We start from the raw sequence: 128,638 nt of genomic DNA on the forward strand, positions 1-128,638 counted from the left end.
CTTACTACTCTTTATCATTAATCTTTAAGCTTAGAGAATTGTAAAATATCTGGTTCCTAATTGAATAAATAGTGGGATAAGCAGAGCTACATTTCCTTAGAGAACAGATGTCTAGCACATTAAAAGTCATGCGGTCATCTTTTACATTCTTTCTTTCTCCCTTTTTTTTTTTTTTTTTGAGAGAGAAACAGAGCACATATGGCAGGGTGGGGGTGTTTAGGGGCAGAAGGAGAGGGAGAGAGAGAATCTTAGGCAGGGCTCAATCTCACAACCCTGAAATCATGACCTAAGCCGAAATCAAGAGTCGGACCCTTATCTGACTGAGCCACCCAGCTGCCCCCTTTACTTTGTTTCTAAGCTTTGGATAATATTTCTGATTACACAAATGTATTATTAGATCATTTCTTTTGCATTGAGTCATCCAAATTGCCAAGTTAGAGATTGGTCTATATCAATAGGAATAATAGTTTCTAGTAACAGGGGGAAAAAAAGCAGAGAAGAGAAATGTTACCATCCTTCTGTGTTATCCTTTATAGGTTTCAAAGGGCTTCTACACATATCATCTCATTTGACCTTGTCATAAGCCTATGAGTAAAGTGGTTTAATCTCATTTTTTTAGGATTGAGTAACCTGAGCCTCAGGGAACTTAAGTCACTTGCTCAAGGTCACAGTGAATGTGGAGTGTTAGCAAACTGGGACCTCTTGGAAATACCTTGGCTATTAAAATCTCTGTATAGAAGAAAGGGCAGAAGAAAGTTTTTTCTAAAATAGCTGGGATTAGGGGTGCCTGGGTGGCTCAGTCCGTTAAGCGTCTGCCTTCGGCTCAGGTCATGATCCCAGGGTTCTGGGATCGAGTCCCCTGTCGGGCTCCCTGCTCAGAGAGGAGTCTGCTTCTCCTTCTCCCTCTGCCCCTCCTCCCTGCTCATGCTCTCATGCTCTCTCTCTCTCTCTCTCTCTCAAATTAATAAATAAAATCTTTTTAAAAAATAGCTGGGAGTATACATCTCTAAAAGGGGCAAAATATGACAGTCTGTGTCAGAAATTGCAACAGCCTATTCGGAACTTGATGAATATTATATCTCCTTAGTGAGAAGTACTTTTTGACCGCTGTGTTCTGTCACTCACCAGCCTGCTAAGGACTCCAGAAAGCAAATTGTAGCCCCTGGCTGGTCTCCAGGCTCTGGTGACGGGACCACCCATGCTGTGTCATGACCTGCCTCTGCCCAGGACTGTGACCCTTTAGCAGTCTGAACAGCAGCACACTGGGCTGGACGCCCCGCAGCCTAGCAACGGTGTCCTTGTCCATTGTCAAGGGACGTCAGAGGGAAAATGGCTCTTCCTTTACAAGGCTGCCAGGCCCTCCTCTTTCTCACTCTCTCTCTCTCTCTCTCTCCTCTCTGCCTTTCTCTCTTTTATTTTGTACTCCTGTCCCCATGTCATCTCTGTGGTCTGTCACGAGTCGTTTCTTCCTGTCTTTGGCACACAGGGAAGAGCTGGGATTTTGAAAACTGATGAAGCATTGCAGCCAGGGAGGGAAGGGACAGCTCAGCACGCTGGGCGGGCCAAGTCTTCTTCCCTAAGGGCCTAAGGCTCCCCTGCCCCCTTCCCAGAAAGGAGATACGTGTACATGTATGTGTGCACACCAAGGCACATTTACAGGTCACTGAGTGCTTGAGCCAGAAAATCCTTGTCTCCTTTTACTGTCCCTATCACATTGCTGCCTACCTTCTGGGCTTTCACCTGACCCTTTTTCTGTCCCCACTTCCCATTCTATCCTGAGCAGAGGCGGCGGAGCATAAAGGCTAAGAGCATAGGTCTGGGGCCAGACCACCTGGGTTCAACCCCGTCTCCGGTACTTACGGGTGTGTGACTTCCAGCAAATTAATCGTGCCTCAGTTTCCTCATTTGTAACATGGGAGTGACAACAGCATCCACCTTAAAGGCCTGTTGTGAGGATTAAATAAATGAGTTACACCGAGTGAAGAATTTAGGACCACGCCCAGCACTGTGGTAAGCTTGAATCATGCATTTGGCTCAACCATCACACATACTGCACGATTTGGAAGTACAGAGACACAAACCAGATGGGACCACACAGAAGTAAACAACATCATTCCTACTAACTCATTGATTACATACCTACTGTGCGCCGGGCATCATCCTGGTCATGTGAGAGCCGGCGTCCTGCAGGGAGGTGCTCTTAACCCCTCTTTAGAGATGAGGGGACTGGGACTAGACAAGTTTGATCACCTGCCCGAGGTCACATGCCATCCAGTCCCCAAGGCGAAATTCTTCCTGTCATTGGACACTGAAATAAAGTTCTCAGACAGCAATCTGAGCGGCCGTGCAGGGCTGCCTCTGCAAGGGGGAGCGGCTGAATCCTGCACATAGCTTTTATTTCGTTTGTTTTTTTTATCAGAAAAGCAAGGACAGATGCCTCCAAGCGTGGGAAAGCAGTACAAAGGGATGGCAAACATCTTAAAGCAGGCTTGCATTCTCCCCTACGTGTAGGCACATAGTGAGTCGATCATGGGATAAGGGAGGAGCGGGATGTTTGGGCTAGCGATCACCAGATGCAGAAAGGGGAGACTGAGGGTTACATTCTTTTGTAGCTCCTAACTTATGCCCTGCCCCTGGGGATCGTGGGATCCTGCTCCTCCTGGGCCATTGTGTTGTGGCCCCCCCATTGGGCAGTCTATACCATACTTGTGGTTTGGGAAGGGGTTCCTCAACCCAAAAACGCTTTGAATGAGCCGAATTAAAATGTTTGTCTAGTTGTAAGTGATTAATAGTAAACAGTGCCTTCATTATTCTCATTCTGGGGGCCTCACTTCCCATTGTGCCCTGCTGCTCTGTCCGTGTAGTGGACCAGAAGTGGAGGTTCCCTCTGATTTTCATACTTCCTGTGAATTCTGTTATTGTCCCACAATAAAACAAATATAGATTGTCTTAAGCAAGCTAATCCCATCAGCTTCTGGCAAGACAGGGGAGGAGGAAGGAGGGGCTACCTCCCCAACCCAGAAGTAGGGAGGGCTAAGAATAGAGGAAGAATGTGTCTATCAAGGCCAAATTCAGCAAACCTCAATTCTGCTGGGAGCCATAAAGGTGGGGCCCACGTGGGGTGTCTGCCCTTCTGACAGAGCCGAGCTGAATGGACGGCCAGTGTGAGCCGTGGGGTGACTGTGATGGATGCTTCCAGGGTCATCTCAGTGCAGGTGGCACTGGGGAGCTGCTAAGGCTTGGCAGTGCACAGGAGGAGGAGGGACACCCCATGGCCACCCCTTACCGCTCAGGTCAGGTGATTCAGCTGGCCCTGGGATGGGCGCTGGAGCCCGTGGCTCTTATTTCTTCCCTCCACAGGGGCTTTTCAGAGACCTGGTAGGACAGCGAGCAAAGCGAGCCACTGAAGAAGGCCTCACAGAGAGTGTGACAGGGCTCGTCTGCAGGGTGCCCGCCCTGCCCTCCATCCTCCTGCCCTTCGTGGCTTCCAGAAGGCTGAGGGAGGGCCAGCACCCCCACTGCTAGCACTCTGGGCCAACCCACCACCATCCCTTCCCTGGATGATTGCTCTAAACGCCAACAGGTGTCCCTCCCTGTCTGCTCTCCTGGCCTCGGTTGGAGGGATCCTGTCAGAACAGATACCAGGTCCTGTCCTCTGCTCAGAGCAACGGCCAACCCCTCACTCAGAATCAAAGCTTAGTCCTTGAAACAACCGGAAGTCCATCAACAGAGGAATGGTCCAGTCAAAAAATTGTGGTACGTCTATCCAAGGGCCTACCGCTCAGTTATAAAAAGACCTAAAGTTCTGACCCATGCTAAAAAGTTCATGAAGCCTGAAGTTTTATGCTAAGGGACAAAGGCTAGACACAAAAGACCACATGTCGTATGATTCCATTTCTGTGAAATGTGCAGAATAGGAAAACCCATAGAAATAGAAAGTAGATTAGTGCTTGGCAGGGGCTGCAAGGAGGGAAGAACGCGGCGTGACTGCTCGCTGGGGCTTGGGGAATGGGGTTTCCATTTGGCAGGATGAAAATGTTCTGGAACTAGACAGAGGTGGTGGTTGCACGACAGTATGAATGCACTTCATGTTGCTGAATTCTACACTTTAAAATGGTTAACTTTATGTTAAATGAATTTCATCTCAATAAAAAATATTTTTAGGGGCACCTGGGTGGCTCAGTCGGTGAAGCGTCTGCCTTCGGCTCAGGTCATGATCCCAGGGTCCTGGGATGGAGCCCCACATCAGGCTCCTTGCTCAGCGGGGATCCTGCTTCTTCCTCTGCCTGCCGCTCCCCCTGCTTGTGCTCTCTCTCTCTCACTATCTCTTTCTCTCTGTCAAATAAATAAAATCTTTGAAAAAGAAAAGAAAACAAGTCGTTTCCATGCGTCATCCCTCCACAGCTCTTTCCTCCTGCTGTCTTCTTGCTCTTCCACTCCAGCCACCCTCAATTCCTTCCAGGCCCTCTAACATACCAGGAATACTTCTGCCTCTGGACCTTTGCACCTGCTGTTTGAGGCTTGGATAGCTCTTCCCCAGATATGGTTTGCTCCCTCACCAAGTCTTGGTCAGTGAGCAGTTCCTGACCATTCTACTTAAAATTACAAACATCTCTTCACTCAGCATTTCAGATGCCTCTTAGTCTGTTTTATATTTTTGCATATCACATTATTTTTTTATCATGTTGATTTTCTCTCTCCCTGTACCAGAATGCAAGCTCCCTGCAGGTAAGATTTTTTTAAATCGTTGTGTACCCAGGGCCTAACCCATGCCCAACATTCAGTAAATACTTGTGTGTGGATCAGTACACTCCTCCAGCGACCCGCCTGCCCACCCCTCCCTCTCCACCCCCTCTCCCGGTCCTGCAGCCCCTCCCCTCAGGGCCCCTGCCCGGCTCTTCTTTCTGCCTGAGGAACCCACCCTGCACCTTCATGGGCTTCTTCCTCTTTGACTATCACTAAGCCCTTCTCACTCTTCCCTCAAAGAAAATCTGTTTTCTTCCCTTCCACATCCATCACCCAGTCCTGAGTCCTCCCCTGCCAGCGACCCAGCCTCGTTTCTTGGTCCCATTACCCCAGAGCGATCTTGGATAAGTACAAATCAGATCACATCTCTCCATTAGTTTCCGTTGCCCTTGGAATAAAATGCAAACTCCTTGCCACGCCCTTTGGGGTCCTCGGTGACCCCTGCCCGCCTCAAGGGAGCCGCGCTAGCTCTTCTCTCTCCCCCTGATTTTTACTGTCGCTCAGGTGCGCGCTCAGCAGTCAGACCGCATGTGGCTCTCCTTGACCTTCCTCAGAAGGCTCCCTACACCCAGCAGGCATCCAGCATGGTGTCCCGCTTCATTTTGTTCCTAACACCAAATCTTCTCTCAGGTCTGTGTCCCCTCCCGTGCGGAGAGGAGAGCACGGAGTGGGTATCCTGGTGCAGACCAGCTGTCCGCAGCCCCCACTGCTCTTCAAGATCACCAGGGAACTTTTTAATGAAGGACTCATGTCCACATCCCATGCCCTTCAAACTCCTTTTAATGAATCTGGAGCAAGAAGGAGGCATCAATATATTTTTTAAGCTCCTCAAATCATTGTGTCACTGTGGTTCATTCAAAAGCACCTATTCCTGCTATTTCATAGACATTGGATAATGTTTGTTGAATGAATGCGTGAGTGTTTTTCATTCTTTTTAAAACTTTTGAAAATTTTTTGATTATTTTCATTTTTTTGAAGGTGCACTGTTTATTTTGTTATTAAGTTTTTAATTTTAATTCTGGTATAGTTAACATATAGTATTATTTGAGTTTCAGGTATACGATATAGTGATTTAGCAATTCTGTACATTACTCAGTGCTCATCATGCTAAGCATCCTCTTAATCGCCATCACTTATTTCACCCATTCCCCCACCCACTTCCCTCTGGTAACCATCAGTTTGTTCTCTATAGTTGAGTCTGTTTCTTGGTTGTCTCTCTCTCTCTTTTTTTCCTTTGCTCATTTGTTTTGTTTCTTAAATTCCACATATGAGTGAAATCATATGGTATTTGTCTTTCTCTGACATTTCACTTAGCATTCTACTCTCTAGCTTCATCCATGTTTTTGCAAATGGCAAGATTTCATTCTTTTTTATGGCTCAATAATATTCCATTGTGTACATATGTATACCACATCTTCATCCACTCACTAGGGCTGCTTCCATAATTTGGCTATTGTAAATAATGCAATAAATGTAGGGGTACATGTATTCCTTTGATTTAGTGTTTTTGTTTTTTTTAAGGTTTTATTTATTTGTCAGAGAGAGAGAGCACAAGCAGCAGGGAGCGGCAGGCAGAGGGAGAAGCAGATTCCCCGCTGAGCAAGGAGCCTGATGCAGGACTTGATCCAAGGACCCTGAGATCGTGACCTGAGCCAAAGGCAGATGCTTAACTGACTGAGCCACCCCAGGCATCTCTAGGGCTTTTGATTTTTTGGGGGGTAAATACCCAGTAGTGTGATTACTGGATCATAAGGTAGTTCTATTTTCAACTTTTTGAGGAACCTCTATACTATTTTCCACAGTGGCTGCACCAGTTTGCATTCCCATCAACAATGCAAGAGAGTTCCTTTTTCTCCACATCCTCGCCAACTCCTGTGATTTCTTGTGTTTATTTTAGCCATTCTGACAGGTGTGAGGTGATATCTTATTGCGGTTTGGATTTGCATTTGCCTGATGATGAGCGATGTTGAGCATCTTTTCATGTGTCTTTTGGCCATCCATATGTTTTCTTTGGAGAAATGTCTGTTCATGTCTTCTGCCCATTTTAATTGGATTATTTGGGGCTTTTTGGTGTTGAGTTGTATAAGTTCTTTATATATTTTGGATGCTAGCCCCTTATTGGGTATGTCCTTTGCAAATATCTTCTCCCATTCGGTAGGTTACCTTTTAGGATTGTTGATTATTTCCTTTGCTGCAGAGAAGCTTTTTATTTTGATGTAGTCCCAATAGTTTATTTTTGCTTTTATTTTCCTTGCCTCGGGAGACATATCTAGAAAAATGTTGCTACGGCCAGTGTCAAAGAAATGACTACCCGTGCTCTCTTCTAGGGTTTTTATGGTTTCAGATCTCACATTTAGGTCCTTAAATTTTGAGTTTATTTTTCTGTATGCTGTAGGAAAGTGGTCCAGTTTCATTCTTCTGCATGTTGCTGTCCAGTTTTTCCAACACCATTTGTTAAAGAGACTCTCTTTTCCCCCTTGGATATTCTTTTACCCTTTGCCGAAGTTTAACTAACCATATAATTGTGGGTATATTTCTGGGTTTTCTATTCTGTTCTTTTGATCTATGTGTCTATTTTTGCACCAGTACCACATAATAGATTGATTACTGCAGCTTTTTAAAATAAGTTGAAGTCTAGAATTGTGATGCCTCCAGTTTCTTTCTTTCTTTCTTTTTTTTTCAAGATTGCTTTGGCTATTTGGGGTGTTTTGTGGTTCCATACAAATTTTAGGATTGTTTGTTCTAGTTCTGTGAAAAATGCTGTTGGTATTTTGATAGGGATTGCATTAAATGTGTAGATTGCTTTAGGTAGTATAGACATTTTTACAATATTTGTTCTTCCAGTCCATGAGCATGGAATGTCTTTCCATTTCTTTGTGTCATCTTCAAATTCTTTCATCAGTGTTTTATAGTTTACAGAGTACAGGTCTTCCACCTCTTTGGTTAGGTTTGTTCCTAAGTATCTTATTATTTTTGGTTTATTCCCAGGTATCTTATTATTTTTGATGCAATTATAAATGGGAGTGTTTTCTTAATTTCTCTTTCTGATGCTTCATTATTGGTGTATAGAAATGCAACAGATTTCTGTACATTGATTTTGTAACCTGTGACTTTACTGAATTCATTTATCAGTTCTAGTAGTTTTTTGGTGGAGTCTTTAGGGCTTCCTATATATAGTATCATGTCATGTGCAAATAGTGAAAGTTTTACCTCTTCCTTACCAATTTGGATGCCTTTTATTCCTTTTTCTTGTCTGATTGCTGTGGCTAGGACTTCCAGTACCATGTTGAATAAAAGTGTTGAGAGTGGACATCTTGTCTTGTTCCTGACCTTAGGGGAAAATATCTCAGTTTTTCACCATTGAGTATGATGTTGGCTGTGGGCTTCTCGTATCAGGCCTTTATTATATCAAGGCATGTTCCATCTAGACCTACTTTGTTGAGGGTTTTTATCATGGATGTTGTACTTTGTCAGGTGCCTTTTCTGCATCTGTTGAAATGATCATATGGTTTTTATCCTTTCTCTTATTGATGAGATGTATCATGTTGATTGATTTGCAAATGTTGAACTTGCATTCCAGGAATAAATCCCACTTGATCATGGTGAATGATTTCTTTAATGTATTGTTGGATTCAGTTTGCTTGTATTTTGTTGAGGATTTTTGCATCTGTGTTCATCAAAGATATTGGCCTGTAGTTCTCTTTTTTGTGGTGTCTTTATCTAGTTTTGGTATCAGGGTAATGCTGGCCTCATAGAATGATTTTGAAAGTTTTCCTTCCTCTTCTATTTTTGGAATAGTTTAAGAAGAATAGGTATTAACTCTTCTTTAAATGTTTGCTAGAATTCACCTGTGAAGCTGTCTGGTCCTGGACTTCTTTTTGTTAGGAGTTTTTTGATGACTGATTTAACTTCATTGCTGATAATCAGTCTGTTCAAATTTTCTATTTCTTCCTGATTTAGTTTTGGGAGGTTACCTGTTTCTAGGAATTTATCCATCCCTCCTAGGTTGTCTAAGTTGTTGGCATATAATTTTTCATAATATTCTCTTACAATTTTTTTTATTTCTGTGGTGTTCGTTGTTATTTTTCCTCTTTTGTTTGTGATTTTATTTATTTGAGTCCTCTCTGTTTTGTTTTGGTTTTTTTTTAGTCTGACTACAGGTTTATCAATTTTGTTGATCTTTTCAAAGAACCAGCTCCTGGTTTCATTGATCTTTTCTATTGTTTTTTAGTTTGTTTGTTTGTTTGTTTCTATATCATTTATTTCTGCTCTAATCTTTATTACTTCCTTCCTTCTGCTGGTTTTGCGTTTTGTTTGTTCTTCTTTTTCTAGCTCCTTTAGGTGTAAGATTAGGTTGTTTACTTGATATTTTTCTTACTTCTTGAGGTAGGCTTTATTGCTATAAACTTTCCTCTTAGACTGCTTTTGCTGCATCCCAAAGATTTTGGATTGTTATGTTTTCATTTCATTTGTTTCCATGTAATTTTTTATTTCTTCGTTGACACATTCATTATTGGTAGCATGTGATTTAACCTCCATGTATTTCTCTTCTTTCCAGATTTTTCCTGTGGTTGATTTCTAGTTTCATAGCATTGTGGTCAAAGAAGATGCATGGTATGACTTTGATCTCTTTAATTTGTTGAAACTTGTTTCATGGCCGATATGTGATCTGTTCTGAAGATCTGTTCCTTGTGCATTTGAAAAGAATGTGTATTCTGCTGTTTTAGGATGGAATGTTCCGAATATGTCTGTTAACTCCATCTGGTCCAGAGTGTCATTTAAAGCCCCTGTTTCCTTATTGATTTTCTGTTCTGTTCTTTCTGTTCTGACGATCTATCCATTGATGTTATTTGGGGTGTTAAAGACCCCTGCTGTTATTGTACTACTATTGATTAGTTCCTTTATGTTTGTTATTAACTGTTTTATGTATTTGGGTGCTCCCATGTTAGGTATATAAATATTTACAATTGTTATATCTTCTTGTTAGATTGTCCCCTTTACTATTACATAGTGTTCTTCTTTGTCTTTTGTTACAGTCTTTGTTTTGAAGTCTGTTTTGTCTAATGTAAGTATGGCTACTCTGCTTTCTTTTGACATCTACTTGCATAATAAATGCTTCTCCATTCCCTCACTTTCAATCTGCCAGTGTCTTTAGGTTTGAGATGAGTCTCTTATATGCAGCATATAGATGGGTCTTGTTTTTTCATCCACTCTGTCACCCTATGTCTTTTGATTGCAGTGTTCAGTCCACTTATATTCAAAGGAATTATTGATAGATGTGTATTTCTTGCCATTTTATTAGTTGTTTTGTGATAGTTTCTATAGATTTTCTCTGATCCTTTCTTCTCTTGTTCTCTTTCATGGTTTATTGGCCTTCTTTAGTGATATATTTGGATTTCTTTCTATTTAATCTTTGCATATCTATTACTGGATTTTGATTTGTGGTTACCATTACATCTGTATATAATATCTTCTGCATATAGCAGTATATATTAAGTTGATGTTTCCTTAGGTTTGAACCCATTCTTTACTCTTCTCCCCTCCACCTTTTAGGTATATGGTGTCATATTTTACATCCTTTTATCTTGTGAATCCCTTGGCTGATTTTTACAGATATACTTATTTTTACTGCTTTTATGCTTCCAACTTTTTATACTCGCACTTATGGTCTTTCCTTACCACTCAAAGAGTCTCCTTTAACATTTCTTGTAGGGCTGGTTTAGTTGTCATGAATTCCTTTAGTTTTCATTTGTCTGGGAAATTCTTTATCTCTCCCTCTCCTTCTATTCTGAATGATAGCTTTGCTGGATAGAGTATTTTTGGCTGCAGATTTTTCCCACTCAGCACTTCGAATATATCATGCCACTGCCTTCTGGCCCATAGAGTTTCTGCTGAAAAATCCACTGATAGCCTTATGGGATTTCTCTTATCTGTAACTGTCTTCTTTTCTCTTGCTGCTTTAAAAAACTTGTTTTAATCACTACTTTTTGTTTTTTTAATTATATGTGTCTTGGTGTGAACCTCCTTTGGTTAATTTTGTTGGGAGGATATCTGTGCCTCCTGGATCTGGATATCTGTTTCCTTCCCCAGATTAGGGAATTTTTCACCTCTTATTTCTTCAAATAAATTTTCTATCCCCTTTTCTCTTTCTTTTTCTTCTTCTGGGATCCCTGTAATGCAAATGTTATTATGCTTGATGATGTTGTTGAATTCTTTAAGTCTATTGTCATTTTACATAATTCTTTTTTCTTTCATTTGCTCAGCTTGATTACTTTCTATTACTCTGTCTTCCGGGTCATTATTTCATTCCTCTGCTTCTTCTAGCCTGATATTTATTCCATCAAGTGTATTTTTAATTTCACTTATTGTGTTCTTCATCTCTGATTGGTTCTTTTTTATCGCTTTGTTAAGGCTCTCACTGATGTCTTCCACTCTTTTAAGTCCAGTGAGTATATTTATGATCGTTACTTTAAATTCTCTATCTAGCATATTACTTGTATTCATTTCAGTTAGGTCTCTTCCTGTGACTTTGTCCTGTTTTTTCATTTGGAACATATTCCTCTAATTCTCATGTCTGTTTCTCTGTGTTAGGAAAGTCAGCTACATCTCCTGCTCTTGAAGGTAATGACATTATGAAGAAGAGGTCCTGTAGGGCCCTGCAGTGCAGGGTCCCCTGTTCCCCAGGACCTGGCGCTTCAGAGAGTGTCTTCTATGGTGTGTGCATGTGCCCTGCTGTTGAGTCCTGGCTGCTTTTCCCTTCAATCCAGTTGTCTGAAGAGGCTCTCTGCCTATTGTGGGCAGTGTTTTGTCCCTGCCCAGATGGGGTGCATTTTAACAGGGTATGAACTGGTCTGCTTTCAAAATAAGACCTGGCACCATCACTGCCAGAGGGGAGGCCCCACAAAAGGCATGGGTCAGGAGACAAATTGTTGGTGGGGTTTGCAGGTCTTCTTGGGGAGGGGGCCTGCAACATCAGGCCTTAGGCAAACTTGAGTAGAAAGGGCAGATCTGCCCATCCATGGGGGGTGGGGGGGGAGATTGATATAAATGAGTTAGGTAGCAAGTGTTGGCACTGCTGGTTCCTACAGGTAGCTGTGTGTTTATGCTGAGTAGTTGGGGGGGGACTGAAATGGTGCCTGCCAGCTCTTTTGTTCCTGGAGGGTTCTTCCCATGATTCCTGCCTCTCCAGGCCACACTCCAAGGTGAGTAAATCATTCTCCCTCCCATGGGCCACAGGCATTTTTCAAACTGCTGCTTCCACGCTGTATCTCCACAGGCTGTTTGTTGTGCTGTTCCTTTAAGGGCAGGGACTCAGCTTCCTAATGCCCTCCCAGCTCTCCCACAGCCAAGCCCACTGATTTTTTAAATTCTGGGCTTTAAGCCCCCTCACAAGATTTGGCCCCTCTTACTTTCAAATCCAAATATTATGGGGACTCATTTTCCCTGTGCGGGCTCCCCGGTGTGATAGTCTGTTTCTTGCCTTTCTCCGTGACCCTTGCTCTCTTCTGACCGTGGACGGCCAAGGTCCCTTTCACGCCCAAACCACATCTTCACCTCTCCCACCTTCTTCAATGTGGTCTCTTTTCTACCTTTAGTTATAGAGTTTGTCCTGCCAGTCTTCAAGTCATTTGCTGGGCTGTTTATGCAGTGAGTGTTATCTACTTGTGTCCATGGGATGAGGCAAGCTTAGGGTCCTCCTACTCTCCCATCTTCCCAGCCTCTCTGCATGAAATTTGACTCAAAAACAATTAGAGTGTCTTCGTATGTGCAGAGCCCTGCTAAGATACCAGGGATTGCCAGGTGAGGCCATGCCTTAATGGCATCCTCAGGCTGCCTCCCACACTGGGAAATAGGCCGCCGGCTTGGGGAAGTGGTCGGGTTGGAAGCCAATGAAAGGATGTGGAGAAGAAGGACTCCTGATATGTGTCAGGGCCCGATGTGTGCCAGACACCGGACTGGGTGTTTATAGACATCATCTCACTTAATTTTATTTAATGAAATTGTAGGTGTTATTTGTCTCCCTTTCAAAGAAAGAGCTCAGAAAGCAAAGGTAGTAGGGAAAGGGCAAGAATTCTAAGCTAGTTCCTGGAACTCCAAAGTGCACCAAAGTGGTGAGCTGAATAATGACCCCCAAAGATATTCACATTCTAATCCACAGGGCCTTGAGGTGGGAGAGGATTCTGTATTATCCAGGTGGGCCCAATGTAATCACAAGAGTCCTTATAAGAGCAGGAGAGTCAGTTAGTAGTGAGAGATGGTATAGTAGAAGAAATTGTGATGATGAGAATGGGCCATGAGCCAAGGGATGCAGTTGGCTACTAGAAGCTGAAAAGCAAGGACACAGATTCTCCCCTAGAGCCTCTAGAAGAAGCCAGCCCTGCCAGCACCATGACTTTAGCCCAGTGAAACCCATTTCAGACTTCTGGCCTCTAGAAATATTCTCTAGGGATTAATTTGTGTTTTAAGTCACTAAATTTGTAGTACTTTGTTACAGCGCACAGAAAACTAATATACTGTCCTTCCAGACCAGCCGACTGATGGGGATATCAAGTGGGATTTCCCCCAGAAATAAGCTGCCAGAAAATCCTGGAGAATACTTACTGAATATAAGAGAAAAAAGGAGATTCTAGAGCCGCTAATAAGCTCTTCGTCTCTGTATTCTCTCATAAATGTTGAACTGCAAGTGGCCAGGTGAAACAAATGGGATCAGTTTGTGAGGCTATGAGTGGACCTTGCTTTTGGATAGGGCCCTGGAATACGGAGGAGGGCACAAACAGCCCATGGCCTGGTCCCAGACCACGAGGGGAGGTGGCAAGGCAGCTGTGTGGGGGCACAAGGACAGAAAATGTCCAGGGATGCAGATGCTATGGACAGCAGCTGATCAGGGTCAGGAGACACTGCTCAGGGCTGAGATGGGGAGGGGTCCCTGGAGAGAGTTGTGAGGAGGACCTCAGGACACAAATCTATTCTCGATTAGGGTAAGCCTTAACTCATGGGTGGGGAAAACCTCTTCCCCTGTCTAGGCCTACTATAAGGTGAGGGGACTGGCCAGCGAGCTCCCTAAGGCTCCAGGTCGAACATTCACTGATTCAAAAGGTTGCAGCAAAAGGGAATATAAACCTTCCAATCCCAAACCCAAGTTTATGGTTTTCATTACATATATTTTACATTCTCAATCTCTAGGAGGAAAATGCTTATTCCTTATCAGTTTCAGGTCCAATGGATAGTAATAATAATTAATGACCACTTTGACTAATAACAATAATGAGGAGGAAGTGGAAGATAAGTCCACCATGTGCCAAATACTGTGCTAGGTGCTTTACAGATGTTCTCTCATTTAATCCTCACAGTAATTAATACCATAAGGCAGGTACTCTGATTATCCCATAACACAGATGAGGACATTGAGGCCCAGAGCATTCCAATATGCAACAACCAATAAGAGCAGAGCTGAGATTTGAACATGGGAGCACATATTCTTACTAATGTAAATCCACTGACTCTTTCACAAGGGCTACACCACTTTTGGGGCAGTCAGGCATTTGGTTTCATTGCATACCAGATCTACAGTAAAGAACATGTTTTCTTAGCAACACAACACACACACAAACACACATGCGGATATAATAACCAAAATAACTATTCCACAAAATAGCATTTCATCCTCCTCTTTGGTATATTCTCCATTTTATTAAGATTTGTCTGTAAATCCATTTCCTGCCTATTATTTGGTCCTGACATGCTGGGTTTTTTTTTAAAGATTTTATTTATTTATTTGTCAGAGAGAGAAAGAGAGCACAAGCAGGGGGACCGGCAGGCAGAGGGAGAAGCAGGCTCCCTACTGAGCAGGGAGCCCGATGCGGGGCTCGATCCCAGGACCCCGGGATCATGACCTGAGCTCAAGGCAGATGCTTAACAGACTGAGCCACCCAGGCGTCCCGTGACTTGCAGTTTGAAAACACAAGACCACATGACCCGTGAAGTTCTAGGGCATAACATGGGGTGGCTGCAGAGAGGTTTAAGTCTGCTAAACCCCAGCCCGGCTTCACTTGTTTAATGCATTTCACACACTTTAGCCTGTTACTTATATTTTTAGGTCTATAGCTAAGACCTGCCAGCTTCCTAGCTCCTGCATCTGTCCTTCCCTGACTGAAGTCATGTGCTCCAGTTCTACCCCTACCTGGTTCCAGATTCAGGCTGAGCTGTCCCCTTTCTCTCCACCCCTGCCACTGCTATCTGGCCTTGATTTCATTCCCCAATTCTAGGTCTACATTAGATATATTATATAGATAATATATGTTAGAATGTAATTTTGGCTCATGTCACAGAAACAAATAACAGAAGCTTGAACAAAATGAAGTTAATTTCAAAATAATCTGGGTATAAGAACCGTAAGGTTGGTATGGCTGCTCCAATGGCCAGAAATCCAAGTTCCTCCCATTCTGTTGTTCAACCATCCCTTGGGCATTCCCAGGTCTGCACAGTACAAGATGGCAGACTGCCATCTCCAGCTGCCATCTGGGAAGAAGAAAGGGGAAAGGGGGAGGAAAAAGCATAGCCCTGCCCCTTAAAGGACACTAATACATGTTATCTGTACTCTAATCCCACTTGCCAGAACTTAGTCACATGGCAACATCTACTTATAAGAGAGACTAGGATATAATCTGTTTTCTGAGTGGTCATGTGCCTAGCTAAAGATTGAGGGTACTATTGCTACAGAAGTGTGGGTGGAGTCAAGTCATAATCTCTCCATTTGCACAATCCATTTGCATCCTTGTGTGCAGGTAGCCCAGTGGGTAATACTTCTGGCACCCCCGGACCAAGGCTCTTTAAGACTAAGGATTTTGTCTTGCTCTTAGGAGTTCTCATCAAAGGGCCCAGTGTCCCATGCTTTATGCTGGGCCCTATCTGGAGTCTGCTGACGACCCTTTTCATGTTGACACCTGCAGGGGTTTCTTGGGGCTGCCATAACAAATTACCACCAAGTAGGTAGCTTAAAGCAACAGGACTTCAACATATCTTTTGGGGGTGGGGGACACATTTCTACCCGTGACAGTCTACCCTCTAGGTCCCCAAAATTCATGCCCTTCTCATGTGCAAAGTATATTCACCCCATCCTAACATCCCCCAAAGCCTTAACACATTCCAGTATCAGCTCTAATTACAAAATATCATCTAAATATCATCAACTCAAAAAGTCCAAAATCTCATCTTCTAAATCATCTAAACTAGGTATGGATGAATCTCGGGAGCAAATTCCTCTCCATCCACAGGTCTGTGAAAATAGGTTGTTTCCTTCTAGAATACAAAGGTGGGACGGGCATAGCATCAACATTTCCATTCCCAGAGGGATAAATTGGAAGGGATAGAAGGACCCTGGGTCCCAAGCAAGCCAAAACCCAGCAGGGCAAAATCAATTAGTTCTTTAGGCCTGAGAATAATCTTCCAGGGCCTGATGCTTCACCTTCTGGACCTGCAGGAGTCCCACTGACTCCCACTTCTGGGCTCCCAGAGGCAGATGCCCCATCAGCCTCCCTGACCGCCGAGCCACCACTGGAGTTATTCTTCCCTTTTCTTGAAGGATAATACATATTTACAGCTGAGTAGTTCTCTCAGACAGTTACCTACCTATAGAATTCCAGAAGTCTAACAGCCTTCCTTCAAGTCATCCTGTCACTGTCCTCTTCAGTCAAAGCTGGAAGTCTTTTGGATTCTATATAAGTCTCAAAATTATTGTGGGTCTCCTGTGTACATCAAGGGGATCCATATCATTAAACAGAGGATTTGCCATAGATTGTTCCTGGATAATCCCATCTCTTTTTCTGGCTTCCGCTGAGATGCTTGATGGGATCCATGAGTCACATGCTTAATCTGACCAGCAGGTTGTCCAACCACACCCTTGGTACTCTCTCCAGAGCATGCCTTAGCATCTTTTGTGATATGGATACCCTGAGAATCTCTCCAGTCATCAAGTTCTGGTTCCTTTCTGCTTAATGATTCATTCTTCCATTTATCTCTTTCCTCTCACATTTTACTATAAGCAGGAAAGAGAAACCAGGCTGCACCTTCCACACTTTGCTTGGAAATCTCTTCACCTAAATACCCAACATCCACCCAACGGCAGAACACAATTCAATCAACTTCCTGCCACTTCTACCAAGGCTCATCTTTCCTCCCATGTCCAATAACATGCTCATCCTTTCCTTCTAAGGCTTTACCACGTGCACCTTTGACACTCACACACCAGGCTGTTGTACAAAGGGCTGTTCACAATGATACATATATTCTCTAGGATGATGGAAGCTTTCTCTACAGCTCTCCTCACTTTCTTCTGAGCTCTCACTAGAATCTCTAACATGCATATTTCTATCATCAGTCTCTTCAAGGCCATCTAGGCTTTTTCTACCATGCACCTCAAAATTACAACATAAATGTATTTTCTCACAGTTCTGCAGCTAGAAGTCTGAAATAAAGGTGTCAGCAGTGTTATTCCCACTGGAGGCTCTGAAGGAGAATCTCTTCCATGGTCCTTCCTAGCTTCTGGTGATTGCCATGATCCTTGGCGTCCCTCAGCTTATAGATGCATTGCTCCAATCTCTGCCTCCATCTTCAGATGGCCTTCTCCCCTCTGTGCACCTGTGTCTTTGTTTTCTTTTCTTATAAGGACACTAGTCACTGGATTAGTGCCCACTCTAATCCAGTTTAACTTCATTTTAACTTTATTACGTCTGCAAAGACCCTATTTCCAAATAAGGTCACCTTCACAGATATCAGGGATTAAGACTTGTACATATCATTTTGAGGGATACAACTAACAGAAGAGGCTGCAGCTGGGCTGGGAAATAGTGGCTCTCTAAACAGCCTGTGAGAGCCGGGCTATGGAGAGAAGGTGCTTTCCTTCTGACTCAAGTCTTCTTCATGTTTGTTTTTGGGGGTTTTTTGTTGTTGTTTTTGTGTGTGTGTGAGCAAAGCGATAGAAGTTTATTAAGTGAACATACAGAAAAAGCTCTCAGGAGTGAGAGGGGTCCCAACAGTGTTGCCCCTGACTCAAGTTTTCTAAATGCCCTTCAGTGAGGTTGCTGAGCTCAGTTTTTCTCTTAGAAATCAACAGCTGGGGTCTATATCCCAGACTTGGTCATCAAATTAGCCTCTCAACTTCATCCCAACTCAAATGATTGCTGCTATGACTAATCATGGGAATGTACGCTAGCCCCTGCCAAGTTTAGAAAAGCCCAAATGAAGAGAGAGAGGAAGCCATGGAGATATGTGGGAGAGGAGCATTTCTGGCAGAGAAACAGCAAGGATGGAGGCCCTCAAGCTGAAATAAGTCTGGCATGTTTGAGAAATAACATAGCAAAGAGCAAGCAGGGAGAGCTGCAAGAGTGAATCCAAGAGGTATGAATAAGCGCAATTTTGTTTCTCAAAATCACCAGTCAGACAAGTTGGTCTACCTCCCTTAAGGCGATGAAGGATAGTTGGAAGGCAGGCAGGTAGGGACCCCCTAAGAGGAAACCACTCTTAAAAGGATTTTACACCACCCTGGAAGGAGCCCTCCACCCTTTCCCATGTGATAGATAGGTGACAAAAATCTGATTGGATGACGGGTTCGGGGAGGGTTAATCAGATTAAAACAGGCCGCCAATAAACCCATAAAAACCCCTAGATTTAGAAACTTTGGTGGCAACCCTCTAGGGTCCCCTCCCTCCTTGGGAGCTTTGTACTATCACTTTGCTATCACTCTATAAACCTTGCTTTGCTGCCCACCACTCTGTCTGGTCTACCTCTTCATTCTTCGAAGTGGCGTGGCCAAGAAGCACAGGCACTGACAGAGAGAAAAGTCCTGTAACAAAAGGATGTATCTTTTCTACAAATGTCCCTTCTCAGAAGTGCAGCTGAAATTTCCTCTTTTCAGAAAACCTAGAGTGTCGAGGAATAAGTGTGGGCAAAATAAAGGGTTAACTTAGCAGGCTTGGGTTACTCAGATTCTGCACATTCCGAAGGAAGGACTGGCCCTTAAGAGCTCCTGGGAGACAGCTCCAGGAGCTCCTGAGTCTGTGGAATCTCCTGCTTGATTAGACTGTCATTGGGTAACTAAAATCTTGGCCATGCCGGTAGGTTCTGTTGACAATGTGATTTATGGTAAATGCCTGTTTTCATTTGCTGGAAGCCCTGGGCCACACCGTATCAGTCTGACCTCTGAATGAGTTGGGGCTGGAGTATGAGGAGCTAAGTTTAGTGTGTGGACCCTCCATGCCTATGTGCTTGACAGCCAATAAAAACCCAAGATTCAGATGAGTTCTCCTGGTTGACAATACTTTGTGTCCGTTGTCACACATCCTGGTGGGAGAATTAAGCACTATCCATACAACTCTACCAGGAGAGGACAACTAGAAGCTCACCCCTGATTTCTCCTGGACTCTACCCTATTGTACCTTTTTCCTTTGTTAGTTTTAATCTGTATCTTCTCATTATGATAAACTATAACCATGAGTATTACAGCTTTTCTGAGTTCTGTGAGTGCTTCTAATGAATCACCAAACCTGAGAGTGGTATGGGAGACCCTGACACAAAGTTGACTTTATTCCATCTATTTTTCCATCATCCAGGGGTCTGGGGGTGTGTGTATGTGTGTCAAAGGCCCAGTAGGAAGATTCTGATTGGCTTAATTTGACTCACCTGACCCCCCCCATGGCTAGGGGAATACAGGGCGCCTTGACATATAATCCCAGTAAGGCTGCACTAAGTGAGAAGTAAGAGTCCCAAAATTGCTGGTACCAAAAAAAAGGGAGTCAGGATGCCGTTCAGGACAAACAGCTAATTTGCCACCAGATGGAGATGGGAGCCCAGGCTAGCAGGAAAAGCCTGGAGTCCTGAAGAGAGTTTCCAACAGGCAATGTGATATCCAGGTTTGTGTCCAGCCAGCTGTTGGCATCAGGAAATCACACCACCAGAAATGAAGGTCTCAGCTGCGGGATAAAGACAAAACATGTCAAAGATTTAGAGAGTTTTATTGTGTGTTGAATTGTGCTCCCCCCCACCCCAAAGATGTTTTAGAGTCCTAACCTGTGCATGCGACCTTATTCAGAAATAAGGTCTTTACAGATATGATCAAGTTAAGATGAGGTCATATTAACTTAAGATGAGCCCTAAATCTAATGACCAGTGTCCTTATAAGGACAGAGGGAGGTTGGAGACACACAGACACACAGGAAGAATACCATATGAAAACAGAGGCAAAGGTTGGAGTGGTGTAGCTAGCTATAAGCCAAGGAATGCCAAGGGGGGCTGGCAACCACCAGAAAGTAGGAAGAAGCAAGGAAAGATGTCCCCCTAGTACCTTCAGAACCGTCAGCCCTGCCAACACCTTGACTTCAGACTTCTGGCCCCCAGAACTGTGGGAGAATACATTTCTGTTGTTAAATGGTAATTTGTTATGGCAGCCCTAGGAAACTAATACAGATGTTGGTACCTGTAAGTGGGATTCTGCTGTAGCAAATACCCAAAAATGTAGAAGGAGCTTTGGAATTGGGTTATGCGTAGAGGCTAGAAGAATTTTGCGACCCTTGATAGAAAAAGGCTAAGTTGCCTTGCAGAGAGACTGCTCATAGAAATATACATGTGAAAGGTAATTCTGCTGAAAGATCCTGAAAGAAGGGAGGAGAGCTGGAGAGAAGGCTTCTGTTGTCTTAGAGAATACACATGTCATCATGAGCAGAATATTGGCATGGCAGCCTGGGATATGATTGTTTTTGTTTTTTGTTTTTAAAGATTTTATTTATTTATTTATTTATTTATTTATTTATTTATTTATTTGACAGAGAGAGGCATAGCGAGAGAGGGAACACAAGCAGGGGGAGTGGGAGAGGGAGAAGCAGCCTTCCCGCCGAGCAGGAGCCTGATGTGAGGCTCGATCCCAGGACGCTGGGATCATGACCTGAGCCGAAGGCAGACAACGACTGAGCCACCCAGGCGCCCCATATATACATATATATATATAGTAATGGAATACTACTCAACCATCAAAAAAATGGAATCTTGCCATTTGCAATGACATAGATGGAACTAGAGGGTATTATGCTAAGTGAAATAAGTCCATCAGAGAAAGACAATTACCATATGATTTCACTCATATGTGGAATTTAGAAACAAAACAGAGGAGCATAGGGGAAGGGAGGGAAAAATAAAACAAGATGAAATCAGGGAGGGAGACAAACCATAAGAGACTCTTAATCATAGGAACCAAACTGAGGGTTGGGGGAGGGGTGGAGGTGGGGGGATGGGGTAACTGGGTGATGGGCATTAAGGAGAGCACGTGATATAATGAGCACTTGGTGTTATATAAGACTAATGAATCAGTGACCTCTACCTCTGAAACTAATAATACATTATATGTTAATTAATTGAATTTATTTTTTTTTATTTTTTATGTTTTTTAAGATTTTATTTATTTATTTGACAGAGAGAGAGATAGCGAGAGCAGGAACACAAGCAGGGCGAATGGGAGAGGGCGAAGCAGGCTTCTTGCCGAGCAGGGAGCTGGGTGTGAGACTCGATCCCAGGACCCTGGGATCATGACCTGAGCCAAAGGCAGACGCCTAACGACTGAGCCACCCAGGCGCCCAATTAATTGAATTTAAATAAAAATAAAAAATAAAATAAAAATCCTCTGAATGCAAAAAAAAATTGGATTCTAAGTAATGATATGCATAGCAAAGTATTTAGAAGACAGTATATGATGGCTGAAATTTATTTTTAAAAACATAACAAAATATACTGGCTTAATGAATGGATAAATGATAAATATGTGATAAAGCAAGTATATCATTCAGGGTTCAACTAGAGAAGCATAACACATAAGAGATATATACTACGAGATTTATTGCAAATAACTGGCTTACACGATAGTGGGGCCTGGCTGGGCAAGCGTGAAGTCCAGAGGGCAGGCTGCTAGGAAGAGCAGGCCAGAACTCATGAGTGTGGGCTAAAGCTTCTTCTCGCAGGGAACCCTCAGCCCTGGTTTTAAGGCCTTTCAATAAATTGAATCAGGTCCACCAAGATTATTCTAATTTATTACCAGATTATTCTAGGTTTAATCACATCTACAAAATGCCTTCATGGCAAAATCAAGACTAATGTTTGAGTATCTAGGAATTGATTCTAACCAAGTAGACTCATGAAAAAGATCATCACCAGAAAATATTTTTTATTGAACTCATCTTCTTGATTTTTTTAGCTGCGATTGAAACTTTGAACATATTTTTAAAAAATTTTTAAAGAAAAAGACCATCACAGTCCACTGCTAATCCCTCTAAAATACACACAACTTGTATATATGTTAGATATCTCTAGACGAAATATAAGTAACACGTAACCATCATTTCCTCTGGGGAGGAAGAGAGATAGGACAGAGGCTTATTATGTGCCTATTTTAGAGTGTTTGCATTTTTACCATGGGCCTGTATTACTCTCTTCAAAAATAATTGTTAAATAATAAATACAGCCAGCTATTGTCTGGGGGCACTCCGTCTCACACCTATCTTCTCTGTGCTTTCAGAAATGGAAGCCCCAAAACTACATTTCCCAGGCTCCTTTGTCAGATGCAGCCCAATTAGCTTCCACCACTAGGAAGCCAATGGGTGAGATTTGCAGATGTGAGGGAAGATGAAGCTTTTCTGCTGCCATCAACTCCTTTATCAACAGCAGTGTTAAGTGCAGGCTCATGGGCTTTATTACAGAGGTTGGCATAGCTTATCTATCAGTAACACCATCTTCCCACTTCTGCTCCGCCAGGCTTTTCAACCACTTTAACTGATCTCTTGCAATGACTAGGAAGAAACCGGGGAGGGCATTTGGGTAAATTTGGATATATCTGAGAACCTTGAACTCAAAAGTAACCCAAGCCTTCCTTGCTTGAAGACCATGTAATGACCTCATTTGAAGCAGTTGCTCTGTAAGGAGTTAGTGATCTTCTTCCAGGGACTCCTGCCACCATGTCTCCTCATTGTCTTCAGACCCTAACTAAAGTCAGATCCCAGTGTGCCCCAAGAAGACAAGTACTATGTTGTCTACACACCAAAAGAAATACAAGATGATGAAGGAATTATAAGATTTTTACTAACTTATCTGCCAAAATCTGGGGGAAATTCATGGAAATGGATTTTAAGAGCACTAGATCAAGGGGAAGAGAGTATTTTGTTTGATTAGACAGAATTTAGGGATATGGATTTGCTTACTAGGGCTTCAGGATTTGAGGAGCTGGAGTAGCTGGAAGTGGCTTTAATGGATTGTTTGATTGGCCGACCAAAACCTGAAATCCTCTCAGCCTATATTCAGTGAAGCTAACCAGTTTCTCCATGGTCTGAGCCTGTGCGTGGAGAATCACTGATATAAAGGACAGAATCCAGGCCGAGTGAGGCAGACATGGTGGAGGAAATTTCTCACATGTGATTCTCCTGAACTCCCTGTACCCTGAGAGTGTGCAGAGAATGCACCTTGGAAATTGAGAAATGCTTTGCTGTGCGAGCCTTAGCATCTTTGAAAAGCTATGGGGCTTTTTGAATGTGGGCAGGGCCTATAGAAGACTTAATTTTTGTGCCAGCTGTGAGATGCCTGTAAGTTTGGAAGGCTGTCCTATAGGATGCAGCACATACTTAGAGCCAATGATCAACATGTGGGGCTGTGTTTCTCCCATAGCCAGAACCCTGGGGCTGGATATCAGAGGTGGAAATGGAAGTGGCTCTTTTCATTCTCTCTTTCCTTTATTATGGTAAAATACACATAACATAAAATTTACCATCTTAACTATTTTTTTTTTTAAAGATTTTATTTATTTGACAGAGAGAGACACAGCGAGAGAGGGAACACAAGCAGGGGGAGTGGCAGAGGGAGAAGCAGGCTTCCCGCGGAGCAGGGAGCCTGATGTGGGGCCCGATCCCAGGACCCTGGGATCATGACCTGAGCCTAAGGCAGCCGCTTAACTGACTGAGCCACCCAGGCGCCCCCCATCTTAACTATTGTTAAGTGTATACTCCAGTGACGTTGTATATTCGCATTGTTGTACAGCCATCATCACCATCTATCTCCAGAACTCTTTTCATCTTGTAAAACTGAAACTCTGTCCCCATTAAACAATAACTCCCATCCCCCATTCCCCCCAAATCCCTGGCAACCACCCTTCTACTATCCATCTTTGTGATTTTAACTACTATATGTACCTCCTATAAGCAGAACCATACAGTATTTGTCCTTTCGTGACTGGCTTATAAACTTAGCATAATGTCCTTAAGGTTCATCCATATTGTAGCATGTGTCAGAATTTCCTCCTTTAAAAGGCTGAATAATACTTCACTGTATGGATGTACCACCTTTTGTTTATTCATTCATTCTTTTGTGGACACCTGGGTTGCTTCTATGTTTTTAGCTATTGTAAATAATGCTGCTATATACAAATGTCTCTTTCAGACCTTGCTTTTCTTTTGAGTATATGCTCAGGAGTGGAATTGCTGGATCATAGGGTAATTCTATTTTTCATTTTTTGAGGAACCATCATACTATTTTCCATAGTAGCTGTACCATTTTACATGTCCACCAACAGTGCACAAGTGTTCCAATTTCTCCACATCTTTGCAAACATTTTTTTTTTTTATGGTAGCCATCCTAATGGATGTGAGTTGACCTTTTATTCTTACACATAGATTCACGTGCAAAAATTTTCACTTCTCATTGCCATTACATTGGGCTCAACCTGGGTAGAGGTCTTAGTTTCTAATGGAGGAAAGTTTCCACAGGGGACACAGCAATTACTCCATTTAACTGGACGTTGAGATGTCTCCTTGCTATTTTTAGCTCTTCCATTGAACCAACAGGCAATTAAGGGAATTATTATGCTGGCTTGGATGATTGATCCTGATTACCAGATAAGGTTACTGATGCAAAATGTGGGCAGGGAAGGCTGTATCTGGATCCTAAGGGATTTCAGAGTGGGGTGGGGCTCTCTTTCAGAGGGGACCCAGGGCTTCCAGATCCAGTAGCAAAAGTCAAAGGAAGATTATAGCAACATACCATAAATGACAATACTGGGGCTCAGATGCTTCTGGAGGTACAAAGCCCTAATAGCTGAGATGCTGGTGGAGGGTAGAATTAACAGGAAATACACTGTGAAGGAAGGAGTTATAAACACCAATATGGCATTTGACCAGTTAGAGTAAACAGTCTAGGAAATATGGATACTTCTGTTTTTGCTTGTATTTGTGTATATTAATCACTTTCTGTTTTTCTGTTGTGCTTTTCCCCAGCTATTTTAGATAAGGGAAGTGGTGGTGATTAACCTCATAGCATTTAGGTGCAGACTAAACAGTCCAGGACTGTGGCTGAAATAGAAGAGAAATTAAGATCACACAGAATTCTACACAATGACTGGTGGGATTCTGTGTCTCCTCTTTCAGGGAAGAGGATGAGAATGTGAAGGAGACTTATATATGTTAAGCAGAAGCCCGATGCTGTTATTGTTCTTTGGAAAGTTAAATAAAGACGCCCACTAAAAGCTGCTAAGCAATTTTCTTGATGAATCTCAGTGCTCACAGTTCTCACTGAAACATCTCATACTTATCTTCTTCCCCTCATACTTCTTTCCTCTCTCTTGCCTCTCTCTCTCTCTCTGAAAAGTCCACAGTGGGATCCACTGAGTCCTTCCAATAGGGGAAAGTCCTGTTTAAATTTAGAAAATCCTGAAATGTGAAAATTTTACCAAATCCTGTTACGTCTTTCCCACCAGAATGAAATGTTAACAAAGTAATTCCAGATGTAATATTTTATATCATATTGAAATTAGTCATGCCCACCATATTCAAGCAGTAAACATGTGATGTCTTAAGAAGTTTTCTAGATGAGGTGTGCCTGGGTGGCTCACTCGGTTAAGCGTCAGCCTTTGGCTGAGGTCATGATCCCAAGGTCCTGGGATCGAGCCCCGCATCGGGCTCCCTGCTCAGTGGAGAGCCTGCTTCTCCCTCTCCCTCGGCCTGCCGCTCTGCCTATCTGTGCTCTCTCTCTCTATCTCTCTGTCAAATAAATAAATAAATAAAATCTTTAAAAAAAAACAAGTTTTCTAGATGAAACAAGAGTCAACTTCTTCCAGGAGCAGATTAAATGATCACAATTTCTTAGCAGAATTCAAACTCTTAAACTTCTCAAACTCATTGTTAAATGATAAATCCAGAAGAGTTGGACATTCTCCAGCATGCATCATGGGAAAAGAGAAAGGGGCTAATGATCCTCTTCAGATTTAATGGATAAATCTTAAAAGTATCTATTAGGAATACAGAGACATCAATTGTAAGAGTATCCCCCTCAGCAACAAACTATCAACTAAAAAAACCATGTAGGAATGATGTCCTTTTTGCAGGTTTTGTTTGTTTGTTTTTACAGAACATGGCAACAGTTTCTAAAGCTTCTTTGTTCAAATAACACTTGTAATGAAAAATTTATTCTAATCTCAAACACAAGTTGGTAACTGTTCTAAATGTTCACATCACTCTCCATTTTGCAGTAAATGTGAACACTCTTAACTTACTATGTTATCAAATCAGATTATTTTAAATTGTTTCTGATTACAATAGATTGTTTAAATAATAAATTTTAAATAGGTTATTTAAAATAGATTATTCTAAATGGTTTAAACTATTATTTTTAATAGGTTGAGATGCAGAACATTTTCTCTAACCGTTACATCTTTGGTTCTTTCTGAGATTCCCTCTGTTAATTCTTAAGACTTGCAGTTTTAAAGGCCTGGCTCTGAAATGAGGCTACTCAGCATCATACACAAAGAACAGGCTGCAAAGTGCCTTTTTGCTCTCAGAAATGGGGAAAAGATTGATAACAGATTTTACCCAATAACAGTGAAATGAAAATGAAGAGTGTATGGAATTTTTCTTCTCTCAAACGCATTAGCTTCCTATGAGAAAATATTCAAGATATTAATAATCTACACTTCTTGGAAAAGCCACTTTCCCATCTATACTTTTGTGTAATTGTCACAATGGCCTTGTGAAATAGGCATTAATTTCCATTGTCCCCACAAGAGACCTGAGGCTTGGAGGCGCAAACTCACACAGCTTCAGTCGCAAAGAGGATTGGAAGCTTGGCTTTGCCAGGCTTTGATGATGGTGGTGACATCAATAGTAACAACAACTAATATTTATTGAACACTTATTATTTACAAGCACTGTTCTGTGAGATATAGATATACATCACTGTTCTGTGATACAATGTAGTCCTCATAAAAATCCAATTAAGGAGTTACTGAGACTAATTCTATCCTACATAGATGCATCCATATCTTCAGCCCAGAAAATGTTTATACTTCAAAAAGTAAAAAGGCTTACATTTCTAAAAACCTAGCATTCTGAGATAGGCCATGGATATAGAAGCTTCCAGAAAGCCTTGAAGTACAAATGCCAATTGCTTGTCATCTTTAGATAAACCGTGCCTTGTTTTTTATTAACAAAAGACAGGAATTTCCACTTTTCATCAACAAGAATACATTATCCAATCAGGACTGGCAATTTGTATATAATTATCTTTACTATTAGCACCATCTCTTTTCACCTGCTAGCCAGTTGTTCTGAAAGCCAGACTCCTTTGTATGTTTTACAAGAAAAGAAAAAAACTTTCATTCAGTGCTCAAAACTAAGCATGAGACTTTTTCTTCAATATCTTCTTTACCATTACTGTATTACAGAAACTGGGACACAGGAAAGTTTGGTAACTTGCCTGAGGTTACCCAGCTGAGATAGGGAACCTGGCAGTCTGGTCCCTAAGCCCGCTTTGACTCTCCCTGCCACGTTCTGGCCATCACTTGACTTGTAAGTCCCTGCTTTGCTGAAAAAGTTGTTGGTTCCACAAGATTTACTACACCCTACTTGTTTTCCAAGCTCTGCCCTGGGAATACAGAGGATGAAAAACACAGTCACTGCCCACGTGAGTTTAAAGTTTTAAATGGGGGCATCAGACAATTAAACAATGATTACAGAGCCTGGGGGGGGGGGGGATGTCCAGAGGTCTGTGGGGCTCCAGATGTGGGGCACCTCACTCAGACTTAGAGGTCAGAGAAAGCTTCCCAGAGGTGGAATACTGGAGCCAAGTCTTGAAGAACAAGAAGGAATATCCAGGTGTGGAAAGAGAGGAAGGGAAGAAGTGTTCCGTTAAAACTGCTCCAGTTATCTATTGCTATATAACAAATCACTCCAAAACTTGGTGACTTAAAACAACAATAATCATTCCATTCTCTCATGGTTATGGGAGTTGATTGGTATGGTTCTGTGTCAGGATCTCAGATAGTTACAGGGAGATGGCTGGCGCTAGATTCATCTTGAGGGCTTCCTCAATGAAATGTCTGATGGTTGACCCTGGTTGTTGGCTCGACCCTGGTTGTGGCTGTTGAAACCCCCTAAGTTGCCTTCATACGGCCTGGCCTTCCTCAGCTGGATTCCAAGAGCATGCATCCCAAAGGAGCCAGAAGGAACTGATCTCACCTTGACTTGGAAGGGGCATGGCCTCATTTCTCCATAGTTATAAACCCTCCCAGATTCAAGGAGAGAGGTTCTACCTCTCGGTAGGAGGATCATCAAAGTCACCTCTCTTCCCACCACACAGATGCAATTCTAACACAAACAACCCTAGATCATAAAAAGGTGCAGTGCAGCTCAGTAAACTACAGACTTCCCCATAACAACTCCTTTTGTGCATTTTGGATTTTTTTTGGAGGGGGCTTTTTGGGGGGGTGTCCCTGTTTTGCTGGTGCTCTATGTATGTGCTCAAACTATGTGTTAGGTGCTCCAGCCCGGGGGAAGGGTGTTTCAGGCAGAAGGAGCAGTGTATGAAAAGAGAAGAAGAAGTAAGAGAGCATGGTTAAGTATACTTGAGTGAGTAGATACTGGAAGGTGAATGGGGAGACATCTTGTTGGAAGGTTGATAGGGGACAAAGGATGAATGGCCTTGAACACCAATAACAATGGTATGCATTCTTTTGTTCTTAGTATTCTAGGCACTTTTCATATATTAACTCATTTAATTATTGCAACAACCCTGTGAAGTAGGTAATATGATTACTTCACTTTACAAATGAGGAAAACTGGTTAAACACTTTCTTCAGGTTCATATGGCTAGTGGGAGGCAGAGATATGATTTAAGGCCAGGAAGTCGGGCCCCAGAACCTGTTCCTTTAACCACAATTATTATGTCACTAATCAAAGGAGTTTGTAGTTCAGCCCAAAGACGATAGGGAGTGATTTATTAGAAAATGAAATTTGATTAAAATGTAAGTAGAGCATTCCCATTAAAACCTTCTGAGCTGATTTTGGATCCTATGGGAATACTGACGCAAGAATGAAGTGGTATATCTCTCAAGAAGAAAACCACAGGCCCCAAATGGCATTGCTTAGGTTAAGGCCTCAAGTCAGTAAACCAAGACTTAATACCTAACCTAAATGCAGTTTAAATCCCCCAGGAATGTAACCTTTAACCACTCAGCATGGGAGTTTCCTGGTTGCACCAGAAAGTTTGCTGATAGAGCCCCTCCATTCCCTTGAGGAGGGTGGCCTTGCCTCAAACAGTGAATTCTCTGCTAATGACTTCCTGTTTTCTGCTCCCTCTCTACCTATAAAAACCCTTTCTATTCTGTAGTCCTTTGGTGTTCCCCTCTACCTGCTAGATGGGATGCTGCCCGATTCATGAATCAATAACAAAGCCAATTAGATCTTTAAAATTTACTCAGTTGAATTTTCGTTATTTAGGACATCCTTCAGTTTTTTGCGGTATAATATACACACAGTTGTTATATATATAATAAAGTGCACTAATCTTAAGTGCACAACTTGAAGAATTTTTACATATGTATACACCTATATAATTATTCCCAGATCAACATGTAGACGAATTCCTGTACCACAAGGTTTTCTCATGCCCTTTTCCCCATCACAATCCCCAGCCCCAGGGAGCCACTATTTTGGCCTCTGCCACCTCCATCGCCTGTTCCTAGACTTCATGAAATGGTACTCAAATTCGTGTCTTTGTTAAAGATCATTCATCACCATGTCTGTGATATTCATCCGTATTGCCCCTAGCTGCAGTTAATTCTTTTCCGTTAATTTGTTAACAATGCATTTTATGATTACATCACAATTTGTCTGTTGATGAACGTTTGGGGTCGTTTCTGCGTTTTGGTGATTACGAATAAAGCAGCTGTGCACATTCTGGTACATTTCTCTTGGCAATACACCTACCAGTGGAATCCCTGGGTGACAGGGTGGGCTACACCTTCACTTACTCAATTCTGCTGCCTTGCCCGCAGGCCATCCCTGGCCCAACGCGCCGACACAATGGGTTACTTTCTGAACGCGAGGACCCCTCAGCATCAGCACCTCGGGAAGCAGCGAGGTGGACACAGCGCTCAGCGCCCCCTCTCGGTTACTGACATCTCATTAGCCCTCTAGTCTGCAAAGCATGCTGGGAAATGTAGTCTTTTGTTGAAGACGGAGTGACCTGCTAAAAATCAGAGGACTTTTATGCCAATATCGATCGAAAGGATCAATATTTATTCCTGTTACAATGACAAAAAGGGATTTTAGAGGAAGGAAAGAGCAGGGATTCAGGGAACAGAAATTAAAGGGGCAGCTTCACAGGACGGGATGCCAGAAAATATCAGCCAATCTCTGTCCACCCTTTTTTTACTTTTCGGACTTGAAGTCGCTTCTCACAAAAGCCCTAGAGACAGAGCCTGATTGGTCCAGACGTGACACAAGCCCAATGCTTGATGAAGACCTCTTAACTGAAAGTCCTACCAATCTCTAGATTGATGGACAACTCACAAATGGGTGGACTGACCCACTCATGCGCGCACAGTAGGAAAGGGAAGGAGACAGCAATTCCTTGCGAGGGGATCCAGGAGGAAAACACTACCCAAATCAAAGACTACCCAAATCAAAACCACCCATTTGTCTCCTGCAACGCGCTTCCTAAAGCTCTCCGAGGCAATTTTAGAGTCGCTGATAACACTACCAGCTACAGAGCGGGCTGGTAGGAGGAGCTGCCTCCCATGATGGGGTCAGAATTTGCATCTCTCCTCTTTTAATTTAAGGTGAAAAGCGAGTATCTCGTCGGAATCAAAATGTGACATGTGATTCTCCAACAATTACCAGGAGGACGGTATCCATTTCACACAGAGCCAGAAACTTAGAGAAGAGAAAGTCAGAATTTAAATGAATTCCAGGCAGCAAGCATTTTCTTAATCCCTCAGTTAAGAGTCTTGCCACTATCTATATCTATCTGTCCGTGTTCAGTAATACACTAGGTGACATTTGGACCCCATAGCACTTTACAACTCAAAATAATTCTAAGTATTATCCAGATTCACTTTATAGATAAGTACCCCTATAACTTCAAACATCAGTACCTAAATTACAAGGGGGAAATTAAGTATTCATAAGCACAGATTAAAGTTAAGATGCTTTTTTAAAAAATTTAAATTCAGTTAAAGGTAAGATGCTTTAAAGTTTCATATCTTAAGCTTCCCTCAACAAAAGATTAATAGGGGTGGGAGAAGGAGGGATAAATAAGCAGAGCACAGAGGATTTTTAGGGCAGTGAAAGTACTTTGTATGATATTATAATGATAGATATATGTCATTAGAGTTTTGTCCAAACCCAGAGAATGTACAACACCAAGAGTGAACCTTATTGTAAACTGTGGACTTGGGTGGTTATGATGTGTTGATGTAGATTCATTCTTGGATAAAAAAAAAAGTATCATACTGGTGAGTCATATTGATAAAAGGGGAGCATGTGTATGTGTGGGGACGGGAGGTATGTGGTAAATCTCTGTACTTTCCTCTCAATGTTGTTATAAACCTAAACTGCTCTTTGAAAAATGGTTTTTTATAAAAGGTTATTAATGCTTAATATATACCAAAAAGGGTGAGATAGACAAATACAATTTCTGTCTTCGAGAATCTACCAGTTGAGGTAGAGGGAAGACCAAGGGTAGTCTGGATAATTAACACAACTATATGGTTAATTTGTCCCCCAACTCTCCATGTGATTGGAGCTATGAGAATATCAAAATGTTCTGTGAATGGGAAAAAATTTTCAACCTGGGGAAGGAGGCAGAGTTGGGGAAGGCTTCATGGGGGAGGTGGCAAATAAGAAAACATCATGACATCATCAGCATTTATCTAGTGCATTCATTCAATTTCTGAAAAGAACATAGTTATGTGGAAACAAAGAAGATATAGATCTTGCCCTCTGGGAATTCACAGTCAAGGTCTATGGCACAATGTAGATTTTTTTTCTCAGTTACTTAAATTTTATTCACATGGTTCAAAAACATGAACTTAATACATGAATAGGGCTCAACAAATAGAAAGTATAAAAAGTCATTCATTGACATGGTTCCGTCATCCGTCTTGCCCCAGTGTCTGTGTTCCCCTCCTTGGGTTCCCTCTGAGCTTGGCTTCATATGCATTTGTGCTTTGATTGGGCTTTTGCTCAGTTAATACTCACTCTTCTCAACTCCCTCCATTGTGGTAGAATTTACCTGCTGACGTCGGACTTGACATTCCTCTAGTTAACAGAAGGTGGGCAGAAGTGAAAGTGCACCATTTCCAGGCTGAGGTTTTAGGAGATGTGGCAAGTTACCTCCAGAACTCTTGCATTCCTGCCATCTGCCAGGACAAGAGCTTGCATGTTCAGACTGGGCCCCAGAATGAGAGACATGGGGAGCACACCTGAACCTGCGTGGCAGCCCAAAGCAGTCAGATCCCCAGATCCTCGAGCAAGAAAATGTTGTTGTAAATCAGTTAGAATTTGGGAGGTGGGGGCATACTTATTAGGTGGTATTATTGCAGCAAAAATCTAGTTTCAGGGGCACCTGAGTGGCTCAGTTGGTTAAGCGACTGCTTTTGGCTCAGGTCATGATCCTGGAGTCCTGGGATCGAGTCCCACATGGGGCTCCCTGCTTGGTGGGGAATCTGCTTCTCCCTCTGACCCTTCCCCCTCTCATGCTCTCTCTCATTCTCTCTCTCTCAAATAAATAAATAAATAAATAAAAATCTTTAAAAAAAATCTAGTTTCATTTTGCCTTTTTAACTTTATATATAAGTCACTAAGATATATAATGACTTCCCATATTGGAGCACAGATTTTCTTTGAGTTTCATGATATTCCAGTGGAGAACTGGGCCCCAATATATTTAACCAACTTCCACAAATGAGTGCTTGGCTTGGTCCACCCAAGATAGGGAAACGGAAAGGACTCTGTTTCAGAAAGGCTCCATCTCTACTTGCATCTGAATAAACCAAGGAAGCTATGTTCCCACTCCAAGGGGGGAAGCAAGAAAGTTAACCATTCTCTGAGTTTCATCCTCAGCCCCCATACACGTGATGACATCTAAGAAAAACCGGACCCCAAACATGTTCCAGTACATTAGCTCTGAACAAAACTCGGCCAACACTGGCATCAATACCCCCTGCCTTCAATGATTTATGAAATAACACCTATTGTTCACCTGTCACTCACCTTTGATTGGACCCTACCCTGGAGTCCTAAAGGAACATGTACCCTGAACCCCTTTCCCATATAAACCCCTAACTCCGAGTGATGATGAGACTCACTCTCCTTTCTTTTCAAGTCTCCTAGACACTCAGTCTGCTACAATATAACACTTAATGCTATTCACCGAACTCTGCTTTCACTTCCTCCCGGCTTGCATTTCGTTTCTGTCCTGGGCAAAGCCAAGGACCCTCCTGGCTGGTCCTGTGGGGCCCCCTCTGGGTCCTCAGACCCAGCCTGCCTACATTCCAACATTTTGTTATCACAAATAAAGATGCACTGAATAGTCTTTTACATACGTCATTTTATATATGTGCAAAGGTATCTTTAGAATCTTGGAATTTCTGGGACACCTGGGTGGCTCAGTAGGTTAAGCGTCTGCCTTCGGCTCAGGTCATAATCCCAGGGTCCTGGGATCAAGCCCTGTATCGGGCTCCCTGCTCAACGGGGAGTCTGCTTCTCTCTCTCCCTCTGCCTGCCGCTCCCCCTGCTTGTGCGTGTGCTCTCTCTCTCTGACATATAAATAAAAATAAAATCTTAAAAAAAAAAGAATCTTGGAATTTCTGGGATGGAGGGAATATGAAATTTGAAATACTGAAAGATATTGCTCAGTTGCCCTACTTAGGAGTTTAGAACAATGACATTGATCACCAAACTAAAACTGGATGGGATTAAGAGTACAGTTTAGTTTTTGTGTCACGTGTATCCCCATTCTCATCCTCTTTCTCAGAGGGTCCCCTTCTACATCTTCTCTTCCTCTTTCTATGCCCTTATTTCACCAGATCCTTGGTATCAGTCAGGACAAGCTAGGTTATGCTGTATAAGAAATGACCCCTGTATTTCAGTGGCTTCTTGATCATGTATATGTCCATTGTGGGTCTGTGCTCTGTGCAAGTCTCAGCCTATTAACCAATTTTGCAGTTCCTATAATGATCGCAAGATGCCCTTCAGCAACAACCATTAGGAAACCTTGAAAAAACAGAGGCTCAGTCAGTTAAGTGTCTGCCTTCAGCTCAGGTCATGATCTGAGGGTCCTGGGATCGAGTCTCGCATTGGACTCCCTGTTCAGCGGGGAGCCTACTTTTCCCTCTGCCTGACGCTCCCCCTGCTTGTGCTCTCTCTCTGACAAATAAATACATAAAAATCTTAAAGAAAAGAAAAGAAAAGAAAAAACAGAGGGTTATTACTTAAAAGACATGGAAAATATGCAACACCTGGCGCCACACAGCGAGGTTGGGGGTAGAGACAGAAGAGCGAGCATGGACCATGAGTTCTACATTTATTGGGGTCAAGGGATGGGGGCCTAGGGTTTCACAGGCTCACTCCTAATTGGTAAGTTGAAAACATAAGAGGGGGAATTTAAAGTGCAAGGAAGAGAAAATACAAGTGGTTCAAATAGTTATTGAAATCAGCCAAGATTTATAAATCAAAGGGCCTTGAATGGGAAGAAGGTAGCCTGGCTCTGTGTGTGGTCATGTGGCAGGCAGTGTGTTTATTTGACTTTGAAGTGGATACTTTGGTGATCAAAACTTAAGTCAGGCACTTGTATTGAGAGAGAGAGAGAGAGAAGACAGCCGCTGTCAAGGCTTACACTACAGTCTTCTAAGGTCCCACCTCTCACTTTCTTCATTCCAGGACCCAAACTATTGGAGAAGCCACTATATGGGACATTGCTGATCTTAAGGCAGAAAGAAAAGAGGCATGATAAACCGCACACTGATTTCTACAGGTTTTGCTCAGAAGTGACACATGTCACTTCCGCCCACATTTCACTGGTTATGGAAATCTAAGGGCCACTCCTGAGTTCTACAGAGCAGAGATGTTTAATCCCTCTGCAGGGTGGGGTACCACATAGGAGTGAACAATAATTCAATCTACCACAGCCCTATCCTCTTTTTACCTCACAGTGTGGACCTGGGGCTCAGGCCCTTTCCTTTCCCCTAAGGTGATCCCGTGGACTCCCATGGTCTCTGCTCTGTCTCCAGGCCTGACAAATTGACAAATCCAATGCTTGCTGGGCAGCTCTAGAGGGCTCCCTTGCCAGAACCTCAACCCCAACACATCTAAAGTTGAGTTCATTTCATCCCCCACCCCTCAGCCAAACCTGCTTCTTCTCTTACACCTACATCACCCTGGATCCTGCTCAAGTCATGGTTGCCTCTCCCTCATCCAGCCCATTGCCAAGTCACACTGAGGCTACACTTGCCGTGTCTCTCGATTTCAGCATCTCCAACTCCATTTCTGCCCTCAGGACCCTAATTTTGAAATCCATTCCCTTCATTATTCCTGAACCACCTGGCACATGGTAGGTATACAAGAAATATTTATTAAGGGGCGCCTGGGGGGCTCCGTCGTTAAGCGTTTGACTTCGGCTCAGGTCATGATCCTGGGGTCCTGGGATCAAGCCTCGCATCGGGCTCCCTGCTCCGCAGGAAGCCTGCTTCTCCCTCTCCCACTCCCCCTGCTTGTGTTCCCTCTCTCGCTGTGTCTCTCGGTCAAATAATCTTAAAAAAAAAAAGAAATATTTATTAAATGATGAATTAACTTTCCGTAATTCCTTAATGTGTTTTCTGTGAACTTGCATTAAGTTACGTGCTGAACCGTGGACAGTGTTACTCCTGTTTCCTAACTGGGCTATCTGCCCCTACTGTCAACCCTCTTCCATCGTGTTTCAGAGAGAAGCTGTGCGGATCTTCCTGACCCAGCGGACGAAACTGCTCAAGTCCCTGCTCTGAAGCCAGTCCTGTCTCCTCACTCCCAGCTGAACGCAGGCCAGTCTGACCCTGTCTGCCCTCCAAATTCTCATCTTCACCTGGCCTGCACAGTGGCCAAATCAAACGACTGACCATCTCTGTGCCCTTGCTAATGTCACTAAGGGTGAAATGGACATGTCCAGGTTCTCTGTATTCTGCAGAGACCCACACAATATCTACTCTTCCAAGAAGCCTTCCTGGATGCCCATCCCTATTCATCTCCTTGTAAATTTCCACAAACTGTGCCTGACACTCTCTATACTGCATGCCATTTTCTCTTGTTCCAGCTAAGTGTGTTCATGTCTTCTCTCTCCCTCAGATCCTGAGCTTCTTGTGGGCTAGAGCCGTGCCCGCTGTACCCAACAGTACCCTACAGGTAGTAAGTACTCTATAAGCGTTTGTTGAACAAATACATGGGAAATAGGAAGGAAGAAAATGAGGTGCGTTTCTCCACAAAACATACCTAGATCCAGGATGATGCCCTGTCAGTACTCTCCTGAGCACTTACAATATACTAAGCCCAGGGCTGAAGTCCTGGGCTCCAGCAGCTGAACCCGCAGACTCCTGGGCTCTCGTTGTATGGTTTTCCACCTGCTTCTGCGTAGGCAACGGTGGGAGCTCTCACTTCCCATTTCATCTTCCAGATCGGCCGGTTTAAGCTAACCCAGAAATGTCACAGACCATGTGCTGCCACGGCTGATGGGACTGCACGTGGGCAGTAAGCACACAAATAGCTTTTCACAGAGTTTTTGATAATCACATGTGCTTTTTTTAAAAAACCAAAAATACCCTCGCGATGGCAGAAAGTCTCAAAGTTGCTAAATGGCAGACGCTGCAGCTTTTGAGTCTAGAAGATTCAGGACCTTCCTGGGACAAACCTTGAGATCAAAGCTTGTCTGCCTCAGAGAGGGATGTGACCACCTCACACACACACACACACACACACACACACACTCCGAAATCCACGGCCTCTGTTTTGGCGAATCTCTGCGCTGGAGTCATAGAGGAATATCGCACCGACCAGCTAAGCTACCTCGTCCTCCACTCCCTTAGATGTGCCGGGTGAACAGTGAAGGGGAAGCGGGATTGCTTTGTGAAGCCGTGTCCTTAAGGGAAGACAAGGAATGGAAGATACCCACTCCCTTCACCAGAGTTGTGTACCCACAATTCTACAAAGAGGAGCGTAAGAGGTAGGGGAGCTGGCAAGAAGGTAAGAAAGGCACAGACAAGTCCCTCCTCTCGGGAGAATCAACACAGACGCCTCCTGGTCAGGGGAGAAAATGGAACCCGGGAGAGCAGCCCGCGCAAGATGGCTCCTCGGGGTCCGCGCGCCGCTCGCGGGCGCCACCTGCTGGAAGAGTTCGGAACACACCCTTCTGCGAGCCCTGCCCTCCCCCCGCTTGCGAGGCTGGAAACCCGCTGGCTGCCGCTGGGCAAGGCATTTGTCCCCGGCTTCGTATTCGACAAGATCCTCGATTTTAGACTGCTGACTTTACTGCCCTGGGAGGCCACGGAGTCACGGAGAGGCGCTGACGGGAGGGAGAAAAATGTCGCTTCTCATACGATCTACACTCTTGTCCCCGCCCCACCCCTGGGGCAGCTGTCACTAGATCTCCCCAGGAATTCTGGAATTGTAAACAACACAAATACATCACATCTTATTTGCGTGTTGAAATCATTGATTTGTTAAATGGAAACCTTAGAGGTATTCCATAAGTATTGTAATCGCATTTGGGGATTTTTTTGTTTTTTGTTCTTTTGTTTTTTCTTATTTTTTTAAACACACCGGGAGCTTTTAGAAGATGGAAGCCCTGGGATTGAATATGGAAGAGAAAGGCAAGTAAGACCACTTATTGAGTCGGCATGGACACGTAGCAACCATTAAATTGACATGTTTTGGGGTGCCTGGGTGGCTCAGATGGTTAAGCATCTGCCTTCGGCTCAGGTCATGATCTCAGGGTCCTGGGATCGAGTCCCGCATCGGGTTCCCTGCTCAGCGCAGAGCCTGCTTCTCCCTCTCCCTCTGCCACTCCCTCTGCTTGTGCTCTTCTGTCTATCTCTCTGTCAAATAAATAAATAAAATCTTAAAAAATAAATAAATAAATAAATTGACATGTTTTGATTCAAACCAAACCCAAAGAGTTCCGGTGAGCATAAAATGGAATTGGCTTTGAAGCAGGGTGCGTGCGTGCGCTGCAGAGCGCTGCTTCTCTGCCCCCGGGGGCCCAGAGTCCGAGAACTTACTCCCCGGACTACAAAAGAAGACGTCCACAACCAGCTGTGGAGCTGTGATCGCTCACTGGAAAATTATAACTATTTCCAGGGGTGTGCTCTGGAATCAGACTCCTCAGGTTCAAATCCCAGTGTCTGAAGGTTAATTTTTTTCCATTTGACATTAGCACATTGTTTGACACACAGATGTCTTTGACAGGAGTAGAATTATCCAGTAGAAATTCTAGAGGGGAGGGGGGTGGGAGGATGGGTTAGCCTGGTGATGGGTATTAAAGAGGGAACGTTCTGCATGGAGCACTGGGTGTTATGCACAAACAATGAATCATGGAACACTATATCAAAAACTAATGATGTAATGTATGGGGATTAACATAACAAAAAATTTAAAAAAAGATTCAAGCTAAAAAAAAAGGAATAGCGGTGCAGAAGGAACGTTTATCAGTTAGTGTACCTTTGCTGTGACTCGTCTAGCACTGTTCCATAGAACTTTCTGAGATGGCAGAAATGTTCTCTATCTGTAATGAACACTTGAAATATAGATGGTGTGACTGAGGAACTGAATTTTTTATTTTATTTTAATTAATTTACATTTAAATAGCCAGATGTAGCTAGTGGTGACTGTACCGGACAGCACAGTCTTGGACCCAGATGCCACCAGCTTCCTGTGGAAAAATTAATCTTACGAAAATGTTTATTCCATCTGACACTCCTAGCCTTTTATGGGTGTTCTTCTCGAATATTATGTCTGATTAAAAGTTTGAAGAAATACAGTGTACATATTATTAGTTAGATTAGGCAACAGGATCCTACAGGACATTTTTACTTAAAAAGTTTTAGAAATCCTCCCCAGGGAAGAAATACAGGCTCTCTGAGAGTCACAATCTCTGTGCAGTAAAGACCAAACACTTGCTTTTCTCGTAAGTTTCAGTGAGTAGCACTAAAACTCCCCTTCCTGCCAGGAAGCTGAACATTTCCCAGGAACCACAAATAACAGAACATGTTGGGTGTGTTTCAGCTTTGTGCTTTTTTTTTTAATATATATATTTTAAAGTAATCCCTACACCCCTACACCCAACGTGGGGCTCAAAATCATAACCGTGAAATCAAGAATTGTGAACTCCACCAACTGAGCCAGCTAGGCGCCCCTTAGCTTTGTGCTTTCTGCTCTCACACGGGCAATGTTCTAAAAACTGCATTGCCTTTCTTCTGTTATCTCTTCCCAGTTGTCCTTCTGACCATTTACTATCTTTGGCATAACCTTTATACTCACAAATACATCTCCGAGATGAAGAGGGGATATGACAAGTGCAAATACAAGTACTGCAAACTACTGATTCGATTCCACGTGCTTCGGGAAGGCGGTGGTCTTTCCTTGCAGCTCCATGTGGTGGAGGAGGCATGGAGGGGTCCTTTGCATCGTCCCGCAGCCTCCAAGTAGCATCATATGAAGCACATATCAGAGGGAAACCAATTTTATTAAAAAGATCCATGGGCTGGGAGGATGGGGTCATGTTAGAATTCTTGTCGCTAATAGAAAATTTCTCCTTAGAACTACACAAAATCTGTGTCACTACCAATGAAACATTTTTTTCCTTTTTCCGCTCTCATCAGAGGAAAATATGGTTACGTATCCTTGTATTCTTGCACCAATAATTCCACCACCAACAGCAATCAAAACAACAGCTACAGCTTATTGAGCACTAACTTATGTGGCACTTTACAGGTGTTATTGCCTTTGGTCTCACACTTTATTATTTTCATTTTAAGGAGATGTTAAGGCGGAGGTGTTAAGAAATTCAACACTTGTCATATGTGTTTAATTTTAAACTTTATTTTGAATGAATTTTAGATTCACAGGAAGTTGTAGAGGGAGTATAGAGCAGTATAGAGCATGATTGTATTTCAGTATCAAAGCCAGGAATCTAACAATGTATGTGTGTTTGTGTGCGTATGTGCAATTCCATGTCATATGTGTAGATTTGTGTAACCACCGATACAATCAAGATACAGAGTTATTGTATCACCACAAACATCTCCTTCCTACTATCACTTTAGAGTCAAAATCATTCCCCTTTCTCCCATGGAAACCCGTGGCAACCCCTAATCTGTCATTTTAAGAATCTTATAGAAATGGAATCCTAAGTAGGTAACCTTTTGAGGTTGGCTTTTTTCACTCAGCATAATGCTCCTGAGATTCAGTCAAACTATTGCATGAATCAATAAGTCATTCCTTTCCCTTGTTTATTAGTATTCCATGGTATGGATGTTCCACCGTTTGTTTAACCATGAGAGATATTTTGGTTGGCTCCAGTTTTTGTCCACCACAAGTAAAGTGTCTATGAACAATTGCGCTTAGGTTTTCATCTTTTTGTAAGTTCCTATTTCTTTGGGATAAATGCAATTACTAGGTTCTATGTTTACTTTTTTGTTTTGTGTTGAGAAACTATCACACTGTTTTCAGGACTGGCTGTACCGTTTCACATTCCCACCAACAATGTATGAGAAATCCACTTTAATTTTTTCTTTTCCAATCTGTATGCCCTTTATTTCCTTGCCTTGCCTTATTGCACTGGCTAGAACTTCTAGTACTAGGTTGAATAGCATCAGTGAAAGTGAACATCCTTCCCTTGTCCAATTTTAGAGGGAAAGCATTTGGTCTTTCACTATTAGCCATATGGACAGCTGTGGGTTTTTCATAGCTGCTGTTTATCAGGTTGAGAAAGTTCCCTTTTATTCCTAGTCTGTTGAATGTTTTTATCATTAATGGGTTTTGATTTTGTCAAAATCTTTTTCTGCACCAACTGATACGATCATATGTTTTATTTTCTTCATTAGTCTCTTAATATCATGGATTGCTTTGATTTTTTTCAAATATTGAAACAGCCTTGCATTCCTGGGATAAACTTCACTAGGTTATGGTGTATAATCCTTTTTACATATTGCTGAATTCTAATTGCTAGTATTTTACTAAGAAGTTTGCCTCTAGATTTATGAAGAATGCCGGTCTATAGGATTCTTTGTTTCTTTCTTTTCTTTTTTCTTTTGGTACTGTCTCTGTCTGGTTTTGGTATCAGGGTAACATAGACTGACTTCATAGAATGAGTTAGGAAGTGTTCCCTCCTCTTCTAATTTCTGGAAGAGATTTGTAGAACTGGTATTACTTCTTTAAATGTTTGGTATAACTCTCCAATTAAACTATCAGGGCCCAAATATTTCATCTTTGGCAGGCTTTTAATTATTTCTTTAATAGTTAAAAGGCTATTCTGCTTTTCTATTTCATATTGGGCAAGTTGTGGCAGTTTGTACTTTTTAAGGAACTGGTCCATTTCATCTAAGTTGTCAAATCTATGTGTTTAAGTTGCTTTAGTACTCCCTTCTGATGTCTGTGGGTCTGTAGTGATAACACCATTTCATAACTGATATTAGTCATTTGTGTCTTCCCTCTTTTTTTTTAAATTTTATTTATTTATTTGACAGAGAGACACAGCAAGAGAGGGAACACAAGCAGGGGGAGTGGGAGAGGGAGAAGCAGACTCCCCGCTGAGCTGGGAGCCCCATGCGGGGCTCGATCCCAGGATCCTGGGATCATGACCTGAGCCGAAGGCAGACACTTAACGACTGAGCCACCCAGGCGCCCCTGTGTCTTCCCTCTTTTTTGTCAGTCTTCCTAGAGGTTTATAAATTTTATCTTTTGAAAGAACCAGCTTTTTGTTTCATAAATTTTGTTTTAAAATTTCATTGATTTCTGCTGTCTTTATTATTTTCTTCTGTTTGTTTTGGTCTTTTTTTTTTTTCTAATGTAGTTTTAGCTTGTTTGAGACTGTTCTCTTTTCTAATGCAAGTAAATTTCCCTTTCAGCACCTTAGCTGTGTCCCACAGGTTTTGATATATTCTCATTTTCATTATATTCAATGTATTTTTAAAAAATTTCTTGAGACTACCTTTTTTGACCTATGGATTATTTAAAAGTGTGTTGTTTAGCTTCCAAGTTTTTGGAGGTTTTCCTCTTAGTATTCTCTTGATATCTAGCTTGATTCCATTGTAGTTGGTACACACTCTATATAATTCCACTTCTTTTAAACTTGAGGTTAGCCCAGAATATGGTCTCTTTTGACATATGTTCTGTGAGTGCTTAGAAAGAATGTGTTCTCTGTTGTTGTTGGAGGATGTCCCACAAATGCTGATTAGGTCCTGTTGGTTGATGGAATTGCTGAGCTCTTCCATGAATGTGGGGTGGGAGGTGGCCCTGTTGCTGCTGAGCAGTGGTAAAGGTCCTAACTCTTCATTCAGTTCCTCTAACACCACCTCAGAGAGGAGGGAGGGGGTACCTCCTTACCATTAAGTGGGGGTGGAAGTCCAGGTTCCCCACACAGTTTCCACTAACACCATAATGGGTGAGAGCCTTCTGCCCAATGGGAATGAAAGTCCCAGCTCTCTACTTGGCCTTCTCTGACATTATATCAGCAGAGGGAAGAAAGGGGTAGCCGGATCCCTTTATAACGTGGCTTGAGGGAAAGTCTAAGCTTTCCACTCAGCCTTTGCTGGCAGGGGTGAGTGTGGGGCTAACGTATTTTTCAGGTTATTGGCTGGAGTAGAGCCATTGTTTAAGTTTTCTGTCTTCCAAGGCTGCCCTTTTCCTTGTCTTTCTAGTTAGAGAGAGCAGCGGGCTTTTTGGGGGGGACTTTGTGCATGTTGGCATTTCTAGGTTGCCTGCACCTCTAGTATCCAGTTTGGGGTAATGAGGCAAAGAATAAAAACCAAAACCAAAACCAGGGAACTCACCACGTTGTTCCTTCAGTCCCAAGGTCCCTAACCAGTGTGCCTTCCCTCTACTTTTCAGATACTTCTTATGCTTTTAAAAATATATATTGTCCAGGGTTTTTAGTTGTACTTAGCAATAGGAATAGCATGTCTATTCTGTCTTCTTAGGAAGTCCCCTGTCCCGTTTTCATTGAAAGCCATGGGGTCTATTTGTATAATATCCTGGCTGGGAAGTTAGAGTTCTTATACTTGCATTTGACAGAAGATCCAACTCAAATTGGTCATAAAAACATTGGAATTTATTCTTGCTTCCAGAACGACTCCAAGTAGGACTGAAGTTTATGTTGGCTAAAGGGATGGATGATAGGCTTAGAAAATTAACCCTAGGAAACTGGCTCAGTCTTGCAGTAAGGACTCAGGATCATAGTGGGTTTGTTAGTGGGATATTCACACTTTGGGAACTAGCAAGCAGGAGTCTAGAGTTTCAGGGTGCCTGGGTGGCTCAGTTGGTTACGTGTCTGCCTTCAGCTTGGGTCATGATCTCGGGGTCCTGGGAATGAGCCCCGCATCAGGCTCCCCACTCAGTGGGGAGTCTTGTCCCTCTCCCTCTGCCCTCCTCCTGCTTTCTCTTTTCTCTCTCTCTCACAGTCTCTCTTTCTCTCAAATAAATGAAATCTTAAAAAAAAAAAAAAAGGAGTCTAGAGTTTCCAGAACAGTGGACAGGAGGCAGGAGGGTATACAAACTCCTGTGAAAATGTCTAAGAAAAACATAGTAAACATATTATTTGAAAAGATAACTAACAGTTAGAAATACAATTTCCTTTTTCCAGATTTTGTGAGTACTTGTGAGGATTTCCATGAAAATTAATTGACTAAAGTGAATAAAAGCAACGTACAGAGCAGTGCTACGGTATGCTGTTTGTACAACAAGGGACAATGGGGAGAATGCTGAATGTACACATAATTGCTTGATGATGCATAAGATAGCTCTGGAAAGACAAACATAGCTAATAGCATTGTTGCCTACCGGGGAGAGAACTGGGTACCTGGAGAACAGGAGGAGATTTTTCAACTTACACACTTTTGTCATCTCTTGAATTTTGAACTATGAGACTTCTCAGTTTCTCTTTCAACATCCTCTTCCCATGGTTCCACTTCAACCACTTCAGATCTTTTAAAAAATTTACTTGCAAGAATTACTTATATATCCTGAATAAAAATTATTCTCAGATATATGTATTGCAAATATCTTCTCCACTCTATTCCTTGCACGGTACTCTCTTCTGTCTTTCGATGTCTTAAATTTAAGGATGCCCAATTTATCAACCTTTCCCTTTAGGGTTGGTACTTTCTGTGCCCTGGTAAAAATCATTTCCCTAACCCACGGTCACAATATTGTGCTGTTATTTTCTAGAGTTGCACCTTTCACATTTAGGTGTACTTCTGAATTGATTTTTTGTACGAGATACGGGTCAAGGCTCATTACTCACCCCCAACCCCTATCGGCATTCAATTGATCTAGCACTATTTAATGAAAATAACTTTCCTATTGCTTTATGGTGGCTCCTTTGTGGAGAAAAAATATGCCTACATGCCTGTGGGTTTGTTTCTAGCCTCTTCTTTTCCATTGATCTTCTTATATATCGCTGTTTTCATTATGTCTTTATAATTTATAATGTCTTGATAACTGGAGCATACATTCTCCAGTGCACCAACCACTTCCCCCCAGCCCAACACGCCACCGAGAGAGTGCACGAAACCCAAACCACGAGCTTCCGAATTTCCCTCCGAAAGAGGGAGGGAAGCCGCTTAGGTAGGAGCTGGCCTTTCCAACCTCGCACTCCTGCGCATGCTTCCGGCACCTCGAGGAACGCACGCCCGACACGCACGCGCAGCCCAAGGACCGGGATTGGACGGAGCTTCGCTGGAGGGGCGAGCGAAGTCTCGCGTCACTTCCGAGGCGGGAGGACGAAGTTGATTGACCATGGTCACGGAAGCGACCAGGTAGGGGCTGGGGAGGAAGCGACCTCGGCGGCGAGGGACGGAGGGACGGGCCCGGAACGAGGCGCGCGGCCGTATCCCGCCTCGAGTGCATTCCCGGCCCCGGCGAAGGGAGGGAAGCGGGTTTGGAGGCCGAGCGGAGGCCGCGGACCCTGAGGGGCACGCCGCGTCCCTGGGCGGGCCTCTGGCCGCCCGCCGCCCCCCGGCTCTGAGGGAAGATTCAGCTCCGGCGCTTACACTCGAGTCTTGCCTCTGGCGCTTTCTCTTTGGACAGCTGGCGCCTTCGCTGACGTCCCTGTGGCGGTGTGAGCGGCTGGAAAGGGCGGACACACCCAGGCTTCGCAGAGCGCTGGGGGTGCGCCCCGGGCGAGGGCCTGTCGCTTTCCCCGATTCCGCACCCACGGACGGGCAGCCCGGCGGCAGCGGCCGTGACCCAGGCTCGAGCGCTAGAGGCTGGTGGCACTAAAGCCTGGCGTTAGAGACCCAGGATTAGCAAAGGAGATCCCGTTTTCACGAGGCAGGGGAGAGTATTGACTGTGGAGCACCCGCAGCAGGGGGCTGTTTAGATATCTTACTCCTCCAGTCCTTGCTCCGCCGCTTCCTGCTTGTGCGTCTTTGGGCAAATGTCTTAAATTCTTGGCGCCTGGGTACTCAACAGTAATTTTGAGAATAAGACGCCCATATTCGTGAAGTGGTTGTGAAACGTCAAGGAGATTGCCTGTAGAATGCACCCCCCTCCCCAGTGTCTGGCACATAGTAGTTACCCAATAAAAGGTATCTGTAGAATTCTCTTTTAATTTCCCTTCGTATAGTGATTTGAGAGTTGAGAAGTTACTTCTGGGCTTCATATACACCTATGTTTAGTGAGCTAGTACTTGATTCTTGTAGTGGGCTTCCCAGGAAGTGCTTTCCGCGTCTTCCAACCTGTGTGGAGGTGGAGGGAGGGGGGTTGGTGGTGAGGAGAACAAAGAGGAAGCCGGTTTCTAAAGGAGTGGCAGGTGGAGCAGGGGATCCTTAGCTTGGCGGTCCAGAGATACAATTAGTAAAAATGATCTAATTCTTCAGAAGGATAGGGAGGGGAACTAACTTATGACTGTGTCTCTTGTAGATATCTCTCTTACTCTTCACCACAAAAGAGTAAAGTGGGTGGTATCATCATAAGCGTTCAGTGGAGTTATGAAAGCTGAGATTACACACAACAAATACGTGGGGGAGGCAGACTTTTAGAACTAGGCCTATGTGTAAAACCTACTCATTTCTAGTACAGGGGTTGCCTTTGAAGAGGTCCTTGTGAAAGAAGTTATATTTAAAAGGTAATCTGGAGCCTTGTCATAATATAGCTTATGAACATACAGAGGGTCTCTCAACTTTTCCTAAGGTAATGATGCTTTTTATTTCTCCTGAGGCTTATGATGGGAAGGAGCCAATATGGGAGGAAGAAGTAGGGTCATGACTGAGCCTTGGTCAGGAGTGACCAGTAAGGCTGAGTGCTTCTTCTTGCTGGGATTTTCTGGGTTGACCTTCTATTAACCCCAAAGACAGTGTGGTGAGGCTTCCAGATTAGCAGTTGACTGTAGTTTATGTAGTCCTAATAGGGCTCGCTTTAAAAGGAGGCATTATAAAGATGGATATGGATAAATTATGTTTTGCTGAATTAATTTTTTTCAGGAAACAGAAGACCACCTAATTTGTTCTATTATTTTCCTTTGCAACGTTTTTTTTTTTTTTCTTTTTTAAGGTTTTATTTATTTATTTGTGAGAGAGAGAGAGCACAAGCAGGGGGAAGTGGCAGGCAGCGGGAGAAGCAGACTTCCTGCTTAGCAAGGAGCCCGATGTGGGACTCGATCCCAGGACCCTGGGATCATGACCTGAGCCCAAGGCAGATGCTTAACCAACTGAGCCACCCAGGTGCCCTCCTTTGCAACATTTGAAGCTTCTTTAGGATCATTCCTTTTATTCCTGGGTGCAAGGTTTCTTTTATTGTAGAAAACAGACTTTGAAAAAAAAATTTATACCATTGGAAAGGATCTTTGTTGTAATTTTTTTCTGGATTGTAGATTGATTAGGGATCTGGTAGAAACACTAAAACAGTAGTTACCATGTGTTAATTTTATGGCATATACTGAGCCATTTACCCAAGGGGGAAGTACTATCTTATTTATTTTTTAAAGATTTATTTATTTATTTTAGAGAGAGAACGCGCCTGTGCTTGGGCGGGGGGCAGAGGGAGAGTGAGAAAGAGAATCTTCAGCAGACTTCTCACTCAGCGCAGAGCCCAACACAGGGCTCTATCCCACAACCCTGAGATCATGATCTGAGCCGAAATCAAGAGTCAGATACTTAACTGACTGAACCACCCAGGTGCCCGGGGAAGTACTATTTTAGTTCCATTTTTTACAGATGAAGAAATTGAGGCTCAGAGAGGTGGAATGATGTGTCTAAATTTGGAGAATCTAAGAGAGAACAGAAACTGTGTTAAAGGGGGGTATCTTGGGGAATATAGAATACACCAGGAAGGGAGAGAAAGGTTATCCTCAGATGCTGGAGAACACTGGAATGAAGGGACCTTTTCTCATTAAGGCATGGAGTTTCCTACTGGGAGGGAAGGCACTTAAAGGCAAAAACCTGTTGTTTTATCTGCATATCCTGGGCCAAGGTCAGCACAGCTGGACTTAGGTCCCTAGGTTTTGAAGTGCAGGTCTGGAACCCTGCTGCCCTGCAATAATGGATTGATAATGTACTTTGCTTTGAAAGAACCTGACACTGTATACAAGAGTGTGCAAATCACATAAATGCATGATCACTTCACATCCAAAAAGATTCTTGGCTATTTATAAACATCTATTTGAGGGTTCTTTTAATTTTTATTTAAAAATGTTTTTCTTATTGGGTGCCTGGGTGGCTCAGTCGGTTAGTCGTCTGCCTTCAACTCAGGTCATGATCCCAGAGTCCTGGGATTGAGTCCCACATCGGGCTCCCTGCTCAGCGGGGAGTCTGCTTCTCCCTCTGCCCTTTACCCTGCTTGTGCTCTCTCTCACTCACTCTCTCTCTCAAATAAGTCAATAAAAATAAAAAAAAATCTAAAAAAAATGTTTCTCTTATTTTTTAAAATTTTAATTCCAGTGTAGTTAACACAGTGTTATATTAGCTTCAGGTGTACAATATAGTGATGTAGCAATTCAGTATATTACTCAGTGCTCATCAAGATTAAGTGTTCTCTTAATCCCCTTCATCTGTTTCACCCATCTCCCCACCCACTTCCCTCTCGTAACCATCAGTTTGTTCTCTATGGTTAAGAGTCTGTTTTTTGGTTTGTCTTTTTTTTTTCCTTTGTTCGTTTGTTTTGTTTCTTAAATTACACGAGTGAAAACTTACGGTATTTGTCTTTCTCTGACTTATTTTGCTTAGCATTTATTCTTTAGCTTAGCATTTATTCTTTAGCTCCATCCATGTTGTTGCAAATGGCAAGATTTCATTCTTACTTATGGCTGAATTGAATTTATATGTACAATCCATTACGTAGATGTATATATATACACAGACGCACACACAATATATTACATATATACAATAAGAATACTATATAATAGATGTATATATACATATTATACAATATATGTATGCAATATGCATATATATTATACAATATACATATATATACAGAATGTATCATATATACACACACACACACAGTGCATTGTATATATATACCACATCTTCTTTATTCATTCATCTGTTGATGGACACTTGGGCTGCTTCCATAATTTGGCTATTGTAAATAATGCTGCAGTAAACATTGGGGTGCATATATCCTTTCAAATTAATGTTTTCGTATTCTTTGGGTAAATACCCAGTATTGCGATTCCTGGATCATAGGGTAGTTCTATTTGTAATTTCTTGAGGAACCTCCATACTGTTTTCCACAGTGGCTGCACCAGTTTTCATTTCCACCAACAGTGCAAGAGGGTTCTTTCTCTTCACATTCTCGCCAACATTTATTTCTTGTGTTTTCGGTTTTAGCCATTCTAAAAGGTGTGAGGTGGTTATCTCATTGCAGTTTTGATTTCCATTTCCCTCATGATGAGTGATGTTGAGCATATTTTCATGTGTCTGTTGGCCATCTGTGTATCTTTGGAAAATGTCTGTTCATGTCTTCTGCCCATTTTTTAATTGGGTTATTTGTTTCTCGGGTGTTGAGTTTTATAAGTTCTTTATATATTTTGGTCACTAGCCTTTTATTGTATATGCCATTTGTAAATATCTTCTTCCATTCGGTAGGTTGTCTTTTAGTTTTGATTGTTTCCTTCACTCTGCAGAAGTTTTTTATTTTGATGTAGTCCCTATAGTTTATTTTTGCTTTTGTTTCCCTTGCCTTAGGACACATATCTTTTTTTTTGTTTTTAAGATTTTATTTATTTGAGAGAAGAGAGCACACATGAGCAGGGGGGAGGGGTAGAGGAAGAGGGAGAAGCAGACTCCCCACTGATCAGGGAGCCTGATGCGGGACTCCATCCGAGGATCCTGGGATCATGATCTGAGTCAAAGGCAGACACTTAACCAACTGAGCCAACCAGGCGCCCCATAGGACACATATCTTGAAAGAAGTTGCTATAGCTGATGTGAAAGAAATTACTGCTTGTGCTCTCTTCTTCAGGGTTATTAGATAATACATTCCTATAGTGTACTTAAAATACTTTATTCAGATTTGCAACTGTATGTTTGTATAAAGGGAGCTATGTTTGTGTTTAGTCAAGAGCATGGAATGTATCTTCCCTAACAAACATTCCTCTTTTTCTCCGTAATGAAAGTAGTTAACATTCATTGAGTGTTGTGTGCCAGACTTTATGCTAAGCATTTTATTGGATTATTCAGTTCTCACAATAACTCTGTAAAGTAGGAATAGTTATCTTTATAGAGGAAGAAATGGTCTCAGAGATGGTAAGAAATGTATCCAAAGGCACAGAGCTAGTGAGGGCAGAGCCAGTTCTATGTACTCCAAAAGCTAGTGTTTATCTATGTATTTCATTCATTCCTTCATTTAGCAGAACACACCTACTCTCTACCAGCGATGTGCTAGGTGTTGGGGATACAATGATGGCCCAAACAGACACAGTCCCTGTTGTCGGGTTGCTTCTAAGTCTAACAATGGAGATAGGCAGAAAAAGAATTACAAACTAAATGTTAATTACAGTTGTGGTGCGTGCTATAGAGGACGGTAGAGGGTGCTGTGAGAATGTGTAATGGGGCCATTTGGCAGTGGGAGAGAGTGAGGGGAGACAGAGGAGGCTCTGCTGAGGAAATACTCAGATCTGAGACCTTTAAGGACTGAGCTGGAGTTAAATTGGGCAAAGAGAAGGGTGAAGAGTTACCAGGGGGAGGGAAGGGCATGTGTGAAGCCTCGAGAATAGGAGGAGCTTGTGTCTTATGGTTACTGTGTGGCCAAAGGATGGCAAATGTTGCCCAAGTCTAACACAAAATGTAGATAGGGGTCTTACCCCAGTCTTGGTTTATTTGCTTCTCAGAATTTATAATCAACTCCACAAACCATATCTGTTTTCCAGCTCTGATTAGAGTCCAGCCTCCTTCTTCAAACATGTGGTTAGACCTCTGGTTGCCCACAGGATGGGGATTGGGGATGAGACGAGAGATAAATACCTAAATGGGAGACTTAGTTGGCATTGGTAATTTGTACTACAAAGCTAAATAGACACTGAGTGCCAATATTTTGTTTCATCATATTGTCTCTGGTTTGCAGAATGATTTAACAAACATTTTATAGCCCCACTATGGTCCACACCCTATGTTAGCCACCTAGGATACAAACGTATAAGGACGTTCTGTTCCTTTGCCAAGCATAATTTAATGTTTTATATGCCTTCCATTTAAGGTGCTGCAGGTTTTTTAAGAAAGATTTTATTTACTTACTTGAGAGAGAGAGAGAACGCCAGCAGGGGATGGAGCAGAGGGAGGAGCAGAGAGACAAGCAGACCCTGTGCTGAGAGTGGAGCCCAAGGTGGGGTTAGATCCCATGACCCTGAGATCATGACCTGAACCAAAATCGAGAGTCGGACGCCCAACTGACTGAGCCACCCAGGTGCCCCTAAGGTGCTTCAGTTGTTTTGTCAACATTATTCTTCAACATATATTTATTTAGCATTTATTATGTGCTAGGCACTGGGCTAGGGATACAGCATGAGCAAATAGTCATGGTCTCAGCCCTCATGGAGCTTAAGCTCCCATTTGGAGCTGGAAGCCAGTGAGGGAGGGAGAGTCAGGGAGATGAGGTTGAAAAGGTAGGCTGGGGTCAGACCATGCAGCCCTCATAGGTCATGCCAAGGATTTAGGGCTTATCCTAAGAATGGTGGGAAGCCGTTGAAGAATTTCAGTCACGAGAGTATCAGCAGGTCTGTGTTATTGAAAGATCACTTTGGCTCCTCAGTGGAGGCAAAAGTCAATGGATTTGAGGGCTATTTAGGAGGTAGATCAGCAGGGCTTGGTAATATTTTCACTCTGGGATGAGAAGGGAAAGGAAGGTGTTAGGGCCAAGTCTTCATTTTCTGGCTTGTGCTTCTGTGATAGGAAACCCCAGAGGAAGAACATGAGTTCAGTTTCGAAAAAGATGTCTTTGAAATAATCCAAGTGGAGGTGTCACAAAGGCAATGGTCTAGGAGGATCTGTCCCTCAGATGACAGTAATGGGCTAAGTCCCTAAAAAAAACTCTTCGAGGAATTTTTTTTTTTCATGTATTGAGGGAGCCATCAAAGTGGGGAAAGTGACAGTGAGGTAACCCAGCAGGGAGTAAAATTTCTCCACATTTATGTTGGGGAAAAGTTAAGATCTGCCCACCTTAGAAATGGTCTCCACAAATGTGGAATGAAAGAAACTAGTTCTATTATTGAATAAGCATTAACCCAGACTGGGATACATCACAAGTATTCTGCTAATGAGATTACAAAAACAAAAACGAAATTCTACCATTTACAATTCATTACATACACAGTCTCAAGATTAATAGTAATCTTGTAAGAACACTTGACAGCACCATTTGATGTACATGCTTTCACAGTTCCTCCTAAATTCACCTGGTAATTGGGGTGGCCATCTGTACTAATTAATTGCCTTTATCTGAAAGAAAAGTAAAACCTCTCTAATCTCGGTGTGCAGAGATTAGAGGTGTGTAGGCTAAACTCCTCCCGTGACTGGGAGAGGGGGCGCTGTCTTACTGGGCATTTACATTTAAAAGAGATGGCTTCTAGGACCTTCAAAAAACCTTCCTGAGTCCTGCAGCTAGCTTATTTAACCTTTAAAAAGATTTGCATACATATCAAAGGACAGAGGAAAGTTTTATAAATACTAGGTTATTCAAAGAAATGCTCTAAGAAAAAGGAGAGAGGAAAAAAGATCTCTTTCCCTTTTGGCAACAGAGAAAAGCCAATTTTAAAAATTCACTTATACTTATGGTGCAGTAAAATGTTGGACTGGAGCACACACAGAATGGGGATGATTCTGAAGAGACTTTGAAGTGAGTTCCATGTAGTTTTGCATAGTTAGGATGCCCTCAAATGGTCAAATGTAGCCCATAATTTCTTGTACATTGATTTAAAGAAGAATGTAGATCTGGGTCCTCCTGGTAGTTTCCAGCCAAAACTCTTGTCTCTCATAGTTAACCCTTCCAGGGCTTGTCTTGTCCTTCTTAAGGTCAATAATGTCATTTCTTAGTCCTACCCAATGTTAAAAAACAAAATTCAAGTAAGTAAAATTTAAAGATTTTTTTTTTAAGATTTTATTTATTTATTTGACAGAGAGAGACACAGTGAGAGAGGGAACACAAGCAGGGGGAGTGGGAGAGGGAGAAGCAGGCTTCCTGCGGAGCAGGGAGCCCGGTGCGGGGCTCGATCTCAGGACGCTGGGATCATCATGATCTGAGCCGAAGGCAGACGCTTAACAACTGAGCCACCCAGGCGCCCAAAATTTAAAGATTTTATTAGCTTTATTCAATGATTCATGAATCAGGCAGCGTCCCATCTAGCAGACAGAAAGGAGCTTCAAGAAGCTGTACAAAATGAAAAACTTTTATAAGCAGAAGGGAGTGGGAACAAGGAAGTTATACTAGCAAAAAGTGGATTGGTTTTGGCAAGGTCACTTTCCTTTAGGGGATTGCAGGAGTCTATCAGATTACCTCACTAATGCTGACCAGGTGATTCCTGAGTGGTTTAAGATTCCACTCCTGGAAGAGTCTGAGACTGTAATTAAACTAAGACTTGGTTTGGTGATGTGGGGCTTAGCATACGTGACTCTGTTTTGGGTCTTTTGCCTTGTTTTTAACCCCAGTTATACACAGATGAGACCTTTCTTTGGTAGGTAGTGTTAAGATTTTAATGCAGAAATGAACTCTCCATTAATCTATTCTGGAAAGCTACAAACATGAGGATAGAAATTGAGGTTGAATGGCAAGTAAATTTAGCTTGGAAGCTTCTTGCCACCCACCAAGGTAGGAAATTGAATAAAGGCTTTTAGATTCTGACTGAGCTCTCCCTCCAATCTCCTTAAGTTCATGGTAACCTGAGACTTGTCTACTCATCTGCTTTGTGGGAGGGAGAGGTCTGCTGATAGCCACTGAATTAATGGAACATTGCTTACCAGTAGTTTGAGCTTGTTTGCTGTAGCTAGAGCTTTACTTTATCAAGTAAGATCTTATTTGTACTGGGAGCATTGTTTTGAAGGGAGATGTAAGATTTTCCAGGTTTATGTAAGATTTTCCAGGTTTATATGAGTAGTACTTAGCAGTTGTTAAACTGTAAAGTGTATTAGGAAACTACTATTGCTTCAAAATTCTCTGTGAGTATGGTATTATAGTCCAGATTGGCTTAAAACATTACCTAAACTGAATCAAGGAAATTGTACTGAGTTCCTATTAAGCAATTAGCTTGTTTACATTCAATTCTTGCATAAAAGCCTTTGTATTTTATTTGGGTGATTGCAGCTGAATATGGGGATCTATTCATCTAGACAGTATTAAAATTCTTCCTGTTTAGGGCTCCAACTAAAGGATTACTAATATTATTATTTATCCTCTATGTAATGCACTTAATGTGGACTTTAGAGTCTGAATACCTGGTTCAAATCTCTGTTCTACCACTTGCTAGCTATGTGACTTCAAGTGCTTTTCTCATTTAGCAAATGGAAATTACTATCATACTCATAGGATTGGTATGAGGAGGAAATGAGATCATGGGTATGGAGTCTGTAGCCCAGTAAGTTGCAAACACTAAAAAAAGTTAGTAATTGTTATTAATATTTTTCTTTACACAGTAGCCATATATGGTAACAAGCTAAAAGTTACTTTTTTAAAGTACATTTTGGACATTTGTGTAATATTATTGTTTCACTCCATTAAACTCGTCATGTGTGTTAGAAACGGTCACAGAATAAGTAAAAGATTAATTATATTAGAAATAGAAATGCACTCTGGTGCAGGAGTTGGGATATCTAGTAATTTCTGCCACATTTTCAAGGGAATGAAGGATTGTGACATTATATCTTGTAGCATTCTGTAATGTATAAAAAGCTTCTGAAAGCAGCATTGTCCCTCTTTTCCTATCAGTTGCTGGGTCTTTACAAAGGGCAAGCTTTTTTCTCTCTTCTTAACCTGAAGATTTACAAATTGTGACAAATAGTGGTTCTTTTTGTGCATACTGTACATGCACCTCCCAAGGGCCCAATCCAGTAGGTTGCACAAAAGTGTTACAGCTTTTGCTCTCCACTGACTCTTTGGATAGCGATTGGGGCCTGAAGTTCCAGCTCCTGAGAACTAGGAGATAGGAGTACCGCGAGGGAGCCCAAGGCGCGACAAGTGTTCAGTTTTTTCATTTCACATATGCTGCCCATTTGTTCATTATTCATCCAACAGTATTTGTGTCTGGCACAGGAAGCAGAGAATTGAGGGGCTTAAGCCACCAGAGAGAGTCCACATGTGGACAGATCAGGTACAACCAGGTGTTCCAAAAGCTCTGGCATAAGGCACCAGACAGTTCTGGGCTTTCTTCTTGATCTGATTTTTAGGTTGAGAAACACTTACATGAGGTAAACTTGCAACAGCAGAGGAGGTTTCTAGCAGCTGGGGTAAGCAATTCCAATGGACCCCACTCATCACTTTATAGTATATGAGGAACTATACTCTCTTTATCTCTTATCATAACTGTCTTGAGACGTGTGTAGAATGAGGATTATTTCCTTATTTTATAGGTAGGGAAGCTGGGGTCCAAAATGGAAAATAAGTTCCATTATAGAACAGGAAATAAATGATGGCAACATTTTGACTCCACCATTGCTCCACCATGTAGTAATTATAGTGATTTGCATTTCATTTGTAATGCTGGACTGCCTCAGTTTAAGGAATCTAGACTTATGAAAATCCAGGTGTACTAATTCACTCAGGTTTAAGAGGTGAATATTCACATTGCAGACGGATTTTCTAGCAAAGGTAGGTATTCTAAGTTGTATTCAGATGGACTTAGGGCGGTTTGTGGATTTCCTGATATTTCCACAGTTTATTTGTATAAACTTATATTTTAGCAGATTCAGTAGTAATAAGGTTTCCAAAGGAATCTATTCCAAGAAAAGATAGAGAATTTTTAAAATTCAATATATAAATTTAAAAACTGTGGTACTTAATTTTCCCCAGTCAGTGTTTCTCAGACAGTAATGCCCCCCAAAAAATTGTTTAAAAAATGTAAATGCAGCTTCCTAGGAAAATGTCTGTTATGTTCCTCAGTGTGTTGTGTGTGGTAGAATATTGTACTGTGTAGAACTGTTTCAATTAATGAAAAGGGGGATAAAAAAAGAGAAGGTCACTTCATTGGTAATTGGTGGATAAGGAGAGATGAAATTTAAATAGTTAATTTGGCCACCCATGAGTGCTAGACATAGCAAGAAAGATTAATTTATCCATTTTTCTTGTTCCTTTTTTTTTTTTTTTTTAAAGATCTTATTTATTTATTTGTCAGAGAAAAAGAGAGCACAAACGGGGAGTGGCAGGCAGAGGGAGAAGCAGGCTCCCCGCTGAGCAAGTAGCCCGATGTGGACTCCATCCCAGGACCCTGGGATCATGACCTGAGCCAAAGGCAGACATTTAACTGAGCCACCCAGGCATCCCTTCTTTATTTCTTCTTTTCACCCTTTCTGACATTACCTACCAACTTTCTAAGTGGATAACCCAGTAATTATAGAGATCATTGCTATCATTTCTAATCCTTCCTGCAACTGTGTGAGGCAGATAAGGAAACTGGCTGAAATATTGAGTAACTTGTCTAGAGATACTTACCTAGTTAGTCTGGTTATTGGTATTTGAACCTAGGTCTGCTTAGTTCCAAAGGCGGTTTGCTATATCATATCAGTAATTTGAAATTATCATCATACCTGTCATTTATATCTTAATAGAAAAATGGTAGCTGGAACTTGATCTTAGGTAAAAATCAAGAGAAATGTGGGGCACCTGGGTGGCTCAGTCGTTAAGCATCTACCTTTGGCTCAAGTCCTGATCCCAGGGTCCTTGGATTGAGCCCCGCATCAGGCTCCCTGCTCAGCGGGAAGCCTGCTTCTCCCTCTCCCACTCCCCCTGCTTGTGCTCCTGCTCTCGCTATCTCTCTCTCTGTCAAATAAATAAATAAAAATCTAAAAAAAAAAAAAAAAAAAGAAATTTAAAGAGAAATTTATTGGGAAAAAGATTACTGAATTGTAAGAAACAAAGTTTGGTTCTGAACTGTATCAGGAGAAAGATGTGGTTGGACAACTCTAGCTACTGACACCAGGCCAGAGATACTGGATAAAGTGAGGAAATGTAAATTCTTACAAGAAGCAAATTTCACAGTGATGTAGTATCTTTTTTTTTCTTCCCATCTTTTTTTTTCTTCCCATAAACTTGAAATTAATAGTAGTTGCTTTTTTTCCCCCAACATTTTAAATTTAACTCGGCCATACATCACGTCTTATAAGCCATCTTTTGAAAGTTTCTAATTGACATGCAGTATTTGATTATGAAGGCATTCAGATAGGATGATTTGAGAGAGAGAATTTCCATTTGATTAGGTTTGTGTTATTATCAGTTATTATCCGTTTTAATTTCTAGCAGTAGGAAAAAGTCCATTAAGTCCTTGGGATGAGGTGGGAAGACTTCTGGTATGGTAAAGAGGTTGCAAATTTCCCCAAAAAACTAACTACAAAACAGGACAGATTTGTCAAAAACAACCATTTCAAAGGTCTGGAAATTGACCAAAGGCACACCAACAAATTTGAAAAGCATTTATTCATGAAAAAGCATCGAACAGGGGTGCGTGGCTGGCTCAGTCGTTAAGCGTCTGCCTTTGGCTCAGGTCATGATCCCAGGGTCATGGGATGGAGCCCCGTGATCACCCCGTGATCGAGTCCCGAATCAGGCTCCCTGCTCATCGGGAAGCCTGCTTCTCCCTCTCCTACTCCCCCTGCTTGTATTCCCTCTCTTGCTGTCTCTATCTCTGTCAAGTAAATAAATAAAATCTTTAAAAAAAAAGAAAAAGAAAAGAAAACGCATCGAACGTTAGGTGAGACCAATGGGAATCTGTGGTGTTCCTGCCTGGGCTCCTCCCATCCCATCCCATACCCCCAGCTCAGTTAGTGTAGTAGTTCAGCCAGGTGACCAGCTGTCTTACTGTTGGGGCTAGCTATTTGGAGCAGAGAGAAAACCAAAAACCATGCCCAGCAGCTTTCTTAGTCTTAGGTTGTGGCCCTGGTTGGGCAAGCAGTGAACCAGTAGACGAGCTAGAAATTTGACAGGTCCTATAAGTAAGACAGCCATAGGTAGGCTTGATAAACCCCCACGTACTCTGGATGACTGGAAAGCTACATGTATGAGCATAGTTTGCTAGAGAGGGCCCAAGCTATCCACAGATCCCTGGATGACAGTGTGCAACTACAGAGGAGTTATGAGAAAGCTTGATGAAAAGGAAAAGCTAAGGAAGACTTGAAAATTGCTTGAACTTTGAATGTACTTCCCATACCACACATAGATCCATCTGCAAAGGGTAGAAGCTGTATTTGTCTGAGATGTTTGGGCACAAATACTGACATATAATGGTTGACTATTAAGATATTCAGATAACCACCAGTAGGAATCCAAGCATAAAAATAAAAATAAGAAAAAAAGAAAAACTGAGCAGAGACCTCAGTGGCCACATACTGTGGGTGAACCAAAATCCATAGGTTTAGTACAGGCAAGTTATTAAATTTTAAAAGTCTGCTACTCTACCTGTCTCCAGAGGAGAAAATGAGAATCTGGAGTTGCTACAGTGTAATAGCTAAAATAGCCAGTTTTCAATAAAAAATGTGTAAGAAATGTTGAAAAAACAGGAAACTGTGACTCATACCTAGGGGAAAATAGCAAAAAGAACAAAGGTTGAAGACAGATTAATAGAGCCTCAGAAATCCTTGGGACAATATCAAGTGTACTATCATTTGGGAGTCCCAGAAGAAGAGAGAATGGAGCAGAAAAAGTATTTAAAGAAATAGTGTCCCAGGGTGCCTGGGTGGCTCAGTTGTTAAGCGCCTGCCTTTGGCTTAGGTCATGATCCCAGGGTCCTGGGATGGAGTCCTGTGTCAGGCTCTCTGCTCAGTGGGGAACCTGCTTCTCCCTCTCCCTTTGCCTCTCTGCCCCCCCCACCCCCGCTCGTGCACTCACTCTCTCTGAAATGAATAAATATTAAAAAAAAAGAAATAATGTCCCCAAATCCTGAAATTTGACAAAGAACACTATTAGTTTCCTATTGCTGCTATAAGTTACCACAAATGCAATAGCTTAAAACTCCATAAATTTATTATCTTATAGTTCTTAAGGTCAGAAGTCCTAAAATCAAGGTATCAGTGAGATTGTATTCCTGCTGGAAGCTCTAGAGGGAATCTGTTTACTTGCCTTTTCCAACTTCTGTAGGCCATCAACATTCATTAGCTCAGGGCCCCTTCCTTATATTACTCTAACCTCTACTCTGTTGTCACATCTACTCTATGACTCATCCTTCTTGCCTCCCTCTTATAAGGACTCTTGTGATTGTATTGGGCCTGCCCAGATAATGCAGGATAATCTCCCCATCTTGAGATCCTTAATTAATTGCATCTGTAAAGTTCCTTTTACCATATAAATAAAATAATATACTCATAGGTTCCAGGGATTAGGATGTGGACATCTTTGGGGGATTTTATTCAGGCTACTATAAGCATCAGTATATATATCCAGGAAACTCAGTGAACCCCAAGTAGGGTAAACATAAAGATTCTCATCTAGATACATCATAGTAAAACTGTTGAAAGCCAAAGATCAAAGTTAAAAGCAATAAGAGAAAAATTACTACTCACATACAGGGGACAACCATATATGATTAATGGCTTAACTTCTCATCTTAAAGAATGGTGTTGGAACTTCTGGTTTCTTATTCAGCATGTAAGGAGCTTAGAAGTTGCCCTTCCATCCTAACAAGTAAAAAGCAGAAAAAATGGAAAAATCAACCAACTCTTAGATCCATCAGAGTCATGAGATCATAGAGCAAACTTTTGCCACCCAAATTGGCAAAACAGGTGGATACAGAGAATCACACTTGTTGGAGCAGTACTGCTGCAGGAAAACCTGAACTGTATTTGACAGATTGCTGGAGGCTCAATGTGGACAAGTCTGAGAGTTAAAAACTCTGGAGTGACCCAGTCTAAAGGGAGCCCCACAGTTTTGTGAGTTTTGACTCCAGGAGCTCTACCAGGCCCTCACAGTGAATACTGGGAGAAAAATTCCCTTGTGCTTCTGTTATGGGGAGGGAAAAGTAACTTCTGAAATATGGCAGAGCATTTTGTTTTTAACAAGACCTGCCCTCAGGAGAAACTGTTTTATCTAGGGAACTTACTTAGGGAAAGGGATATACTCAACTCCAGCTCCCTCTAGTCATCCTGTCCTAGCTAAGGAGGGGGATAAAACCCTGAGAACCACTGATGAAGTTCACAGTTAGGGGAATAGGCTTACCAAAAGACTAGATCTAATCATTGGACCATAGCATGCTTCTACTGCCTCTTCATTTCTCAAGGCCTATTTACTACAGTTCTTTTTAACCAGTACATCATTTCTGCCTTTCTTTTTTTTTTTTTTTTAAGATTTTATTTATTTATTTGTCAGAGAGAGCTAGAGCACAAGCAGGGGGAGCAGCAGGCAGAGGGAGAAGCAGGCTCCCCACTGAGCAAGGAGCCTGATGCAGGAGTCAATCCCAGAACCCTGGTTTCATGACCTGAGCTGAAGGCAGATGCTTAACCACCTGAGCTACTCAGGTATCCCGATTTCTGCCTTTCAAGAAAATAGTACAAGACATACTGAAAGACAAAAAATAAAGTTTGAGGAGACCGAACAGCATTAGAACCAGAGTCAGATATGGCAGGAAAGTTGGAATTATCAGACTGATAATTTGAAAACTATGATTAATATGCTAAGGAGTTTAAAAGAAAAAAATAGACAACATGCAAGAACAGATGGATAATATAAGCAGAGAGAAAATCTAGGAAAGAATAAAAAAGAAATGCTAGAGATAGAAAACACTCTAAGAGAAATGAATGTCTGATGGGCATGGCTGAAGAAAGAATCTCTGAGCTTGAGCATATGGCAATAGGGACTTTCTGTCCTATTCCTTTTAGTTCCTTTCTTCCCAAAACTGAAAAGCAAAAAGACAGAGAGATATATAAGAACTGTGAAACAACTACAAAAGATGTACTATATACATAATGGGAATATCAGAAGGAAAAGAAAAAAATCAGAAACAATATCTGAAGCAACAATGATAGAGAATGTCCCCAAATTAATCGGAGACACCAAACCACAGATCCAGGAAGCTCAGGGAATACCAACTAAGGTAATGCCAAGATAATCTCACAACACCTAGGCATACTATTATTAAACTTCAGAAAATCAAAAAATAAGAAAAAAAACCTTGGAAGAAGCAAAAAACCACCCCCCACACAAAAAAACTTACCATAGAGGAACAAAGATAAGAAATACATCTGGGGGCGCCTGGGTGGCTCAGTCGGTTGAGCGTCTGCCTTCGGCTCAGGTCATGATCCCAGGGTCCTGGGATTGAGCCCCGCATCGGGCTCCCTGCTCAGCGGGAGGCCCGCTTCTCCCTCTCCCACTCCCCCTTGCTTGTGTTCCCTCTCTCGCAGTGTCTCTCTCTGTCAAATAAATAAATAAAATCATTTAAAAAAAAAAATACATCTGATTTCTCTTCAGAAACCATATAAGCAAAAACAGAATAGTGTGAAACTTCCAAAATGTTAAGAGAAAAAAGCCTAGAAATTTTAAACAAAATTTTTAAATTTTTATTTATTTTTTAAGTAATCTCTACACCCAACATGGGTCTCAAACTCACAACCTGGAGATCAAGAGTCACATGCTCCACTAACTGAGCCAGCCAGGTGCCTCAAAAAGCCTAGAATTCTATACCCTGGGAAGTTACCTTTCAAAAGTGAAGGAGAAATAGACTTCTCAGACAAACAAAAATTGAGGGAATTTGTTGTCAGTAGACTTGCCTTGCAAGAAATGTTAAAAGTTCTTCAGAGAAGGAAGATGGTATAGGTCAGAAACTCATATCTACATAAAAGAAGAAAGAGCATTAGTGAACGTAAAATAAAAACTTTAATTTTCCTCTTAATTGGCCTAACAGGTAAGTTTGCTCAGAATAATCATAGGAAAAATGTATCAGTTTGTGTGTATATGCATATGTATACATGAAATGAATGACAGCAATGATACAAGAGATGGAAGAAAGGAATTAATATTTTGTCACTTGCATTATCTGTGAAGTGGTATAGTGTTAATTGAAAGTGGGCTTGGATTAGTTATAAATATGCTGCATTCTGTAAGGCAACCACTAAAAAAAGTTTAAAAAGAAGTATAATTGATATTCTAAGGAAGAGAAAATGGAATCATATAAATGCTCAGTTCAACTCCAGAAGGTAGAAAAAGTGTGGAAGACAAAAATAGGAGCAAAGAATGATGACAACAAAGAGAAAACTAACAAATATGGTAGATATTAATCTAAGTATATAAATAATCACTCTAAAGGTCAGTGGCCTATATATACCAATTATAAGAAATTTTCAGAGTGGATCAAAAAACAAGACCCAACAATATGTTGTCTACAAGAAACCTATTTTAAATATAAAGACATATAGATTAAAATAAAGGAGTGGAGAAAGATATATCATGCCAGCACTAATGAAAAGAAAGCAGGAGTATGGGGCGCCTGGGTGGCTCAGTCGTTAAGCGTCTGCCTTCGGCTCAGGTCATGATCCCAGCGTCCTGGGATCGAGCCCCGCATCGGGCTCCCTGCTCGGCGGGGAGCCTGCTTCTCCCTCGCACTCGCCCTGCTTGTGTTCCCTCTCTCACTGCCTCTCTCTCTCTGTCAAATAAGTAAATAAAAAATCTTAAAAAAAAAAAAAAAAAAAAAAAAAAGAAAGCAGGAGTAGCTATATTAATTTTAGAGCAGACCTCAGGGTAAGGACAGTGATCAGGAATAAAGAGGGGCATTACATAATGATAAGGGGAGTAAAAAATACTCCCAAAAGACATAACATTCCTTAATGTGTATGCACCTAACTATAGTGTGTCAGGGTACATGTGGCAAAAACTGGTAGAATCACTAAGACAAATAGATGAATCCACTATTGTAATTGGAGACTTAATACCTCTCTGTCAGAAATGAACATAATTCACCAGGTAGAAAATCGGTAAGAACATATTTGAAGTTAACAGCACCATCAATCAACTGGATATAATTAACATCTATAGAATATTTCATCCAACAATAGCAGATTACAAATTATTCTCAAGTTCACATGGAACATTCACCAAGATAGATCATATTCTGGGCCATAAAACACAATAAACTTAAAAGAATTGAAATCATATATTGTCTGCTTTTGGGCCACATTGGAATTAAAGTAGAAGTCAGTAACAGAAAGGTAGTTGGAAAATGGCCTAAAATACGTGGAAGATTAAACAACACACTTCTAAATAACACGGGGGTCAAAGAAGAAATCTGAAATTTAAAAATATTTTGAACTAAATGGAAATGAAAATCCAATTTATCAGAATGTGTGGAATGTAGTGAAAACTATGCTTAGAAATTTATAGCATCAAATGCATATATTAGAAAAAAAAGAAAAATCCCAAATTAGTAATTTAAGCTTCTACCTTAGGAAAAAGAACAAATGAAATCAAAAGTAAGCAGAATAATAATGATAATTGGAGTAGAAATCAATGAAATTGAAAAATAAGAATCGGTAAAATCAAAACCAAAAGCTGATTTTTTTGAAGAGATCAATAAAATTGATAAGCCTCTAGCCAGGCTAACTAAGAAAAGGAAAAAAAAAGATATTGCTAATATCAAAAGAGAAAGAGGAGACATCACTACAGATCCCATGGACATGATACTAAAGGAATATGAACAATTCTGTGCCCACAAATTTGATAACCTAGATGAAATTGACCAATTATTTGAAAGACACAATGTGTCAAACTCATACAAGAGGAAATAGACAATCTGAATAGGCCTATATCTGTGAAAGAAATGGGATTAATAATTAATGTTCCAAATTAGAAAGCACCAGACCTGAATGAGTTCACTGGTGAATTCTGCTAAACATTTAAGTAAGAAAATATGCCAATTTTCTATAATCTCTTCCAGAAGATGGAAGTAGAGGGAATGCTTCCTTACTTATTCTGTGAGGCCAATATTCCCCCGATACCGAAACTGGACAAAGAGATTACAAGAAAATAAAACTACAGACCTATATCTCTCATGAACATATATGCAAAATTCCTCAACAAAATATTACCAAATCGAATCAAGCATTGTATAAATTGAATTATACACCATGACCAAGTGGAATTTATCTCAGCACGTAAGGCTGGTTGAACATTCAAAAATCAATATGACCCATCACATTAACATACTAAAGAAGAAAAATTATGTGACCATATCAATGGATGCAGAAAAAGCAGTTGACCAAATCCAGTACCCATTCATGATTAAAAACAACAACAACAACAAAAAACCCCAACTCTCAGCAAACTGGTAATAGAAGAGAACTTCCTCAACTTGAAAAAGAACATTTATAATAAACCTACAGCCAACATCAACCTACTTAATAGTGAGAAACTCAAAGCTTCCCTACTGAGATTAGGTAAAAGGCAATGCTTTTCTCACCACTGCTTTTCAACAGAGTACTGGAAGTCCTAACTAATGTAATGAGAAAGGGAAGCAAAAAGTATACCGTTTGGGAAGGAAGAAACAAAACTGTCTTTTTTTTGCAGATGACATGATTGTCTATGTGGAAAACCCAAAAGAATTAGCAAAAAATCTCCTGGAATTAATAAGCAATTATAGCTAGGGTATAGGATACAAAGTTAGTATATAAAAGTCAATCATTTTCCTATATGCCAGCAATGAACAAGTGGAATTTGAAATTAAAGACAGTATTATTTCTGTTAGCATCCCCCCCCAACAAAAATGAAGTACTTAAGTATAAGTCTAATAAAATATGTACAAGATGTATATGAGGAAAACTACAAAACTCTAATATATGAAATAAAAGAACTAAATAGTGAGATATTCCATGTTCACGGATAGAATGACTCAATATTGTCAAGATGTCAGTCCTCAGCTTGATCTATGATTTCAACATAATCTCAATAAAAATCTCAGCAAGTTATTTTGTGGATATTGACAAACTGGTTCTAAAATTTATGTGGAGAGGCAAAAGACCCAGAATAGCTGACTTGATAATTGAAGAACAAAGTTGGAAGATGCAACTTCAAGACTGACTGTAAAGCTACACTAATCAAGACAATATGGTATTTGTGGAAGAACAGACAAACAGATCAATGGAACAGAATAGGGAGCCCAGAAATAGACCCACAAAGCTCTAGTCAGTTGATCATTGACAAAGGAGCAAAGGCAATATAATGGAGCAAAGAGTTCTTTCAACAAATGATGCTGGAACAACTGTATACCCACATGCCCCAAAAATGAAGCTAGACACAGATCTTACACCCATTACAAAAATTAACTCAGACTGGATCACAGACTTAAATGTAAAACACGAAGCTATAAAACAAGAATATAATATTGGAGAAAACCTTGGTAATTTGGGGTATACTGATGCCTTTTTAGATACAACACCAAAGACATGATCCATGAAAGAAATACTTGATAACCTAGACTTCATTAGAATTAAAAACTTCTGCTCTGGAAAAAAACTATCAAGAAAATGAGAAGACAAGCCACAGACTGGGAGAAAATATTTGTAAAAGACGTGTCTGATCAAACACTGCTATCCAAAATATACAAAGAACTCTTAATTTAAAACTCAATAGTAGGAAAATGAACAGCTGAAAATTGGAGCAAAAGACTGACAGACACCTTAGCAAAGAAGATATGCAGATGGTAAGTAAACATGAAAAGATGTTCTACATCCTGTGTCTCTGGAGAATGGCAAATTAAAACAACAGTGAGATATCAACACACACCTATTAGAATGGCCAACGTCCAGAACACTGACACCACCAAATGCTGGCAAGGATGTGTAGCACCAAGAACTCTCACTTATTGCTGGTAGGAATGCAAAATGTCACAGCCGCTTTGGAAGACAGTTTGGCAGTTTCTTACAAAATTAAACATACTTTTACCGTATGACCCAGCAATTGCACTCCTTGGTATTTACCCAAATAGAGAACTTTTATGTCCACACAAAAACCTGCAGATGGGTGTTTTTAGCTTATTTATTCACAATTGCCACTACCTGCAAGCAACCAAGATGTCCTTCAGTAGGCAAATAAACTATGGTACATCCAGGAATATTATGTATTTTTTTTTGTGGTACAAGAAAATGTTATTCAATGTGCAAAGGAAATGAGCTATGAAACCATGAGGAGACATGGAGGAACCTTAAATGCATATTACTAAGTGAAAGAAGCCACTCTGAAATGGTTGCATACCGTGTGCTTCCAACTATCTGACATTCTGGAAAAGGCAAAACTATGGAGACAGTAGAAATATCTGTGGTTGCCAGGAGTTGGGGTGGGGGGGGGAGGAAGGGATGAATCAACAGGCCCAGAGAATACTTAAGGCAGTGAAACTATTCTATATGATACTACAGTGGTGGGCATATGTCATTATACATTTTTCAAAACCCATGGAATGTGCACCATCAGTAAACCATAACATAAATGAAGAGTCAACACAGGTTCATCAGTTGTAACATTTACCACCATGATGGGGGATGGTGATAGTGCGGGGGGTTGTGCACCTGTAAGGAGAAGGGATATAAGAGAACTGTACTTTCTGCTCAATTTTGCTGTGAATCTAAAATAGCTCTAAAAAATAAAGTGTATTAATAATTGAAAAAAAGAATGCTGGGCGCCTGGGTGGCTCAGTTGGTTAAGCGACTGCCTTCGGCTCAGGTCATGATCCTGGAGTCCTGGGATCGAGTCCCGCATCGGGCTCCCAGCTCAGCGGCGAGCCTGCTTCTCCCTCTGACCTTCTCCCCTCTCATGCTGTTTCTCTCTCGCTCGCTCTCTAATACATAAATAAATAAAATCTTTAAAAAAAAAAAAAAAAAAAAGGAAAAAAGAATGCTTGTCACAGAACAGTGCAGTTCCAATGTTCAACGAAAAAACTGTCAACACCAAATTCTATATTAAATTTTATATCTAAAACCATCCTTTAAAAATGAAAGTAAAATATATTCTCACGTAAGCAAAGAGGTAATCTCTTGATTACAGGCTTATCTTTCAAGAAATACTAAGGGATCCTTTAGGCCAAAAGGAAATGACTCCAGACTATATGTTGTATCTGCAGGTGGAAATAAAGAGCCCTGGAAATGATTAACTTGTGGGTAGTTATAAAAGACTGTAAATATGTTTTCTCTTAATTTTTGTAAAAGTCGTAAGATCGTATTAAAGCAGTAATAATTATTAACACTGTTGGGTTGACATGTTTAGATGTGATCTGTATGATAATAAATTCACAAAGGAGAAAGAATAGCCAGAACGGGGTGTTTGAAGTGAAGATTATAAAGGGCTGCTGTTTGACTAGGGGAATGGCCAAAGTGGTGGAGGACAAGATAATGGAGGATAGGTCACAGAACTAAGGCATAGGTAGGAGCACCCATGTGTATATAAAATCTCTAAGAATTCTGATGACAGGAAATGTGCTGGAGAGAGTAACAGTGAGTAGCTAAAAATCTTTTTAAGTAATGCTGGGGTGTGGGGGTGGTGGTGACCAAGAGGAAAGCAAGTGCTTATAATGCAGTGTGTGACATCTTCTGACAAGGAAGAGGCACAGCTGGGCAGTTTTAGGGAGAAAGGGAGGAATAGTGAGGAGCAAAGACGGCTCCACCGTACCTTTGAGCGAGTTTGTGAGGGGTATGGGGGAGAAAACAGCCACCACTGCAGAGGTCTGCAGGGGAATCTGTCCTCAGGAGGAGCCAGACATCGTTGGAACAGGAAGGTGAAGGGGCTGTCCAGAGTAGAAGATTTGAGTTGAAGATGCATGATTTTGCTGATGAGCAAATCATTTATTTATTTATTTATTAGCTAATTTTATTTTACAAGAGAACCACGGGTTAATATGGGGAAGGGTGGGAGGTGGGGTCAGAAAAGGGAGTGCGCAGAGTGCTTTAGGAGCCCGGGGATGTCTCAAGAGACCTGGACTTCCTGTGGTGACTGATGTAAACAGATAAAAATTATGATGAGATTGGTCCCAGTGGTTTCCGGGCAGATGGGGGTGGCGGGGTTGGGCATTGGGGTAGGGGTGGGGGTGGAGGGCCTCTTCTGGACTCTTGTTGATGGAATCTAGAAAAAAAGGAGTTACCCCTGACCCTGTGAATGGAAGTTGGCAGATAGCCCTTGTTACCCTCAGAGTGGCACATCTTTGTTGATAGACAATTACAGAGATCTTCAGGGGCTTCTAACTTTAGTATCTATTAAAATCATCGGAGGAGGGGCTCCTGGGTGGCTCAGATGGTTTAGCATCTGCCTTCGGCTCAGGTCATGATCCCAGGGTCCTGGGATCGAGCCCTGCATTGGGCTCCCTGCTTGGTGGGGAGCCTGCCTCTCCCTCTCCCTCTGCTGTTCCCCCTGCTTGTGCTCTCTTGCTCTCTCTGTCAAATAAATAAATAAAATATTTTTAGAAAATCATTGGAGGCGGGCATCAAGAGTCCAGATTCCTAGGTCTCACCTTTTCTGGTATTACTGATTTCAAAGGTCTTTACTGGGTGGGGCCCTGGAGCTGGATTTTAACAGGTGCTTCTAATGTAGGTAGTGATTAGACGAGGATGAGTAATGCGGCTTGGAGCCAGCTCGTTTGGAAAATACATCAGGAGGGGAAGCCTGGAAAAGTCTGATGATTTACTCTGTAGTCACCTGGTCTCAAGTCCCAGGAAAGGTCCAAATCAAGACCCCACCCACCATGCTGCCCCACATAGGTGCCACTGTAACTTAACATTGGTCAGTTTGTCCTTTTTGGTGTTCTAGTTGGTGGTATTTATTAGCTAATTTTATTTTACAAAGTTGATACTTTCAGTGTAGCTAATTGTTTACTTTTCTAACTCCATTTTTAGCAAAGTTGAGAGTGAAGTAGAAATTATGGAAATGCTCAAAGATACACAAAACTTGAATAATACAGTGAACCCCTGTGTACCCTGTACCCAACCTCAACAGCCATCAGCATTTTGCCGTGGAAGGAAAGAGACTTTAATCTTTCATTTCTTGACTCCTAAAATTGCCTCTAAAATTTGTTTGCTTTTACCTCATTCTGTGGTTAAGCTTATTAACTTTTATATCACCAGGAAAAAAAAGCTTCATTGTGTAACAGTGTATATTTTATTGCAGTGTAAAAGATAGCCCTTATACTGTTACACACTGACAACAAATACAGTGAATGTATAAAAGATGTTTTCAATTGCAAGTGTTTTTCCTTTTAATATAGATTCTGGAATTTGCCAAATATATATTTTTTAAGCCTGAAAGGCTCTGAGAGAGAAATAAGAGGAAAAATATGTTTGGGGAAAAGTGGGAAATCTAAGAGTGGTTGAAATAAAATTTTTTGACTCCCTACCGTGGGCCTGTCCTGAGGAGACATAGCTATGTCTCGGGGAGCAATTTGCTAGGACACTGAAAATAAAGTGATCAGGCACTCGCCAGGCTATTTTTAAATGAAAGCTTAGAAGTTGGCTATGGAAAACCCCTCTCAGGTTATTCTGCTTTCCTTCTGCTTTTGCCTTTTCAGTTTGTGAAATTCCTTCCTTTATGTTTTCTGGCATAAAAGTCAGTGCACTACAAATTTTAAGTACAAGCATTGTAAAAACTGCTTCAGAATAAAGGGCATTTCCTAGTTAAATTTCACAATAATGTTTTTCAGTTCTAAAAATAACTTGGAATTCAGGGTGAAGCATCATCCTAAACGAATTACAGTAAGGCAGATTGTCTAACAGAGACAGTGAACAGGGGCAGATGATTTATCTAAATCCATGAGGAAACTAAGACAGTCATTTGTTAGAATTTCAGATAATCTGATTTCAACCATGAGCCTACATGAAATTGGGCAGCATTTAGTGTTTAATCCTTTGTGAATGACATACTTATTTTTTCTTTTTGTGATAAAATACACACAATAAAGTTTACCATCTTTTTTTTTTTTTTTAAGATTTTATTTTTAAGTAATCTCTACACCCAACATGGGGCTTGAACTCAAAACCCTGAGATCAAGAGTCACATGCTTCACTGACTGAGCCAGCCAGGTGCCCCACAAAGTTTACCATTTAACCATTTTTAAGTGTACAGCTCAGTGGTATTAGATACATTCGTAGTGTTGTGCCTCCATCACTACCATCCATCTCCAAAACTCTTTATCTTGCAAAACTGGAACTCTGTACCCATTAAAATATAACTCCCATCCCTTCCTGCTCCCACCCCAGCCCCTGGCAACTGCAATTCTACTTTTTTTTTTTTTTTAGATTTTATTTATTTATTTGAGAGAGAGAGAGCATGAAGGGGGGAGGGTCAGAGGGAGAAGCAGACTCCTCGCTGAGCAAGGAGCCCGACGCGGGACTCGATCCCGGGACTCCAGGATCATGACCTGAGCCGAAGGCAGTTGCTTAACCAACTGAGCCACCCAGGTGCCCCTGCAATTCTACTTTTTATCTCTAAGTATTTGACTGCTCTAAGTATCTCATATAAGTGGAATCATAAAGTACTTGTCCTCTTGTGACTGGCTTATTTCACTTACCCATAATGTCTGCAAGGTTCATCCATGTTGTAGCATATTGCAGAATTTCCTTCCTTTTTAAGGCTGAATAATATTCCTTTGTATATATACTATATTTTGCTTATCGTTCATTGGTTGATGGACACTTTGGTTGCTTCCATGTTTATCTATGGTGAATAATGCTTCTATGAGCATGGGTGTGCACATATCTCTTTGAGACCCTGTTTTCCATTTTTTGGAGTATACATCCAGAAGTGAAATTGCTAGATTGTATGGTAATTCTATTTTTAATTTTTTGAGGAACTTTTATACTGTTTTTTCAGCATCTCTACTATTTTACATTCCCACCCACAGTGCACAAGGCTTTCAACTTCTCTACATCCTCCCAAACACTTGTTATTTTTTGCTTTTGTGGTAGTAGTCATCCTAAAGGATGTGAAGTAGTATCTCATAGTTTTCATTTGCATTTCACTAGTAGGTAGTAATCTTGAGCATCTTTTCATGTACTTATTGGCCATTTGTATACCTCCTATTGAGAAATGTCTATTCAAGTCCTTTGCCCATTTTTGAGTCAGGTTGTTTGTTTTTGTTTTGCTTTGTTTTTGAGTTCTATGAGTTTTCTATATATTCTGGATATTGATCCCTTATTAGATATATAATTTGAAAATAGTTTCTCCTATTCTGTAAGTTGCCTTTTTATTCTGTGGATAGTGTCCTTTAATGCTCAAATTCTTAAAATTTTCATGAAGTTGTTTGTCTAGCTTTTCTTTTGTTGTCTGTGCCTTTGGAGTCATATCATAGAAATCGTTGCTAAATCCAATGTTGTGAAGCTTTTGCCCTGTGTTTTTTTTTCAAAGAGTTTTATTGTTTTAGGTCTTAGAATTAGGTCCTTGACCCATTTTGAGTTAACTTTTGAATAAGGTAAGGGTCCAGCTTTGTTGTTTTGCCTGTGGATATCCAGGACCATCTGTTGAAAAGACTGTCATTTCTCCCATTGAATGATCTTGGTTCCCTTGTCAGAAATCATTTGACCATATATAGAAGGGTTTATTTCTGGACTTACTGTTGTGTTCCACTGGTCTATATGTCTATCTTTATGCCAAAACACACTGTTTTGATTACTGTAGCTTTGGAGTAAGTTTCAAAATTGGGAAATAGGAGTCTTCCAGCTTTGTTCTTTTCAAGGTTGTTTTGGCTATTTGGAGACATTTGAGATTCCATATGAATTTTAGGATGAGTTTTTCTGTTTCTGCAAAATGTCTCTGGGATTTTGATAGGGATTGAATTGAATCTGTAGAGCACTTTGGGTACTATTGACATTTTAATAATATTAAGTGTTCCACTCCATGAATATGGGATGTGTTTCCGTTTACTTATGTCTTGTTTAATTTCTTTCAGGAGTATTTTGTAGTTTTCATTTTACAAGTCTTTACCTCCTTGGTTAAGTTATTAAGTATTTAATTTTTTTCAGCTGTATTGTAAGTGGAATTGTTTTTGTAATTTCCTTCTCAGATTGGTCATTGTTTGCACATAGAAATACCAACTGACTTTTGTGTGTGGACTTTGTATTTTGCTACTTTGCTGTATTTATTTATTCTCACACCTTTTTGTGTAGTCTTTAGGGTTTCCTATGTATAAGATCATATCATCTGCAAATGGAGATAATTTTACTTACTTCTTTCCAATTTAGATGCCTTTTATTTCTTGCCTCATTCCAATACTATGTGGTGAAGTGGGCATCCATGCTTTGTTCTTGATCCTAGAGGAAAAGCTTACAGTCTTTTACCATTGAATATGATGTTCATTGTGGGTTTTTCATATATAGTTTTTATTAATTTGAGGTAGTTTCCTTCTATTCCTATTTTGTTGAGTGTATTCATCATGAAAGGGTGTTAAATTTTGTCAAGTGCTTTTCTGTGTCAATTGAGATGGTTATGTGGTTTTATTCCTCTAGTTGATGTGGCATATTACGTTGATCAATTTTAATATGTTGAACCATTCTTGGCATTTTAGGGACATACCCCATTTGGTCATTTTTTTAAATATGCTGCTGAGTTCAGTTTGTTATTTTGTTGAGGATTTTTGCATCAGTTTTCAAAAGGGGTGTTGGTCTGTAGTTGTTCTTTTGTTGTTTTTCTTGGTATCAGGGTAGTGCTGATCTCCTTGATGAGTTGGAAGTAGTCTCTATAATTTTTTGGAAAAGTTTAAGAAGGAGTGGCATTAGGGGGCACCTGGGTGGCTCAGTCGTTAAGCGTCTGCCTTCAGCTCAGGTCATGATCCCAGGGTCCTGGGATCGAGCCCTGCATCGGGCTCCCTGCTCCGCGGGAAGCCTGCTTCTCCCTCTCCCACTCTCCCTGCTTGTGTTCCCTCTCTCGCCGTGTCTCTCTCTGTCAAATAAATAAATAAAATATTAAAAAAAAAAAAAAAAAAGAAGGAGTGGCATTAGTTCTTTAAATGTTTGGTAGGATTCACCAGTAAAGCCATTGGATCTGGGACTTTTTTCTTTTTCTTTTTTTTTGGGGGGGGGCATGCACAAGCAGCAGGGAGAGGTAAAGGGAGAGAGAGAATCTTAAGCAGGCTCTACACTGAATGTGGAACCTGACATGGGGCGTGATCTCATGACCCTGAGATCATGACCTGAGCCAAAATCAAGAGTTGGATGCTCAACTGACTGAGCCACCCAGGTGGCTTTTTCTTTGTTGACATTTTTTATTATGGTTTCAGTCTCTTTAGTAGTTATTGGTCTATTCAGATGTTCTATTTCTTAGTGATTAAGTTTTGGTAGGTTTTGTGTTTCTAGGAATATGTCGATTTCATCTAGGTTATCCAATTTGTTGGTGTATAATGTTCATAGTACTCTCGTAATCCTTTTTAGTTCTGTAGAATCAGTAGTAATGTCCTCACTTTCTCTTCTGAGCTTAGTAATTTGAGTCTATTTTTCTCTCTTTTTTTTAGTCCATCTAGCTAAAGGTTTGTCAATTTTGTTGACCTTTTCAAAGCATCAACTTTTGGTTTCATTGATTTCTATTTTCTATTCTGTTTCATTTATCTCTGCTCTAATCTTTTTTTAAAATAGATTTTACTTATTTATTTGCCAGAGAGAGAGAGCACAAGCAGGGGAAGCGACAGGCAGAGGGAGAAGCAGGCTCGCTGCCGAGCAAGGCATCCGATGCGGGACTCGATCCCAGGACCCTGGGATCATGACCTGAGCTGAAGGCAGGCACATAACTGACTGAGCCACCCAGGCGTCCCGCTGCTAGCTTTGACTTTAGTTTGTTCTTTTTCTAGTTTTTTTAATTGTGGAATTAGATCATTGAGATCTTTCTTGTTTTATAATATACATATTTATAGCTATGAATTTCCCTTTTAGCACTCTTTTTGTTATATATCATAAGTTTGGTGTATTATATTTTTGTTTTTATTTATCTCTATTTTCTAATATCTCTTGTTATTGATTTTCAACTATATCCTATTGTGGTCACAGAAGGTACTTTATATGATATCTGTCTTTTAAATATTGAGACTAATTTGAGAATTTGTGGCCTAACATATGTATATCCTGGAAATTGCCCCATGTGTACTTCAGAACAATGTGTATGCTATTGTTGTTGGATAGTGTTTTATATGTCTCTTAGACCTAGTTGGCTTATTGTGTTAAGTCCTTTATTTCCTTATTTTGGTTGTTCTTTTATGAGTGGGATATTGAAGTCTCCAACTACTCTTATAGGACTGTTTTGCCTTCAAATCTGTCAGTTGTTACTTCATATATTTAAAGTCCATTTTGTCTGATACTAGTGTAGCTGCCCCTGCTCTCTCTTACTGTTTGCATGGAGTATCTTTTTCCATCCTTTCACTTTCAGCCTGTTTGTGTCTTTGGATCTCAAGTGAGTCTCTTGTAGGCAGCATATAGTTGATGATGTGATTTTATCTATTCTGCCAAATTCTGTCCTTTGGAGAGTTTAATCCATTTATGTTTAAAGTAATTACAGGAAAGGAAGGACTGACTTCTACAGTTGTGCTATTTGTTCTCTGCTTCCCACCCATTTCCTTTATTATTGTCTTCTTTTACATTTAGTTGATTTTTTTGTAGTGAAATGTTTTGATTCTCTTTTCATTTCCTTTTGTGTATGTTCTATAGTTATTTTCTTTGTGGTTACCATCAGGATTGTTTAACATCCTAATGTTATAACATTGTAATTTGATTTTATACTAACTTAACTTCAATAACAGACAAAAATTCTCCTTTTACAGCTCTGTCTCCTTTTACAGCTCTGTCTGCCTTTGGTTGCTGATGTCACAAAATTACATCTTTATACATTGTGTGCCCCAAAGGCTAAACTAATAATAATTTTAAATGCATTAGTTGCCTAAATTGTGGGAAATGCGGTCTGTGGGTGGCTTAGTTGGCTAAGTGTCTGCCTTCTGCTCGGGTCATGATCTCAGGGTCCTGGGATCAAGCCCCATGTTGGGCTCCCTGCTCAGTGGGGAGCCTGCTTCTCCCTCTGCTTCTCCCCCCCACTTGTGCACTCACACTCTCTCTCAAATAAATAAATAAAATCTTTAAAAAAAAATTATGTAGGGCGCCTGGGTGGCTCAGTCGTTAGGCGTCTGCCTTCGGCTCAGATCATGATCCTGGGGTCCTGGGATCGAGTCCCACGTCGGGCTCCCTGCTCAGCAGGGAGTCTGCTTCTCCCTCTCCCACTCCCCCTGCTTGTGTACCTTCTCTCGCTGTCTCTCTCTGTCAAATAAATAAAATCTTAAAAAAAAAATTATGTAGGAAACAAGATTTGGAGTTACAGACCAAAGTTACAATAATATTAGCTTTTAAACTAAAAATTGTTTTTTAAAAATGTGTTAGTCTTTTAAATATGTAGAAAACAGAAAGTGGAGTTACAAACTGTTGTTATCATAATTCTAGTATTTATATTTTTGCGTGTATTTACCTTTATTGAAATCTTTATTTCTCCACATGGCTTGGAGGTACTGTCTAGTGTCTTTTCATTTCACCTTGTAGGACTCCCATGACATTTCTTGCAGAGCAGATGTAGTGATAACTATCTCAGCTTTTGTTTATCTGGGAATGTCTTAATTTTTCCCTCACTTTTGAAGGACAGTTTTGCCAGATACAAGATTTTTGGTTGACAGTTTTTTCTTTTAGCACTTTGAATATATTGTCCACTGCCTTATATGTGATGAGAAATGTGTTGATAATCTTATTGAGGATCTCTCGTGTGTGACAAGTCACTTTTCCAGCTTTCAAGGTTCTCTGTATTTGCCTTTAGAAAGTTTGATTATAATATGTCTTGGTATGGGTCTCTTGAGTTCATGTTACCTGAGTACATTGAGTTTTTTTGGGTATTTATATTCATGTCTTTCAGCAAAGTTGAGAAGCTTTCAGCCACTAATTCTTCAAATACTCTCGCTGCCTCTCTCTCTTTCTCCTGTTTTTGAAGCTCCTACAATATATGCTGGTCGGCTTGATGTGTCTTGTGGGTCCCTTACATTCTGTTCACTTTCATTCAGTCTTTTTCCCTCATTTCTTAGATTCAATACTTTCCATTGCCCTATCTTGAGGTTCGCTGATTCTATCATCTGCATGCTCAAATCTGCTTTTGAATCGCCCTAGTGAATTTTTCATTTCTGTTATTCTTTTTAACTCCAGTGTTTCCTTTTGCTTTCTTTTTAGGTTTTCTGTCTCATTATTGGTATTTCCATTCTTTTTATACATTATTTGCTTGATTTTCTCTAGGTCTTTCTTTAGTTTTTTGAGCAGCTTTAGACAGTTGTTTTAATACCTTGTCAGGCAAATCTGTAGTTCTTTCACAGGGACAGTTTCTTTGAATGGGCCATGGTTTCCTATTTCTTTGTATGCCTTTTGACTTTTTTGTTGAAAACTGGACATTTTAATCTAATAATATGGTAACTCTGGAATCAGATTTTCTCCATTCCCTAGTGTTTGCTGTTTTTTGTTAACTAATTAATTGGCATATTTATTTTTGTAGGCTGTCTTTGTGCCTAGGATCAGTCTGATCTATGAACTTAATTAAGGTCTTCTCAGGTCTTTTCTGAGCATGTGCCTTTTCCTGGACATTCATGGTCACTTTCTAATTTTCCCCATGTATTCAGTTGCTTTTGAATGTACTACTCTTTAATTACTGGCTCCTAAAAGGAGAAAAAGAGGGAAATGAAGGGAGGATAAAATGCTGCGAGCCCTGAAGGTACCCTGGCAGGCATCTCATCTGGAGGTGAAGAGGCTTGCTACAAGCCACACGGCTGCCCACCTCTGTCTGCACTGCTCTGATCAGAAGCAGCAATCAGCAGTCAGACACAAATCCCTGATATTGAGAGGACAGAGTCTTTTTTGCCTCATTCCAGCGAGCTGTGTGCAAGTTGCTGCAGCATGGCAGGCACAACTGCATGCCCCTCCGGTGGAGGTTGTGTAGCGGCTACTGTGTTTGCAGCTGAAATTGACCGAAATTAACCACAACTTGCCAGCTAGGCCTTCTCAGGGAACTTGCAAGCCTTCAGGAGACTCCAGAGCTCTAAAATATACAGTTATACAGGACAGATTCTGCAAGTGCAGTTACTGAGTAGGTAGGGAGATGGATTCCTGGTGCCTCCCATTCCACCATTGTCTTGGAATCCTTTTGATGTACATTTTATTTGCTTATCTTCTTTATTGTTTGTCTCTCCCATTGATATGTCATCTCCACGAGGACAACAATTTACTTCCCGTTTGCTCATTGTACCACAAAGCCTGGAACAATTGACACACAGTAGGTGCTCAGTAAATGTTTGTGGAGTGAATTTATACTATAGCAGATATAGTGAGTAATTGTGCCCAAGTTGGAGTACAGTATTGTTTACTGTGTTTTCTTCTTATTTATGAAGCTGATACCTGTGCACAGTTCCTATTAGATACACTGGCTTGAGTCCTACCAGCTCCTTTTAAACACACTGGATTCTTGGGGCACCTGGTGGCACAGTTGGTTAAGTGTCCAACTCTTGGTATCAACTCAGGTTGTGATCTCAGGGTTGTGAGATCGAGCCCCACTTTGGGCTCTGTGCTCAGTGTGGAGTCTGCTTGGGATTCTCTCTCTCCCTCTTCCTCTGTCCCTCCTGCTCATGCTTTCTCTCTCTCTCTCAATATAAAATAAATAAATCTTAAAAAAATTATAAACACACCGGATTCCTGACTTTATATTTAGCTGGGTACCTTGTCTGTCATATTCATTATTATATGTAATTTTTTAAGGTAATAATGTAAAACTCAGGAGTCAGAAACTAGCAGCTGCCCTGGGCCAGGTTGTGTTGTGTGTTGTGTGGCCAGCATAGTGGTTTGAATTGTTTTGACTTTGAATTAAAGCTTCATGCGAGGCTTATCCTTTAGACAGGCCACCACTGTGTTAAAACCACACAATGATTGTTTCTTTCATTATCACAATTCTAATCATTTAATTTTTGTGTTTCTTTGTTTATTGTCAGTCTCCCCATCTAGGCCGTGAGCTCCACGAGGTCAGAAACCATGTCTACTTCATTCATTGCCTTACATCCCAGTCTTAGCCGAGTCTGGTACTGGATGGCATTTGATATATGAGGTGTGGCTATAAAGTCATACGTCTGGTCTTTTTACCAAATGTACTGAACATGACCAGCCCTTAACGCCACCCGCCTGGCTGCCATGGTTAGTTCCTTTCCCAGCTCCTCTCTGGGGGCCGCCTTTACTCCGTGAGTTTAGGAGTCAGGAGCATGTTTGTTCAGGATGTTAAAATGTACAAGGTGTTTCCTATGTGTCTTATTGGAATAATCGTCCGCATAGTTGCAGGTCATGAGTAAATTTGCGCATGTTGTACAGCAAGCACACGACAAGGTGGACTCGAACCCAGCCCCCCGAGTGCCACGTTGGTGTTTTTTCTGCCTCACCCGCACAGTGAGTGTGCTGTCTGGTTTCGGTCAGGGCCTCTTGTGTGTTTTCTAGGAAAGAGGGTGAGATCACTCCTGCAACCTCCAGTAATACTTAATTCGTTTTATAAAGCATGTTAGACACCAAAATCGTTTTTCTGCGGCAGGCTGCTAGGTAGACATCCGAAGTGCTGTCCTTAGAAGCCGAGCTAGGACTCTGGCCCGTCCTGAACGATTCGGCTCTGGTGCCCCGCTCCTGTGTAGGTGCCTGCCCTGCAGGGTCTGGAGCTGTGCTGGCCCCTCTCTTCCCGCCCTCCCTGGCTGGGGCTGCTGTGTGCTCAGCGGCTCACTGGAGAGCAGGCTTGCTTCAGCGTGGTTGCTCTTCCCAGGAGTGCACGCTCAGGAGCCCGGTCTGAAACAGTCTCGGGCCTTCCTTTTGGTTTTATCTTTACTAATGCCAGCCTGTATTCCTTTAAACCGGGGGCCCTAAGGCTGGCATCCCAAAATACACCGTCCAGGCCGCTCCTCGCTGGCTTGTTCCGGCGCTCCAGGGAGGGCTTGCTGACCTGAAGGTGTCCTCTGGCCGTAGTCACTCTGCCCCAGGTAAAGAGACCAGAGAAGACGTTGGCACCGGGACCCGCCACTGGCAAAGTAGCTGTCATCTGAGGTAGGATATTGTTCTTTCTTTCCAGTCAGAGACGGCCCTTAGCTGCTGCTTCTCATACGCTTAAGACCCAAAGAGAGCAGGTTTAGTCTGCTTTTACTTTCTGAAAATAGATACGTCTTTTCAGATGTGGGTCATAAGCATGACCCATAGCTTATGTCACCTTTAATAGACCAGCTGTTAAGTGCTGGTCGTCACTTACGAAATACAAGAGCGGTGTAGGTTTGTGAGAACGGGATCCTAACTGCTTTTGGTGATACTAAGCCACTCCTTGCTGCATGATTTCAGCGACCTGCCTTCCAGTTGGAACTCCTCTCTGCCCTTTAGCCTGATTTTCTTGTGCATAACATGACAAATTATTTCATGCCTAATCCTTCTTTCAGGCCTGAAATCATTTTTATTCTTTAACTTTGGAGGGCTTTCAGCTACCCTCTGTTGATTTTCGGGTTTGGCTGTTAATGGTTTAATTTCTGTGTGTGATTCTGAGTAACTTCCCAACAACCTGTTTTTACGGATGGTTCCATTTACTTTATTTTTTTATAATTGGTTGAGAGAAAAAAAGGAATCTTAGGAACAGATTCCATCAGAATTTTGGCTAAAGGATGAGGAATAAAATAACATTAAAGTGACATTTCTGCTCAGAGTTGATTTCTTGAAGATAGTCTTGTTTCCACTTTGAGGTTCTAAAAGCCTCTCAGTGGAATAAGGGAATAGCTGAATTTCAAAGTCGCAGTGAGACCCCATGAACTTTCTGGCTGTCCAGGCCCAAGTAACACCCATGAAGGGACTTTTCTACCCTTGATCCTCTTTTTTAACTTAGGTCTAGAGCTCCGTAGTCTGTGGTATATGAAAATACAAGCAGACGAACTTAGTGTGTGAACGCCTGAACTCTCTAACTTCTTCACACCCGTTGATGTGGCTTATTAGCGTAAGGTCATGCTTCAGGTCACTTCCCTGTCAATTAAGAGAGTAGACAGGACTGTGAGTGCCTACTTTTCTATTAGGCGGTGCACTCGCATTTCTAGACCTTGTGTGATCTGTGGTTTCTACTTGAGGGGGGCTATCTCGCCTTCTTCCTTTTCTGACCTCACTCTCTCTTTGTGACTTGTCCTACTTTCTACTGGAGCTCACAGTGATGCTGGGCTCTCCCTTCTATGTATGAGCTGATCTCCAAATGCTAGAAATCATGAGCTAGATTTTTTTCCCCCACTCCCTTTTTATACCGTCAATCTTGCCTTCCCGATTCTGTCTGAAACTAGCAGTTAAGCATTTCGGTATAAAATGCAAAATTTGTAAACATACTAAAGTTCTTCTTCTATGCCATTTTCAAAGAAAACTGACCCCCTCTGACCTTGTTTTACATAGGAGATGTATTTCCTACTCTGGAAATGTGGCCAGTCAGGACACAATTCCTTTCTTCCACTTGGAAGCTTCTCTTTGCTTGGAGCATGCGCCCGGACACCACAGCAAGGCGCTGGGGCTGAGTTACCTTCGTGTCTTGCTCTCTTGGCCACCCTTACTGCTGACGGTGAGACACGGAGGAGCTGACCCGGGCCAGCCAGCACTTAGAGGCCGGAGGGGCCTAGCAGCCCAGGGGCCCGGCAGTACGGCCCTGTGCACTGCAGAGTGCAATCAAAGGGGGTCGGTCTTTCAGAATTTTGAGAAACTCCCAGAAAGTTGGGATTGTCAATATGATCAGCTTCACCTGGTCAGGAAAGTGGCCTGAATACCTACCCTGAATACTATATTGCTCTCAAATAAATGGCTTGCTCTGGAATGTCTTTTCCCACCATCATCATCCTGAGTTAGCTGGGCACAATTGGTGCTGATTTCTAATTTACTTTGCATTCTGATTCTGTTAACGACTTGCCAGACTGAATGCAGATGTGCGCTCTCCCCACAGAAAGCCGGCCCGTGGGCCGAGGATGGATCCCATTAACCTGGTGCCATATTTGCCTCAGGCAAAGTGGTCCCCAGGGCCAGGACACCAAGGCTGGCATGCGATGTTGTGTCAGGTGCACAAGGAATCCCAGAAGTGTACAAGACGGTGTGTAGTTCTCTCTTTTCTTCGTGTCCTAGATTGCTGGCTTGGGTTGTAAAACGGTGCATGAAAATGCAGTTTGTTGGCAGCTGTCGTTGTTTTCATGGGGGGAACCTTGCTAGGTGGGTTTGTTTTCATCCTGCTCCTCTCTGGGTGTGAAAAAAGGGGAGCAGGGACATTTGGGCACTTGTCTGCTCTCTCCTTGCTGTGTTGACCTCGATGACTGTTACGGTGGCTGCATTTTCTGGTACGCACCTTGGCATATGGGATCCTGACTTCTTATGACAAAGTCGGGGTTCCTTTTTTCCTGTTTGTTAATGTCATTAAACCAAAGGGTTTATGAAAGCATAAAAATTTAACTCCAGCAAGCTCTATGTTTAATGAATTTCCTTCATTTGGAAGAAACCAGTTTTCATAAACCAGGGACTCTTTCAGACAACCTTGGAAATCTGACTGCCGTGAAACTAATTCCTGGCCCAGGAGCTTAATTTAGTTAGTTCTGGGTCATCTTGATGCCAATGGCAACTGCATTTACTGAGCACTTACACTTCTCTAGGGATTGCACACACATTTCCATGCATTAATTCAGCTGACCTCATAACAGACCTGTGAGGTGGACACTCATATACCCTCATTTTACAGATGAGGAGACTGAGGCCCAGAGTGGGGAGGTCCCTTACCCAGGCTGGTAAGTAAGTGGCTGAGCCATGACGCGACCCCAGCCAGGCTGGCTCGAGGGGTCATCCTTGTAACCCCTGTACTGCCATCACTTTGCCACAGCTAGTGTTTTCCACGTGGTCTCTGCAACCTCTGAATTTTGGGGGGCAGTGGGCTGCGTATTGGTACATGACACCCCTGTAGCCTTCAGTGGAGTTCTGAAGGTCTGAAACGGGCAGCCACAAGGCTCTGGTCTCCGGGAGCCGAGGAGGATTGTGCAGAGCTGTTTCCACCCAGCTGAACTAATGGAGCTCTGTGCCTCCACCCAGGGGTTGAGGCCTGTTGTCCCTTCATGAGTTCCTTCTTCAACTCCCTGGTCATCCCGAGCACTGGCCAGGTCCCGTGTAATTTTGAGCGAAGCAGGGTGGTCCACCTTGGGACCTGCCTGGTATAAGGATCAGGGATTGCAGTGGGATAAAGCTCATCCTAGACAGCCATCCTGCTGGGTTGAAAGCTCCCTACCCCCAAGTTCGTTACATGAAAGTTCTGAGCTATGATTACCTTGGGGCCTACCTGTGTTTCTGTCACTTGCTGTAATTTTCTGGTAAAGCTACACTAACAAACTGGCAATCATTCCTGCCCCCCCGAATTCACCCCTCCCACCCCTAGGAAATATGCCTACACCCTGCGGTCTTCAGGGGCTGGGCCCTGTGAAGGCCCCCAGGCAGTACGTGCAGACCCACAGAACTGCAGAGGTGCCGGTCCCTGCTCTGCACCGTTCTCAGTCCTTCCAGGTGCCGAAGGGTCCTTGGGCTCTAGCATTTCCGCTGGGACTCAGGGGCCTCGACTGTAGGCTAGAACACCTGGCCTCAGCTTCCAGTTGTGGGCAGGGGGTGGTGCCAGTAGTACCCGGGTAAAGAGCTTGGCACCGTAGAAGCCACTTTAATTGCCAGCTCATCCGAGCGTAGGCTTGGCACCATGGAGGGTGAGAGGGAAATGTAACCACTTAGCAGACAGTCGTTGGGGACTTTTCAGAAGTGGATTAAGTGGAGGTTGATGGGAAACAGTCATTTTTTCAGATGTTTGTCTAAGAATGTTAATTTTTTTATGGTGACCAAGAAATTGGATATATTTAGAAAGGCGGATGAAAAAATAAACTAAATACTAAAGTAGTTGAGTTGGCAGTTCAAATCTGAGCAGAACCTTTTGCAGTCAAGCAGTGTAACCTAGATCAGGACAGCTCACCCTGACCCTGAGGTGCAGGATCAAAGCAGCTCAGCATGTCAGTGGATCTGTGTTGGGCTTCAGTGGGGTCCTGGGTTCGTGGTGCCCACAGAGTTGATATTGCCTTGGGAATGGAAGCAGAAATATTTTTTTAAATATATGGAGTTGAGGACATGGGACATTCAGCAGGTGAGTGAGGGTTTTACATAGTTACTCCCAATCTGATGAAGAATTGAAAGCTTTAGGCTGGTTTGCAGGAGCTCTGCTCTTGGTTTCCAGCCTCTTGCTTTCCAAACAGGATTACTATGCTCATAATATCTTAGTTCTGGAGGAGGATTATGGGTGGCGGGCCTTTTGTGTAGTAGACTCAGCCCACTTGTCAAACACCTTACAGGGCATTTCTTTCAAAGTGCTGCTCCTCACTGGCTCATCCTTGAGCTTCCTTTAATCCTGTGTCTCCCTTCTCTCTTAGCTTGCTTTGGGCACGGGGGCATGGGTGAGTGACAAGGAATCAGAGAAGCTTGGAGGAGTAAGGAAATTTGGGCAGTCATGGAAGGAACGGATCCTAAGAATTGACTGCCAATGTTGCAGAGAAGCTCCCATAGCCTCCTGATTTCATGTGGCCGACCATGGCTCCCCGGCGAATGCTGAGTGAGAACACGCCAGAGCGCGTGGCAGGGCATCCCGCTTCCCAGCCTGAGTCTGTGGCAAAAGGCAGCTCCCCACTGCTCTGAATTCCCTCTGGGTGTCTGTGAGGCCTGTGGCCAGGAGGACATTTGTGGGCCATCGCAGACACCATCCAGGGCACACCCCACCCAGAAACATCCATGTGCTTAGGGAGGAGTAGAAGGATTGGTATGGTGTTCTTTTTCCTTTTTAAAAATGTTTTCTAGTTTCACAAATAGGGGTTGAGAATGATAATGGGTGTACCTAAGTCCCCCTAAATAGGTTTCGGAAGGAGAATCAGGTGAGTGTGGATATTGCCACAGCCTCCCGTCACACTCATGGGTAACTGGGTCCCGCGCTGATTGACTCTTTCAGATTGTCCTGGGGTCGCTGTGCGCCTCTGAGAGGCATCGCAAGGCCTGTGGCTTTGCTGTCTGCTCGTGTCGGTCAGATGAGAGAAAGCAAGTCCACGGTGCTGAGCGGTGGGCATGGAGCCCAGGGCCTTAGGAAGATAGTTGCTGGGCTCAGAGCTGAAATCCGCCCAAGAGAGATCTGCGCTCTGTATCAGTCTAGGGGGAGGAGGGCTGGCAAGTGCCTTGAGTTTTCCTGTTTTGTCACAACTTCATTTGATTTGGGTTCCTTCAGGAAGAGTCTGCTGAAGGTGAGGCTCATGGACTTTCTTACCTCCACGGCCATCCTGCCCCTCCTGTTTGGCTGTGTGGGCGTCTTCAGCCTCTTCAAGCTGCTGCAGCGGATGCGCACGAACGCCTACCTGCGGAACGCCGTGGTGGTCATCACAGGTGCTACCTCAGGCCTGGGGCGAGGTGGGTCCTGGGGGCAGTGCTGGCGGGGGGCGGGGGGCAGGGCACCTGCCCGAGGCAAGGGGAGCAGCTCCTCCGCGGCACAGGTGCAAGTAAGTGAAGCGGGCTTGGTGACTTGGGAACGAGAGCATGTCACTGTCCCTGGTCCACGTGCAAAAGGCGAGAGCTTAAGTGCGATGAGAAACGGCCCCTGACTTTGATCAGCATCAGCGTTGGGAGGCGAAAGCCATGAGCAAGACTCTGGCAAACTGGAGACTCCGTGTCTCATCTAAGGGGGCCGCCTTACTCTGCTCCAGCTAGTTGTGGAAATTGGGGTTTTTATGTGAAGGCTTCCAATTGTCAGATACGGCAGCTGACTTAAAAAACACTGTTATGTCTGTGAGGGCCAGACGAAGCATGCGTTTTCCTGGCTTCAGCGAGCGTCCCCAGTTCACGGCCTTGGGGTCCCCTTCCCCTCCCCTTCCTCTCCCTGGGGTTGGCCTGGGCAGGGTCGGGAACAGAACACATGGTACGTCAGATACTCGGTTCTTCCAGGGAGTTCCCTCTGAGTTGCTGCACACGGTGAGCCTCTGGGGGCCAGGCGTTGTATGCTGGGACACAGGCCCAGAGTCAGTCACCACCCCCAGCCTCACAGATGAGTTTGCAGAGCTGTTGTCATTTCGCTTCCACACATGTACACGGACTTTGGCAAACGCAGGCATGTCGCGTGTCGCTTCCTCCTCCTCAGCGTCTGCACACGTACCAACCACAGCAGCGCTCGGTGTCATGGAAGAAGGCGGAGAGGCACCCAGGACTGCGGTAGACCCATCCCTGCTGCATCTTTTGGTTGGGAGAAGCACAGCCAGCGCTGATGGAGCGTCTCCCACTTGGGAGGCTCTGGGCCAAGTGCTGGGACAAACCAAGGAAAGACAGGGCCCCTTCCCTCAGGGAGTTCACAGTCCGATGGAGAGCAGCCAGGACTTATCTCAGGATACTGACATTTCCATAACGGGTGTTCCCATCCAGGCCCGGGAGGGGCATGTGCTGCCTCGCACTTGAGCTCACCGAATGCTCACAGCTAAGATGCAGAGATTTGCCCTGGGACTTCTAGATTCAAACCCCAGGTCTGACTGCAGGACTCTGTCTTGTCTCCCCTGCAGGGGAGACGGCCGGGGACAGGAAAGCATGGGCCAGCAAGGAGGGCATTGCAGACAAGCCAAGAACAGGGAGCAGCGTGGTCATGCAGGGCTGGGAAGCACTTGGGTGTTGGAGGAACATAAAGGAGCAGATGGGGCTTTGTCTGCAGAGGAAGTGGCTTGCAGTCAGCCGGGGGGAGCCTGGGAAAGCGTGGATTCATTTGTACGCCGCTCTGATGTTTTAGGTGAGGTCTCTGCGGGTGAACCCTGGGCCTGTCATTAGATACCCAGACCTGCGTGGGGACAGCTGCCTCCAGGCCCTTTGCCACTGTCAGTCCTCTGACCTTACTCAGCTACTATATATAGGGTAGTCAGCAGCCACTTCTCTTGATCTCAGAGAGAAGCTTTTTTTTTTTTTTTTTTTTAAAGTCCTTGAAGAGTATTTGAGAGCTGGCTGGGATGGTGACTTGCACGTGCTCCAGTATGTGAATATTGGAGAAAGACACTGTCCTCTTGATCATTCCATATCTCTTCTTCCGGAAACCAAGACTGTGAAGGCAATAGACAATATAATTGAAAGAAAATCAAAACCTCTGTGTGTGTGTGTGTATATATTTCTATCATATACTAGGTCAGCCATTTCCCAGATTCCAAATCACTCTGCTTATATGCTGCCCCATTTCACATCTGAAAGACAAGAGTCCATGGATCTCTTCCCCCTCCGGCCAGATAGAACAGGAACGGATTCCTCACCACCCGTCTCAAGGACAGACGCCCCTGTGGGTGGCCACCAAGGAGGCGCTGCTGCCCCTCAGCTTTCGGAGGAGGAAGAGCGTGAGTTGCCCTTGGTGGCTCTGCTCTGCCTGCCCTGTCAGCCGGTCCGAAAGCCTGGATTATGTGATAAATCTTCAGACAGCTTTGTGTATTTCTCCTGTTTTGTCTCCTATTTTGTATATTTAAGCTACACGAGTTTATCCTTATAAAACAGTAAGACCATTGACTAGAGGAACAGAATGTTCTGGATAACCACTTTAGCCAGCTTAAGCCCTGAGGTCGTGAATAACTCTCTTGATTGAACAGGCCAGGAGTGCCGGCAGTGCTGGAGAATCATCTGGCAGCCCTAGCTAGATAAATGGTACTTTGGGACTGTTCTCCTTTTTCCCTTGACCCGCTTGCCTCCCTGTGTCAGCTTTCTCAAGAAATGAAAATGGAATCCTTGCAATCTGTTGTTTTCATTTCTGTCACTCCCTACACGGACTTCAATTTCCTCCCTGTTTGGCAGTGCTAGGAAGCAAAGCTTAAGCAGAATGTACGTGACCGTCTTCCAGAAGTTGTTTGGGTACTAGTGTGCCTCTCCCCACCTTTGGTTCTGCGTGTCTGCACTGCTTGGTGACACCTCACAAAATGTCCGTTGTGTCAGTCACGTCAGGATGAAGTGGGGTGAGGAAGCCAGCCATGCCTGAGATTCCTCTCTTTGGGAATGAGTTAGTAAACCACACGAGCAGCTCTAGCCTCAGGAATGCTGGCATCTGGCTTTGAGTGCAGCCGCCACCCCCATCCCTGCGAGGCGTTTGCTGCCCGGCTGAGGAAGCACAGTAAGGCGGGCTGCGCAGGGGCTGACGCCCCAACCGGACCGTCCAGGGACAAGCAGAGCAGGGGCTGCAGCTCTGTGTGGGCTTGTGCCTTCTGTCAGGATGAGCCAGAGAACAAACCAGCCAAATCTTCAAGGAAGGTGATACACCACACCTGAAAATGTCTTGATTTAGTCCACTTAGCACATCCTTCCCGAAAACTCCACCTGGAGACACGCCAAGAGGTGCTGGTCTGGGGATGGTATGTGAAAGCTGTAAGAGGAACTAAAGGAGGAGCCGTAGAGTGAACAGACAAGGCTTTGCACCATGAGACAATCCAGACGTCAAAGAACTTTGTGGTTTCCCGAAGGATGCTGGAGTTTGTTCTCCCCTCCTGTTTTGAACCCTTCTAACTTTTGGCACTTTTGTGGGGGAAGGGCTGTCAGACCAGTACACCCTGCCTGGACCCTACACTGTCCTCTGCTCCCAGCCGGGAAGTCAACAGGCTTGACCCCTCAACCACTGGCCTCATGGCTCCCAGGGCAGGCCTGTCCTTTCTCTGAGTCGGGGTACAAGACACCACCCGACTCTGAGCCTCTGAGATTCGGCCCTGGACGAGGTGGGGGTGCTCTGGCTGCCTGGTCAGCTGGGGGCGGAGGGGTCTGTGTGGACCTGCCCATGCGTATTTGAGGGAGACCAGCCCGAAGGCGTGGATAGGCAGTGCCTCTTTAAACCCTCGGGTTGCAGTTTTCACCAATAGTCAGTTGTTAGAACGTTTTAAAAAGGCAGCTTAGAAACATGAAAACAGTGAGCACTTCTGTGGTGCTTTTTTCTGTAGTGCTTTTTCTCTACTGTATTGTATTGACTTCTAGTCATTCAGTCCCAGTGCTGTTTTTACCTGCATTCTATAGAAGGGGAAAGTGAGACACACAGAGGTTATAACTTCCCCATGATCACAGAACCAGGAAGTGACCGAGGCCGGCACTGGACGTGGGCGGTCGAGTTCGAGTCCAGTCCCTTGACCACTGGGCTGCACTGCTTTTCACAAGCTGTATGTTTGCAGGGCACCGAGCATTCAGTCAGGCCGTGTCTGGGCTCAGAGCAAGCAAGAAGCAAGAGGCCCTCACCTCCGTCTCCCCCACAGGTTAGCCCCGGTTCTGGAGGTCTCCCCTCCCAGGGACTTGCCTGTGACCCTTGCTGGTGTCGTCCTCGAGATGCCGGCCCACCCTTCCTGGGATTTCGGCAGCAGAGCTTGCCTGAGTCAGAGACCCCTCTCCTGTCTGGTGGGGGAGCTGTGTTGATGTGACTCAGAGCTGCCTGCAGCCCCATTCTCATCTTGGAGGGAAGCCAGGCCGGGGAGACGAAGTGGAGAAAAGGCCCTGCCAGCCCTGAGAGAGCCTGGGTCCTGCTGCCAGTGGCCCTGGGCGGCCACCACTCCTTTCCTTCCTGAGTCTTGGCCACTCAGCTCTTTTCCCTTAATTCTGGAGCAATCCCAACATTCTCCTGATAAATCTCTTTTTGCTTTGTCCCGGTGGGAGTTGGGTCTCTTTTCTTGCCACCAAAGAACACTGACTAATAGGAGGTACCCTGGTCTCAGTTGATGTCACCTGGAATGTTGGAGTGGGTTCAGGAGAGCCTGATCTCCACCAGTCCCCTTCCTTCTCACCCAGTGGGAGGGAGCCTTTTAAACTGCATCCTCCCGTACTGGGCCTTCGCAGCTGTTGACACTCCGCACGCCTCAGCTCTTCACATTTGTTTGTCATTTCCCAGCCTGGGGCAAGGCTGGCAGACTCTCTGCTCTGTGTCCCAGATGTATCTGTCCGTGGCCCCCCGGTTGCTTGCAAACTCTGCTCCCTTAGCCTTGGGCACTTTCCAGAGAAACAGCCCCTCGGGCCCCCCCATCCTTTCTCAGCAGAGTCCTGTGCCCCCTGGGCTTGTACAGACCATGTAAGCACGCCCTAGATGTGTACCTGCTGCGTTGCAGTGACTTAGGAAACAGCCTAGATTGTGCCAGAACACAGACCTCGGCAGACCGCAGCCTCACAAATGGCTGGTGCTGCCTGATGGTTGAGCACATCGCTTGACCTTTCTGAGCTTCCTCAGCTGTGAGAAAGGGGGTAATGCCCCCAGGGTTGTTCAGAGCTAAAGATCCTTACGGAAAGTTCTGAGCATGGTACCTAACAAATCTGTCCACTGGTCCTGGCCTTCCTCTTGCCTTGGTGTCTGCCATACCATCGATGTGAGCTCTCCTAGGGCAGCAGCGGGGCTCATTCATCACTGGGGCCTTAACTCCTAGCTCCACGCCTCATCCACAGCAGGGGCGAATACACATGTGTGCAGTGCATGAAGAAACAAGTTCATGCTCTGAAACACGGAGTGAGTTTGGACTGACCTGCACTGGGGAAGAAAGGCATTGAATTTCCTCAACTGTCAACGTTCTTTCTCCCTCCCTTAGAATGCGCCAGAGTCTTCTACACTGCGGGTGCTAAGCTGGTGCTCTGCGGCCGAAACCGGGAGGCCCTGGAAGAGCTCACCGAAGAACTTGCTGCTTCTCTGGCCACCAAGGTGAGCCCAGGGGTGTGTTTACCATGGGCCAGAGGTGCAGGCTGTCATCTGCAGGCATCTGAGGAGATAGCAGGTCTCCATTGCCTGAGGAGGGTGGACTGTCGCACGGTTCAGATCCCAGCTCTGCCACTGAGTTTAGGCCGTTCCCTCCATGAATGCTTCCGCTCCCCCTTTACCTGGCTGATACCTATTCATCTCTCTACGGTGGGGAGATGGGGGGAGGTTGGCCATGACTTCTAAAATTTTAATTGTGGAAAAATATACATAACATAGTACTTACATGCATATAAAGATATATATATAAATAAAATATATGTATCATAGTATTAATCAATTTAACCATTTCTTGGTGTACAACTCAGTGGCATTAAACACATTCAGAATGTATACAACTATCACCACTTTCTATACTTATCATCCCCAACAAAAATTCTGTACCTATTAACAATAATTCAGTCTTCCTCCCCTCTCCCCAGTGCCTGGAAAAGTGTCTATTCTACTGTCTTTCTATGTATTTGCCTATTCTAGATACCTTATATAAGTGGACAATATAATATTTGTCCCTCTATGTCTGGCTGTTTCACCACACACTGTGTCTTCAGGGTTCATCTATATTGTAGCATGTATCAAACTTTCATTCCATTTTATGGTGGAGTTTTATTCCAGTGTACATATATACCACATTTTGATTTATCCATTACTTTGTTGACGTACACTAGAGTTTCCGTCTTTTGGCTATTGTGAATAATGCTGCAGTGAACATAGTTGTACACATTATCTGTTTGAGTCCCTGCTTTCAATTTTTTTGAATATACAGCTAGGAGTGGAATGGCTGGGTCATAGGGTAGTTTTATGTATAACCTTTTGAAGAATTGTCATCTGTTTTCCTCAGCAGCTCTACCATTTTACATTCCCACCAGCACCACACAAGGGTTTTGCTTTCTCCACATTCTTGCCAACACTTGTTCTTTTCTCTTTGTTTTTTAATTGTACCCATCCTAGGAGATATAATATGGTATCTCATTGTGGTTTTGAGTTGCATTTCTCTAATTACAAATGATGTTGAGCATCTCTTCATGTGCTTACTGACCATTTAGATGTCTTCTTTGGAGGAATGTCTTTTCAAGTCCTTCTCCTGTCTTTTTAAATCAGGTTGTTTGTTTTTGTTGTTGAGTTTAGTTGTGTATATATTCTGGATATTAATCCTTTATCAGATCTGTGATTTGCAAATATTTTTTCTCATTCAACAGATAGTCTTTCCACTTTGTTGACAGTATCCTTTGATGCAGAAAAGTTTTACTTTTTTTTTTTTTTTAGATTATTTATTTATTTATTTATTTGAGAGAGAGAGAGAGAGAGAGAGAGAGAGAGCACAAGCAGGGGGAGAGGGAGAAGCAGACTCCTCACTGAGCAGGGAACCTGATGCGGGGCTCGATCCCAGGACCCCGGGATCGTGACCTGAGCCGAGGGCAGACGCTTAAGCGACTGAGCCACCCCGGTGCCCCAAGTTTTATTTTTTTTCAATAAAGATTTTATTATTCATTTGAGAGACAGAGCACGCGCACACACGAGCAGGTGGAGGGGCAGAGGGAGAGCGAGAGAAAGAATCTCTAGCAGACTCCATGCTGAGTGCAGAGCTTGATTCGGGGCTCGATCTCTCGACCCCGAGATCATGACCTGAGCCAAAATCAAGAGTCAGATGCCCAACCACCTGAGCCACTGAAAAGTTTTTATTTTTTTTTATTTTTTTATTTTTTTAAAGATTTTATTTATTTATTTGACAGAGACACAGCGAGAGAGGGAACACAATCGGGGAGTGGGAGAGAGAGAAGCAGGCTTCCCGCTGAGCAGGGAGCCCGATGTGGGGCTCGATCCCAGGACCCTGGGACCATGACCTGAGCCGAAGGCAGACGCTTAACGACTGAGCCACCCAGGCGCCCCACAACTTCATTCTTTTGCATGTATATATCCAGTTTTCCCAGCACCCACCAGTTGTTGAAAAGATTGTTCTTTCCTGCTTGAATGGTCTTGGCACCCCTGTCAACAGTCATTTGGCCGTGTATGTGAGCATTTATTTCTGGGCTGTCCATCCTATTTCATTGGTCTGTGTGTCTGTCTTTATGCCATTCCCACACTATCTGCTGTCGCTTTGCAGTAAGTTTTGAGATCAGGAAGTGTGACTCTTCCAGCCGTGTTCCTTTTTTTTTTTTTTTAATATTGTTTTGGTTATGTGGGGACCTTTGAGATTCCATATGGATTTTAGGATTTTTTTTCCTATTTCCTCCAAAACATGCAATTATTTTGATAGGGCTAGGATTGAATCTGTAGATCACTTTGGGTAGTATTGACTACTTAACGGTGTTAAGTCTTCCAGTCCGTGAACGTGAGATGTCTTTGCATGTATTTAGGTTTTCTTTCATTTCTATCAGCAATGTTTTGTAGTGTTCAGCATACAAAAATTTGACCTTTTTAGTTCGATTTATTCCTAACTAAATTTTGCTTTCCTAATTTCCTTTTCAGATTATTCATTGCTGGTGTATAGAGACATAGCTGGTGTGTGTGTGTTGTTCTGGTAACTGCAACTCTGCTAAGCTGACTTACATTAGCTCTGTGGCTTTCTCTGGATTCCTCGGGATTTCCTATATATGGGATCCTGCCATCTGTGAAAAGTTGTACCTTTTCCTGTCCAATATGGGTGCATTTTATTTCTTGTTCTTGTGTAAGTGCTCTGATTACAACCCTAGTACTGTGTTGAATACCTACATGAAAGCAAGCATCCTTGTCTGGTTCTTGGTCATAGGGGGAACACTTCCTGTCTTACACCATTGAACATATATTAGCTGTAGGTTTTTCATAAACATCCTTTACCATGTTGTGGACTTTCCCCTGCATTCCTGGTTTTCTGGGTTTTTATCATTAAAGGGTGGTTGGAATTTGTCAAATCTCTTTTTTGCATCAATTGAGATGATGATGTAATTTTTTCCTTTGTTCTATTAATGTGATATACTGATTGATTTGAACCACCCCTGCATTCCTAGGATAAATCTCACTTGTTCATGGTGAATAATCTTTTCAGTATGCTGTTGAATTTGATTCGCTAGTATTTTGTTGAGGATTTTAGCATCTGTATTCATAAAGGATATTGGTCTGTAATTTTCTTGTGATGTCTTTATCTGGACTTGGTATCAGAGTAATGCTGGCCTCTCAGAATTGAGTTAAGAAGTGTTCTCTCCTTCTTCAGTTTTTTGGAAGAGTATGAGAAGTGTTGGTGTTAATTCTTCTTTAAAGTTTGGTAAAATAATTCACCAGTGAAGCCATTTGCTGCCTGACATTCCTTTGTTGGAAGGTTTTAGGTTATTGCTTCAATCTCTCTAACTGTTCTATGTCTGCTGAGATTTTTCTATTTCTTCTTGAGTCAGGTAATTTGTGCGTTTCAAGGAATTTGTTCAATTCTTCTAGGTTATCTTATTTGTGGGCATACAATTGTTCATTGTATTATAACCTTTTTTGTCTAGGTAGGGACCCGCTCTATCCTCTCTTTCTTTGTCTAGCTAATGGTTTCTCAATTTGTCGATCTTTTCAAAGAACCAACTTTTGGTTTCATGATTTTCTTTATTTCTACTTTCTATTTTTATCTCCTCTCTAATCTTTATTTCCTTCCTCTGCTAGCTTTCCGTTTTACTCTGTTCCAGTTCCCTAAGGTGTAAAGTTGTATTATTGATTTGAGATCTTTTTTTTTTTTAATGTAGGCATTCATAGTATAAATTTCCCTCTTACCACTACTTTCACTGCATCCCATAACTTTGGGTATGTTATGTATTCATTTTCATTTGTGTCTAAATAGTCTCTAATTTCCTTTGTTATTTCTTTTGAGTCAGTGGTTCTTTATAAGAGTGTGTTGTTTAATTTCCACTGGGTTTCCAGTTTACCTTCTGTTACTGATTTCTAGCTTCATCACACTGTGGTTGAAGAAGACGCTTTAAATGATATCTGTCTTTTTCAGCCTGTTAACATTTGTCTTGTGGCCTAATGTGTGGTCTATCCTGGAGAATGTTCCATGTGTGCTTGAGAAGAATGTGTGTCGTGCTGTTGTTGGGTGGGATGTTCTATATGCGTCTGTTCAGTCCTATTGGTTTATAGTATTCAGGTCATCTATTTTGTAATTGATCTTCTGATTGGTTGTTCTGTCCACTCTTGAAAATGGAACATGGAAATATCACAATATTATTACAGAACTCTCTATGTCTCCCTTCAATTCTATTGATTTTTGCTTCATATATTTTAAGGGTCTTTTATTAGGTACACAAATATTTACAATAATATTGTAAAAATACCTTTTTTTTTTTGCTATAATGAGTACCTTTTTATTATTACAGGCTTACCTTATTTTACTCCAGAGTGTTTCACTGTATTGTGCTTTGCCGATACGGTATATTTTACAAATTGAAGGTTTTGTGACAAGCATGTATTGATCTAGTCTGTCAGTGCCATTTTTCCAACAGCATTTGCCTACCTCATGTCTCTGTGTCCTGTCTCTGTGTCACATTCTGGTAATTCTCATAATATTTCAAACTTTTCCATTATTAATTTGTTACGGTGATCTGTGATTAGCGATTACAACTCACTGAAAGTTCAGATGTTGGTTCACACTTGATAGCAATATTGTTAAATTAAGATATGTACGTTTTGTTAGACATAATGCTATTGCACAGTAATAGACTACAGTATAGGGTAAAGATAACTTCTATATCTACTGGGGAACCAGAAAATTCTTCTGGCTTGCTTTATTGAGATATTTGCGGTACTGTAGCGGTCTGAAACCAAACCTACAATGTCTCTGAGGTATGCCTGCACATAATGTCCTTTTCTGATTTAAAGCCTATTTTGTCCGATATTAGTACAGCCACTCCAGCTCTCTGTTGGTTATTATTTACATGGAATAACCTTTTTTCATCCTTTCACTTTCAACCTAATTGTATCTTTGGATGTAAAATGAGTCTCTTAAAGACAGCATATAGTTGGATTTTGAAAAAATATTCCAGCTATCAATCAGTGTTTTGATGAGAGAGTTTAAATTGTTTATATTTAAAGTAATTATTAGTAAGGAGGAATTTCTGCCATTTGGCTGTTTGTTTTCTGTGTGCTTTATAGCTTTTTTTTGTCCGTCACTTCCTGCATTACTGTCTTTTGTGTTCAGTTGACTTTTTTGTAGTGAAATGTTTTTGATTTCCTTCTCATTTCCTCACGTGCATATTTTATAGCTATTGTTGTGTGGTTTCTAAGGGGATTCATAGCATACAAAAATTCTGCTTTACGGCTCTGTCCTCCCCCATTTCTGTTATTCACATCACAGGTTACATCTTCATACAGTGCTTGTTGGCCTGTTAACAGATTAATAATAGTTTTCAAACACATTTGCCTTTTAAATAAGGTAGAAAGTAAAAAGTGGAGTTACAAGCCAAAATTACAACAATAGTAGCTTTTATACTTGCCCGTGTATTTACTTTACCAGAGATCTTTATATCTTCTTCATATGGCTTCAAGTTATACTGTCCAGCTTACTTTCATTTCAAACCTGAAGGACTCCCTTTAGCCTTTCTGGCAGAGCAGGTCTACTGGTAACTAGCTCCCTCAGCTTTTGTTCATCTGGGAATCTTAATTTCTCCCTCATTTTTTGAAGGATAGTTGTACCAGATACAGAATTCTTGGTTAACAGTTTTTTTGTTCTTTCAACCCTTTTATCAACCCACTGTCTTCTGGCCTCCAAGGTTTCTTTTTTTTTTTAAAGATTTTATTTATTTATTTGACAGAGAGAGACACAGCAAGAGAGGGAACACAAGCAGGGGGAGTGGGAGAGGGAGAAGCAGGCTTCCTGCAGAGCAGGGAGCCCAATGTGGGGCTCGATCCCAGGACCCTGGGATCATGACCTGAGCCGAAGGCAGACGCTCAACGACTGAGCCACCCAGGCGTCCCTGGCCTCCAAGGTTTCTGATGAGACATCAGCTCATCATCTTACTGAGATTTCCTTTTATGTTAGAGTAGTTCTCTCTTGATGTTTTCAGGATTCTCTTTTTTTTTTTTTTTTCTTTTGACTGATTATAATGTGTCTCCGTATGGGCCTCTGAATTTATCCAGTTTGGTGTTGAGCTTCTTGAATGTGTAGTTTTCATGTCTTTCATAAAGTTTTGGAAGTTTTCAGCAATTATTTCTTCAGATATTCTTTCCACCTGTCTCTCTGTCTCTTCTCCTCAGATTCCCACAGTGTGTTTATTGATGCACTTGATGGTGTCCCACAGATCCCTTAGGCTGTTTACTTTTCCTCATTCTTTTTTCTTGTTCTCAGACTCAGTAATTTCAGTTGTCCTTTCTTCCGTTCCACTGCTTTGCTCTTCTCCTTGCTCAAATGTGCTGTGTATACTTGTAGTGTATTTTCCATTTTGGAAGTTGTACTTTGAGCTCCAGAATTTTTTTTATAATTGGTTTCTTTGATGGCATTTCTTTAATGATACTCATTTTGTTTATACATCAATTTTCTGCCTTTGTCCATGTCTTCGTTTAGCACTTTGAGGATCTTTTAAGACCTTTGTTTTAAAAATCTTTGGTAAGTCCATCATCTGGGCTTCCTCAGGTATGTTTTCTGGGGATTTATTTATATTTTTGAATATCAAAACAACAGGTGTTAACTCCTTTAAATCTATTGAAAACGATTTTAGCCAGTGGTGGTAAAAATAATTCAGCTTGCCTCCATGCCGCACCTCAGTGATCCATCACCAGAACACAACCCTGATTTTTAGAAGACAAGGTCCTTATTGCCTATTTTGGCTCCCTCACGCTGCCCCAGAAGTATGGGTTTTCCTATAGCTGCCTGCCACAGGGATGCGGGGATGGAGGATGGAAGCCTACCACCAAGGTGATAGGTAGAATGGACCAAAATTATATATAATTTGCCAGGCAAGCACTGCCCTGCAAGCTGCAAGCATTCAGATAGACTCCAGAATTCCAAAATTGTCGCTCCAGAGAGTTTCTGCCAGTACGTCCAGGTGGAAAGACAGATTCCTGGCACTTCCAACTCTGCCATCTTCTCTGATTTCACATCCCCACCCCTCCTTTTAATCTCTTGTTAAACTCATGTCCATTGGGAAGCCCTGTAAGTTAGATGGCTCAGTTATTCATTTCTCTAGCATCTTATACTTCTTCATGATATTCTTTACAGTTACAGAATTTGTCTTCCTCACTGGACGGTATGCTTCTGGAAGACAGGAACCATGTCTGTCTTGCTTTCTGCCCTGTCCGCAGTGCCTGGCACACAGGAGATATCTATAAAAAAGTTTCATGAACAAATGAACAAAAAGGACAGCCAGAGAAGGATAGCCCCCGTCAGGAGGGGCACTGTTTAGTGTCATGACGACGTACAGCATGGTACTGGCCCGAGGCAGGCAGGGGAGCCTGGCTCTACGACTCATTTTCAGTTCAGGGGAGAAGTTGCCCAGGTTGGGTGTGAGCACCAGACGCAGGAAGCTCCGGGCCACATTTCTTCAGAAGAGAGGTGCTAGAGCCTGGTCACGTCACGCCCAGTGGGCTGCTCGCGGCACTCGGAGCAGGGACACATGGCTCACATGCCTGTCACTCTGAAGGTGCATCCGGTTTCTGCCCTCTTTGACCAGGTGCAGACACACCGGCCTTACACGGTGACCTTTGACCTCGCCGACCCTGGGGCCATTGTCACAGCAACGGCGGAGATCCTGCAGCGCTTCGGCCACGTGGACGTGCTCCTCAACAACGCCGGCATCAGCTACCGCGGCGCCATCGTGGACACCGCCACGGATGTGGATAAGAAAGTCATGGAGACGAACTACTTTGGCCCAGTTGCTCTAACGAAAGGTAGTAGTCCTGAAGTAAAAGCAAAATGACCACTGTATGCTGGCCCCCTTCGTGCTTTACTTGATTGCTTTTTAGCCCGACGTTGCCCGTCGCCGTCTGTTTTACCCTGGAATAGGTGTTGGCATTACAGCTTGGCGGTTGGTTTTCTCCAGGCTTTCCTTTGCATTTTCTTTATCTGCTTTCTAGCCTTAAACCAGGGTGTTCTCCTCAGTGACAGCTTATCTGCACAGCATTGCATCCATTTCCTTTTCACGGTGTTTGGAAGCCCATACAAAGTGGGGACATTTTTGTGCCCAGCCGCAGATATCACTCAAGGGGAGAGGCTCTCCCTAGAGAAGGGGACCGAGCTGACTGTTCCTAGGGACTGGGCTTCTGCCTGCCTCCCTCCTTGCCTCCTGCCCACTGTTCTGCTGGCGTCCTCCCTCCTGCTGGTGGTCTGCTGGGTGCAGGAGGCCTGAGACTTCCAACCAGCGTGGTGCTCCCCGCGGAGCTTTCCCCATCACCTCCCTGGCTCTGAGTGCATATAATAAGCGAGGTCACCTCCTGTCAGCGTTAGCTGCCGTGACCACAAGAAAAGTCGTCTCTAAAGCTCCGCTGTCTGTCTCTAGCGCTCCTGCCCTCCATGATCAAAAGACGACAAGGCCACATTGTTGTGATCAGCAGCATCCAGGGCAAAATCAGCATTCCCTTCCGATCAGCATGTGAGTACTCCCTGCTCCCTCCCCCATGTGCTCTTCCTTATTGTTTTCTCAGGATTATAAAAATAGCACGTTTAGTATGCAGAATTCAGACATTAGAGAGACATTCAACACAGGGTGTGAGGGGGCCTGACGAGAATGCGCTCTCCTGAGCAGAATGCCTGGGTTCAAATCCCAGCTCTACTCCTTACCCCCTCTACGTGACCTTGTGCAAAGGTCCCTCCTGCTCTGTACCCCAGTCTTCATCTGCAGGAGGGAGATGGGCCAGTCCCAGCCTCGGAGGGCCGCCGGACCACCGCGGTAGTCTGCGAGGGCCATGCGTGCGGGGCTGGCCGGGCCTAGGTGCCGCGGTGCGTCACCCACTAGCTCGTTACCGCTTTTCACCGTGGACACCCAGGCACTTCCACGTCATCACTCTGCAGCCCAGGCCTCCCAGCTTCTTTCCTGTGATCAAACATTCAAACATGGGATCACATTATACACACTGTTTCGTGGCTTGCTTATTCCACTCAACGATACAACTTTCTTTTTTTTTTTAATTTTTTATTGTTATGTTAATCACCATACATTACATCATTGGTTTTTGATGTAGTGTTCCAGACGATACAACTTTCCATATCAATATACGCAGTTCACTTGATCCTCTTAAGTGGGTATGTAGTAACTCATTGAATAGATGTGACGTGAGTGATTTAGCCATTTTCCTGGACACACGAGGATTACTTTCCCTTCAGTTCTTGACCAGTAGCAATGATGTGCTACCCAGAATATCCTTAAATACTTCCATCTCTGGTCACTCATGGGAGGGTCTCCAAAAAGTGGAAATAGTAAGTAGGACCAAAAAATAGAACTGCCAGATTGACTTCCAGTTCACACTCTCACCTCCATGTGTGTGTGACTGCACCAGAAGTTTGAGATCTCATTTCACCCATCTGTCTGCCTTCGTGTTGTACCAGCAAACAAATGGGGGTGTTAACAGATTGTAAAGGTGATTTCACAAACTGCCCCGGTAGTTCCGTTCTTGGCTCCACCCTCTGCAAGACTGACCTGTGGCAGCCGCATCTGCTCTCACCGCCTCCAAGTGCTGGCCTCTGCCTCACGCAGCTGCGGACTTGGCAGCGAGGGAAGGGAGGGCAGAGCTGGGTCAGCATTTTGAAAGGACAGTAGCAGCCATCCAGCTGGATGACACGGCGCGGCTGAACTGGAACTTTCACAAAGACATCCTCTTTCTGTCAAGAGAGGACCGTCTGCTCTCCCTTGTGGCTCTAGTTGCATGTCCTTGGACAAGTAATTTAACTTGTCTGCCCCCCCCCCCCCCCCATTTCCTTGCTTGTTAAGAGACTGACAGCTCTCATACACGCTCCACAGAGATGTGTTAAAGATGAAATGAGACATGTGGAGATGGAAAGTCCTTTGTGAATTGGGAAGCACCCTAGCCATATTTGTGTCTATGCTGGTTATGTCCCTGTTTGCCGGCGTTCTGTTTCAGTTCCAACAGCACAGGACAACTATCGAAGGCAGCTCTAGTGGTCCAGGAATGGATAGAATCACAAATGAGAACGCAAGTGAGGTGAAATGTTGGTAATGGGTAAATCAGGATAAAGGCAAACTTCCAACCTTTTCTTTGATTCAATCTCTGAATTCTGTTCTCTGCTCGGCCTGTGCCCGTAGTAGATCACACATAGTTGGTCCGGGCACTCCCTAACAAGCAGACCGAATGTGGCAGCGCGCCTGGGCGTGTTGGTTGATCCTGGTGAGCAGCAGTGTTCTCGTCTGTGAAATGGGAGAGCAGCTCTCCCGGCCTCCCACTGCTATTGTGAGAACCAAGTGAGATGATCCGGGTGGTGTGTCGAGCCCCGTGCCCTGCGGCTCGGTGGGCTCCCTGCTGCCAGCCGTGGTGAGGGTGTAGGTCAGCAGAGCCTGGCTTGAGGACCTACAGCCTGAGACTCCGTGAGACCAGTCAGCCGGGTGTGGCCATCTATTCTGGGGGACCCCCAGGATGACTCTTCTCAGTCCTCGGCCTGGGCTACACCCCTGGGATCACAACTGATAGGAGAAGCTCTCCACCTGCCTACCCACAAACTACGCCGTCAGCCCCCAGCAACCTGGCCCAAAGCGAAGCTGCTGGCCTCAAGCTGCTGCAGTGAGTTCCGACCCTGGAATTTCTCATGTGACTCGCTGGGACACTTCCTTGCTTCTTCCCTTCCTGTTTTCTTGGCCGATGGATTCTCCTTTCCTAAGACTAAAACATTTAGAAGTCTGAATGGGAGGAAACTGATTTTCAGTGGAGATGCCATGTGTTTTCCAAGAATGTCATTGTCGGGTCACTCTGTCCCCTCACAGAGCACCTGTCAGCATGTTTGGAGCCATGGCTGAAGAGCAGCCGTGGCTCGGTGGCTCCTGGGGGAGCAAGCTCGGTAGCTTTTCCCAATGGAGAGCCCCTCCATGGAGGTTTGTCAGACTAAATACGTAAGAAAGCCAGGCATGGATTTCATACACACACTCCCAGGCCTGCGGGGATGCCCCCTGGTAGCGCTGCTTCAGTGACAAAACCTGGAAACCACCCACAAAGTCCCGTGGCTGGGGCCGCTTCTGTGGTCCCGTGACCCATGGAAGCATGGTGGGCCTGCATGGGCGGCACAGAGACTGCTCGCTCTGCGCCACTGGGTGAAGAGAGCTACTTGCAGGAATAATATAAACGGTATGAGCTCACAAAAATTCTTTATATGAACATAGGATATATAAAAAGTAAATCCTGAGAAACCGAAAGCATAGGTGACCTCTGGAGAATGGAACTGGAAGACAGAAGGAAGACCTTCATTTTTTACTTCATATCCTCTGTCCTGTGTAAATGTTTTACCTAGTAGGCATTAATTTTTTTTGGTTTTTTTTTAGACTCTTAACGTTAGAATAACTGCAGATTTCAGGGCATCTGGGTGGCTCAGTTGGTTGAATGTCTGACTTGTGATTTCTGCTCAGGTTGTGATCTCATGGGGCGGGGGTCAAGCCCTGCGTTGGGCTCCGTCCTCAGCGGGGAGTCTGCTTGAGGTTCTCTCCGTCGCCTTCTGCCCTGCCCCCCCTCACACTCTCTCTAAAATAAATAAATACATCTTAAAAATTTTTTTTTTTATTTAGAGAAAAGTCACAGGAACATTACAAAGAACTCCCATGGCCCCTTCATACAGATTCCCCAGTTGTTAACATTTGACCGTATTTGCTTTATCCTAGTCTGTGTGTGTTGTGTGTATGTATGCACATGTGTGTGTATATAAAATTTCTAGGTTTTTGTCCTGACCCACTTGAAAGAAGGTTGGAGACATGACACGCCTTTACTCCTACACAGTTCAGGGTATTTCCTGAGAACAAGGATACAATGCGCTTCCCTAACTCGGGAAATGAACACTGCTGTAATACTGTAATCTTAAGTTGTAGTATCAGTTTTTAAATAAAAGAGAATGAATGGGAATGAATCTGTGGGCTTGTCTGTCCCAGGCCCTCTCCCTCACCTGTGTGTCTGGCCATGAACCTTCGCAGATGCAGCCTCCAAACATGCAACCCAGGCATTCTTTGACTGTCTTCGTGCCGAGATGGAGCAGTATGAGATCGCGGTGACTGTCATCAGCCCGGGCTACATCCACACCAACCTCTCTCTCAATGCTGTCACTGCCGATGGGTCCACATATGGAGGTGAGGCCCTGGTTTCTCTTTTGTTCCATGAAAAGCTGTTGGTTGGCCACAGTGAGATGTGCTTCTCTTCCCTGGTGATTCTTTGGTTATTTTCATTTGGAATGTAATTTTTCAAACCAAAAACCTTGATGTGTGGGTATTGGTTAATACATACTGTTGATTAGTGGTCATTTACCATGAGCCATCCTTAGCCTGAGCATCACCATCCCAGCTGTCGGAACAGGGTCCCTGGTGGCCAGGACTTTGAGTCCTTTGAAGGACTTGGAAGGCCAGGCTTTCAAATTAAAGTAAATTAAAGTAAAATTAAAGTGGATTAACTTCATGGAAAGTAGGGGTTGCTTGATCCAAAATATTCCCCCCTCAGTGTGCTTGAGAAATGACTGATTTCAGGGTGCTCAAAGGAAAGAGTGCAGCCTTCTGGGGTGAGGCTGGGGGTGCAGGTCTCAGTCTCCAGCTTGCTTCAGCCAAAGACATGGTGAGCTGACATGCAGTCAGCACCAGTGGGCCGAACGGCCTGGCCCCAGCCTCCCAGGGCCGCTGCCCACGCGTGCTGTTGATGGGGGGCTGGCTCTGCTTCCCCACGCTTGCATGGCCCCACCTCTTGAGAAGTGACCTGTCATGTCCTGCCTCCCTGGATGTGCCCTCTTGGGCCTGTGCTCTGGTGTTCAGCAGGGGCCTGCAGGTCCTACACCCCACCCCAGCCAGACCTGAACCACGACCGCGCAGGCCCTGGATAGCTGCTCACTCAGCAAGTCAGCAGGAACCATACAGAAGCATAGAGTCAGAGAGGTTCATACTTATTTATACCTAGAAGAATCCTTTTTTAACAATTCTGTCTGTGACATTTAAAAATAATCAATAATCAGAAACTTCCTATTCTGTGTTTATAGAAACACAATGAGAACAGATATTGGTGAGGAAGCTCATGCAGTTTGGACAGCTCACTGGTGGTTGCAAATGGCCTGTGCTGGTGACCTCTCTTCTCCGCCCGCCATCTAGTTCTACTTTGTGGGCAAAATTGTCAGATTACTAGGAAAGAATGTTGGGGTCAACCAGCCAAACACCTCCTAAACTCCCTGCAGCTATCTGTAACACTGCAGACAAACCAAGGCTTTCTTACTGGTGCTTGTCCAGTTAACACATGATGGGGGAACCGTGACATCTATGCCTGAGTCACTTCACTCTCACTGTGGTGGGCGCTCCTAGTCTTTTCCCATCCCCCATCTGGCAGACCTCAGGCCAGGCTACTCAAGACCAACTCAGCACCACACCATCCTGTGTTGTTGGTTCCAATGGACAATTCCCAAGGTCCGGAATCACTGTGTGTGAAGGGCTCACTCTTGGGGACCCCATCCGGCCTGGCCTTTGGCCTTTGTCATGGACTACCAGTTCCTAAGCGCTGAGAGGCCTCATCTACCTCGTTCCCACGTCTCACCCACATTCCCCCTTTCCCCGCTCACACACACTGAACTGCAGATGGCTTCCTCATTTCTTGGGAGTACAGAATAGTCAGGGATGGTGGCATACCACGTGCCTCCCAACAGACGGTGGAAAGAGCTTCATGGTGGGAAATTCAGCAAACCCAGCTGACATTGGTCCATGTCCGCTCAAGTCCTTGAGAGAGGGACTTCTGCTTTCTAGTTCATGACTTTCTTTTGTTTTGTTTATTTTAGTTATGGACAAGACCACGGCCCAAGGCCGAAGCCCTGTGGAGGTGGCCCGAGATGTTCTGGCTGCCGTGGGGAAGAAAAAGAAGGATGTAATCCTGGCCGACCTGTTGCCTTCCTTGGCCATTTATCTGCGAACTCTGGCTCCTGGGCTCTTCTTCAGCCTCATGGCCTCCAGGGCCAGAAAGGAGAGGAAGTCCAAGAACTCCTAGTGGTGCGTCCGATCTGGGCTAGGGAGCAGCACCTGGCTGGGTGCAGCTCCTCGATAAGGGGCGGCTGCATTTGTTGAAACCTTACTGGATATTTGTCTTATGGGTGGGAAAGATGGAACACACACTTCTGAAGATCCCTGGCTAGGCCCCTGCTAATAGAATGAGAACCAAAAAGGGCAACCAGCTTCTTAGGGGTGAGGGGTAAACCTTAAGGAACAAATGTGGAGCTGGGTTTAAACTAAGACTCTGAAATAAGTGAATGAACAGTTAAGAGTTGTAGTCCTCGAGGGCTGCCAGCACCATGCCTCCTTTGAATTCCAGCCTCAGCCAGCTCCTAGAAGGTGTGTCAGTCTTGAAGACGGAAGACATCCTGACATCACGTGACCCACTTCTCATATTTGATCTGGATTACAAACTAATGGTTTTGGCAGAGTCACCTGCAGTACTCAAGGGAGCAGGCTGTCCTTTTAAGAAGCCGTCATCCATATCCACGGTCAGAATCCTACAGTCCGTCATCCAACACAACAAATGGGGTCCTGTGTGTTCCGTCTTTCCACGTAACCCAAGTGATGCTGGCTTTAGTAACTAAAAGGAATTCCCCGGTTTCCCTGTGCACTCTCACCTGAAGCCGTGTAGACCAGGCCCCACTCCAAGCAGAAGATGAATGTACAAGGACACGGCAGCCAAAAGGGAGAGGAAAACCACCCGGATGGTCCCGCAGATCTCTAGGAAGTGAGACTCCGAAGCCCGGTCAGCTGGGGGGGGGTGGTTCTGAGGCCGCAGCTGGCCCCCGGTGACAGAAGTCATTTGTTAGCTGTGCCTTTTGGAGCGGAGCCAGAAGGGATGCCTGCTTCCACCTTTCTGATTTATTAAAAATACATGGTTGAAGTTGTGAGTAGATCAACGTCATACTTGAAGTTTAGAATGAAACTTTTCCTATTATTGAGGCTGAAAGTGGAAATTGGGGTTATATTGTATGGCTTCCCCGACGCGGAATAAAAATGTCCTAGCACGTCATAGCGGCATCTTATGCTGTATCCTAACTCTGGCCCTGCAGAGCTTGTATCTTAAACAGCTGTCCCTGATATAAAAATGGCCAAAGCCAACCTATGGTTAGTGTTTGAGGCTCTCGAGTTTCCTGGGAGCAGGAGGACGAGGAGTGGGGCATTAGCTCTGGTGACCTTCCCCAGCTCCCAGCGCTGCCTGAACATTGCAGGGGCCCGTAGTGGAAGTGTGCACCTGGACATCCGGGGCAGCTCTTCATTTTCCACTGAAGCCTCTACTCCCTCCTAACGCGGGAGAGAACGATCTTACTGTTCACGTCAGGGCCGTTAGAGCCAGGGAAGAGCTGGGCCCACGACAGCCGTAGCGGCCACTCTAAAGCCTACTGTGAGAGGGAATAAAATTGTCAAGTGCACAGCACGTCCGCAGGAAAGGCAGTGACAGAGGAAGGCGTGCGTCCAAATGGGAACGGGAGAACATCTGTCCTTGGGCACTCAGCTGACTGGCACTTTCAGCGGGGCCCGGACCCAGGTGCTGTCCTTTTCTCTCCGTTAAACAAAACGGGCAGCAACTGGACACCGGTGTGACCTGCTGTCCTCTAAAGAACACATGCTTAGCAGCCACACAGTCCGTCATCAAAACATGGCACCCACTCTGCTGTGGAGGGCGTTGCTTTGGGGCCCCACCAAGCCCCGACTCAGGCGCGGGTCCGTACGCAGAGCTCGGAGCAGACACGAAGGGTCTCTTAACCTACACACGAGCCCTGAGCCCGATTCCAAACCACCGGATGTTTATTGACCTCGTATTTTTAAAGACTCACACTCACTTTCTTAAACTTACTTTAGAAACTTTATATTCTACCATATCAATAGCAAATGCAGCACAACCAATCATGAAAAGCTAGCTATGTCTGGCCGCCTGGCAGACGCTGTCCGAGGCCCGGCTGCCCCTGAGGACGTCGGCAAGACCACAGAGGTAGTAAAGATGCACTCCCGCCGCACAGATGCTCTTTTTGGCCTCGGAAACGAGGGAGAGGACTGAGGAGGGCCAGCGACGTCAGTGCTCTGGAGGGCGTGCTGGCGTGAAGGTGGGGCTCCCCGCCTGGGAGGGCAAGCCCCCCCTACACACACACACACACACACACACACACACACACTGTGCCCCGGCCAGGACCCCACTCTTGCTTTCAAGCCAGTGTTTGAATATGAACATCTGCCACCAGGGGCAGGGGTGGTGCTGTTGCCATCTCTCTTTTCTGTCCTCAAGGGTTTTTGCCCCCCCCCCCCCCCCCCCCCCGTGGATTGGGGGTAGGTTGGAAAAGCTCTGCATTGGTTCTGCCCGCACATAAAGTTCAAAGGCACTTTCCGCTCTGCTCTGTGGGCCTCCTGGGGTTTCCCGGGCCGAGGGCCGAAGCACGCGCACGTGAGTTTCCAGCCAGCAGTGCTGCACGTCTGTGCGCGGCTCCCGAGTGGTCAGACGGGACAGTGAGCGCGCAGCGGCCACCAGCAGGCTCCAGGGACGCTGCTTCCCTTCCTCCTTCGTGGGGCCCCGCAGCTGCTGAGCCAGACGGGGACGCTTGGGAGGGAGCGGACAGGCTACGGAGAGAGCCGGTAAGTGTTCGCCGCGGTCTGCTCCTCCGCACTTCTCGAGCTGACCTTCCTAAAGGCTCTTTGCTCTTCTCTGAAACTGGGGTGAGTGGGCAGTTCAAACAAGACGCCTGTAACTGGGTTACTGGCGCGATGCATTGGCGCACGTGGGCGCACACAGGCCTGGTGTGTGGACTTCGCAGGCAAGGCCCAGCTGACTCGGCCTGTTTCCCAGTTGGCAGTTCTCTAAGGCCGTGTCAAGAGCCCTGCGGCACGTCACTGAGGAGCGTGACCCACTCGACGGTGCCGTGTAATTAGGAAGGCGGCAGAAACAGAGAAGCCTTCCAGGCGCCGGAGGTGTGCTCCTGCCGCTCTCCTTCCCAGCCGGTCGGGGCCGCTGCTCACGTAGAGAGGCCTAGAGCACCAAAGTCCTGCTCTGCGCTCCGCGGCAGGCCTGAGTCCTCACCTTGGCAGGGCACTCGGAACTGCGCTGGTATGTCAGAATCTGGGCCAGTCTACCTGACAAGAATCACTGTATTCAGCGCATCTGGAGCCAGCCTGCTTGCACTTGGCTTCTCTTCCTGGTGAGGACTTCTGCTCAGCTGACCCGACCGAGACGGCTACTGCTTGTCGGCTTCCAGCCACCTCCCCCATGAAATCTGGCTTGCAGGCAGAGCATGGGGCTCCCTTTCCAAATCTGCGCCGTTTATTACAAGACACCTGCCATTCGTGCCCGGCCGGCCTGGGAGCCAGCTGTCAGACACCCGAGGGGTTGTGGGCTCTGCACGTCGAGACCCTGTGCCTGGGATCACTACCGATCGAGCATTGTTGCCGATGGCCAGACTGCCATGTAAACTGTAGTGTGCCCCCAACACCATCTTGCCACCCAGCATTCACCTGAGTGATTAGTATTTCTAGGCCTCCTGGAATTAAAGTTCACAGTCTGTGGACCACAGTCCATTGTGAAGTCTTTTAAAAGCTCTGGATCTCCCCGTATAATAAACGGACCAATCGCCCACTTGAGCTCCTTGACGCCTTCCCATGTACCCCTTCATTCTTCTCTGGTATCCGATCTTCCCGATGTGGCCTTTAAAACTAGATTGCTTCTTGAAGATGGACCCTTCAGAAGGAAGTGCCATGTAGCTCCTCAGGGAGGACTGAGAGCAGGCCTCGGGAAGGTTGCACGTAAGGCGGGGGACCTGACATCTTTATGGAAGGGAAGATTTTTTTAATTACCCAACACCTTCGAGGGATATGGAGGACGAGGTGCAACACGCCCTGCGCTGTGAGGGAGGGGCACGGGACTGGCTCCTGTGGAATGGGACCGCTGGGAGGGGCCCTGGGCTCGAACTCGGGGTCCACATCAGGAACAGCTTCGATGCTTTGAAAAAATACAGGTGTTCACCCGTGGGGCCTTCTAAATCAGAATCTCTGGACAGGAGGTCCCAGGCCTGTTCTCCATGTGGCCCCACACAGAAACCCAGTGACCTCTAGGCCTCGTCACCGGATCCCACCACGTCCCCGCCTTGAAAACAAGGCTGGCATGAGGTGAGACCGCTCTGGGAGGGGTCCGGGCAGGCCTCATTCACAGAGGTCTGTTCTTGCCGTGGACGGTGACACCAGGCCACAGCAAGGAGTAGGGCCGGCGGGCTCGCGTGGTGCCCACAGCTCCCACAAGCAAGCGGCCGCCCGCAGCAGGTGCAGGTGGTCATGGACACAGAGGACACCTGAAGTTGAAATTCTCATAATTTTAATGGTCAATAGCTTCTGGTTGGCTCTGGATGGTACAGTTAAACAACAGACTTAAAGACGTCCCCCCCACCCCACAAGCGCACTCCTACCCCCTCAGTAGCGTTGCTGCTGTCCACATTCCACCGCCCGCTCAGACCCCCTGTGGGTTCTGGAAATCCACATCTTTGTGTAATGAGTTGAAAAACCCTTAGTACACCTGTGATCTGTGTTATTTTTTTTTTAAATAACAAATATTAAACGAAACCCCTTCCCAGGCTCTGCTGCCTCACAGAGCAAAAACTGTTACTGGGGCCATCTGAATACTCGGGGTGTCTCTCGTGGGCCGGGTCACTTGCTTCTCTCCCCGCGCTACTGAGATCATACGGCATAGAGTTCGTAAATCTTCTTTACACAGTACACCAGGGCGGCCAGGGCTATCGTGTTGTGCAGTCTCTTTCTGTGCAAGTCGTCCTTCCGGACCAGCACCACTGGGGTGGAGGAAGTGAGTGTGTGCAGGGGCAGGCGGGACAGTTTATAGGCGTCGTACTCCACTTGGTACTTGCAGCAGGGGTCAAACTGCCAGGAGATCCCGTACAGGGTGCAGCAGGCCAGGCTGAGCACGCCGGCGGGCAGGGAGATGTAGTGGGAGTAATCTAAGGGCAGGGCCAGCGGGGTGAAGAGGCACGCGGTGCCCGCCAGCACGGTGGTCTTGTGAAGACAGTTGCCCACGGTGATCCAGCGGGCTGTCTCGTCGCCGATGCGTGTGGGCTCGATCACGATGTACTTGTACTGGGCTTCCAGGGCCTGCTCCAGCTCGTACTCGAACTGGTCTTGGGCGTTCTCCCCATTGTAGATCTCGTGCACGATGTAACAGTCTGTGGCCGACAAGCTCACCCTTGGGGGGGAGGGGGGAGAAAGAGGAGACAGTGAGACGGTCAGGCTGAGCAGCGCGCACCCCGCTTCTGTGCTCAGACGCTGGGGACAAGTCCGTGGCCCAAGCCTGGGCCTCAGGCTCATCAGAGAGCCCGAGCTCGTGAGGGCACCACGTCTCGCTTATGTTTCGATCTTCCTTGGAACCCAATACACAAGGTAGTCACTAAAGAATTTTTTTTTTCTTCCTCAGAGAAAATAGTGAAATGTAAAGAGACAAGGAGGAAGAGTACCCAGATCTCTAAGGACATGACCACCTGCAGTGTGTACCGGCCTGGCGGTCAGCCCAAGGCCGCGCACAGACAGAGCTGAGTGTGCACAGGAGCCCCAAGGAAGACAGAATGTTTCGGCCCGGAATCACACCCACACAGAGGCCCGAGGTCGGCTGGAGGAACCGTGCCCTTGGTTAACCAGAGCGATGCAAGGGGGAGGATTCTTCGATGGAAACCAACAGATCCAAGGCCGATAGTGCCAAACACTCTGCCCTCTGCAAGGTTCAAAAGTCGTCATCCCTGCGCTGCAGAACAACAGACCGACAGGGTCATCTTCGCCTCGGATGATTGAGAACAAAACTCCTCTGGCCATCACGGGAGGACGAACTGCACAAAGCACCCGAGGCCGACAGCCCCAAGAACACCAGCACACAGCTTAGAAAAAGAAGCCCTCTGCTTTAATTAGGAAAAGACAAGGCCTCAAGAACCGTGACAATGAAATTCAGTGTTAAGGGGGACATACGAAGGGCCCCCAGAGGTTCCCACCCATTCTGACCCTGTGCCTCCACGACTCTGTATTTATTGCCAGTAAAGCTCCTCTCACTCACATAAAAAACACTGTTCACAAAGCCCCACTTCGAGTGGCTGAGCTGATCCAACTTCCCCGTGGGACTAGGGATGGGTGACCTGACCCTCACTGGCGGAAGAGAGATCTGGAGGCTCAGGGACGGCTCAGCCGTGAATCCAGGCCACAGAGCTGGCTGTGAACCATGGGCCCGGGGGCATTTTAGGCGGTTTCGGGATTCTGTTGACCTCTCTCCAGTGCAAACTTCGCATCCAAAGCAGAATCTTTCCACACCCCTGATGGGCAAACCTAAATATAGACCTGTACACGCCTTGTCATTTCCATTTGGCTTGTTTCAGCGTGTCCAGATCTTTCTGAATTTCCATACCGCCGTCCAGCGTGTACAGTTTCTCCTAGTTTTGTGTTCTCAGTTCATCCAGTAAAAAGCCTTCTTTATACCAGCCTCCGAGGGGGACACTGCTACACACAGCTCCTGAAGCTGGATCAAGTCACGTAACCCTCTTACCAGGCAGTGCAGAGCACCCTCCACATGCCTCGGTGAAAAGCAGCCCCTTCCCTTCAGCAGCCCCTGGTTCCTGGGCTGCTCAGACCATCACAAAGGAGAGGCGGTCCAGGGGCCCCCGTCTCGCTCTGGTGCTCACTGCTCCCCGCACCCAAGTCCACGCCCCTCTGACTGGGGCTCTGGGCAAGTGTACTGAGCCATACAAAGGTGATCGCAGCCCACCCGAGCTCTGATTGTCCAACGAGTAAGCACAGCCCTAAGTGCTCAAGGACACAAGGCCACCAGCTGCCCACATCCCGGGCACGCATACCCAGCAGCCACTCCGAGGAAAGCAACAGGGGAGCTGGGCTCAGAGCTTCCTCGTCAGGGACTGTGCACATTAAGGCCAAGTGAAGGCTTTTAAAACAAGGTCACCCCAGAACCTCTAGGTCCTAGCCCTCCTTCAAAGGCGAAATGACACGTTAAGTGTGGTGAAAACTGCATTGCCAGGGGTATGCTTCAAGGAAAAAGGACAGGTGATCCGAGCACTCCTTCCAGTTATTACTGCCAGGCAGGATTCAACACGATAAAAACTACCTTTAGCCAACAAATAAGCAAACCTAAGAGGCAGAGGGTTTCACTCTGTTAGAAAAACAACTGCTCAAATACTTTCCCCGTTGTCGCATCATCGGAAAGTCACTGGTAATGCACCCCCAAGTGCAGGGGGAGGGGCCTCCATTCCCAGGTGGGAAGGACTTTAGCAAGAGGCAGTGGCTGGGACTTGGGCAGAGGCAACTCTTTATTCTGAAAAAGTAACTGTAATTAAGTTGGGCTCAGGGGAGCCTCCTAATTAAAGCACAGGCCCTAATTAAACGGTGTGCACTGGGGAGAAGTCGTTCCCTGGGGGTCGGACAAGGCACCTCCTAAACGTGGGACATTGCCAGGGCAGCTACGCTGAGCCAGTAGGGAGCCAGTAGTCGGGGCCGCCTCTCCAGGAGGACTTAACGAGCTGCTTCCGGAAGAATCCACCGGAAGTTGATGCAATGGGAAAAGGAGGGTTTTCCCTTTCAAGGCCTCCATTTGGTTTGAATTCAGGGAGGGGAGATGGAGCTTGTTTCAGTTCTTACTCCCAGACAGGGTCTCACGCTGGCTGGATAAGTCACAGCAGAAATGAAAGTCACTGGCCATGGGCTGACTGGCCCCGTGTGCGCAGGACCAGGGAGAGGACTCGCTCCCAGGCAGCCCCGACTTCCCTTGTGTTATCAAGGTGTGAAGACGAGGCGCTTCCAAGTCAGTGCGCGTCCCCACCGACTACCAAAGCGAGGCCAGGGATGCCTTTCTGGCCACGAAGTCCCTCCAGAACATTCAAAGCAAAATGTGGGTGTCAAGGTTGGGATCATAGAATGTTCCTGCCCAAAGCCCAAATCTACCTTAGCATATAGTGGTGCCCTCTGCGCCCAGCAGATCAGAGCCACCCTGAACGTCGTGAGGCCCAATAAGAAAACGCCAGGTGAAACCCCAGCACCTGGAACTGGCCGCTCCGTTCTGGAAGCACATGCGTGGGCAGATCCCACCTCGCCGTCCCTGAGCCCCCTGCTGCCCTCGCTTCTGCAAGCCCAGCTGGCGCCCACAGCCACGCCGCCCGCCGGCCTCCTCAAGCCTCCAGGTTCCTGCCTCACTGCTCTCGTCCTGTGCCTGGCGTCAGGCCTGACCGCACAGGGACGGACAGTGAGTAGACGCGGGCAGCGGGTCACCGTCTGCGTTCTGGCCGCGGGCAGTCATGACCGCCACAGCGCACACGAGGGTGCTCATCCAGTACGCACACCCAGCCTTGCGAAAGCGTGCCACAGCTTCCTGAAGCCGCAACAGCTTCCTGGGGGCAGGTCACCCCACTGCTACCCATCTCCATCCACCCGCCGCACCTAAGTCCCTTCCGGGCGCCTTCGGACAAGCCTGCCTCTGAAGCCCGCCTAGCCGGCAGAGCCACGCTCCCAGCCCCGACGTGCACGGATTCTGCTCTTGAAGCCGAGGTGCTACTCCCAAAGTCCGCGCACGCAGTCTTGTGTCACTGCGAAACCATGTAATCTGAGGTCGGGCCCTTTCCAGGATTCCATATGCTATACACAGGACACACAAAGGCTCAAAACGCACGCGCGCGTGCACGCGCGCACACACACACACACACACACACACACGCAATCGGAGGCCCCACCTGTTAAGAGGCCACCCATCAAGCACTCAGCGTCTACTCCTTCCGCCTGGGCTGTGGCAGTTGGGGTTCATGTCCCTGCAATTACAGGTTTTAATAGCTGCCTGGACCACTGGATTCAGTCCGCATGGTTGTCATGGGCTATCATTTCACAAACCTGGTGGCCGAGTACTCCCAAGACAGAGCCGTGTCTCCCGCCACCTAGCTACTCCAGTGCCCACCCACATGTGGCCTGCTTTTGTTTCCGGGTCACACATCACCCAACTAAGGAAGGAACCCAGTGGTCTTGAACAATTTTAGACCATCACCAGCCAACCCCTAACTTGAGCCCTGGCACACAAATGCAGATTAAAAAAAACAAAAAAGCTAACTGGAGTCTTTGGAGCTTCCTAAGAGACTATATTTTTGCTTTTCAAGAGTGCATAACACAGAGTTCATGTAAGGGTGGCTAGTGGTGCACTTGGTTGAGCGTCTGGCTCTTGGTGGTGATCTCAGGGTCCTGGGATCAAGCCGTGAGTCGGGCTCTGTGCTCAGTGCACAGCCTCCTTATCTCCTCTCCCTCTGCTCCTCCCCCCAACTTGGCGCTCTCTCTCTCAAATAAATACACCTTAAAAAAAAAAGTTCATGTAAAAAGAGAAAGAGAACTGATGGAAAAGTATCCAAGAAATAAAGTGACAAAGGCAAGTACAGAACAGTGATTATAGTACGTTATCTTTAGTGTACTTTTAAAAAGCTAGGTTTGCTTTTAGGGGTGCCTGGGTGGCTCAGTCAGTTAAGCGTCTGCTTGAGCTCAGGTCATGATCCTGGAGTCATAGGATCAAGCCCCGCATTGGGCTCCCTGCTCAGCAGGGCATCTGCTCCCTCTGCTCCCCCCTCCCCGGCTTGTGCTCTCTCACTCTCTCTCTCGAATAAATAAATAAAATCTTAAAAAAAAAAAAAAGGTGTATGTTTGCTTTTAAACACACAGAACATTCCTGGATGTCCAAAGACCTGAGAATTATGACCATCACTGGGGAAAGGACTGGCTCCGAGAAGAAAAGGGAGCTCTTCTACCACATAACTTTTGAGTCGAATTTAGCACGATCCGTGGGACTTACGGTACAGGCTCGTGCTCCTAAACTCCCTCTGCCCATGCTGAGGTCAGTTTGCCTGGGGAGCCCTTAAGTAGCCTGTGGGGCAGAGCTGATGCTCTCTCTCATCTGAGCCGGAGGGGCTGCTGTGGACGCTGCCTCAGGGTCGTGGGCACTTGTCACTGGGGCTCCTGAATCAGCCTCCCTCCCTCTGCCTTCAACCAGAGTGGGCCTGAGACCCACCCCTCTCCTCTGAATCCACTCCGGAGGTCGTCAGGCAACAGTCATCAGAGGAATCCCCTGCGAACACGGGCTTTCCGGTGGAAAGGTGGCCACAGTGAAGAAGCAGCCGGATGAACTCCGCTCCCCGGATGTGGGCACCCTCTCTGCCCCTGGCAGCCTGCCCAGCATGTGGCCCCATGGTCCCCTATACCATCGGGAAGCTGGTCTAGAGGAATCCGGAATGACAAAAGTAGTCTCACACACGGGATCCCCAAAGTCTGGAGATCCCTCCCCAGAAGTCAGAGCTGTGCACAAACGTTCCAAGCAGCACTGACGCGAAGAGCTGGCTACCTCGGGCGGTTCCTCTGTCAGAGCGAGAATGGAGGCACAGCGGAATCCCTCCCTCGTAAGGTGGAGGAGGAAGCTGGTAACATGCAGACGCGCACACACAACCGAAGGATGCTGCTACCGAGGAACGTCCTCACGTGTGCTAACTGTGAAGAACAGCAAGGAAATGACGAGTCATGAGCGAGGGGGCCTCTGCCTGCCGGTAGGGACACGTGGGCCATGGTGACGCTAGTGAGCGGTGAACACACGGGTTTACTGTGTCTCCAAATAACAGTGAAACCCCCATAAAACGTACCGTCCTGACCGTTTGTTCAGTGCACGGTTCAGCAGCGTTCAGTACCTTGCCGCTGCCGTGCAACCAATCTCCGGGATGCCTTCCGCTGGCAAAACCGCAACTCTGCCCCCGTGAAGCAACAGCCCCCACTTCCCAGCCCCCGACTTTGTGTCTCTGAGCTGGACAACCTTAGGTACCACACTAAGTGAAATCGTGCCGTATTTGTCCTGCAACTGGCTTACTCGACGTGATGTTTTCAAGGTTCACCCACGTTCTACAGCGTGAGTCAGAATTTCCTTTCTTTTCAAGGATGAATAAAGACTAGTCCATCGTACGTCTATACACTTGTTCATCCATCACCCTTGGGCTACTTCCACCTTCTAGCTACTGGGAATCCTGCTTCTGTGAACATAGTATAAAATGATCTGCTCAGGTCTCCGCTTTTAATTCTTCTGGATACACGCCTAGAGGCAGAACTGTTGGATCGCGTGGTGATTCCACTTCCCGCCGGCCGCGGAACCGCTCACACTGCCCACGGCTGCACCCCTTTACGCTCCCACCCAAAGGGCATGCGGGGTCCAACCGCTCCACCACCTCAGGAGTGCTTGTAATTTTCTGTTTTGTTTGTAATTTGAGCCATCCTGATGGGTGTGAGGTGAGAGCTCACTGTGGTTTCGATTTGTACTTTTTATGGATAGAAGTCACATGCCGCACAACTCACCCACTTGGATTGGACAATTCAGTGGCTCAGCGCCTTCGCTGCATTGTGCAGCAAGCACCACGAGCAATTCTGGAGTATCCCCATCACCCCAAAAAGAAACCCCATTGCTCCCCACCTCCCCCAGGCCTCCCCAGCCCCTGGCAAGCACCAGTCTACTTACTGGCTTGACGGACTCACCTATATGGACATTCCATATAAACGCTATCATGTCTGCGGCCTTTTGTGACTGGCACCTTTCATGGAGGGTAATGTTTTCAGGGGCCAGACACATGGCAGTAAGCTTATGACTTTTCACATGTTAGGAACATACTTGTGATGTGTGTAACATACAGTTTTTTAAAATCCAACACAAAACATCTGGAGGGAAGTATCAAAGATGCTATCCATAAAGAAAAGTCAACAATGGCTTTCTTCGGATGGTGACCTAACAGCTGACTAAAATTTTATTTTCCTTCATAGGTTTGTCTTTCTCAAAGAAGAAAACAAATACACATGTGCTTCTTTCATAATGGGAAAATTAATGGCCAACTTTTTCTTGAAAAAAAGAAAACTCTTGCTCGACAACCCCGTATCCCTCGGGGTGACAAGACCCCACAGCCGTGGACTGTCCACGGCCGAGTGAGCGGAGGGAGCCCAATTCCGTGCTTGCGGAGAAGCCCGCGCTGCCAGGGAATGAGCCCACCGCCGCGAGTCTGGGCACAGGCAGCATCTCGTGGCTGACGTAGCCTGCTGGTCTCAGCCCCCTGCCGTCCTGCCAGTGAGCAGGAGGAAAATTCCATTTCCTTGTTGGCTCAAGCAAGCACTGGCCAAGGGGCCGTGCAGGCCACCATCACTTTCTGGTCCTGGCAGAACCGGAAGAGGCTAATCTAACTGTAGCAGAAGGCCTTGCTTTGGGCCCACTTCCTGGAGCGGGTCCTGGGCTCCCAGGCAGGCCCGGGCTGTGAGCTCCCGTCTGAAACACAATGGATGTCAGTTCGGAGCTCTGTGGAGGCAGACTGGGTTTTCACCACAGCAACCCCAGCACCGGGCCTGAATGGGACAGGTTACCAGCAGACATCAGCGGAAGCACATTCGAAATGAGTGGCAGGGGAAAAACAATTATGGTAATTAAGAGAACAGGTGGGTGAAAAATTAAACTAGGTCCATATGTCAGGTTGCTTTCCACCTACTAAGCATGTGGCCACTCTATTACCTGTGCTCTGTGAGGTGCTGGACTTTACCTCTACCCCCCAGATCTAGAATCCACTTTTGGCTAACCAAAAATTGCCAAAGAAAGCAGGAGGATTCTATGTTGTGGATTCAAAGGCCCCTTCGGACAGAAAGGCACAGGCACGTAGCCCCAGATGTTGAGGATGACTCCAAAGAGGCCAAGGAACTTCCACAGGCCCCTGGCAGGTTCGTCTGATTCAGAGAAAGCCCCGCGCGAGAGCACACGCTCCTCCCCGGTGCTCTGGGAAGTGCACTGCGCTCTGCCGTGGGAATAAGAACACAGTGCGCTAAGTGCGGGAGTCTGGAGACCTGGACTGTGCTTCCCTCTCGGTGACTCGCTGGCTTTGTGGCCAAGGGCAAAAGCCCTTGCTGCTCGAAGCCACGCTTCCTCGGGTCCAACAGGGCAAAGGCCCTAGGTCTCCCCGAGTGAGTGCCGCAGCGAGGGTGGAATGGGGTCGGCTAGGCCAGCCCAAGGGACAGCCGCAACGCACACCCCGGTGTAAGGCCCACGCAGCTGTATCTATTTAAATTAACTAAAACTGTCAAGTAACAACTCCAGTTCCTCAGACACGGGGGCCACACCTCGAACACTCCACGGCCACCTGCGGCTAACGGCTACCCCAATGGACAGCACAGAGACAGAGCATTTCTCTTACGGCAGAAAATCCTAGCGAACAGCCCTGAGCTAAAGGACTCCTACGACTCTACTAAGCGATTACTGGCCCTCCCAAGAACTCCGTGGCCCATAACGCTACTGCTGGTGGCAGGGACGAACACAGTGGCAGCTGGGAGGTGCCCAAGGGTTCGCTCCGTGGAAGACCTCCCACCTCCTCCCACTGCCCCTGCTCACCGAGGCCCCGGACAGAGAAGCCCAGCTCAGGCCTGGCCTGGGCCTCCTGCTCCCCTCCCGGCATACAAGATCATCCCGCCCTTCTTCAGGAAATTGGGATGGAGCTGGAACGGGGCCTAAAGGACTAAACCCCCGAGGCACAAGGTATTGCGGCTGGAACCAGACTGCTCAAGTCAATCCAGGAAAATGGAAAATCGTGCCTTAAGAGGATGAACACCACAGATGACCTTAAGTTGCAATATCCAATTTCCGGGATCAGAACATGTGGCCTAAGTGTGCACGACTCCACCTTCTGGTAGCCAGCTGGGGAGGACCCACACGCCCACAGACCCGGGTGCAGAAGCTCTACCTGTGTGGCTCATCCAGACCAGGACGAAAGAAACATTTTTACCACCTACTAGAGCCGGAAAGGCAGTTTTCCAAGAGAAAAAAAAATACCCTAGACCACTTAGGGTCCTCAGCTCTAGAAGGAAAAGAACAGATCAAAATGAGGAGAATGTCACTCCCGGAATGTGAGCCAACTGCCCACATGGCTTGTGGCCCATCTGTTCAGCTGGACTGGGACCTAAACTCTCTACCAGCCATCCAGGACCATGTCTCTTCAATTCTCATATTAAAGCAACGCTGTCAAAAAAGGAGGACCGAGTCCTGGGAAAGAAGGTATATGGTACAGAAAGACGTGGACATAATCCCACAGACCCGGCTGCCTAAAAGCACAGGCAGTCGGCCACACAAGCCAGGGGAGGGGAGGGCCGCAAGAAGTGACTTCTCCCGAACACCTGAGCATTTAGGCCAGCATGCCCGGCCCTCTGAACACCCCAGGTCTGTAAACAGCGCTGCTGCCTTGCATCATGATCAGAATGAGATCAAGTAGATCTTCACATGCTGAGAAGAGCGGGCGCTGAGAGTACGTGGCTATACTCACATTCCAACAAGCACGCTCGGAGGCCCTGAGGGAGTGAAGACAAGCAGCCCAAGCGGAACAGGCGGGACTGTCTGTGAGCTGGTCCGGGGTGGCACCCAAGTGGCAAAACACACAGATACCTGCACTGCGCCTTCCTAGATGGGCAAGTGTGTCTCAAAGACGCCGACGGGACAAGCGGCAATCTGTTTCGTGTGCTCGCTGCCAGTGTGCTGAATTCTGCACAAGAATTCAGGTTACAGCTCAGAGTCTGATGTTCTTCATGACAAACACTGGTGAGTCCCTGGATTTAATGGAGTGGAGAGAAAAATCAACATGCAAGCAGCTGGCATTTTGCTATTTCCACCCCTCTCCTCTTGTAGTCTAGACCAGCGTTGTCGCATCACTAGAACATTCTGCAGTGATGGAGGTGTTCCATAGCTGCCCTACGCAACGTGGTAGCCCTGAGTCCCACGTGGCCACTGAGCGAAATGTGACTAGTGTGACTGAGGACCTGAAATTTTTCATCTTACTTATTTTTATTTAATTTTTTAAGATTTTTTTTTTTTTTTTTTTTAAGTACTCTCTACACCCAACGTGGGGCTCGAACTCACAACCCTGAGGTCAGGAGTTGTACGCTCTACTGACTGAGCCAGCCAGGGGCCCCTGTGTTTAATTAATTTAAATTTAATTGCCACATGTGACTAGTGGCTACAGAATGAACACAGCTCTAGACTCAAGAACCAGGTAAAGAATTCACACATTGTGTATTCTAAAGTGGACCACCATTAATACACAGCTGAGGTCAGTAATTCCAGTGGGTGGTATGGCCCTGGGCCGGGCCTTTAAATACAAGTCATGCCCTGGAGTTTGCAGCCACTTGCAAATCTGGAAAGCCTGCCCAAAGTGTTGCTCTGCTCCAGCTCCTGCCCCAAACCAGGCAATGTGTCCTTCGCTTTCAGCATAAAGCAGACTCCAGCTGGGTGTGTCAAGCAGTTCTGGAAAGTGGTCTTCCAATGTGAAGCTGAGATCTGAGTCAGCACAAATGTGACATGGAACAAACTCATTTAAGAGAGCCATAAACAGCCTATTTCAGTCGTAAGAGCCAATAATATGCTTGGGCCTCTTAATCTACGGTGCTGGGCAATCAATTAATCCAGCCTGCCCCACCCGAACAGTCTTTCCACCCACTGAGCAGGAATGGAGGTGTGCCCAGAAGTTAGCTAGCTGGCCCAGCAGCGGGTTATGTTTCCATCCCCTGCTCAGCATGGGAGGATTTTAGGGAAACCGGGCTCAGACAGATGACTCCTCCAACAGAGCCTGGCTAGGGCCTCCCAGCAAAGGCAAACAGAAGGGTCTCCCCCAGCCACACACCACAGTATCTGGGAGAGATGGGGCCACCCGAATCACAAAATTTGATGCCCCATTCCTGGCTGACATACAGCATCTGCATTTGTGAGCAGAGCCTTCAGTTCCAGGCCAAAGGTTGCAACCTGCACACCTAGGGAGACTAGGCAGGTAACCGCAATGAGCCAAGCTGTCAGGTGAGTAATGAACTAGAGAGCACTAGCCCTGACCAAGAAAAGTCGGCCACTACTCAGCTTTTCAAGGACAGTTTTATGTGAAATCTTTCAACTTATAAGTATTGGCAACTGATTTAAATTCTTTTTAAAACCTGAGGATCAACAGTCAAGGGCTGGATTCAGCCTATGGGCTGCTAGTTTGCAGACTCAGTTTTGAATTAATGCCTGTCTCCAACCAAGGAGATAAGACCCCCAGTATCTGATTTCTTAGATCAATAAAAGCTTAACTCGTGCTGGCACAACCCTTGTATGGTGTCTGGGGCATTCCTATTTGGCTCTTCCAGCTGTTTTTATCCAGTAAGGAGAAATGCCTTTCTCTCGGCTACTCCGGCTTTTCTAAACAGGATTAATGGTCGCATTAAAGATTTGAAAACGTATGCAGGTTTACAGGCCATCTGGAAACCATCGAGGTCACTTCTTTAACTTCTTCCTATGGTCTGATCTAAGAAGTAGCACATGGGAGTTGGAAAAACAAAAATTATCTGCTTGCCATTCACTGCTTTTCCACACAAGAGGAAGTGCAGAACAGACAACGTTGGATAACTCTGAGCTTAAGAATAAAATGCAAGCTGGTGTATCACAACTACCAAACAGGAAGGATCTTCTGAGCTGAAAAAACCATCTGCAGGCAACAGCAACGAATATGTGATGGAATCAAAGAAAACGAATAATGAGGATAGTTAAGAGAAAGAGAGAGGAGCGGGGGGGGGGGGTAGAGAGAGAAAGAGAACTTCTCTGGGTAATAAGCTTCTCCAAAGAGACAAAAAAAATGCAAACACCAAACTTTCTTGCTGACCTCGGCTATACCAACCAAGCCACAACACAATGGACAGAGCAGCTGAATCCAGGTGACTCCACCAATACAAATCCTTCCCCAAATTTCTAGTAGCTGAACAGCTTCTAGTGGCTTCTACTAGCTGAAACTGCTTTCCTGAAGCAAAAACTGTAAATTCAACACGAAACACAAAAACCATTCCAATCTCATCTTCTAGAAATCAGTTCTCCAAATCGAGATCCACCTCGGAAGAAACAAGCCCCTAGCTCTCTACCCACACATCATTCATTAGGAAAGGTCACTTTAAAGGACTTCCACGGCAGGGGCGCTTGCAGAGAACCCTCGAAAAGTCGCAAGAATCGAGGGTTCGAGGAAGCGGCCGGCTCTCGGCCCAGGAGACAAACTGGGGAAGGTTAAAGCTAGCCTGATAAACGTGCAGAGAGCACTGCCCTTCCCGCCCGCAGCTGGCCCACTCGGTGAAGGCTTCCCTTCCCTCTCCCTCCCGGGAGCCATTCCTCACCACATCAGGGGTCGCGGCCGAGATGGCCACGCTCGTGGCCAGGCGGGACGGGAGCTTCGGCCGCCGGATGCTAGGCGGGTCCCTTGGGCCTGCGCGGGGCTCCCGGTCCTTCCCGCGTGGCCCGGGCCCGGCCCGGCCCCTCTATGGCCGCGGCCCACCTCGCCCGGCCCCGCCATCGTCACCTCCCCTGAGCCCTCCGCGGAGGCCGCTTCAGCCGGGCTAGAGCGGGTGCCGGCTCCCACCCAGATCCTGGATCGGCCGGGACAGGAACCCCTCGTACCCCGCAGGGCTACGAGGAGGGCGGGTGGGCGGAAAGGGGAGCCCGGGGACGAAGGCAGGGACAGCGCTGCAGCCCCAGGAGGCCTCACTGGCCTCCAGGGTCCAGAGCCACTCGCCCTGGGAAAGCAACAGGCCCCCGGATCTCACCTCTCACGGGCGCTGCCGCCACTGCTGCCCGGGCCAAGACGCCTCCTTCCCCAAGCGGCCATCTTGGAGACACTCAGCTCGCAAATGTCTCGCGCCAAGGCGGCCTCGGGATAGTGGGCGGACGGAAGGGAAATGTAGTCCGGGCCACAGCTCCGGACTGTACGGGAGGTGGAAATCGAGCCCCCCAGGACTACAATGTCCACAATGCATCGCGCGCGCCGGAAGCTCCGCCTCTTTGAGGTCGCCTGGGAAATGTAGTCCTCAAACCGGGCGGAGCGAAGGAGGCAACCTGGGAAGAGTCCTATTCGGGGCACGTTTTTAGAAATTAAAATTCCCAGAGTTCGCAGCCTAGGAGTCACAGGCGCCTTGGGCTTCAAGAGCAAAGAGCTGGACAGTGGAAAGAAAGTGCCTACAACTCCCAGAGCACCGCGCGGGAGGCGTCCCGCCGCTGCCCGCTGCAGTCGCCGAGGGGCGCCGCGCTTTCTGTGCGGCCCGCCCGCCGCTTCCCGGTCCTACCTGCGCTCGCCGCCCTCGCGCCCGTCCCGCCGCCGGCCTGTGCAGCCGCCGGCTGGGTCTCGCCCTCCGCGAAGGCGGCCCGACCTTTCCTTCACAGCCGCCTCTCCCCACTAAGGTCACCGAGGGGCTGGAGGCGCCACCGGCCTTTCTCAGAGGCCCTCGCTACTCCCGCCGCATTCCCCCGAATTCCCTGGACTCCAGGGATGCTGTGGGGACAAGACAGACGCGGCCCCTTCTGCCACGAAAGTCCCTGCTTACAGACTGTTGGAACCGAGAGTCTCAAAGCAAAGAAGAGAAAGAACCAAAAGTGATCGTTGCTATGAAAGAAACAGGGTCCTTTATAGAGAAAAGCCCATTTGAGATAGGGCCACTTAGGCCCTTTGGTCTCCACCGCACAGTCCACTCCTGTCTTGGTGCGGGGACGTGAACATGATCAATCTTCTATTTCGGTGTCTTTGAGGGTATATGCAGGGTAAATCACCCCGCCTGGCGGGAGCCCTGCCCGGGACGTGGCATTTCCCTGCCTGGACGCTGCTGCGAAGAGTCAGGATGGACGAAACCCGACCCAGTGATTTATAGACGCTACTCCAACGGACCTCTGGGCTATTTGGAGGAGGAGCGTTCACAGTGTTGGAACTTGTCGTCTCTCTCCAGTTTTCCACAGACAACGTTAGGACACGTTAGTTGGTTCCATAAATATTTGAGCAACTCTTGTATGTCAAAATGTGTTCCAGATTCCGAGATAGGAAAAAGTCTGGCGGAGCTCAGCACGCCCTGTCAGGTGTAGATGGCACTCTTAGCATTGAGGATGCATCCGTATCTCCTTCCAGCTCACGTTCTACCATAGATTTAAATGCCTGAAATCCTCTTACAGTCCCTCATTACCTATATGATGAACGTCAAGCTCCTTAGCACAATCTAGAAGCCCCTCCGTAGTTTGGAGGTTGTCTATCTCGCCAGCTTCTACTGCCTCTCTTTCCTGCCTGGAACTTGCCAGGAGAGCGAATGCATGCTTTCCGTAAAATGTCTTTCTCTCCCGGCCGGCTATCCTTTAGACTTTAGGCCTGTCTGGTACCTCAGAAGTGCCCGCTCAGGTCACACAACACGGCCTTGCAGTGCCAGCGTGTATGTGACACGTTGCTAGAGACCTCTGAACAATGATCACGCTACCTCGTCATTACCTACAGACAGACCCGTTCTCTCTGGACCAGGGCGGTGGTGAAGGGGGTCTCTAGGGGTTCTAGAACAGCTGGGTGTGAAGCCTGGCTTCACACTCTGCATCTAGGGCTGCTTCTATAACCTGTTTCTCAGTTGCCGTGTTTGTAGAGTGGGGGTGATAATTAGTATCTCTCCTCGCAGGACTGCTCTGAGCATTACATAAGATGATACATGTATGGACCTTGCACATACATGTTACACAGGTAACAGCCGATGGTGATGTCACACCAAGCCCTGTTCTAAATCTGTTAAGTGACTTAACTATTGATCTCCACAACAACCCCGGGAAAGCGATGCTGTTATGATCAACGTTGTTATTGTGTAAATGAGGAAACCGAGTCACAGAGGACCTGAGTGACTTTCCCAGGTCACCCTGCCGGGCAGGAGTGGTGCCGGGGACTGAACCGAAGCTGTCTGGTTGCAGAGATTACACTATGCTGTGGCGCCTCTCAGGAGGAGGCTGGAAATGCCATTGTCTTCATCAACGAGGACAGGTCCCAGGCCAATGTGTAATGCACAGAGGAAATGTAAGTAGGCAAACAGCTGTGCACCTAGGCTGATCGTCCCGCCTCCCCGGCTCTTGCACTTACCTTCTAGCAGGCCATCTGCTTCCAGTCGGCTGACATGAGCTGAGACACAGCCCCCTCACCCCGCAGTGTTGCCTCTGGATCACTCCTACTGCCCAGGCGTCTTCTGGAAGGTTTATAGGCAGGTTAGTTCACTCAGCCCGTAGTAACTGAGCACCCACTGAGGGCACAGCCTGAATGGTGGAAGTCGGAAGTCCTGTGGCCTCCCAGGCAGTGAAGCCTCCTGAAGAGACCCTTGAACTGCTCGCAGACAGAAAGCAGGAAAGGTGGGTCCTAGCTGGTGCTCAAAAATCATTGAGCACCCTTTTCATTCATTCATTCTTAGCAAATAAGTATTGAGTGCACTCTGTGTCACCCTCTTAGGCACGAGAGATGCAGCATTTAGTAAGATGAGCACTGTTCCTGGTCTCATGGGCTTTTCAGTCTAGTGCGATCACAATCAAGTACATATTTTCAGAGGATTTCTAAGAAGACACGAAGCAGGATGATGTAGTAGAGTGACTTGGAGACTATGGGGGGCGAGAAGAGATCTCTTTGAAGACGTAACATTTGCCTGGGACCTGAGTGGAGAGAGTGTGGTCAGGGAGAGCTGGAGACAGAATGTTCTGCCCCGAGAGAATCCGCGTGGAGGCTCTGGAGTGTGAGCGAGCTTGATGTGTTCCAGAAATGGCACGGGGCTCACTGGAGCATGGCGAGGGACGAGAGGTAGTGGGTTTGCCTTCGGCTAAGTCACTTCCTGTCTTTGAGTTGCCATTTTCGCCTCTGTAAAATGGGGGTAACTTTCTCTGTGTGTTAGTCAGCGTCCAGTTCGGGGGCAAAGCCACTGTAGGTATTTCAGGCAGAAGGAGTTGACAGAGGTGTTGGGAGGGCAGGAGAAGCAAGGGGACAATGAGGACGCCCACAGACTAGTAACCGGCGGGAGCAGCTGTGGCCCCTGAACTGGGGGAGCAAAAGAAAAGCTCGTGTTTCCCAGAACCGTGATTCCCACTTGCTGGAGCAGGAGCTGAGCTTCACAGCCCTGGGGCTGCTCCTGTCACCATGGCGGCCTGAGGCGCCACAGCGCCCTGGGCGGGATGGCTTCTCCCTCGCTGCCGTCCCCCGAGCCCCTGCCCGTGCTTGCTGTCGGCCGAGTGGCCGACAGGGGCGTCTGCGAAGTGTGCTTCAGGGTGGGATGAACAGGGCAGACGCATCGTCACACGGCGACCACGCACGCGTGCGGTGAGCACGGGCCACGACGTAGGTGTGCTCGCAGGCCTCCCAGCACCCGGAAAGCCAGCAGAGACATCCTGGTAGACTGTGTTCACATGACGCTCTGGACTTAGGACTCAGAGCATCAGAAGTGAGCATCTTAAAAATAGAATTTTAATTCTGAGTGGATACTATATTCACACGGCGTCAGATTCAAATGCAGTGACAATATGCAGTGACAGTAGGTTTCTCAGACCCTGCTCTTCCCATGACCTAGTCCTTCACACCTGCTGGAGCTGTGGCTTGTTCCTCTCTTACGTGTCTTGTACAGATACTCCGACGTAGGCAAACGTATCCATCTACTACCAACAGCTGTCTCCTGTCACCCCGAGGGGGCATACTGTGCTCAGGCCGTGTGACTTGTGTCCACTTCCCCATATTCTGGAGACCACTCTGGGCAGACACCGGATCTAACAGCACGCGCCGTGCCGTGCTCAGAGATGCTATGGTTTTATCAGGCAGCCTCCCAGTAGTGTTTTACTGTTCGAAGAGGCCTGCAATCCGTGTGCTTGCACAACTTCCCGGTGCCCGTGCACACCTTCCTGTGCAATGATTTCCTAAAGACGACTTGCTGGGTCAGAGGGCGTGGGCACTGGTCGCCTTGGTAACAATGGCCCGAGCGCCCTCCACTCCCAGCAGCAGGGGCTGTTTCCCCACACCTCCACCAGCACAGTCTTCACGATGCCCCCACTGAGGCCCAGACATTGAGGGGCAGATGTGCTGTGCCCTGTCTAGATTCCTGACCCACGGACTCCATGAGCAGACAGACACGGCCCTTCTTTTCTGCGACCGTGTTTTGAGGTGGCTTGTTCCACAGCAGTAGACACCTGAAACAAGCCCTTCCTAAAATCCTGTGTTGGCAGATGCTCTGCACTTGGAGAGACAGAAGCTGGCCTCCCAATGCTCCGTGGTGCCCAAGCCCTGTCATGAGCCCAGCCGCAAGCAACCCAGTGTCCTTCCAGGATGTTCCTGGGGAGCCTCAATCCTCCCTCCTATCAGCATCCCACCTCGGACACGGAAAGGGCCCTGGTGTGTGCACAGCCCATATCCTGGGGAACCGCAAGCTCATGCCTCTTATCGCAAACCAGTTGCCCCAGTTCCACGGCCTGAGTGTGGAAGAGGCACACATTGCCCCTAGTTGATCTCAGCGTCCTCCTCGGTGGAGACCGGTGGCCGTCAGCATGAGAGCGACGCCACGCAGCAGTCGCTTTGTGGGAGGTGTTACTCGGTCATGTGTCACCCAGACCCTGTTCCTTCCCACAACCTGGCACAGGTTGATAGAGGAGGACGAGCCCAAGGCCCCTGCCTCCGTTAGCCCGCCTGGCCAGCTTCTGACTCAGGGCTGGGCCAAACAGAGCAGGGGTACCGGAGGGTGACACGGGAGTTCCGGTGTTAATATGAGGAGCTCCTGGACAAACTGGGCCAAGATGGTCTGATGATAATAGTGCCTTTTTATAGTTCATGTGAGAGCAGGTGCCTCCTGGGGAGCGTGAAGTAGGTGAGACATCTACTCACAGGCGGACTTCACAAGCAGGGGCTGGGGGACCTCAGGGGAAGTGGCGATCTCAGATGTTCACAGGACATTAAAACTACCCTATAATCATTGCTAGGGCTGCCATAACAAAGTGCTACAGACTGGGGGCCTTAAACCACAGACAGTTCTTTTTACATGATTCTGGGAGCTAGAAGTTCGAGATCAAGGTGCCAGCGGGGCTGCTTTCTCCTGAGGCCTCTCTCCTTGACTTGCAGCAGGCCACATTCTCGCTGTGTCCTCACACGTCTCCCTGTGTCTCCTGTGTGTCCAGATTTCCTCTTCTTATGAACTCACCAGTCAGACTGGATCAGGGCCCTCCCATCTGACCTCATTTCACCCTACTCACTTTATTTTTTTTTCAGGTTTTTTTTTATTTGACAGAGAGAGAGAGAAAGCGCAGAAGCAGGGGGGAGGAGCAGAGGGAGAAGCAGACTCCCCACTGAGCAGGGAGCCCCATGTGGGACTTGATCCCACCTGGGGCATGACCTGAGCCGAAGACAGATGCTCAACTGACTGAGCCACCCAGGCGCCTCTACCCTGCTCACTTTAAAGACTCCCTCCAAATACAGCCACATTCTGAGGTCCTAAACTTCAACATACGAATTTGGGGGGCGGGGAACATGACTCTGCCCAGAACATGTTTGGACTGAGGCCACCAAATGTTGCAAGGTTCCGTGCCCTGTGGTGAGCACTGCCAACATCCAGCCTAAAAGAAGCTGGAGAGCAGAGGGAATATTGCTTCGAGACAAGGACATGTGGGCTGACGCCACTTGCTCTGGGTCCCCTGGGCTGGGACGCTGTGGGCCGGTGGACGGCTGCATGTGAAGCTGTTTGAAGGGGAGAGGCTTTGCTGGCAACCAAGGGGGCCGCACACGGAGAGAGGGACCGGCTTGTGCTAGGCCAGTTACATTCCCCGCCTGGGCAGGGGGAAATGGCAGAAGGGCTCTGACGCTATTTTAAATCCTGTCCTGCCCCAGGGGATGCCTGGAGAGAGAGGGGGACCCCACCAAGAGGATGGGCCACCAGATTCCTAGGGGTTGAAAGAAGAACTGGAAGGCCAGCCATCACAGGAAGTGGAATCAGAAGTACCTGGCCATAGGCCTCTGCCCGAAGCACACAGGTGACCAGCAAATGTCATATTTAAACAGATGCTTGTCGGGCACCTGGGTGGCTCAGTCAGTTGGGCGTCTGCCTTCGGCTCAGGTCATGATCCCGGGGTCCTGGGATCAAGCCCCGCATCGGGCTCCCTGCTCGGTGGGGAGTCTGCTTCTCCCTCTCCCTCTGCCCCTCCTCCTGCTGGTGCTCTCTCTCTCTCTCTCTCTCTCTCGCTCACTCAAATAAATAAAATCTGAAAACAACAAAAACAAAAACAACGAGGTGTTTGTATGCCCATGCTCTCGGCAGCACTATTCACAATCACCAAAAGTTCAAACAACCCAAAAGTCCATCTGCAGGTGAGCAGATAAACAAAACAAGGTCCATCCCCACAGTGAACTATCACTTGGCCATGAAAAATGAAGTACTGACATATGGTACAACATGGATGGACTTTGAAAATATGCTGCATGAATCCCCATCAAAATACCATCCACTTTTTTCAAAGAAATGGAACAAATAATCCTAAAATTTGTATGGAACCAGAAAAGACCCCGCATAGCCAGAGGAATGTTGAAAAAGAAAAGCAAAGCTGGCGGCATCACAATTCCGGACTTCCAGCTCTACTACAAAGCTGTCATCATCAAGACAGTATGGTACTGGCACAAAAACAGGCACATCGATCAATGGAACAGAACAGAGAGCCCAGAAATGGACACTCAACTCTATGGTCAACTAATCTTTGACAAAGCAGGAAAGAATGTCCGATGGAAAAAGACAGTCTCTTCAACAAATGCTGTTGGGAAAATTGGACAGCCACATGCAGAAGAATGAAACTGGACCATTTCCTTACACCACACACAAAAATAGACTCCAAATGGTTGAAAGACCTCAATGTGAGACAGGAGTCCATCAAAATCCTAAAGGAGAACACAGGCACCAACCTCTTCGACCTCAGCTGCAGCAACTTCTTCCTAGAAACATCGCCAAAGGCAAGGGAAGCAAGGGCAAAAATGAACT

The 128,638-nt window shown here is 45.1% G+C and overlaps 2 protein-coding genes across 5 annotated transcripts; one reads left to right on the forward strand and one right to left on the reverse strand.

Annotated features, from left to right (window-relative positions):
- Positions 1–45,037: 45,037 nt before the first annotated feature.
- DHRS7B (dehydrogenase/reductase 7B) lies at positions 45,038–113,054 on the forward strand. 3 transcript variants are annotated; one of them, XM_032431694.1, is made up of 8 exons: positions 45,038–45,094; positions 84,213–84,391; positions 89,530–89,639; positions 97,304–97,520; positions 98,129–98,221; positions 101,753–101,905; positions 103,579–103,786; positions 109,227–113,054. In XM_032431694.1, the coding sequence occupies exons 1-7, from the start codon at positions 45,075–45,077 to the stop codon at positions 103,782–103,784; spliced, it is 978 nt and encodes a 325-aa protein (XP_032287585.1). In that variant the 5' UTR covers positions 45,038–45,074; the 3' UTR covers positions 103,785–103,786; positions 109,227–113,054. The 3 variants fall into 3 exon arrangements, with proteins under 3 accessions (XP_032287585.1, XP_032287584.1, XP_032287586.1); XM_032431693.1 differs by lacking the exon at positions 109,227–113,054 and having other exon boundaries at positions 103,579–105,921; XM_032431695.1 differs by lacking the exon at positions 109,227–113,054 and having other exon boundaries at positions 84,213–84,367; positions 103,579–105,921.
- TMEM11 (transmembrane protein 11) lies at positions 106,063–121,534 on the reverse strand. Of its 2 annotated transcripts, XM_032431697.1 has the most exons (3): positions 121,421–121,493; positions 118,141–118,420; positions 106,063–108,998 (listed from the first exon to the last, which is right to left on the reverse strand). In XM_032431697.1, coding segments are annotated over exons 2-3 (519 nt in total). In that variant the 5' UTR covers positions 118,143–118,420; positions 121,421–121,493; the 3' UTR covers positions 106,063–108,481. The 2 variants fall into 2 exon arrangements, with proteins under 2 accessions (XP_032287588.1, XP_032287587.1); XM_032431696.1 differs by lacking the exon at positions 118,141–118,420 and having other exon boundaries at positions 121,421–121,534.
- Between the last annotated feature and the right edge of the window lie 7,104 nt (positions 121,535–128,638).

The sequence above is a fragment of the Phoca vitulina genome, unplaced genomic scaffold (genome assembly GCF_004348235.1).
Source record: "Phoca vitulina isolate PV1807 unplaced genomic scaffold, GSC_HSeal_1.0 scaffold47, whole genome shotgun sequence".
NCBI classification, from domain to species: Eukaryota; Metazoa; Chordata; class Mammalia; order Carnivora; family Phocidae; genus Phoca; species Phoca vitulina.

Bases quoted from the DNA above. Each gene is read 5' to 3' on its own strand.
- DHRS7B (XM_032431694.1), top strand. From the start codon at position 45,075: ATGGTCACGGAAGCGACCAG. The intron at 89,640-97,303 runs GTGAGCCCAGGG...CTCTTTGACCAG, and splicing joins CTGCTTCTCTGGCCACCAAG to GTGCAGACACACCGGCCTTA. The intron at 101,906-103,578 runs GTGAGGCCCTGG...TGTTTATTTTAG, and splicing joins CGATGGGTCCACATATGGAG to TTATGGACAAGACCACGGCC.
- TMEM11 (XM_032431696.1), bottom strand. From the start codon at position 121,482: ATGGCCGCTTGGGGAAGGAGGCGTCTTGGCCCGGGCAGCAGTGGCGGC. The intron at 108,999-121,420 runs GTGAGATCCGGG...CTCCCCCCCAAG, and splicing joins GGCGGCAGCGCCCGTGAGAG to GGTGAGCTTGTCGGCCACAG.